This window comes from Labeo rohita, chromosome 2, assembly GCF_022985175.1.
Source record: "Labeo rohita strain BAU-BD-2019 chromosome 2, IGBB_LRoh.1.0, whole genome shotgun sequence".
NCBI lineage: Eukaryota > Metazoa > Chordata > Actinopteri > Cypriniformes > Cyprinidae > Labeo > Labeo rohita.
The window spans coordinates 37,214,847-37,359,025 of NC_066870.1; the positions used below are offsets into that span (position 1 = coordinate 37,214,847).

The window sequence follows — 144,179 nt, forward strand, 5'->3', positions numbered from 1 at the left end:
GTGAGAAATAACTTTAATTGCAGCGTGATATTACTGAAGTCTGAAATTCTACAATGCAACAAAAAAAAAGATTTTCTTACTTACTTTCTCTTTTTTTCCAGTACAAATAGTTAAATATAAATAAATGAAGATACATTTACTTGAGAAGCAAAATGATTTAAACTATTAAGTCTTGTTTTCTAAAAAATTTAAATAAATAAAATACATTCTGTCATTTGCATAATAAAAATAAACGTACTTGCTTTTTATTACAGTAAAACAAGTTTGATTTTCTACTGGATAAAAAACAACTTTTTAATCACATCATTTTTTCTCTTTTTTCTTACAATTCTGAGAATTGCAAGATGTAAACTCGCAAGTCAGAACTGTTAGATAAAAAGTCATTTTTCTTCTAAATTAAATGTATTTTTTTCAAGATTTGTTTACTTACCTGAAAAATAAGAAAATCATTTTTTGCAGTGACACGTGATATGTCACTTGCTGTTCTTTAACTTTAATTGCTTATAGCAGACACAATAGAGATTAATCTTGCAAACCAAAACGTGCACATCTTTATCAGATTACTGATTAAGTACGTTTTAAAACGATTTTCTGTCTAGAAGTAAAGCTGCTGCACCTGACTCAGAACGTCTGTCATCTCATCACTCATTTTATTGGCCGTCACTCTCAGGATAATGTGTGCGAGTATTCCAGCTGTCAGATATTGTAATCTTTAAAGCCTTTAATTTTATATCTAATTTTCATAGGGCAATCGGGTGCATGTTATCCGAGCACCGCTAGACTGAGCAGAATCGAGCCGTGTAATTGTTTGTAAGTGTTTGTAATTGGTTTCCACTCGAGATAGCGAGCAGCTGTATCTTATCAAACTGTGTTCAACGGCACACGAATCACTGCAGCGTTCAGCTGGTGCTGGAAAACATTCTTGCAAGAGACTTTGGAGAGAAACGAGGTTTTACTGAACCTCACCCTGCGCCGTGACTCACCTGTGCAGGTTCCGTGGGTGGATCGAGACGGAGACACTCTGTCTACTGACTTCTGGACCTTGTTATTGATTTTTTCTCCTTGTAATGCATTTGAAATGCAAAATCAATCTTACAGCTGAAGTCAAAAGTTTACATACACCTTGCAGAATCTGCAAAATGCTAATTATTTTACCAAAATAAGAGGGATCATACAAAATGTATGTTATTATTTATTAAGTACTGACCTGAATAAGATATTTCACATTAGAGACGTTTACATATAGTTGAATTGATAAAAATGACCCTGTTCAAAAGTTTAGAGATAGTTGTTCATGAGTCCCTTGTTTGTCTTGAACAGTTAAACTGCCTGCTGTTAATCAGAAAAATCCTTCAGGTCTCACAAATTCTTTGGTTTTTCGGCATTTTTGTGTATTCGCACCCTTTCCAATAAGTGTATGGTTTTGAGATCCATCTTTTCACACTCTGGACAGCTGAGCGACTCATTTGCAACTATTACAGAAGGTACAAACGTTCACTGATGCTCCAGAAGGAAAAACAATGCATTAAGAGGCGGGGGTGAAAACTTTTGAACAGAATGAAGAATGCATTTTTCTTATTTTGCCTAAATATCATATTTTTTTCATTTAGTACTGCCCTTCAGAAGCTACAGAAGACACTTACATGTTTCCCAAAAGACAAAATAAGTGACATTTACCCTGATCTTCAAATTCCAAAAGTTTTCACCCTCTTGTTCTTCATGCATTGTTTTTCCTTCTGGAGCATCAGTGAGTGTTTGAACCTTGTGTAATAGTTGCATATGAGTCCCTCAGCTGTCCTCAGTGTTAAAAGATGGATTATTTTCTCTTGTGGACTATATGTAAATGTCTTTTATGTGAAATATTCATTCAGGTCAGTACTAAATAAAAAATAACATGCATTTTGTATGATCCCTCTTATTTTGGCAAAAAAAATAGCATTTTGCAGATTCTGCGAGGTGTATGTAAACTTTTGACTTCAACTGTAAAACAAAAAAAAAGAACCATCATGCACTTGAAAAGGATGCGCAAGTGATCGTATCCCATAAGAAAGAAACAAAAAAGTTCTCAAATGTGCAAATTAAAGAAATGCACATTACTTTTGCTTGAAGAATTCACTTAAATTGAAGAATCTGTCATCATTTAGTCATCCTCAAGTTGTTACAAACCTGTATGAGTTTCTTTCATCTGCTGAACATAAAAGAAGTTATTTTAAATAATGTTGGCAACAAAAAAAAAAAGTTGACGGTACCCATTGACTTCCATAGTTTTTTTTTTCCATGCATGGAAGTCATTGGCTACCAGCCACGTTTTGACTACCAACATTCTTTGAAATGTCTTTTTTTATGTTCAACAGAGGAAAAAAAACTAGAAGTTTGTAACAACTTAAGAATGAGTAAATGATGACTGAATTTTCATTTTTGGATGAACTGTCTCTTTAAGACTTCTGCTTCTCAGAAGTTTCTCCTGCAAAACACTCACTCTCTTCTGACATATCAGAAGTCAGAAATGTCTCAAACTATGCTCAGATTTTGGAAGATACACTTTTAACATTGATTTTTCAAAGTTGTAAACAAAACAAAGATTATTAGAGAATGTTATAGAAGACTAAAATTTAAATCTTTAATTTAAAATTTAAAAATTTAAAATTTAAACTTTAATTTAATGCAATGCCATTCACAAAACCAGTCATAAAGGTTTTTTATTTATTTTAATAATAATGGTCCATTTTTCTGAATAAATAAGCTTTCCATTGATGATACAACTATTTGAAAATCTGAGGGTGCAAAAAAATCAAAATATTGAGAAAATCTCCACTGAAGTTGTCAAAATTTAATATCCTAATGACTTTGGCCTAAACAAAAAATCAATCATTTTTCCCCATACAGTGTATTTTTGGCTATTTCTTCTTAAAACTGGTTTTGTGGTCCAGGGTGACATTTTTAAACAGTTTTAAAGTAAATTCTACACATTTTGTTTTAGTGCACCAAACAAATGACAAAAGATCTCAACGTGCTGCTCCCCACATTCATTTTATAGCTTTATAATCTTACTAAACGACAGCTAGTGACTCATTTGTGTTTGTTTTATTTTTCCTCAGGAATTTTAAGAGAAATGTTCTGAGCTATGAATGGAAACAGTCTTTTGTGGAAGCTGAATTGCAATTTGACATGCAGTAAAGTGCGATATCAAATAAAACATTTATGATCGTGTGTGTGGCAGTAAAAGAATTTGAGTGTAGTTACGTAACCATCGATACTCTACTGTCCGTCTGCTCTGGTATTTGTGTCTGCCGAAGTATGATAAGATGGTCAGTCAGCAGTTCTGATGCGTTTAATGTCGTCTGATTGTCTGTGTGTGTGTTTGTATGAGGCTGTAAAACACATCCAGCAACACACACACACCAAGCTCTCGGTCAACCGAGGACAACCACACCTACCTCATGTTATGGTGCCATACTTGAACTCTGTTCCAAAACTTCGAGAGCTGCCTACCGCCTACACAAGACAGCATCATAATTGACATGGGACCATATTCATTCTATCCCTTTACCCTCTAAACAGAAAGCTACTGGCATTTTTTGAATGTCAAAAACACTGTTTTTAAGCAATTTGGTTTATGAGGACACAGGAAGTGGAAACCACATAAACCATGTTTACGTTGAAATACTCGTGTCATTACACACACTTGTGTCCTCACAGACCGTGCATGCTAGATCACATGCTCAAAAAAAACACCTAATGCCTGATTTATAAGCTTGTTTCCTCATAAGGACCAAAAAATGGTATGGAGGAAACATTTGGTCGTCGTAACGTAGGGAATACCAATACACACACACATATACAAACACACACCCATGCAGTCGCTGAGGTCACATGGCCGATTCGTAAGGTGACTCACGCTATAAATACAACACAAAGGAAGAGTTCATCCAATGTTCTCTAGCAGTTCCCATCCAAGCGCTCATGACTCACACATGCACTCACAATACAGCAGGCCGGCCACAGAAAGATCCGTTCCTCACCTTTGTTTGGGAACGCTCCTTACACTCTTCACACAAAAGCGGGTTAAGGAGAGTAACCCGGGCCGGCTGGACTAGTGTTACCACTCGAGCTGATCCCTCAGGGTACGACGCTTCACAATAGACAGATTCAACCGTTGATATCTTCTGCTATTTACATTTCTTTTCTTGGCACTTTCACATGAAAGCAGCAGCAGATTAGGCCTCCAAGTGTTCTAGAAATAGACTGGATTGGGGAACAGATTAGAAATATATTGGTTAGGGAATGTTAAATGATTATCAAATAAACAACAAGAAGAATAAAAACAAGTGCATAGGCTTAAATGATTATATGGGACATTCTACAGAATTGGTGCAAACTGCTGTCCCACAACCAAAAAATCTTTGATCTTAGATGTTTATTCATATCCCTCTATTATCCATTGAAACCCACAATAATATTTCAAATATCAGTAAGCTTAATATAAATAAAATCATCATTTATTGTTTACTTTTAATTGGGAGGTGGCTGTCCTGAACACTAACCTCTAAATTTCAACTGAAATAATTTTTGTATTTTTTCCGTTGTTGTTTTTAAAAGTATCTTTTTGATTCAAAAGTTCAAAAAAAAAAAAAAAAAAAGGATATTTTCGGTATAAACTATGCAAAAAAAAAAATCGTCCCGTATTCTTCATGTCACTACCGAAACAGTGTATGTTTTTTAGTCCATTGGCTCAGACTGATTTTAACTAAACCCATAAATTTATGATCAGGAAATATTCCTGTGTCCCCTCTCTCATAGCTACAAGATGTGAGTAGATACGTCTTATCATTTTGAGGTAAATGTGTTCAACAGTCTAAAAAAAGTGTGTAACTTTAAGGAGCGTCACTACCTTTTTCTGCAATTAAGCACACATTTTTTGCAAGTTATTCCATAACATCTTTTTTTTAATATGTGTACAACTGTTCAGAACTATGCTAGCTAACCATGTGCTGATTAGCATATTTGAGCTAGGTTCACAAGTATCTAAAATTGTCACTACCGAAACAGTTGGTGGAGTTTCGGTAGTGACATCTTTGTTTTTTTGGGTGTTATTCCACAGAATTGTTTCAGTAGTGACAAAAGGGAACACATAATCTTCATATTTGGGGGAAATAAACAAAATTTAAGTACAGCTATGAGTTTTTTTTGTATTTTAGTATGTTTTTGTATTATTTTAGTATGCAAGTTAAAATTCTGTAATGTGATGTGGTCGCTACCAAAGCATTACTGTCACTACCGAAACATGGGATTTTGTCAAAGATAAAGTATACTGAATTATAAACTAAGATGTTATAATAGTTTTTGATTCACTATATATTCAACCTACCGGATTCTTAACTCTGAAATCAGTATGATCAACTTTTTGCCTTTTACAAAGAGAAACTGTATTGGAAATACAACAAATCTCATAAATTACACTTGAAATATTGTTAAAAAATAAATTGTTATGGATTTACCTCTACAAAATTAATAAAGTAGCAAAAAAATAAATAAATAAATAAATAATATATATATATATATATATATATATATATATATATATATATATATATTTACAATCTAGATGTAAGCTAAATCTTAATAGGTCAATATAACCCTTTTAATTATACTATTATTACTGTGTTTTGGTAGTGACAAATTTGGGTAGAGGACAAATATTCCAAAACTTTCTGAAAATAATATATAAGAATAATTACTAGAAATGTGTACCCTGAATATTATACAATTTGCATACATACACATTTTTTTGGAAAAATGTTTTCAACTCTGACTTTGGACCAATTCTGTAGAAAGGCCCATATACAGGAGTTTTGTGTGTGTGTGTGTGTGTGTGTGTGTGTGCATTTTTTTCCCATTGGAAAAAGTTACTTGTGATTACGGTTGTGCATTCGGTTACTACTTGCTGCCTAAGAATGTGATCATAAATCTTCAGTAACAGATCTTTGTCATATTTAAACACAAATGAAGAGAAACTATTTTTTTTTTTTTTGCAATGTCATGACAATTACACACATTAAAACTTGATATTACAATATAATAAATTATAAAATTATAAATGATAAAACACAAATTATAATATATTATATACACTTATTATATTTATATTTTATATATTTATTATATTTATATTTTTATTTTTTATATTATTATTTTTTATTAATTTATTTGTTTATATTAAATAGATAAGAAATATATAAGCATATTTCTCATTGTCATTAGTAATGTGGAAAAAATAATCCTATATTGCTTATACTGTAAAATAATTATAGAGTGTTGTGCTGTCTTTAACTTATGCTGATTTAAATTACAAAAATTAAATCCAGAATTACAAAAGTAAATGTTTACAAATATAAAAAAGTCTACAAATTAGTATTTACATGTGCTTTATTGGGACCTTACATATACATATTAAGAAAAGCCTCATAAAGATGTTGTGGCATGGTTGCAATATTTTTATAACAATTAAGCATATTTTTTCATCCAAATCTCATAAAAAAAAAAAAAAATTTTTTTTTTTTTAATTGTTATTAATTCCAGTGAGATTAACCTGACCTGGATATGTTTTTGTGATTTATTTACAAATAAAATAAATGTTTACAAATGCATTAAAAAAAATCACAAATGATCATTTAAATGTGCTTTATTTTCAAGAATCATAATGGATCTTAAAAATGACCATATATATATATATATATATATATATATATATATATATATATGTATGTATATATAAATGATGTTTTTAAATGATGTGGTACTGTCTTTAACTTATGCTGATTTAAATTACAAAAATTAAATAAATAATTATGAAAACAAATATGTAATCAAATATGTAATAAATAATAACATTTATTAAATATGTAATGAATAACAATCTATTTTTTCCCCATGATTTTGGGATTAAATGTGACCAGATTTATTTTAAGATGTACATGAATAACATTAAGCTGTACTTTAATTTACATGCACATAAAAACATTGTGTTTCCAAAATGATCTTTTTCATTATCGTAATGAGAATTTAATGAGAATTATCACTGAGAATAATGAGAATTACAAGCAAACTCAATAGTAAAACACATAATAATATTACTGTAAATGAAGGGAAATGAGCTTAAATGTCACAATTCAAAAAAGGCCTTCATTTTCTTATGCAAAATGTAATTTCACATTATTTTCGAATAAGTTTCAAATGATAAAAAATTACCTGGAAATGTACATTTCAACCCAGTTGTCTTGACCTTTTAACTCGATTCTACATTACACACAGTAAATCCTCCTCTTTTCATCATTTTAACCACAAGCGTCTTACATAATCTGATGGAGCGTGTTAAATAGGTTTCTTTTTTAAACTCTGATTAGTAAAAGTTAATCACCATCATCCTCCTTGTAGGAAACAGTGATAAAACACACATCCTGCTTGTAAGTAGTTAATCAGAGTCACTGACTCAACATGCATTGTGTTCTCTGGTGATGTAAGTTAGTGTATTGTGTTTGGGAAACAGATGAAAGAATTCGTCCCACAAAAACAAACGAGAAACGTAGATCACGCTGTCGATTATGTATTCTTGTGTTTCAGTTACACATGCTATCATTACCTATATAGAGCACACTTAAGAACACAGTCCAGATTTACAGGATCTTGTGTAATCTCATACACACACGTCCGTAGACATTACACTCTCTCTAGCCGAGTCTGACCAGCACCTGACTGAAAAACAGCACCGCTGCCATTTTTTAATGAACTAGAAAAACTTTCACTGCTGTGCCTATAAAAGCAAATTTAGGGATGAATTTTAACATGCAGCTGCAACAAATGTGTTTGGAAATGACGCATGACTTGGCTCTATAGCTCATGTTTACAGTAATTACAGGGATTTCTGAGTATATGAAACGTCTTGCAAAATATATATATGATACCACACATCCCCCTTTACTCATGTAGTCTTAAGAAATCACAAAAACATGTCCAGGTCACATTTAATCCCAAAATCATACAGAAAAATACATTATTATTTATTACATATTTAATTAATGTTATTATTTATTACATATATTATTAAAGATTTGTTTTCATAATTCATATTTAATTTTTGTATTTTAAATCAGCATAAGAAAAATAATGTTAAAAAATACTTTACTATGTTTTTTGTTCTTCTTTTTTTCCAGATCACATTTAACCCCAAAATCATAGGTGAAAATAATTGTAAAAAATGTAAAAAGAAAAAAAAATATTAATTTAAATTTTGTCATTTATATCAGCATAAGTTAAAGGCTGTACAATAAATAGTACAATATTTATTGTATACATATAGTAATACTATATGATTATTTTTAGATATTACACTGAGAATGAGATTTTTTAATGATATTTGAGATAAAAAAAATATGCTTATATATTCCATACGTCTTTATGAGGCTTATATATATATATATATATATATATATATATATATATTGGTAATTTGTAAACATTTATTTTTTTTGTAAAGAATTTTAAAAAACATATCATCCAGATCACATTTAATCCCAAAATCATTGAAAAAAATATTTTTAAAAAATGTGACACATATGAATTAAATATTATTTATCACATATTTTATTGCATATTTGTTTTCAGAATTCTTTATTTAATTTTTTTTTAAATTTATAACAGCATAAATTAAAGGCACTATAATAAATAGTACAATTATATTAAAATACTTTGCAATATAAATACTATATGATTATTTACTATGTTTTTTAAAATGATATTTGGGATAAAAATGTGCTTAATTGCTATAAAAAAAAATATATATATATATATTATTATTATTATTATTATTATTATTATTATACATATTAGCAGTACAATAAATAGTACAATTATGTAAAATACTATATGTATACTATATATTTTTAGACATTACACTAATGAGAATGAGATTTTCTAATGATATTTGGGATAAACTTTGCTTAATTGCTATAAAAAAAAAAAATAATGCAAACATACCACAACATCTTTATAAGTCTTTTTACGGTCCTTTTTTAAGGATTCCTGACAATAAAGCACATGTAAATACTCATTTGTGGACTTTTTACATTTGTAAACATTTATTTTTGTAATTCTGGACTGAATTTTTGCAATTTAAATCAGCATAAGTTAAAGGCAAACAACAAATAGTGAAATACTATATAAATACATTATAATATAAGCAACATATGATTATTTTTCCACATTATACTAATAAGAATGAGAAATATCCTTAATTGTCACGAACATTATATAAAATTCTCCCAAAATACTGATGCTTTTTGAACTGTTTTATCTACAAAGAACCATATACCAACTCAAGAACCTTGCACAAACAAAAACCTAAAGCATTCTAAAGAACCGCTGAAGAACCTTTATTTTCAAGAAGTTGCGTGGAAATTCAAGCTAACGAGTTTCTAACATGCCTGAGCTCTGGATTGTGTCCTTCTGGTCAGTCTGTGGTCGGCCTCTCGGCCTTGAGTATGTGCGACCGCAGTTCTGGCCAGAATATGGGGCCCTCGACTGCCTCGAGCCCTGAGTAAACAACATACACAGGGCCTGACCCAGATCAAAAGCCTCCTTTCCCAGAGCCACAACCAGGAGAAACTCTGCTGACCAAAGACGCTATATTTGGAACAAGGGCGCACATTCTTTTTCCTAGAATGAGGTGTTTTAAGCAAGTGCTGCTGAGAAAGAGCTGCTTTTTTTTTAAGAGGTCCAGGATTTCACAGAGCAAGTTCTGTTTGACCTACTGACTGTTTCATGTCAAACACGCTTTTTTGGAAAACGTGTGAAGATTGTAGAAGTTTTTGCAATTTGTGAAACAGCACTTAAGAATGCACTGGTGTCACTTTAGGAGGAAAGAGTTTCATATTTACTCAAATTTTGAGAGGTCACTGCTTGGTGACCAATTGCTTGGTGATTATTAATCAAGGATGCATTAAACTCATCAAAAGTGACAGTAAAGACATTTATAATGTTACAAAAGATTTCTATTTCAAATAAATCCTGCAATTTTGAACTTTCTATTCATCAAAGAATCCTGAAAAAAATATGTATCACAGTTTCCCTAAAAGTAAAAATGTTTTCAATATTTATAATAATTAAAAATGTATTAGAATGATTTCTGAAGGATCATGTGACACTGAAGACTGAAGTAATGATGCTGAAAATTCAGATTTACATCAGAGGAATACATTTCATTTTAAAATATATTCAAATAGAAAACAGTTATTTTAAATTGTAATAATATTTCACATTTTCACTGTTTTTTACTGTATATTTAAGCAAATATGAACAGCCTTGGTGAGCAAAAAACTCTTCTTTCAAAATTGTGATAAACAGCAGAATTTGGGTAAATATTTCACCAAACAAAGACCTAAAATGCTGCACAGAGACTAAAATGATATGTTTTTATTAAAAGCATTACTGTCTAAACAAACTTTTACTAAAATGATTTCTATTTGAAATAAATGCTGTTCTTTTGAACTTTCTATTCATCAAAAAATCCTGAAAAAAAAAAAATCACAATTTCCACAAAAATAAAAAAGTTTTAGAAATTGATTTTTGACTAGGAGAAAAGAGATTCATTTTACTGAAATTTTGGGAGGTCACTGCTTGGTTTAAAGTAGTTAAACTAAACTAAAGTTTCATATTCAATGTTTTCAGTAAAGACATTTATAATGTTACAAAAGATTTCTATTAAAATAAATCCAGCTATTTTGAACTTTCTACTCATCAAAAAATTCTGAAAAAAAAAAATCAGTTTCCCTAAAAGTAAAAATGTTTTCAATATTTATAATATTTAAAAACATTTCTTGAGCAGCAAATCAACATATTAGAATGATTTCTGAAGGATTATGTGACGCTGAAGACTGAAGTAATGATGCTGAAAATGCAGATTTGACTCGCAGAAATAAATTTCATTTTAACAGATATTCAAATAGAAAACAGTTATTTTAAACCATAATAATATTTCACATTTTTACTCTATTTTAGTGTATTTTTAATCAAATAAGAACAACCTTGGTGAGCAGAAGAACTCACCGACCGATTTGAATTAAAATGTTATAAACAGCACAATTTGGGTATATTTCACCAAACAAAAGACCTAAATTATGGCCTTAGTAAAGCTGCATGTGCAATAAAACATTTGTTTGTAAAACATTAAATATCTGATGTCATTCCTGTTTTTCTTAATCTCACCACATAAATCATGAGAGTTATCAAGCATGTCATTACGGAAACCGTAACAGGCCTCAGTGTTGACAGTAACAGGGGTATTTGTTTTTGTTATTTAATGATTGGTGACCACGACTATTATGCGGTAGAGATAAAATTCCGACTAACTACCATAAGCATCTTCTCATTGTGTGAAGAAGTCACACTTTTTTATTGTCACTGATAAAAGCTACCAAACGCGGTTTTGCATATTTCTTGCATCATACTGCATAAAAACAATGCAGTGACAATGCAGATGGCAATCCCATCCCCACTGCCTTTTGAGAATGTGCAGTAGCTTGTAAATAGCGATTTCCGCAAATAAAACCACAGAATTCGAGAGAAAATGAAGGAGTGACAGTGCTTACTGTAAACGTCCACGGCTCCCGTGTTGCGCAAAACACATTTGTACCGGAAGTCGCCTTGATGCATGGTAAGGGAATGTTTATCTGGAAGGACGTGATGAAAATGCTGTCACTTTATGAAATGTTTATTAAAGTCAGTGACATGGGACAGTGTGACCTGAACATTAGTAAAGTAAATCTGATTACTCACTGTAGTGATAATACAAAACATTGCACTCCTTCTTAAACCTCGAGTTCATGCCAATGCAATACTGAACAATGGAGAACTGAAAGTGCAAAGAGAGAGTGACGAGAGCATTCATGGAGCTTTAGTATCACCAAAATGATACAAATAAAACGAAAAATTAAAATAACAATAAACACATCACTAAAAATGAGAACCAGTAATAGTAATGCTTGACAGCAAACAGCACAAATGGAAAAAAGTACTGTGCATAATAAAATAAAATAAAATAAAAAATAAAACAAAATATGTAATAATAAAAAAAATAATAATAGTATTTAATAAAATAATTTAAATCGAGCAAAAAATAAAATAAAATAAAAGGGCAAAAAAGTAAAAAACAAAAATTTCAAATGAATAATAATGAACACATCACAAAAAATGAGAACCAGTAATAGTCATACTTGACTTAGCAAAGAGCATAAATAAAAAAAAGAACTGTGCATAATACAATAAAATAAAATAAATGTAATAATAAAAAAAGAATAAGAGTATTTAATAAAATAATTAAAATCGAGCAAAAAATAAAATAAAATATGTTATAATAAAAAAAATAAATAACAGTATTTAATAAAATAAAATTAAGCAAAAAACAAACAAAAATAATAATAAGAAAATAAAATAATAGGGCAAAAGACAATAAAATAAAATGAAAATACCAGCATATAATACCAAATACACACACCAGCAATAGTCATGCTTGGCTTAGCAAACAGCACAAATGGAAAAAAGTACTGTGCATAATAAAATAAAATATAATAAACGATAAAACAAAATATGTAATAATAAAAAAATTAATAATAGTATTTAATAAAATAATTAAAATAGAGCAAAAAATAAAATAAAATAAAATAAATGTAATAATAAAATAAATGTAATAATAAAATATGAATAATAGTATTTAATAAAATAATTAAAATTGACCAAAAAACAAAATAAATAAATAATAATAATAATAAACAAATCACTAACAATGAGCACCCGTAAGAGTGAATAGTGCTTAACTTAGAAAATATACTTAAAGATTATTTTTGAAAAAATGTATGTGCATAAATAAATGTAATAATAATAAAAAATTGAATAACAGTATTAAATAAAATAATTTAAATTATAAATTTAAAATAAATATTATTTTATATTTATTATTATAAAATAATTTATAATAATAAATAGTGAGCACCAGTAATAGTGAATAGTGCTTGACTTAGAAAATATATTGATTTAAAGATTAATTTTTCAAAATGTATATACATAAATAAAATAATGGCAGTGTTAGAGCAAACAGAACAAATAAAAAAAAACATGTATGTATAAATAAAATATTAAAGTTTTGATCACATAACTAACACTAATATAAGCACTAGCTTTCTTGACCTAGCAAACAGCCCAAAAGCAAAAAGAAAATGGCATTGGCTTGGCATTCTGGTCAAATAATGAACCAACAAGGAGATGCTAAAAAATTACAGCTGATATTGATTTCAGTTCAAACACAAAAAAAATGGTCAAAAATGGCTGAGTATATTGCATTGTGGGATACAGTATCTGTGCTCCTGATATACATTTTGGCAAATGCAATCCAGATTTTTTTACTATGCATACAATAAATGCATCCTACACACAGTATACATACTGCCAAAACAGCACACGTAGCACAGTATTCTGAACACAACTAGAAAATATGAGTGAGCGCTTCATTCCCACTGCCGTCTAAACATGGCAAACGTCTGTGAGGTCATGAGTGTTTGTTTAGACAGCGTGTTTCCACTGTTCAGCACAAACAGAGGAAACGTCTCTACATGCATGTGAAAGCATGAACCTGCTGCTGTTTAAACACATACGATGTTACTGCGTGTTTGTGTGCATGTGATTTCCTGCAGCACGACTCAACTTTCCAGTGCAAACAACAGACATTTTCATCTCACTACAGCTTTAGACTAAAAAAGTAATGCATTTTTTGTGTATGTATGTTCTCTCTTTTTTGCACTGTAAAAATAATGCATCAATTTTGTAATAAAAATGCAATGCAATTTTTTTTTTTTTGCAATTATTATTTAAGGAATCAGGCAATTCATGTCTGGAGCACAAACACTGCAAGGCGATGCACACATACAACATAATTTGCATAATTGCATAATTTAGTAAACACTACACTACATTCCAGTTGTGTCCTGCGTACTATAAAATAAAATGTAGTATATAAAAAAAAAAATTACATTTAAAGTAAAAGAATACTATTGCACACTATTAAAAAAGAAATTATACAATCAACTGCATTAAAAAAAAAAAATAAAAAAAAAATATATATATATATATATATATATATATATATAGTATTGCAATTATTTTTGCAATTATTATTTAAAGAATAATTAATGTCTTGAGCACAAACACTGCAACACGATACATACATTCACTAACCGCAATTATAAATGCTAATAATAGTGATGCATAATTTTGTGAACACCACAAAAAAAAAAACACTACAAAACCACTATGACACTACAAAAAAAAAAAGGTACAGTCCACAAAATAAAATAAAATAAGTATTTTCCAGTTGAGTCCTGCACAAAAAAAAACATAATCAAAATTTCTAATAAAATAATACTATTGCACACCATTAAAAAATAAATTGTACTACATATTGCTTTTAAAATAAAAAAGAAATATTATACTAATATATATATATATATATATATATATTTTTTTTTTTTTCCTCCAGCTTTAATTACAGAAATAAATTACATAAAATGTTTAAAAATAATTTAGTGCACATTACAATAAAAAAAAACAGTTCTGCCAATAAAATAAAATGAAATAAAATATGTAATAATAAAAAATACAGAATAGTATTTAATTAAATAAAATTTATCAAAAAATAAAATATAATAAAATAATAGGGCAAAAGACAATAAAATAAAATGAAAATACCAGCATACAATACCAAATAAACACACCAGCAATAGTCATGCTTGACTTAGCAAACAGCACAAATGGAAAAAAAAGTACTGTGCATAATAAAATAAAATAAAATAAAAAATAAAACAAAATATGTAATAATAAAAAAATAATAATAGTATTTAATAAAAATAATTACAATTGAGCAAAAAATAAAATAAAATGTTATAATAAAAAAATAAATAACAGTATTTAATAAAATAATAGGGCAAAAGACAATAAAATAAAATGAAAATACCAGCATATAATACCAAATAAACACACCAGCAATAAATAAAATGCACTATAAAAATTTTTTTTTTTAAATTTAAAATAAAATAATACTATTGCACTATTAAAAGTTGTACTATTTACTGCTTTTAAAATAAAATAACAAAAAAAAATAAAATATATATATATATATATATATACACACACACACACACACACACACACACACACACATATATATATATATGTATATATATATTGTGAACACTACAATTAAAAAAAAAACAGTTCTATTAAAAAAAATAGTACTTTCAAGTTGAATCCTGCATACTATTAAATAAAATGTACTATACAAAAACTATATTAAAATTTAAAATAAAATAATACTATTGCACTATTAAAAATTATGCTATGTACTGCTTTGAAAATAAAAAATAAATTATATATATATATATACACTACCATTCAAAAGTTTGGGGTCAGTACATTTTTATTGTTTCTTTTCTTCTTTTTTTTTTTTAAGAAATTAATACTTTTATTCACCAAGGATGTATTAAGCTAATAATTAAAAGTTTATTAAAAGTTAATAATAAATAATTTACATTGTTATAAAATATTTATATTTTGAATAAACACTGTACTTTTTAAACTTGTTATTCATGAAAGAATCCTGAAAAAAAAAAAAAAAAACAGGTTCCAAAAAATATTTGGCAGCACAACTGTTGATATTATCCAACATTGATCATTCTAATAATAAATCCGCATATTAGAATAATTTCTGAAGGATCATGTGACACTTAAGACTGCAGTAACAGCTGATAAAAATTCAGCTTTTCATCACAGGAATAAATTCTATTTTAAAGTATGTTAAAATAAAAAACATTATTTTATATTGTAAAAACATTTTGCAATATTACTGTTTTTTTTTTTCTATATTTTTAATCAAATAAATGCAGCCTTGATGAGCATAAGAGACTTCTTTAAAGACTATTACAAGTCTTACTGACCCCAAACTTTGAATGGTAGTGTATATATATATATATATGCATTCAATTGATCAAAAATGACAGTAAAATGTGTGTAAAAGTGTACTATGTATCTGTGAAAGAAAATAAATTAAAGTAAAATAGAAAGTGTAATAAGAGATCTGAGGTTTCATCACATAACTAACACTAATATGAACACTAGTAATAGTGACGCTTGATTTAGCAAGCAGCACAAATAAAAAAAACGGCCTACGATTATTCCTGGAACATAAAACGTCAATAATAGTGCTTTCATGTCCACCGACCGCAGAACTACGAGCGTATTTGTACAACAACAGCGAGGTCCAGGAAAGCGACGGGAGGCCGCAGCCGCTCTCGCTCTCCAGCACCTTCTATCAACAGGAAACATCTTTTCACGGGCCAGGAAGTGTCACTGTCTAATTGGCTTGGTGTGATTCAACGAGAGCGGTTTTCTCAGCCAATGGGAGGGCGCTTATTTTGAGCGGCGGTATAAAAGACGAAGCGCTCGCAGATCTCACAGCACACGCCGGCGGTGAGCTCACAGGAACGGCAGGCCTCTGCTGAGTTACACCGCTGCTCTGAGTCACTTCACAAGCACTTGCTGTAAAGTCAGGGTAGAAAAAATGACTCACAAAACACACAGATGTTCTCATGGGCCCATGTCATTCCCCTATAGCGCACTCAGTTCATCCTTTGGCCCAATGAAAGAAAGAAAACACAGAAATTTGGGCAGCAACTCAACATGAACCATGTCGTTTTACAACGTTGTACTATTTCATTGAGTACAGAACATTCTGCAATGGCTAAATTATATAAAAAGCATTATTTATTTATACTTTTGTGTGTTTGTTCCAAATGGCGGTGGATTGTCAATCCAGTTTAGAATAAATTTAAAAATGATGTAAAAAATGTGGGTATTGCAGTCAAGTCTCTTCCCAGGCTGCATTTATTTGATTAAAAATACAGTAAAAACAGTAAAACTGTGAAATTGTTTTACAATTTCAAATATCTGCTTTCTATGCGAATATATTGCAAAATGTAATTTATTTCTTTGATCAAATCTGAATTTTAAAAATGAATCATTAGAAGTTAGTGTTAGAAATTATTACTAGCATATTAACTAATAAAAATAAAAAAGGAAATTTTAAATAAAATAATACTATTGCATATTATTAAAAAATAATATTGCATTTAAAATAAAAAACTAAATATATTAAAATAAAAAAATATATATAACATTCAGCGTAACATTTTTGTGTAAATGGCGATGCATTTTATTTCTTAGAATTATCTGATGAGTAGAAAGTTCAAAAGAACAGCATTTATTTGAAATAGAAATATTTTGAAACATTATAAATGTATTTACTGTCACTTCTGATCAATGTAATCCATCCAAATTATGAATTTCTTAAAAAATAATAATAATAATAATAATGATAATACCAATAAAAAATAAAACAGTACCTTCCAGTTGAGTCCTGCATAAAATAAATAATAGTACCTCCCAGTTAAGTCATGCTAAAAAATAAAAATAAAATAAAATAAAGAGTAGCTTCCAGCTGAGTCCTGCATAATACAAAATAAAATAAAATACTACTGCATACAATAAAATGCTATTAATGTTATACATACTGTTAAAACAAATAAAATAAAATAAAAAATGAATCATTAGAAGTTAGTGTTAGAGATTTTACGACATTAACTCATACAAATAAAAAAAGGAAATTAAAAATAAAATAATACTATTGCATATTATAAAAAAATTAAAATGTACTATATATTGCTTTAAAAAAACTAAATATATTAAAAATAAAATAAAATAAAATAAAAATAAATTAAAATATATATATAATATTTTGCGTAACATTTTTGTAAAAAATAGTGATACATTTTATTTTATTCAGGATTATTTGATGGGTAAAAATTTAAAAAGAACACCATTTTTATTAAATATAAATTTTACAACATTATAAATGTATTTACTGTTACTTTTGATCAGTGTAACCCATGCTTGATGAATGAAGCATTAATTTCTTTCAAAAAAAATGCTAAAATAGTAGTACAACCAGAAAGACAGTGAGACATACTTTAAGTATCTCTAAAGGATTAGTTCGCCCCAAAATCTAATTTAATCATCTTTTACACACCCTCATGTTGTTTCAAACCTAGTAACACACACTTATAATCAAGTTCAAAATATTAGACCCCATTGACTTTCATTGTATGGACACCTCTTAATTTTTAAGTGAGCTATCCCTTTACCCTTTAAGGCCTTCAATACTAATCAAGTGCTTTCTAAAAGCGTAACCAAGCTGCATGCATGAGGTCATGTGGTTAACTTTTCAAATGTAGGTCTGCAAACAACATCACCTTGCAAGCGAAAAGGCTACAATTGACTCGTGGCATTATAGTCAATTAAGCTTTTGGAATTGACTTGGCGTCTCGTATGTGGGGCATTTCAGAATGGTACAATTATGTGTCAGCATCTTCCTGTCATTTGTGCAAGGGCAAAGCATAGCTAAAGGTCCCAAAAATATCCCCAGCCCGTTCCTTTATGGGAGCAAAAGAGCCGAACGGCCTCGGCACGCTGGCGGAATTCTGTAATTAGCACACGCCGCTCCGGAGACAAAAGGACTGCCGAGGGTCAGGAAGGAGAACAATCCTACGGCCCGAGCACATTCCAAGAAAAGCCCAGAGCGTAGGAATCATGGGTACCTACGACTCCTTCACACCAGACTGCGACACGGTGAGTCACCTCGGCTAAAAGCGGACCATGACATAAACGCCGTGTTCGGAAAATGCGCCGTCTCCTACAGAGCAGGTTGAATGGTGATTGTCCATACGCTCATCCAAAAAAAATGTAATTAAATTATAAATAAAAAATGCAAATGAATGAGTGAATTAAATTATAAATAAAAACGTAAATAAATAATACATTAAAAATAAATAATAATATGTGTATTCATTAAATGTAAAAATATATATTATTTAAATTATATAAAAACAATTTACCTTTAAGACGACTCCAAAACCACTAAAAAAATTTCATTACTAGATTCGAACTGATATCTATGGTAGATTTTTGCATTTTGCTCCATTTGCCGGTCTACAGTTTTGTTTCATATGTATGCATCCCTCTGAAGAACTTCTACAAAATGATTATAGTTTTTACTTTCAAAAACTATAAACTTGACTATACTTTACAGTAAAATTACATATAATATGATGTAAATTATTTGCAATTTTACAAGGTACTGTAGCATTTTTACTGTATTTTTTGTAAACATTTACAAATATTTTTACAATCTAGCTTTGTGTTTTGAGTCTGTTTCTCATATTAAGCCAACATACGCCTTTAAAAGATTTGTTATACAGTGCAAAAGTCATATAAACATCATACAAATAATTTTTGCTACATACAAAGTTCAAAATTAGCAATTATTTAAAATAGAAATCTGTTGTAACATTATAAATGTCTTTCCTGTCACTTTTGATCAATTTGGACAATATTTATGCTACTTTTATGGTGCTTTTTTGCCTTTTTTGTAGGTTGTTGTTATAAATCACAGTGCAAGTTCAATGCCATCTCTTCAAAAGAGAATACTGCACATCTTAAAATAAAATTAAATATAGTTTTTACTTCCAAAAACCATGAACTTGACTGTATTTTACATTAAAATGACATATAATATGACATAAATTATTGGCAATTTTATATTGTATATGATACGGTACTGTATTTACACTAGCATTTTCACTGTATTTTTCTGTAAAATTACATTTTTTACAGTCAATCTTTGGTTTTGGGTCTATTTTTTTTATGAGATAAAAAAATATAAGAGATTTGTAATACATTGCAAAAGTCATATAAACAACATATTGCTGATTTGCTACTCAAGAAACATTTATCATTATTATTAATGTTGAAAACGGCTATGCAGCTTAATATTTTTATGGATTTTTTGATAAATGCAAAGTTCAAAACAAGCATTTATTTGAAACGGAAATCTTTTATTGCATTATAAATGTCTTTACTGTCACTTTTAATCAATTTGGACAATATTTGTGCTACTTTTAATATTTGTGCTTTTTTGTCTTTTTTTGTCTTTTCTGGAGGTTGTTACTATAAATCACAGTGCAAGTTCAATGCAATCTCTTCAAACGAGCATATTGCACATCTTAAAATAAAATTAAATATAGTTTTTACTTCCAAAAACCATAAACTTGACTGTATTTTACAGTCAAATTACATTTAATACGACGTAAATTATTTGCAATTTTATACTGTATATAATACGGTACTGTAAACTTACAATCAAGATCTTTACACTAGTATTTTTACTGTATTTTTCTGGAAAAATTTATTATTTTTTTTTTTTTTAAGTCTTACAATGTGTTTTGGGTCTGTTTTTCATATAAAGCTAGCATATGACTTTAAATATTTGTAATAGAGTGCAAAAGTCATATAGACAAAATCTTGCTGATTTGCTGCTCAAGAAACATTTATCATTATTATTAATGTTGAAAACGGCTGTGCTGCTTCACATTTTTATGGATTTTTTGATAAATGCAAAGTTCAAAACAAGCATTTATTTGAAACGGAAATCTTTTATTGCATTATAAATGTCTTTACTGTCACTTTTAATCAATTTGGACAATATTTGTGCTACTTTGATAGTGCTTTTTTGCCTTTTTTTGTCTTTTCTGGAGGTTGTTACTATAAATCACAGTGCAAGTTTAATGCAATCTCTTCAAACGAGCATATTGCACATCTTACAATAAAATTAAATATAGTTTTTACTTCCAAAAACCATAAACTTGACTGTATTTTACAGTCAAATTACATTTAATACGACGTAAATTATTTGCAATTTTATACTGTATATAATACGGTACTGTAAACTTACAATCAAGATCTTTACACTAGTATTTTTACTGTATTTTTCTGGAAAATTATTATTATTTTTTTTTTACAGTCTTACAATGTGTTTTGGGTCTGTTTTTCATATAAAGCTAGCATATGACTTTAAAATATTAGTAATAGAGTGCAAAAGTCATAGACAAAATCTTGCTGATTTGCTGCTCAAGAAACATTTATCATTATTATTAATGTTGAAAACAGCTGTGCTGCTTCACATTTTTATGGATTTTTTGATAAATGCAAAGTTCAAAAGAAGCATTTATTTGAAATAGAAATCTTTTTTAACATTAATAATGTCTCAAGTGTCACTTTTAATCAATTTAGACCATATTTAAGCTACTTTAAGGGTGCTTTTTTGCCTTTTCTGGAAGTTGTTATAAATCACAGTCCAAGTTCAATGCAATCTCCTCTTGCTAAACATCTCCATTCATCCTTTATAGAAAATAATGTGGGATAACAGTAAATGATGACACAACTCTCGTTTTGGGTTGAGCTATCCCTTTAAAAACAACCAAAAATGTGTCCTTACTATTTTGGAGCTGACACAGTATATTTTTGCTGCATTTAGTTTTGGACTTGCCGGCCAACAGCCCCACATGCTCCACATGTACGAATCCCTCTGAGACGTCTGAAGTGCTTCTCATAAAATTATTAATACGTGGCCAAACACGAGACAGAAAGAGTTCACCTTTAAATACACACGTTCAGGATGTTATTCTGTTAGTCTTTGAGTGGGTGGCCTGATATTTAAAGGAACGCACGCTCACTTTACATCCATTTTCTCTCCTGGTGGTCGCGTCGAGAGGACGTACGGTGATGTGTGTGCTTGGGAAACGGCCGTTCGAGTCTTTTCCATCTTAAAGTTAGAAGGAAAGTTCCTTAAACTTTGGGTTTGCTAGATTAGAACAATCCCCCACCAACCCGTCATTAGTGGGATTGGAGAAACGCGCCACACCCAAGCGAGATGTTTCCGGCGCGCTCTAAAAATGGCCGTCTGATGATGGGGTCGGCGTAGAATAAGCGAGGGGTACCTTGTGTTTCGGTATTCGGATGTTTATTAAGCCGCATGCACACAGGAAAGTGAATCACACGCTCATGTTTGTGGCTAAGTTCAATGCCAACATTTTTACACATGCTGTAAAAACCCTTCGGGCCACCCTCAACGCCCACACTGAGCCACAGAGCTGCCCTCATTACAGATGGGAAATATGTAAATCAGCAAACAAAGAGCGCAGAAATATCATGCATCAAATCTCTGTTTGAAACAGTCGAGATGAAAAAGATGCATCTCTAGTTCATCTTGCCCTATTAAACAACTATCTTTCTCATCAAAAGCATGAATTTCCATGCTGGTTTACATCAGTCAGTCACCCAAAAATGAATATTTGCATAATGTACTCACCATCAGGCCTTCCAAGGACAAGTTAGGATAAGTTTGTTTCTTCATCAGATTTGGAGAAATGTAGCATTGCATCACTTGCTCACCAATGGATGTGAATGGGTGCCGTCAGAGTCCAAACAGCTGCTAAAAGCATCACAATAATCCACAAGTACTTTACACCACTCCAGTCCATCAGTTAACATCTTGAGAAGCCAAAAGCTGTGTGTTTGTAAGAAACAAATCTATCATTAAGGCATTTTTAACTTCAGAACGCCACTTCAGGCCAAAATAATGCTTTTAGTGGAATTTCGTGTTATGTCTCACATCAAAATCCACCCACACGTTTGCTTTGAGCTGTTTTTGCTTGTAAACAGTCCTTGATCTTTGCAGATTTCTCTCCTGATTCAGACAAGATTACTTTTTCACTGTAGAAAGCAATATTATGGATTACGGACTTATTGGTATTTTTGCCAGTTTGAAGTTAAAAACATCTTAATGATGGATTTGTTTCTTACAAACACGGAGCTTTTGGCTTCTCAAGATGTTAATTGTTGGATTAAAGTGGTGTGGATTATTAGTGGTGCGGATTACTCTCATGCTGATGGCACCCATTCACATCCATTGGTGAGCAAGTGATGCAATGCTACATTTCTCCAAACCTGATGAAGAAACAAACTCATTTACATCTTAGATAACGCACATTTTCAGCCAAAAAATATTCAATATAAACTCAAACATTTCTCATCAAATTCTTTCAAGATCAAATAGCTGTAAAGGAACTTTAGGTTGACACCTAAATTAAAAACAGAACTCGATATTATTTTCCTCTGAGGTTGTGTGGACACATAAAGTAACAGAAAGAGAGAAAAAAACTAAAAATCGAGTTCAGATGTTTCTGTTTGATAAAAATGACAAACTCAGCAGCTCAGATGCTGTAATGACTGTGAAATGAAGCTTGGGAGCCGTTGAGGTGAGATGGAAATATCTGACAGTATCAGGTGAAACCTCCAAGGCTTCCTGTTATTCAGGGCTTTTTAAATCTTAAATAAGTCTCTATTCAATGAACGAAACCCGTCGAGTCATCTTTCGGCCCGTATAAGTGTGTGCGTGGTGGACTCTGCAGCTGTTTTGCAATCACAAACTTTCTCTGCCGCTTCCTCTGTGCAGCACTTCTGAAAGTACACGTATGAGTGTTACGCAGCCAACGTTAAACCGCACAGCGTGCCATTGAACATCCATCTGTCACCTATAAGCACACTACAGTCTTAAAAAGGTCACAAAAAGGGTTTTACAACCCGATGCCTTTGAAGAATCATTGCCGGGGATCAGTAGTGCTGTCGCTCATAGGCTTAATGATGCGATCAGTCCTCTAACGGTGTTAAAGTTCAGTTTGTGCAGGGTTTAAATGAGTCCTGAGCTATTTTACCAAAATATGCGTAATAGTTGTTCACGAGTCCCTTGTTTGTCCTGAACAGTTTAGAACTGCATGCTGTTATTCATGAAAATCCTTTAGGTCCCACAAATTATTTTTGTGTATTTAAACACTTTCCAACAATGACTGTATGAATCTGAGATGCATCTTTTCACACTGAGAACAACTGAGGGACTCATATGCAACTACTACACATGGTTCAAACACTCACTGATGCTCCAGAAGGAAAAACAATGCATTAAGAACCAGGGGGTGAAAACTTTTGGAATTTGAATATCAGGGTAAATGTCACTTATTTTGTCTTTTTCATAAACATGTAAGTGTCTTCCGTAGCTTCTGAAGGGCAGTATTAAATGAAAAAAATATGATATTTAGGCCAAATAAAAAAAAATGCACACATCTTTGTTTAAAACTTTTCACCCCTCAGCTCTTAATGCATCGTGTTTCCTTCTGGAGCATCAGTGAGTGTTTGAACCTTCTGTATTAGTTGCATATGAGTCCCTCAGTTAAAGATGAATATCAAAATCATATAGTCATTGTTGGAAAGGGTTCAATTACACAAAAATGCTGAAAAACCAAAGAATTTATGGATTTTTCTGAAGAACAGCAGGCAGTTTAACTGTTCAGGACAAACAAGGGACTCATGAACAACTATCATTAAACAAAAAAAAACCTAACACAGTATTAAGAATCAAGTGTATGCAAACTTTTGAACAGGGTAATTTTTACAAATTCAACTATTATTTTCTCTTGTGGACTTTATGTGAAATATCTTACACAGGTCAGTACTTAACAAAAAATTACAATAGCATTTCGCATGATTCCTCTTATTTTGGTCAAATAATTAACATTTTGCAAGGTCTGCAAGGTGTATGTAAACTTTTGACTTTGAAAAGTTTACTTTGGTCTTGAATTATAAAGGCTAAAATAGTATTTTTGAACAACATACTCCAATAATCTTTATTTGCAACTTTGAATAATTTTTTTTTACTGTATAAGGTGTTGCAAAGAACTATCGAATTAAATAAATCAGTCATAAAGTCGCAAACGTAAATCATAAAGTGTTTAAATGAGTTAATATAAAATCTCTGCTCATGTTATGAGTCACATGAGAAGATATCAAGCGTGTATAAACGGTCAGTTCTCACTATTCATCACAAACTCAAACGTTCGAAGCTCGATCCTGTTCTTCAGCTGCAAAAAAGGTCAAGATTATGTTTGATTTAGGTGTAAACAACAGGAAACGAATCCACGTCATCGACAAAAGGTCCACATGCATTCTCCACAATGGATCTTTTTTACTGACCGTCTGATGCATATTCCACACAAAAGTGGAAAGAATTTCTTGAAAAGCACAAGCTCGAATCAGATCCAACTGCAACGCAACGTCCAGGAGTCAAAGTGCACATTTGTACTGGTCCATCAGCTGAAATACACAAATAAAGAGACCAAGTTTAAGCTTAGCTTATGTAACTTACACTGTGATGACATTAAAAACATTTACTGACTACTTTTTCTTATTAAATGCATGCAAGCTGGTTTATACCAGTGGTTTTTGGGGTCTGCATGTTGTTTACAAGCTTAAAAGTCTGAAAAATGCATGTTTGACTATATTTACATTCATATTTACTATTGCAATTTTCTATGGGATTATTTTTGTGCCAATAAGAATGAACGTAACTTTATAAAACTGAACGTAACTTTCCAAGAAACGATCAAAAATATGCCACTGCAAAAGAAGAAAAACACAATGAAAATGAAAAAATGAACTCAGTCGCACGAATTTAACATGCTCTTCAAATATGCTTCATTCTTTGTTAATGATTTTCAAAGAATCGTTTTCGCGAATCATGGATTCTGATTGCGTTGCCACAGCTTTCGCTTACGCTTCGCAAATTTTCGTTAGCAGTTTTGGCACAAACCTCTCGTGGGGGGCGGGCTTAACAGCGATCTACTCTGATTGGCTAATGAGCTTTTGATGGACAGTTGCTCTCTGACCTGGAAGCACGGACGGTGACGTCAGTGGCGCACATATTGGAAAGTTGTTGCTGTGTGCAATATGTCGTGCTTTGTTTATATTAAGTATTAATGTTATTAGTATTTCACCTACGGTCGTCTCTTAGTTTCTAAAGATGAGCTCCCAGGAGAGACACGGAGCAGCATCATCTTCCACCTCAGCTTGTCCCTCAGGGCAGCTTGAAGTAAGTTCGTGTTGCTAAAGTAACGTTAATCAATAACATCGATAAAAGTTTTATTCATGTACAGTGTGCAACAGTTCTGATAGTTTCTATAAACAAAGCACGACGTATTGCGCCACTGACGTCACCGTCCGTGCTTCCAGTTCAGAGAGCAACTGTCCATCAAAAGCTCATTAGCCAATCAGAGTAGATCGCTGTTAAGCCCGCCCCCACGAGAGGTTTGTGCCAAAACAACAAACAAAAATTTGCGAAGCGTAAGCGAAAGCTGTGGCAACGCATTCAGAATCCATGATTCGCGAAAACGATTCTTTGAAAATCATTAACAAAGAATGAAGCATATTTGAAGAGCATGTTAAATTTGTGCGACTGAGTTCATTTTTTCATTTTCATTGTGTTTTTCTTCTTTTGCAGTGGCATATTTTTGATCGATTCTTGGAAAGTTACGTTCAGTTTTATAAAGTTACGTTCATTCTTATTGGCACAAAAATAATCCCATAATTTTCACACTTCTCACTACTCAGCAATTACTGTAAGCTTTTTAAAGCACTAAAGCAACATTGTGCATGAGGTGCAATAGAGTACCACAGTGATTTGAAGCAAAAAGTATTTAATAATCAGACAAAAGAATCTATTTAGCAGCTTCAACTATGGAACGACTACAATCCCATTTATAGAAGCAATATATTTTAGAATTATTGCTAAATACGCATCTAAATGTTTAAGTAGTCTGAAAGAAAGAACACTATTATGCCAATGACAATGCTTTATGAGAGTGGAAAGATGCAATTTGCATGTTTCAGTTCTCTGATTAGCGGAGATTTGTTTTTATACACAATTATTTCTATAAATTGAAATAATGTGGGCTGATGGGTTTAACAAAAGCATATACCACTGATAAACAACTTGGTAGCTCGTATTAGGTCTGTCTTTTACCCTATAAAGTCTATATGTAAATTTCTAAGGCCTCTAAATGATCAGCATTGCTGTTAAACCTGTTGCACACTATTTAATCCATGTCTTTTGTCGTTTGATTGATTGAGTTTAGAGTTTTTTATCATGTGAAGGCCTTTTAGTGTACCTTTAGCTAATGCTTACGTGTCTTTTTGATGTCAGATCTTCTCTGATTTCAATAAAGTAAATGTACACTGCTGCTCAAAAGTTTGGGATCAGTGAGATTTTTAATGGTTTTTCAAGACGTTTCTTATGCTCATCAAGGCTGTGTTCATTTGATCAAAAATACAGAAAAAATATATAATATTGTGAAATATTATTATGATGTAAAACAATGTTTTCCTATATTATTATACATTAAAATTTAATTTATATCTGTAATTAAAGTTGAATTTTCAGAATCATTACTCCAGTCTTCAGTGATCCTTCAAAAAAATAATTCTAATATGCTGATTTATTATCAATGTTGAAAACAGATGTGCTGCTTGATTTTTTTTTTGGAACCTGTGATACTTTTTTTCAGGATTCTTTGATCAATAAAAGGTTCAAAAGAACAGCATTTATTTAAAATAGAAAGGTTTTCTAACAATATACACTACTGTTTGGGGTCAGTAGATTTACATTGTTAGAAAAGATTCCATTTTGAATAACTTGTTATTCATCAAAGAATCCTGAAAAAAAAAAAACAGTTTCCAAAAAAATATTTGGCAGCACAACTGTTTCCAACATTGATTTGACACTTAAGACTAGAGTAACAGCTGATGAAAATTCAGCTTTGAATCACAGGAATAAATTATATTTGAAAGTATATTAAAATAAAAACCATTATTTTATATTGTAAAAACATTTTGCAATATTACATTTTTTTTTCTGTATTTTTAATCAAATAAATGTAGCCTTGATGAGCATAAGAGACGTCTTACCTGATCCCAAACTTTAAAGCGGTAGTGTATTACTTTGATAATGTTAGTAATATTTCAAGATGAACACTTACTAGTCTTTGCTTTACTTGAGAATGATGGGAAATGTAGATTCATTGCATAAGCATCTCACCTCACATAGTAGCTACAAGTAGATCTGTTTGGCAAGGTTGATTGTTTGGACACAAATTATGAGGAACTGAATTGTACCATGGACACTGACAGTAAAAACATATTTATGACCAATAACAGCTTGCTTCCACCCAATCTGATCGTATCATCCTCACATAACAGGTACCTGATATTTCCCTCTTTCAATCTCTTGCCCTCTCTCTCTGACTACACGGGTTTCAAAACTGTCATACTAAGAGTCTGACACATGTGCTTTCACGAATATCTCAAATATTTCACAATTAGGGACTAAGCAGGTGGAATCTTCTCCACGCTCCACGTCCACCCGAAAGGAAAACACACGGAAGATGATGAACCTGAATGAAAACGCGTGAATTTCTTCTGGAAAAAGTGAAAGCGTAAACACAGATGGAGGAGGTTAAGAGAAAAGACATGTGTGAGGCTTTTGTTTTGGGCAGCAGAGTAAAACTATGGCAACGGAGGAGAGAAACTCCACGCAGCTGTTCATGCAAGTGCATGTGAGGGATTTCATCATCATGTGTCTATAGATGCATGACATATAACAGATGTGTGTAGAAACATTCCCATTCCCTTTGGCATCACTGTTGCAGATTTGCATGATGGCTCTTTATTAGTCTCACATCTGACTAACATCATAAATCTAGTCCAAACTACAACAGACCACTTATCAAGAAACAGCCAACTGTAAACAATAGATACTGATATGGAAATGCCACATGATGCATCATTTGTGTCCGTCATACTGAATTGATTAAGATCCACCTGTTAAAAACATGAAAATGAAAGACACATGCATCTGAAACAAGCTGATTTTTACAGATTTGGCTTTGGTAAAAAGTCTGCATATAATGATTACATAAAATTCTAAATTAAATGCAAAATTAAAAGTTAAAACATTCTAGTATATGACATTTTAAGTTACTAAAGATAACAGTGAGACTAGTAATCATACATTAATTCATCATAAATTAATCTAGCAATACAAATACATTTGTAATATATTATTTCTAAAATTTTAAATGTTATTCAATTATAGTATATGCCAGGAATCATTTGCATTTTTTAAATAAATATTAAAACATTATTACATTAACTCAATAAATTGTGACCCTGGACCACAAAACCAGTTGTAAGTAGCACGGGTATATTTGTAGCAATAGCCAACAATACATTGTTTGGGTCATAATTATCGAATTTTATGCCAAAAATCATTAGTATACTAAGTAAGGATATTTTGTAAATTCCCTACCCTAAATATATAGTAATATGCAACTTTAAAGGTGACTGTCTCAATGTTTTGATGTTTTTGCACCCTCGGCTTTCAGATGTTATCTTTCTAAAGATAACAGAATCATGTGCTCTTTTAAAAAAACGTTTTAAAGCTTTTAAAGTTATTATTTTTTAAATATATTAAAACAAATTAAGTCTATATTAATTTAAAAAATAAATTCACAATTTATTCCTTTATTATTATTATTATTATGTTGAATTAATATAAATGCTAAATACTATTTTCAAAGCATTATATAAAATTTACATGCACATCTAAATTTTTCCCATAAATTAAGCTTGTATTAAACCTCATAGCATTGATGCAGAAGCCAAATGCATTCAATGCAATCTGTGTAAAACAGTTAATCATTTTAGTTTAGTGGGAGGTTCATCTGAACTGATGTGAAAAATACAAAAACTAGTATAGAGAAAAACACATAAAAATAGTATAAAATATTGCTTGCTACAAAGTTGCAAAAGATTTAATTTAAAAGATTATATCTGGAAAACTTTGACATATGCAATAATTAGTTCTTCCTCAGATGCATTCATAACATCATGACACAACTTTATCCACATAAACAGATTAACACCCAGTGCATCAGATCAACAAAGCGCTTTGCAGTTTGCATGCATGTATCAAACATAGTTAAATGTTGTGTGCAAATGCATCTGAGAACAACTTGAGACCAGCCCTTTGTAAACAGATGATGACAAGTGCAACGTTAAAGGAAATACTCAAGGCACTATTTGCCAAAGACGTGCATCTGGAAACTATCACGAAGTAGGAAAAGCACCTATTGTGAAGTCATTGTAGTGATGCAACAATCTTTCTGCAGTACCTCTGACCTGAATCAAATCACAGCAACACTCACTGGTTTGCACACTGGGACTGAATTCTGCGTTAAATCTGTATGTAAAGATCTGTTGTTGATGTGAGTGTGTTGTATGTGATGTACGGGCTTCCTTTCAGGGCGGTATATGAGCATAACCCTCCTCACCACACAAACCGCTACCCAACCTCAACAACAACCTCCTTCCTCCTGTTTACGCCCGTCCTCTCGTAAACACTCCCCTCCCAGGAACAAAAACAACTAACCAAGCTAACTGTAAAGTTATGACATTATAAAGCAGAGATGCTCAACAAAGGGGTTGCAATCCGACAATGGGATCGCAGGTCAAATATTATGTATGTGCATATCATTTTAAATGGGTGGAAAAACACTTCCCATTTCTTATATTGCTGATGTCAATGATTGTGCATCACATGTGAACACGAACAAACTGCACTCAGATCAGTGAAGCACACAAGAGAACTGAAATATTGAGGTGGTTCCTCTAAGAGGAGCATTTCATTCATTCAGTTTCCCTCATTTTATCTCACTTCCATACTGGCCTGATAGTATTAAAACGTCCTCAGCCTCAGGCCATCCGAACTGTAGACTGATCAGATTTGAAGAAATGTAGCATTGCATCACTTGCTCACCAATGGATGTGAATGGGTGCTGTCAGAATGAGAGTCCAAACAGCTGATAAAAACATCACAATAATCCACAAGTAATCCACACCACTCCAGCACATCAGTTAACATCTTGAGAAGACAAAAGATGTGTTTGTAAGAAATAAATCCATCATTAAGACATTTTAACTGTCCATAATCCATCATAACACTTCCTCTAGTTGTCTCTATTCGTTTAGAGCTGTTTTGGCTTGTAAACAGTGCTTGATCTGTGCAAACTTCTCTCCTGATTCAGATGGCTTTTTTCCATATTTTAATTGCTGGAAGCAATGGTTTGAAGTTTAAAATGTCTTAACGATTGATTTTTCAAGAGTGGAGTGGTGTGAATTACTTGTGGATTATTGTGACGTTTTTATCAGTTGTTTGGACTTTCATTCTGACGGCACCCATTCACTGCAGAGGATGGAATGACAAATTTCTCCAAATCTGATGAAGAAACAAAGTCATACACATCTTGGGTGGCCTGAGAGTGAGCACATTTTTACATTTTTAGCAAACCTTCAGTTTTGGGTGAGCTATTCCTTTAACAAAGCCAATGATCTGATTTCTTGTTGATCTCCCAAATATGTTTGGAAACGAAAGCATTTTTTTATTACTTTCACGCTCATGTGCACGCTAATGTAGTGATGATTTGTTGCAGGGTTAGTTCATTTGAAAATGCATTTCAGGAGTGAAGTCACAACCTCTGAGGGCCCTCAGGTGGAACACAGACACACCGAGGCTCATTTCAAAATGAAAGATGACAGAGGCATTTAGTGATTCATATATTCTGTCAGCGATCTCCGTGGATCAGTGCAGAAGAAAAGTTCACCCAAAAATGAGAGCGCTGTCTTTATTTACTCACCCTCATGCCGTTCCAACTCATATTAGTATTTCACATTCCCCTTTTATGGTGGTTTTTATTGTTTTTTTGGAGCTTGAAAGCATCTGGTCATTATAAGCTATAAAAACAGCTGCGTAACAAGTGTTCAGAAAATGTCAACTTTCATGATGCATGGAAAAAAATAACAGCATACAGATTTGCAACAATATGAGGGAGAGAAAATGACTGTATTTTTGGAAAAGCTACAGTATTCCTTGAAGAATGCAATGTCAGTTTAACACGTGCTAATAAGTCTGCGCATAAATGCATGCGATGTTCATGCGAATTTTGGAGAGGCACTGTGACAAATGAGTGATAACGAAAACAAGAATATGAATGTGTTTTACGGGACTTTTCCCCTTTTGAACGTTTCCATGTCATTTGAAAGCAGATGAACGGCAGGTTTGAGCAGGAAATGGTTAAAGCATGAAACTTCAAGCAGCAAAACCCCCCGTTCTTTCCTTTGATGCTATTCTCAGTGTCTAATGACAATGCAAACGAACAACTGATTAGTTCACATTACCAGTACTACTACAACGAGAATGAACCTGGCAAACGTTCAGCCAGCCATCTGATCCTTCGCACACAAACCTCATTCATTTGATTCAATTTAATTAAGTTATATGAGGAATGTAAAAAAAATGCTCTTTATTTAACACTATCATAAGTTTGGAATAATTATGATTTTTTTAGTCCCTAAAAAATCTCTTCTGCTCACCAAGGATGCATTTATTTAATTAAAAATGTGATACAAACAGGAAAAAAATGAAATAATATTTCAATTTTGAATAACTGTTTACTATTTGAATATGTTATAAAACGTAATTTATTTCTGTGATCAAAGCTGAATTTTCTGAATGATCCTTCAGAAATCATTCTAGCATGCTGATTTCTTTACTGTCACTTTTGATCAATTTAATGCATCCTTGCTTAAAAAAAAAAAAAGAAAATAATTTATTTTAAGTGTTAGTGTACAGTTTACCAAAAAAGTATTAAGCAGGAAAAACTGTATTCACAATACCAAGAATTATTCCAAACATTTGCCTGGTAGTGTAGGAGAAATAACTAACATTTCATTTGTGATTTTCTTTCTTACTGGTCTCTTGAACAGCTGCTCTGTAACTGGAGGGGACACATCGCTCAGTTTAGGGATCAGACGCTCTTATCCGTTGATTGCACAAAGACGGACAAAATCGCACCCTAAGCCGAAATAAGTTGTCCAGACTTGCACCTTCACTCACTTAAACAACAACAACAAAAGAGATGCTTAAAGCCGGCAAGTGCCTGGTGCTTGTGACACACTCTGGCCCTGGGCCGGGGTCACGCTTTAGCAGCCCTTGACAGCTCCACTGATTAGCACACAAGCCTGGAGGTGGTGAAAGGTCACCGTGAAAGCGAGGAGGAGATGGACAGTCAAGGTGAAGGAGGACAGAGGTTATGACACAACCTCCTGGAGGCCATATGTCCTTCTCAGACTGACGAATAGCCCGCTTGACCTTTCACCTCAGGTTCACGCTGTCTCTTTCACCACATAACCATTCCATCAGAATGATGAGGAATCAACATTCTAGAGTGGATACATTCCTTTTCCCTAAGGTGTGATGTTGCCAGGCAACCGGTGTTACAGTGTGTAACAAACACAGACTGGCTGTGAGACTACGTCAGATGACTGCATCACTACTGAGAGGTGAGGAGCGGGAGCGGCCAACTGGAACAGCAGAGGTTACGTCAGAAACACCCCCTCACATTGACTGAACCAGTTTTGTAATAATAATAATAATGTATTTGATCATCATTTATGCAATAAGCAATGTATTCATATAAGAAATATGACGTTAAATCGAGAACAAAAAGCTACGATAGATAGATATGATGGATGGAAGGAACAATAGATAGAATGATAGAACGATGGATGGATGAAATGAGAACGATGGATGGATGAAATCATGGATGGATGGATGGAACAATAGATAGAACAATAGACTTATGGATGGATAGATGGATGGATGGAATGACAGATAGAACAACAGACCAGTTAAACAATGGATGAGTGGATGGATGATGGATGGATGGATGGATGGAATGACACACAGAACAACAGAACAATAAAACAATGGATGGATGGGTGGATGGATGGATGGATGGAATGACAGATAGAACAACAGACCAATTAAACAATGGATGGGTGGATGGATGATGGATGGATGGATGGATGGAATGACACACAGAACAACAGAACAATAAAACAATGGATGGATGGGTGGATGGATGGATGGATTGACGGAATGACAGATAGAACAACGGACCAATTAAACAATGGATGGGTGGATAGATGATGGATGGATGGATGGATGGATGGATGGAATGACACATAGAACAACAGAACAATAAAACAATGGATGGGTGGTTGGATGGATGGATGGACAGACGGACGGATGGAATGACAAATAGAACAACAGAACAATTAAACAATGGATGGATGGATGTTAGAATGATGGAAGGATGGAACAATAGATAGAATGATGGATGGATGGATGAATGGAATGACAAATAGAACAACAAAACAATTAAACAATGGATGGATGAATGGATGGATGGAACAATAGATGGATGAATGGAATGACAGATAGAACAACTGAACAATAAAACAATGGATGGATGGATAGATGGATGGATGTTAGAATGACGGACGGATGGATAGATGGATGGAACAACAGATAGAATGATGGATGGATGGATGGAATGACAGATAGAACAACAGAACTATAAAACAATGGATGGATGGATGGATGGATGGATGGATGTTGGAATGATGGATGGAACGACAGATAGAACTATAGATAGATAGATAGATAGATAGATAGAAAGAATGATGGCTGGATGGATAAATGGATGGATGGAACAACAGAACAATGGATGAATGAACGGATAGATTGATTGATGGGTGGAACAATAGAAAGGACAAGAGAGCAATAAAACAATAGATGGATGGATAGATACTGAAATGAAACATGAGTGTGAAATCTATTAAGCTCCATGAATTACAGTGGACCAGCCATAATATTTTTCTCCATCACCCGCCAGTGAAGGAAATTCGAACCCACCCCGTCACAGCCAGAGCACAGGATCAACACAAGCCACTTAATCAGTGCAGGTCAAGCAGCTCAAACCCCAGAGCAGCTGCACAAGATCGAATTGAGATAACTCTCTGTACAATCCACATTCAGCACAGGTTAAACCTACACACTTAATGCACTGTGACAGAGTCGAGTCCCAAACTATGCACCTACTGTTTCAAGGTGCGCTTGAAATGCAATACATCTTAATTACCTGCTTGCGTCTTTCAAACGCTGTCATCTCTCTCTCTCTTTCTCCTTCGGTTATGCTTAACGGCTATTATGGTCAGACTTTTGTGAGAAAAGACAGTTCAGAAAATACCACATGGCAATTATAGCATTACCCACAAGCTCATGAAACATGTCAGAAATGTATGTTTGGACAGGCTTTGAAGTCAGCCCATGTTTTCTTTTCTTGTGGTTCAAAATAGCTGACTGTATCTAAACCAATCTATTCCCAAACTAGAAATCTTCATAATCAAAAAAATTAAAAACGAACAACCACCCACCCGCCTTCAGTTGTTGTATGTTTTATTTCTTTTTTTGACAGCTGCACACAGTAACCGCCCAACTGCCCTCCTATGTGCTTCCCTACATTGCAAGATGATTCATAGTTTCTATCTATAAAAACAATCGCTCAGAACAACCTTATTTTTAAGGTCCTTTCACTATGTGTATTGAGGGAAAGCCAAAAAACCTAAAACACTGTAACTGGTGCAGAGGTTTGCTTTACATTCGGTACACACCTTTCAGACGGTTCTGACTAATAAAAAAAAAGAAAAATGCATTGCAAACTAGACCAGAACACCAGCTTAAGGCCACTATTAACCATAAACTAAGCAAGTTTTTAATTTTGAATTGCACTGACTCATTCTAGTGAATCAGTTCATTATTCAGGTCATCATTGAATCAGGGTTAATTGAAATGAACTGACTCCAATGGATAGATGGATGGAACAACAGATAGAACGATGGATGGATGGATGGATGAATGGATGGAACAATGGATAGATGGAAGGAAACGACGGATGGAGGATAGATGGATAGATGGACGGATGGATGGACAGATGGATGGACTGCTAAATGGATGGATGGATGGAACAACAGATAGAACAATGGATGGAACGATATATGAAACGACAGATGGATGGAAGGATGGATAGATGAACAAACAAATAGATGCGCGGAACAATGGATGGAAACGACGGATAGATAGATGGATGGATGGATTATAGATGGATGGATAGACGGATGGATGGATGGACGGACAGATGAATGGACGGACGGATGAATGGACGGATGGAACAACAGATAGAACAATGGATGGAACGATGTATGGAATGACGGATGGATGGATGGATGGATGGATGGATGGATGGATGGATGGATGGATGGATGGATGGATGGATGGATGGAAGGAATAATGGATGGATGGAACGACAGATGAATGGAAGGATGGATGGACAGATGGATGGACGGAACAATGGATAGATGGATGGAAACGACGGATGGATGGATGGATGGATGCAACCACAGATGGATGTAAGAATGGATGGATGGATGGAACAACAGATAGAACGATGGATGGATGGACGGACGGACGGATGGATGGACGGACAGAAGGATGGACGGAACAATGGATAGATGGAAACGATGGATGGATGGATGGATGGATGGATGGATGGATGGAACAAAGGATGGATGGATGGCACAGAATGACAAATAGACAGATGGATGGAACGACGGAAGGATGGATGGAGGGAACGACAGATGGATGGAAGGAACAAAGGATGGGTGGAACAACAAATAGACCGATTGATGGAACGACGGATGGATGGATGGATGGATGGATGGAACGACAGATGGATGGAAGGATCAAAGGATGGATGGAAGGACAGATAAATGGATGGATCGTACAGGTTTGTTATAACTTGAGGGTGACTAAATCCTGACAGAATTTTTGTTTTGTGTGAACTGTCCCTTTAACTTAAATCACGATCCGCTCGCATTCTGAGAAGCAACGTCCCGAAAGCAGCTTGTTGTGACCGCATTCGGAAACACACCTTTTTCTGACTGCATGAAGAGCCCTGCTCGAAATCCTCTATACATTTTCACTGTAGCTTCTGGTAGCCATTGATTTAAATCACGAGCCGATTGCATTCTGAAAAGAGTCGTCCCGAAAGCAGCGTGTTGTGACCGCATTCGGAAGCACGTTTTTTTCTGACCGCATAAACAGTGATTTAATCGAATTTGCTCCTTGCTTAAGTTCAGCAGTTGTTAAGGCGTTAATTCGCCTTGTGTTGGATTATTCAGCGCAGGGCGTGTCAGCTGAACCACAACCTGCATGAGCTTCCTGTTGGTTGAACCCAAAGCAACGCTCTCTATCGTTACCAGCACTAATCACGAAAGTGAAAAACTACATCAAGAGCAGCGATAGCAAACCACACGACCACAGGAGCTCAGTGCCTGACCAATGAAAAACACAGCTTTGTTGAAAGTGCTTGCACCGGCGCGTGTCATGAGCCGATATCGCGTGCTCACACCTATACGTGCATCTTCAGATCTCCGTTAAATTGAGCGACTTTGTGGCCATCGTTACAGCCAAGCCCAAACGCCGTAATTAGTCAGTGGGGGTTACACCCTAAAACAGGTTCACAAATTTACTCATGACTGTTGAACTGTTTAACAGCTGACCTGACAAGAGCTTCCACCTCTGGTGTCTCGATGCTCAATGAATCTGAATGGATGATCAGCACTAGTGCAGGCCTGCAGGTGTTAATAACACAAGAATCAATATGAGGTTCATTCGGCCTGACAACTCTGAGAACTCCTAGAGCTAATGGATTTGACCAAAATATAGTTGCTCTCAGTTACGTCTTAAATATCAACTACGTCTCAGATAATGGTTGTCATTCAGTAAGAGCATAAAGCTATGATTATATAATTATAGTATTTGTATTATTAAAAAATATATTATTTTTTGTGTCATTAATATATATTCGTTTTATTAATATTTTAAATTTATTTATTTATTTATTTTCATTTTATTTTTAGCTCAGGTTTTAGTCATTTCATTGTGCTATTTTCATTTTTATTAGCTTTTTTCATTTAATTGTTTGGTTAAAATGTTAGTAATTTTATAGTTTTTGTCATTATTATTATTATTATTATATTAATGTTAGTATTAAAAAAAATGGCACTATCCAGAAAAATTAACAATGAGAAATGAGAAATTAACAGGATTCTAAAGAAATAAGAGTGGTAGTGCAAATTATTACTTTACAATAAAACATTAAAAGTAAATTTAAAATAGATGTAAAATAATAATGTAAAATAAATAACACTTAGATTTCATATAAATATGTTTAAAATATATATTTCTTTAAAGTCAATTTTATTTTTTAAAACATTTAAAATCAATACATTTAAAATAGAATAAAATAAAGGAAAAATAAATATATTTAAAATATTCATTTTTTATATATTAAATTTAAAATCATTTTAAACAAAAGATTCAAAATATTTTTTAATTATATATTTCTTTTCTTTTCTTTTTCTATTTTGTTTTCATTTTAATTTTAGTTAAAGTTTTAGCAATTTTGTTGTTTTTTCATTTTTATTAGTTTTAAAAATTTTCATTTAAATTTTTTGTTAATATTTTAGTAATTTTGTCATTTTTTATTTATGTATTTTTTGCGGAAAAAAGTATTTACAAAAAATTATTTATTAATAATTTACAAAAAAATAACATTACAGAAAAAACATTAAAATTAAATTTTAAATAAATGTAAAATATTTTTTAAATATTTAAAATCAATACATTTTAAATAAATAAAATTAATTTTAATTTTTTTTTTTTTTTTTTAAATAACATGTAACGATGAACTGCACCGTTACAGAGCAGGAATGAGCATGAAGACAGCAAAAGTGTTCAACAATGAAATCATGTTGAATTTAAGAGCAGTCTTTATAATGAAAAGAAAAAACGGCGTATAATTTATTCAGCATTGTCAGTCTGTAGTGAACTAATGTTAAAGTAACTCACGTTCACAAAATATTGTAAAGTGTTACCTATACAATTCAGACAATTGGATGAAAAAATGTCTCTGACTTCTGATTACAGAATTTGGTATCTTGAACAAATCTGAGCACAGTTTGAGATCTTGAGAAACATCAAAAAAGCCTCCAACTAACCAGCTTAACCAGCAAGACCTATTCAGTCTGGGTTCTCTAATCAGCGTGCATATTTCTGGTCATTTCCAGTTCGCTGTGTCCTGCATAAAAAAATGAAACATCCTTAAATGACACACTACAGTGCTGGAAGAGTCACATGGAACCGGCTGGAGCCGGTTTACCTCTAATCAGCATTTTGAACCAGATGCAACCTACTTTTCCAGTCGGTAGCTCTTGACCTGTGTGACCCTAATGACGGCATCCACCGCGTGCTCAGGAAACGGTCTGAAGCGTAAAAGGCCCCGAGAGGCTTTATGACGATTGATAGGTGTCAGAACACAGAGTGGCCCGATCCTGCTGTGCTTCCTCCGCAAACGGAGGAAAAACACAAATGAGAAATGAGGCAGGTGTCACACCATTGGCCTTTGTGTTATGTAACCATCTCATGTGCTCAGGTAGGCCACAGCTACTAGTTTTGTCTCCTGAAAAACGATCGTTATGGACACTGTAGCTTACGGTTCGTACCTGCGGCTGGAAAATATTCCTGGACTGTCGTGTGTTTGAATCACAGGAACAAATGATTATGTGTAATTTCCAGAAGAAACAGAAGAAGAGTCATGGCAGGTTGCTTAAGAGGATGATATAACGTGTGAGAGCTGCTGCAGTTCATACAAAGGTCAAAAGGTCATTAACTGCACTAGAACATTTCGATACGGAACAAACCCAGTGTTATTTCACTATCATTTATATATATTACATTTTGTATTAATATTTTGATTTTCTTCCTTTTCTATTTGCATTTTTTGTTAAAATGTTAGTTATTTTGTTGGACTTGTCACCCATTTTTACCTTTGTGTTAATAGAACAAAGTCATATTAATAAGAAACATAATATGTTGTGAATAAATATGATAGTTTTAATTAATATTTAGATTTTTTTTTATATTTTCCATTTTCATTTGTTCATTTTTTATTTTTTTATACAGACTTTAATATGAACAGAACACTACAATATTAAAACATTACTTTATTTTTAATTAATATTTTAAATTATTTTTTATTTTATACTTTCCATTTTCTTTGTAATTTTAGTTTTAATTTTGAACAAAACACTATGATATTATGATAGTTTAAATTAATATTTTGAATTATTTTTATTTGTATATGTTCCTTTTCCATTTTGATTTTAGTTACTGTTTCTGACTTTAATGTGAACAGAACACTGTGATATTAAAATATTATTTTATTTTATTTTTAATAAATATTTTGAATATTTTTTTTTATATTTATATTTTCTATTTTTACACAGGCTTTAATGTGAACAGAACACTGTGATATTAACATATTTTATTTTTATAATAAAAATTATTATTATTATTATTATTATTTTAGTGTAATATATGATCGTTTTAGTTAAAATGTTTAATTATTTTTATTTTTATATTTTCCATTTTCATTTTCATTTTAGTTAACGTTTTCTTTTTATACAGACTTTAATATATATGATAGTTTTAGTTAATATTTAAAATTATTTTTTATTTTTATATTTTCCATTTTCATTTTTTAATAGACTTTAATGTGAACAGAACACTGTCATATTAAATATTATTTTATTTTTTATTAATATTTCAAATTAATTTCTATTTTCCATTTTCATTTTAGTTCATTTTTATTTTTTAGACAGACTAATGTGAACAGAACACAGTGATATTATTTTTATAATTTAAAATATTTGTATTATTTTAGTGTCTTTAATATATATTAGTTTTTTTTACATATTGAATATTTATTTCAAAATTTTCTCTTTTTAGTTAAAGTTTTAGCAATTTTATTGAGCCTTTTTTCCATTTTTATAAATTTTTTATATGCAGACCTTTGGTCTGCCTTTGCATATATATTTTCTTTTATTTCAGAAAATGTTTATTTTAGTTGAAATAATGATCATTTGTTTATAATGGCATTAGTTTCAGTTTTAGGTAACGATAATAAGCCTGCACAAACCTGGATAAGATTCATAAACAATGAAATCAAATACAGTATTATTTATTTTTATAAATATATTACGTATTATGTTATGTTCTACCACTAACCGCCCTCCAGTAATACAATATATCAAATTCAAAGCTCAAACCGTAACTATAATCAATAGTACTGATGCATAAATTAAACACGTGATATTGAAATGAGATCCATATGTGCATGGGTGGGTTTAAGCACATACTTTGAGTATTTATACAGTCAGATTTCTCTTCCCCACTGGGGTTTATGTATGTAGATACTGATGGAGTGTGTGGATGTAGATGTCTGTGCTGAAGGATGTAGTGAGAGTGTTTCAATGAAGAGACTGTACGGGTTTGTTCTGTTTAAGTGTGCCATGTTTACTCAGCTGCTAGAGTTTGCTGCTGGAATGTCCAAATGCACTTGCTTCTGTATCTTAGGTACCAGAGAGGAGAAACAGACACGCGCGTCTGCTCCATCAACGACTGCTGTCCAAATGACCGTCTGAAGCGTCATACGGTTGCAATTAAACAATAAGACTTGTTCAGTTTTCAATGCATGAACATGTTACTAATTTTTAAAGTCAACAAGAAAGTATTTTACTTACTTAATAGTGTAACATTTTAAAAAGAAACCAGATACTGAATGGAAAAAAAAACGTTATTTCTTCATGATAAAAAAAAAAAAAATCTATTTAAAATAAATATATGTAAAAACACGCACACACACACACACACACACACACATTTAAAATTAAAACAAACAATAAATTGAAATTAAGCAATTAATAAAAAAAATATATATATACATATATCTAAAATAAATATAAAAATACATTTAAAATTAATGATAAAATATAAATAAAAATAAATGTAAATGTAAATTAATCAAAAAGTAAATAAATAAATATAAAATAAATTTATAATAAATAAATACATAAAAAATAAATTTAAATTTAATTTAAAAAATATAATTACAAAGAGTCACAGAGCAAGTTATTACTTCATGACAAAACAAAAAATTAATGTAAAATAATAAAAAATTAGATAATAAATTTAAATTTAATAAAAAAATTACTAAATTAAAAAAAGTGGCAGAGCATGTTATTACGTCAAAATAAAACATAAAATATTAATTTAAAATAAATAAATATATACATTTAAAATAAATGTGAATTAATAAATGAAAAAGTAATGAATTTTAAACAAATAATAAATAATAAGACATTTCAAATGAATTGAAAATAAATAAATTAAACATTGGTGGACCAATTCATTACTTCATGATAAAACACAAAAAATGCAAAATTAATTAAAAATAAATAAATAAATGTATAATAAATAAATTTAAAATGAAAAATACATATCATAAATACATTTAAAATAAATAAATAAAAACCAAACCATTGTTTTCTTCTTTAGAATAATGTGTAAAATGTACTAAATAAAAGCAACAACATGCATTAAGAAAGTAAAAAGGCAGAATAATAATTTCATTAAGAGCACTAATTGAATGCAAATTATTAATAAAAAATGATGTTTAATATTCTGGTTTAGCTCTGAAATCTGCATATTAGGTTTAAAAATCATAAAACATGGTTAAAAGCACTGAATCAGACACTGAGAGCATTATTAGCTCATATATTTAATAAAGAAACGCAAGAATTTAATTCTATGGCTGTAGATTCAATGCTAGCCTGCGAGTCAGCTGTGATTTTAATGAAAGAAAGTCTGTTATACACTAAATTTTACATTTTACAGCCTTTCAACTGTGAACCATTAGCGCTCACTTAAAAAAAAACAAAAATCACATCTGCCAGAAAGTATCAGTGAGCACTGAAAAGGACAAAACAGAGTTAGAAGGATTGAAACCGATGTCTCTCTGCTTTACTGCTGACACAACCCACGCTCACAATGTCACGCAACTACAGCGTTAGCTTCCGTTAATCACACATAAAGCACCTTTCACGTCTCATTTTGACAATGAAAACACTTGAGGAGGCTGCGCTGGCGTGGTTTGGCGGTACGGCCCGAACACAGGCGTGATTAGGTGCTAACAGCTAATAAATGAGAACCACACTCGCTGCTCCAGTCCCAATTAGATCCTTATGGGCTCGGTACGACGAGCCGAGGCCTTCAGCCAGCGCTCTGTCATAACACAGTTCACATCACTCGTGAGGAGGTGTTAGTGCAATGTGAAGGTGTTTGTGCGCCATTGCTTTCACTTTAATAGAATGCAGAAACTAATAAACGTTTTGATACGCTGCAGGTGTTGATGCTTCTATGCATGCATTATTATTCTGTGCATATCTGAGGTCTTAAGCTTTCATTAGGCTTTTCAGCGTTAACTAAAACTAAAATTAAAACTATAAAAAAATTACTTGAGATAAAATAAAAGAAAACTTGAACCTATTTTATTTCATTTTCAAGTACTAAAATAAAAACTATAGGAACTAAAAGAAATAATAATAAAAATGACAAACACACACAGTTAAATTATAAAAATTTTGACTACAATTAAAATTAAAACAAAAAGTAACTAAAATCAAATATTATCTAAAATATTGACAAAAAACTCATAAAAAGGCCACAAATACACAACAAAATTATTAAAAAATAAACTAAAGTTTAAATGAAAATAATAAAATTAAAATATCTAAAATACTGACAAAAACAAAAGCTAATAAAAGAGACCAAAAAAAACTAAAACTTTCATTAAAATTATAATGAAAAAAATGACATAAATTAAAATGAACACTAATAATCTATAAATAAAAAATTATCTGAAATATTGACAAAAAACAAAAACTCATCAAAAATAAAACAAAAATTTTTACAAGATAAAAATATTTAAAATATTGCCAAAAACAAAAGCTAATACAAATTTAAAGAAATACAGTAAAATTCTAAATAAAATGTAATTAAAATAAATAAAACAACAAAGAAAAAGTATTGACAAAACAAAAGCTAATAAAAGGACAAAAAACACAGCAAAAAATTATAATAATAACTTAAAATGAAAAAAAAACTAATAAAAATTACAAAAACACACAACAAAATTAACTAAACAAATGTAACTAGTTCAAATGAAAACAAAAAAATCTAAAACAAAAATCCAAAATACTTAAAAAACAAACGCTAATCAAAATGACAAAAAACACAGCAAAATTACAATTAACTAAAAATGAAAAAAAGAAATCTGAAATACTGACAAAAAAAGGTAATAAAAATGACAAAAAAAACCCCACAACAAAATAATTTTAATTAAAATTAAAACCAAAAAGTGACAAAAACAACACTTACTAACATTTAACTGATGTTAAAATTAAAAAAAAAAAAAATCTAAAAAAAAAAAATGAAATCCAAAATATTGGCAAAAACGAAAGCTAATAAAAATGACAAAACAGCAAAATTACAAAAAAAAAAATCTACAAATGAAAACAAATATTGAAAAAAATAATAATAAAATGACAAAAAACACAACACAACAACAAAATATTATATTATAAACAAAAACTACTTAACAAAAAGACGAAAACGAAAACAAAAAATCAAAATATTGACAGAATTTATTATCAATGTTGCTTCAATAACACTGGCTCTGATCAAAACCCTAGTGAGCTGCCTTGCAGGTTACAGCCTACATAGGCAGCATCCCAACCTGTTCTTCAAGTGACTGATGTAAAACGCTTTAAATAGGCAGCAATTGTGTGTCATACATGTAGTGGCATTTGCATGTTGCCAAGCTTTCAAACATAAAAACAACAAGCACAACAATACAGTATTCCATTTTTAATTTGACAGCAATTACTATTAATATTTTTGCAGTGGATTACAGGATTATGTTGTTCACGAAGGATTAACGCAAGACTACACAAAGACAACAAGAACCTACATTACAACTATGGCGTCTTAACATGCTACCTAGGTTGCTCTTCCTCATGTTTTGTGAGGAGACACGCGCTTCCTATAAACAAATGTTATGTAATTAGTAACACGTTATCAAGACAAGGTGGAATTATGTAATGTGATGCTATAAGAGTCTTATGTAACAATGAGAAAATCCAAATAGTCTGCAACGTACAGATAATGAGACATCAGATACTATATGCTTCTGTTTGTGAAGGTTCGTCTTAAGATGTGGAGGTGAGCGGTGAGCGTAGCGGTTCTCAGGTGCGCGGATAAAGTGGAGAAAGGCGAGTTCTTGTTCCAGAACTTTCCACAAATATTTCAAGCGTACTGAAATTAGAGCTGGAGTTCATCCAGGCCTTTGAATTCCAGTCGAGGCTGTCGCACGTGCCAGACTGGCTCTGTTTTTAATTTTTCACCCTTCTTGTGTTTTCTTTACAGAGGCCGCGCTTCTCAATGCAATCATTCTTTGATTCCTCGCGAATCTGTCCGCGTGTGTGCAGGAAATGGGGCCAAAGCAGCTTCCTGAGCGGCTCAGGAGGAAACGCGGAAATAAGAAAGGGGTGTGTGTTTAAAAATAACTTGGGTATAAAAGGTCCAGGCAGGATCCCACTCACTCTCAGACTCGCGCTCACACACTTGCTGGCGAGATGTTTCTCCGGCCCTACGCACTACAAAGGATCCTGCTTTCGGCCATCAGGCACGCAGCCCTGTGTAGAGTCACGCTACTACGAGAACTTTTGCATGAACGCCGCAGAGCGAACGGCAACACGTCACCGCAGCGTTATGTACAGTTAAATAAGACCACTTTAAAAAAAATAATAAATTGCTTAAAAACGTTAAAAGCGTTATTAAAAATGTATTTTATTTTAGTTAGTTTTATTAGGACTAAAATATCCAAAACTAAATAAACCAACTAAAAAATAAAAATGAATAAAAATTACATAGAAATAAAAAACAATTAAAATAAATTTTATATTGTATATTAATTTTATATCATAATTTATATGTAAATCATTTAGCTGAACTTCAAGTACTTTACTAAATTCAATAAATAAAAATTAATTAAAAAAACTATATAGATATTTTAAAAAAATTATAATAAAAATGACAAAAATTTAAATGAAACAGAAAATTGTTTAACTTGTACTAAACTAACTCTAACTAATAAATAAAAATTATTAAAAACTATATAGACATTTAATAAAAATTAGACAGACATATTTTTTTAAATAATAAAAATTACAAAAACAACAAAATTATTACAACTTTAACTAAAATGAAAACAGAAAAATGTTTAGTTTAACCTGAAGTTCTAAACTATCTCTTACTTATAAATATAAATTATTAAAAACTATATAGACATATTTTTAAAAAATAAAAATTACAAAAATACAACGCGATTATAACTTTAAAAATGAAATGAAAACTGAAAATTGTTACATTTAACATGTAGTGCTAAACTAACTATATAGACTTTTTTTTTAAAATAATAAAAATTACAAAAACACAACAAAATTATTACAACTTTAACTAAAATAAAAATGAAAACAGAAAAATGTTTAGTTTATCTTGAAGTTCTAAACTATCTCTTACTTATAAATAAAAATTATTAAAAACTATATAGACATTTTTGAAAAAATAAAAATTACAAAAAATACAACAAAATTACAACTTTAAAAATGAAATGAAAACAGAAAATTGTTACATTTAACATGAAGGGCTAAACTAACTATATAGACTTTTTTTAAATAATAAAAATTACAAAAACACAACAAAATTATCACAACTTTAACTAAAATGAAAATGAAAACAGAAAAATGTTTAATTTAACTTGAGGTACTAAACTCTTACTACTAAATAAAAATTATTAAAAACTATATAAAAATTTTACTATATATAAAATTTTTAAAAACAAACTAATAAAAATTACAAAAACAACAAAATTACTAAAACGTTAAAACTAAAACCAAAACATAAATATTAAATCTAAACTGTTTAATTTAACTTGAAGTAGTAAAATAACTAAAACTAATAAATGGAATTAATAGAAGGAATATAGACATTTAAAAAAAAACAATAAAAATGACAAAACACAACAAAATTACTAAAACTTTTAACTAAAACTAAAACCTAAAACTATTAACTATATATATATATATATATGTAACTAGATATATTTTAAAAATATAAAATTACTATAAATTTTGCTAAAACTATAGTAAAAACAAAATATTTTAAAATAAAATCTGATTCAAACAGCAATATGACACTAAAATAACACTGCTCTATGCATATTTGAAGACTCTCACACAGCAAACATGCATCAAAATATATGTAGTATTCACACATACAATGACAGTGTCATAACCACTATGCTAAAAAAGCCCAAAACACAGTATAGGCATGGTTCTACCACGGTACATGCCATGTGCAAAAACAATGTGGTAATACCACGCAAGACAGCTTTCTAGATGTACCGGTCAATCTCAAAGGCCTAAAATGAAACAAAAAGGTAAAACTGAAGTGTCTGCATTCTGGCTAAGAGTGTCTACTCTTTAGACACATCGTTATAGGCTGTCAATCCTAATGACAAAACCAAGAATGTAAAATGGGTGTAATGCACAAACTTCACACACAAATCAAACGAAATGTGACGTGAGACTGACATGAGATTGACATGAGAATGATCCGTACTCTAAGCAACGATAAAAGAACACGCTGTTTGTAAAATTCCTGCGAGGGTGTTGTAATGTAATGTTTATGTCGCATGCACATTTAACGTGAACACAATGTACATGACTGATCATAAATCCATTGCTTTTTTTTTGCATTTTCAGGACTGCAAAAACCATGTTTTGCAACTTTCACATGTGTTACCCAATTGTTTCAATATTGTGCAAAAAAAGTCATTTTGAAAGATTAAGAAATAATTCTGAGAAATAACTGCTTGTTTTTAGAAGACGCCTGATTTGGAACAACTTTAAACCCAGCATTAAAATAACAATAATCTCCTCTCGTATGAATCATTTGGATAGAATGAGAAGATTTCCGTTTCAACCCTGATATAAGAAGAATGATGAATGGTGACTAACTCATTGCTTCGAAATAAAAACACAATCACTATGTTAAATTAAAAAAATGTCTCGTATTTAATTGTTTAAGAAGTCAAAGAAGGTTGTTTAAATAAACATACAGACATGCATTTACAAGCACGCTGGGAAGGAAATAGAAATTCATACAACACGACGGTATGAACGCACTTGCATACTGACACATCATTAAGCAATGATGCATGTAATGTGGGCTGGGAGCGTGTTGGATCTTTGCCATGACAGGCTGAACACATGTCAAACTCCTGCGTGCACATGACGTCTGTAATTGCTTTCATTGAATGCGATGGAAAAAATTACCTGAATGAATATGTAACGTTCAGCTGCCTAAACACGGAGACTGTTACCACAAACATGCACCGTTATGTGTACGTTCAGGGGATGACTTAAGATGACATAAGAGAGCCAGCTCTGGCTTTTGAATCAACAAGGGCCGTTTAAATTGACAGAGCCCATTATAGGCCATTTGAGGTGACATTATGCAAATTGGCAACGACGACAAGTGATGCACAACAAGCAAACTGAGCGCAAATGCTTCTAGCCACGCAAGTGCAATTTTGTGTGTTATTGTTCCGAAATACGTCAGCACGCAATTTATAACATGCCACTGTTGGCCACTTTTCGATTTCAGGCCAAAAACTAAACAATTAAATAAATAAACAATTAAATAAATAATAATAATATATAATACAATATATATATATATATATATATAATATATATAATAATGACATATTATTTTTTATATATTTATGAATGTCATTTTTTCCTGTGATGCAAAGCTGAATTTTCAGTAGCAATTCAAATGTTTGTGGTAAGATAAAAAAAAAAAAAATAATTAAATTAAATTAAATTAAATTAAATAGTAATAATAATAATAATTATTATTATTATTATTATTATTATTATTATTTTATTCAGCAAGGATGCATTAAACTGATCAAAAGTGACAGTAAAGACATTTACAAAAATGATTTCTATTTCAAATAAATGCTGCTCTATTGAACTTTACAGTCATCAAAGAAAATGTAAAAACAGTAATATTGTAAAATATTATTACAATTTAAACAAATTGTTCTCTATTTTAATATTTTGAAAATGTAATTTATTCCTGTGACGCAAAGCTGAATTTTCAGCAGCAATTCAAAAGTTTGGGGTAAGATGCATATTTAAAAAAAATAATTAAATGTTAAAAAGTATAATAATAATAATAATACTTTTATTCAGCAGGGACGCATTAAACTGATCAAAAGTGACAGCAAAGACATTTAGAAAATTACAAAAGATTCTATTTCAAATAAATGCTACTCTTTTGAACTTTATGGTCATCAAAGAAAATGTAAAAACAGTAATATGTGAAATACACAACTATTTTCAACATTAATAATATGAGAAATGTCTCTTGAGCAGCAAATCAGCATATTAGAATGATTTCTGAAGGATCATGTGACGCTGAAGACTGGAGTGACGATGCAGAAAATTCAGCTTTGATCACAGAAATAAATTACATTTTACAATATATTCATATGGAAAACAGCTATTTGAAATTGTAAAAATATTTCACAATTTTACCATTTTACTGTATTTTTAACCAAATAGATACAGCCTTGATGAGCACAAGAGTCTTCTATCTCAAAAGCTTTAAAAAAATCTTAATTATTCCAAACCTTTGGCTGTTCATGTATACTGAACACTGAAAATGGCTTAATTGCATCATAAAACATCTGATTTCACCATGGAGGACACAGTTCACACAAACTCATTCACAAATAAACTTCATGTGTCATGCAGTATGAATTCAGAATTGTGAGAAAGAGTCACCTGAACTTATGGGGGAGGAATGTTATCAGTCTATCCAATCAGTCAAAGGACAAGCGCGCCGGACACACTTCCTGTAGAGCTCTGTGGAACTCAGACAGACGACATATTCCTTAGACGCATCAGTGCTCATCCCGACAGAGAAATCTCAACCTCTGTAAGAGAACACAAAGCAGATATCTGTGATATCACAATTCTGAAAGCAATGAAATCAGACTAAGATGTTTCTAGCATTTCAGAGGATCAGTCAGAAATCTCAATTAGATACTTTCATTGGAAACTAACAGCATACATACAGATCAGCATTTAAATGCAGTATTACTTAATCTTAATGAATAATGTTATTAGTATCAAACTAGAAGCACAAGAAACTCCAGTTTGAAGGAAACTCTAGTTTGCATAATCGATTACATGAAACCAATGAGCCACCCTTTACTTCCATTGAAGATCTGTGACAAAAGAGATGAGAAACATCCCAAACTCATTCTTACTCAACACAAAAAGCATGTAGAAACCGAGGGAAAATATGCGTATATGAATGCTTTATCAGACTCATGACCATTATGCGCTATTAAACACTTCTGATGAAACTCGGGTCAAGAGGTCAAAGCAATACGAGTTTATATTTCACACAATTACACATCAGAAAGGTTTCATGTTTAAATAGTTACAAAAATAACCATTTACTATGTAAATATCACGGTAATCTTTTAAGTGCAGGTATTAGAATGCCTCTGATATATATATATATGTGACCGTGGACCACAAAACCAGTCTTAAGTCGCTGGGGTATATTTATAGCAATAGCCAAAAATACATTATAGGGGTCAAAATTATAGATTTTTATTTTATGCCAAAAATCATTAGGAAATTAAGTAAAGATCATGTTCCATGAAGACATTTTGTAAATTTCCTACTGTAAATATATCAAAACTTAATTTTTGATTAGTAATATGCATTGCAAAGAACTTATTTTGGAAAACTTTAAAGGTGATTTTCTCAATATTTTGATTTTTTTGCACCCTCAGATTCCATATACTGAAATAGTTGTATCTCTGCCAAATATTGTTCTATCCTAACAAACCATACATCGATGGAAAGCGTATTTATTCAGCTTTCAGAGGATGTATAAAGCTCTGGTTTTGTGGTCCAGAGTCACATATATGGTACTCAAATTAACCTATATACCACAAATACGGCGTTTATACCACCATACAACGTTTTTACCATGGTAAAACTGTGCTTTTTTAATATATTTACCTCAGTAACACCTTGTTTTTGGCACATGTACCATTAAATACTATCATACTACGTTTTAAAACGTTTAAAACTTAAAAACTGTAAAGCCACGGTATTATACCAAAAAATGTTATGGTTGTAAACAAATACGATCTCGTACCATGTAAACACAATAGTATGTGATGTTTAGTCATCCAGTACTATGGTAAATATCAATGTACTATGGTACTGCAGCACACGGAAGCCAAAGTGCAAAGTTCATTAACTAATTATGAACCAATTTCGTATTTTCAAACGTAAAGTCCAGTTTTTCTTCTTCTGTCAGTTTTTTTTTTTTAATGGCGGCTCTCATGTGCCGTAACGCTAAACGGTCTGACGCGTCGCGTCCTCAGGACATCATTAACGAAACTAATGGCTGTTAAAGCAAAGCCAATAATTCCCAGCAACCATCAGCATTCCAGCCATTTAATCCCCCCTCCATTTACACCTGAATGAGGCAAAAAGTAAGGCGAACATCTGAGAGGAGAGAGTCAGCAGCTCAGGTGAGACTGGCGCCTGCTGTCCGCGTTTAGACAAACCCGCTGCGCGCTCACAATCATCATGATAAAGCGCGTTTGAGCGCGTACAATGCCTGAGCTTTCACATTAATCACGCTTTACATGCGTTCCTGAAACCACATGTCTCAATGAAACCCTGTACTACAGTAAACATGGTAAAAAACTTCAGTTCTCATGCTGCGTCAGTCACAATACCTGAGATGAAACCTGAGGAGAAAAACATGAGAAGAACGGTTTAAAATCAAGCGCGGTTTCAAAAAAAGGCGGGGAAAAAAACAACTGTTCTTGAGTGCACCTGAATTTTTATTTATTTATTTATTTATTCATTTATTAGTGCTGGGCAGCGATTATTCGCATCCAAAATAAAAGTTTTTGTGTACATAATATATGTGTGTGTACTGTGTATATTTATTATGTATATATAACTCCACACACGTGCATGTATATATTAAAGAAAAATATTGTTTAATATATTTATATATAATATAGATTATATGAATATAAATATATATGTAAATACATGTAAATATTTTCTATATATATATATATATATATATATATAAATACACACAGTATGCACACATGTATTATATAAAGAATCACATTTTTTTTGGATGTGATTAGTCGCTGCCCAGCACTTATTTATTAATTTATTTATTTATTTATTTATTTTAGTGCTGGCCGACGATTAATCGCGAATAATCACATCCAAAATAAAAGTTTTTGTGTACATAATATATGTGTGTGTACTGTGTATATTTATTATGTATATATAACTCCACACACGTGCATGTATATATTAAAGAAAAATATTATGTTTAATATATTTATATATAATATAGATTATATGAATATAAATATATATGTAAATACATGTAAATATTATATATATATATATATATATATATATAAATACACACAGTATGCACACATGTATTAACACTTATTTATTTATTTATTTATTTTAGTGCTGGCCGACGATTAATCACGAATAATCACATCCAAAATAAAAGTTTTTGTGTTCATGATATATGCGTGTGTACTGTGTATATTTATTATGTATATATAAATACACACACATGCATATAAGCCTATGTATTTAAAAAAATCTATATAATATAGATTGCATGAATATAAATATATACATGTAAATATTTTCAAAATACGTGTGTGTTGTTTTTATATATACATAATAAATACACACAGTATGCACACATATATTATGTAAAAACTTTTATTTTGGATGCCCAGCACTAATTTATATATTTAAAATATAAATTTAAAAAAAAATATTTTATAAAAAAAAACTTACCATGTATTTTTCTCTCTCTCTCACACACACACACACAAACGTGTTATTTTACCCGAAAAAATGTGTATTTTCATAAACAGCTCAAAATACAATATATTTACAGACACACAGTGATGTGTTTTATGCTTTTCTTGTCATGTGACAACACAATAGTTGTTTGCATATTTTATTCAGGCACTGACAGATGTTTTCGACGTATTAATCTGTAGATATCTACACCACCTTTGGCTTTAAAGCCAAACAAACATTATCTGAGGTCTACCCGAACTATTCTTTGCTGAGTGTGTTTGAATCAGCGGGTGTTTTGGTGGTTTGTAGTAGATTTATGTCAAGCACAGGTGGAGAGAATAACCACAAAAAAACACAAACACCAACTGTCTTCGTTTTGGTTTTATCATTTCAAACCAAACCAAACTTATTTTCATCATATGGTTTGCTTTCTGAACAGTAAATGCCTCTTGTGTAATCTCGTGCACCTAGTGTTTACCTTTTATAGTGCCCACCTAAGTCTATGTATATATAATGACAGGGCCAACTAGTTGACTTTTGGATCACCTACTAATCTATTGTAGCGAAAATTGCCAGATCAGCATGCGAAAACAACTTTATTTGACTTCTCTAAATGTAACCTCATTGTGCAGTCACTCGCTTTCATTGGAAAGCGCGTATATTTGGAGTCTAAATTACGCATGGGTGAATGTAGGCTGTTTGTAGACTGGAATTACACTTGGATCAATTCGAGCTTTTGTTGAAACGCCTTGGTAACAGTTTTGTATGTGTACGGCGCAGATGATTGTAGTGACCGCCTCCTTTCGGCCGCGCCTCTGCTAGGGGAGGGGAGCGCGCGTCATCGTGCGCTTAAATGCGCCGGAGCGCGCTGTCCGGCACTGAGAGAGACTGTGGACCTGTGGAGAAAGCGCACCGTGCCTTAAATACCCACTATATTTGGGAACCCTCAACGCGGTTTCCTCCGCTCACACAATTGGTCCAGGAGAAGTATTTATTAGGTAGGAGGCGCTCCTGCCAGGCACACTTTGTTCATGACTCTGGAAGTTCACTCGAGGGAAAAGCGCAGCGAAGTCTGACATCTGTTCGGGAGCAAGTGCAACGATACTGAAGAGAGTTACAGCGAAATACGCATCGTGGAAATGGCTTTACCTTGCCTTTTGCCTTCGATTTCAACGTTTGCAAACCAGAAGGAGAAACTTTGGGAGGATGTAAGTGTTTGACGCTTTTTTTTTTTTTTTTTTACGCTTGCAAACTAGGGTGAATTGAGGGGAGTTTGGGTAATGCGGGACACCTAACCTCAAAAGTGGTTAGAACACTACGAAAAAACATCTTGTGACCGCACATAATTGCTTTCCACTTGTCTACACTAGATGAAATGTTCAAAATACGCATCGGAAAACATGCGTAAACATCATAAATTTTGCTTCTTGGTTTTAGCTTGCATTAAATATATATAGCATGGGCATTCTAAAACAATTTCAGTTGACACATACTTGCATAGCTGTCTTAAAAAAAAGTGACAAAAAGGTTTTTTCTTTTCTTTCTGATTTAAAGTCTTGTTGGTCTGAAGTGTTGAGGTGACAATCACAGTAAACGATACGTGTAAAAACGTCATGCAGTGCTTTCAAAATGAGTCATGCCAAAGCGTTTTAATTCTAAGCGTCTTTGATTCTCTTGCAGAGGTGGAAAACCGAGGAGGACAAACCACTGAGCGGCAGCTGCCATCTGCTCAACGTGGCACAGAACATGGACACTTGTCGCGGCCGCAAGGATGACGAGGATCTGAGCAATTATTTGGACCTGGAGTTTATCCTGGCCAACACAACGGGACCTCTAGAGGCGGGAGCCGAGTACGTCTCGCACGCGGAGCCCTGCGGCATGTACTCGACGGGGGCGTACGTGCCTCCGGAGCAATGCGCCGCACCTCCTCCGCCGTACTCCAACAGCCTCATGGCTGAGCTTCTGAGATCCGACGTGGACGGCGCCTACGACAACGGCATTCAGGGAAGATTCGTCGTCAACTCGTTCCCCAGACAGGACTTTGTTGATATCAAAGTCGAGCCTCCGATGGACGGTTACGGGCCCGTGATGGGCATGGTGCCTCAGAGCTGCCAAAAAATCAAACAAGAGGGGAACGTTTCGTGCATGATGTCTTTCGAGCAGCCTAGACTCGCCGTTTCTCCTCAGGCGACCGGGAATATGACGCCTCCGTTGAGTCCGGATGACTCCCACCTGCGCCAGACCGCATTTCCGCAGGCTTTCCATCACTCGCCTCCGGCTTATGCGCAAATGCAGATCCCTTACACGGCTCCCCACCAGTTTGGCATGTTCGAGGACGCCATGGGCATGCAACCCAACATGCAACGGGCTCTTCTGACTCCTCCGTCCTCCCCCCTGGATCTAATGGAGTCCAAACCCAAGCGAGGACGACGCACCTGGCCGAGGAAGCGCACGGCGACGCACACCTGCACCTTCGCCGGCTGCGGGAAGACTTACACCAAGAGCTCGCATTTGAAGGCGCACCACAGAACCCACACTGGTAAGGGCGTGCGTTTGATTTGCTTTTAACTCGCATTTGTGTTTTTAAACCAGATGAACTAATCTGAGCGTTCTGCATCCTCAGGTGAGAAACCGTACCACTGCAACTGGGAGGGATGCGGATGGAAGTTCGCCCGTTCCGACGAGCTGACGCGTCATTTCCGCAAGCACACCGGCCACAGGCCGTTCCAGTGTCACCTGTGCGAACGCGCCTTCTCCCGCTCCGACCACCTGGCGCTGCATATGAAGAGACACCTGTGAGGACTGGATCCACAACCACATACCTGCCTTATTTAATGACTTAAAGCATATTGTTGATAAAGAAATATATCATCACGCGTTCTTAAAGAAAGGTTCCGTTGGTGCCACAAAAGAACCTTTGTTTTGAAGAGTGTGTAACTTTTGTAACGAGTAGCTGGTACTACATAGATTGAGCTCTTTTTAAAGCCTTTTTTGGGTAATATGCATCCTGAAGGGCTGGTCCTACAAATCCTACAAAAGTGTGTGTTTAACTGTGCCTTTTCCGAAGCCACGAAGAGTGTAAAGCCTGACGACTAGCAAACCTCCAGTTTTCTGATGTAAAGTGTAAACTGCACGCTGACAATGTTTTGCTCTTGAAACTGCCTTGCTACTATGCAACGAAACGGAGCTGTGTGTTTAAATGTGTTAGCCTTTCTTTTCAAACGTGTTGTGTCTCGATGCACATCGAGCGGTCACAGTGCTGCGTCGCACCGAATACACTAGGGCTTGAGGTCCTGGGTTTTTATAAGATTGTGTACATACATTTTATATTGTAAGTACTGTATTTATTGTAAATATTAAACTAAATTTGAATATATATATATATATCCATTCTCTGTGGTCATTGCCTGTCAAGTCTCTTATTACGAGCTCCTTTGAAGCGAAGTCCCCAGAAAGCGGAGAGCGAGGGACGTCGCACGAGCGCTATTCTTGAACCCCCACTCAAGCTCGTGGAGTCGGGTATTATAGTTTAGACCAAGATGCTTTCCAGCTGCGTCAGGTTGAGGCCAGCAGCCTGTGGCTTCTGCCTATAAATACAAACACTACATTTACATAATTACAGAGAGAGAATTTAGATCCGTCTGGACGGAGGGGCGCTCGGCTCTCGGCTGAAGATCCCAGACTCCAGAGACGCAGAAAAGACACGGACATCAAAGAGACTCCAGGGGCGCTTTGATGTCCAACGTGGAAGATAAAATACTGAATCTGCATATTTTATAAAAATATTTGCTCAGCATTAGCGGTTTGCACTGGCGTGGAAAGACTAGAAAAACATTTTGAAATTTTTTTTTTTTAAAATAAATAAATAAATAAAAATATAAATACATGGAATTATCAAATATATACTGTAAATCAAAGTGTCTAAATACAGCATCCAGCTCTGTGCTGTACCTGTTCTAATTTCAATTATAAACAAAAGTCAATTATATATAAAATATATTAAAATATATAAAAGTAAAATCAATTCTTGTTGATTGTAAAAAGTGTTAAAATATAGTTTGAAAAGGCATCTAAATATATATATATACACACAACACACACACACAAATCAAATTAGATATATGTAATTTGTCCAAATAAAGTGTCTAAATAAAGCATCAATCTCTGTGTTTTTGTTTTCCAAGAGTTGAGCTTGTTCTACATTTCTGAATAATGTGTGAAAACAGCACTAGAGTTCCCTTTTATGCAAATTTAGGACAAAAAGAAGAAATGTGATCCTGACTATTATTAGCAACTCAGTGAAGTGAAGCAGAAATCTCATTTCAGTTTTGTGTGCTGATGATAGTAACTTTTACTACTAATCTGACATGAACAGAAAAAACAAGCTTCTCTTTTTCTCCTTCAAAGCAAAGTGAATATAAAGGGCTGTGTTTACCATGATTACTGCAATTCAACAGGATTCAAAGCATAAATAAAGATCCCCGTCTATACAAGGACCAGGCTATTAAAGATGAGAAATACTGCCAGCTATCTTTAAAATATGCAATGACACATTTTAAACAAAACACTGAATTGAATTCAGAGAGTGGCATCTAGTTATTATGCAAATAAATAAATGATTTTGAATTTTAAATTTAATTCTGTGTATAAATATCTGTATTTTTCATAGTCTGATCAAAGTATGTAAGCCTTTTATCTACCAAGGGATTTAAAAAAAAAAGAATAGAATAGATTAGAATAGGTAACTAAGGTATCTTAGGATTTCAAATCATAATTGCAAGACACAAAACAGGTCAGAATTGCAAAAAATAAACTTAGATATACTTGAAATATAAAATCTGAATTTCGAGAAAAATGTAAAAATTGTAATATATAAATAGAATACTGAGATATTAAATCATAATTGTGAAAAAAAAAAATGCTAATATTGCGTGATATAAAATTGTCAGGGAAAAAAAATCAAAATTGTCATATAAACCCAGAATTGCAAAATATAAAATCATAATTGTGAGAAAAATGTCAATTTTAATGTCAAAATATTGTTAAGAAAAAAAGTCAAAATTGTGAGAAACAAACTTAGAATTGAGGGGAAAAAAAAATCAAAATTGTGAGAAAAACTCAAAATCGTGACCAGAATTGTAAGAAATAAGTCAAAATTGCGAGATATAAAATCAGAATCGCAAGAAAAAGTTAGAAATAGTGAGATAGAAACTCAGAACTGGGGGAAAAAAAGTCAAAATTGCAAAATATTAACTCAGTTATTAAAACAAAATTGTGAGAAAAAAGCCTAAAATTGCACAATTAAAACTCAGAATTGAGAAAAAAAAAGTTAAAATTGTGAGATATAAAATCATCATTGAGAGGAAAACAGTAAGAATTGTGAGAAATAAACTCATAAACTCACAATCATAATTGTGAGAAAAATGTCAAATATCAAAATATTAATATCGTTAAGTAAAAAGTCAAAATTGTGAGGTATAAACTAAGAATTGAGGAAAAAAAAATTGTGAGAAAAACTCATAATTGTGACAAAAAAAAGTCAGAATTGTAAAAAATAAGTCAAAATTGTGAATATAAAATCATAATTGAGAAAAATGTCAGAATTGTGAGATTATGAACTCAGAATTGTGAGATATAAAATCATAATTGCAAGAAAACAAGTTAAGAATTGTGAGAAAAAAAATTGAATAGTGAGAAATATAAACTCAGAATTGCAAGTTATTAAATCAAAATAGTGAGAAAGAAAAGCCTAAAATTGCAAGATTAAAACTCAGAATTGAAAAAAAAGTTAAAATTGTGAGATATAAACTTGGAATTGCAAGATATGAAATCATCATTGAGAAAAAAAGTCAGAATTGTGAGAAATAAACTCAGAATTGCAAGATATTAAATCATAATTGTGAGGGAAAAAAAGTCAGAATTGCAAAAAAGCAGTTTCAAAATAGTCAAAGTTGTGAGATATAAACTCAGAATTGCAAGATATAAAATCATAATTGCAAGATATAAACTCGGAATTTAGGAAAAAATCCAAATTGCAAGATATAAACTCATAACTGTAAGAAAAAATCAGAATTGCGAGAAAAAGAGTTTTAAAAATTGTGAGAAAATCTCATAATTGTGAGGAAAAAAAAGTCAGAATTGTAAGAGAAAAGTTAAAATTGTCAAAATTGTGAGACATAAACTCAAAATTGAGGAAAAAGGTCAAAACTGAGAGATACAAACTCAGAATTACAAGATATAAAATCATAATTGTGAGAAAACAGCCAAAATTGCAAGTCAGAATTGCGAGAAAAGTTATGAATTGTGAGAAATAAACTTGTAATTGAGGAAAAAAGTAAAAACTGAGATATAAACTAAAAAAAAAAAACTCAAAAGCTAAATATAAACTCAGAATTTAGGAAAAAAAATCCAAATTGCAAGATATAAATTTATAACTGTAAAAATAAAGTCAGAATTGCAAGGAAAAGAGTTAGAAAAAATTGTGAGAAAAAAGTCAAAAAAGTTTCAGCATTTTTTAAATTGTGAGATATAAACTCAGAATTGCAAGAAATAAACTCAGAATTGTGAGAAAAAGTCAATCTTTTGAGATGCAAACTTGCAATTCTGCAAAGAAAAGGCAGAACTGTGGGATAAAAGTCACAATTACCGTTTTTATTTTTTATTCCATGACAGAAACAGGCTTTCAAATGAAAGAGATATAAAAGCGCAAATGAAAGGTCGAGTCCAGCGCATTGCTTTATTGAAGTACACTATGCACAGCGTTCACACTCCAAAGCGCTCTAGGAGTAGTATGGTAATATATTGTGCTGTTCTGAACACATCCACGCTGGTCAGTAATCCCTGATCCCACCATTTAAGCACTCAGCACTAAAACCACAACTAAATCCAAAGACTAGACAAGAATGTCCGGCAAGGCCCGTAAACGAAGCGCACGTGTGGACGGTTAAGTAGGTGAGCGATCGAGTGCAAAGAAAAACACAAATGAGGAAAGAGCCGGAGCCTTATGTTTCTGTCACCTGAGTCCGTCTCATTTGTCCATCTTAAAATCAGCTCTTTCAGCGGCCTTCAGTAAATACAAACTCGCACAGGAATTTCCTGTTATTCCAAATGGGGGTAATTAACATACCGAAGCTAAAATTCATGCAGCTGTTAAATTATTTTCACACTTAGATCTCAATCTTTCCAAGGACTCCATTTCAGTCCGGCTCGAGCTCAGGCTCCATTCTTTAAGCTTGTGTTACGCGACGGATCCAGGAAAAACAGCAATTTGCTCAAGCCGTTCACAGAGCATTTGCAAAAGACAAACGTCTGATAGACGAGGCTGGAGTCGCTCATTGATGCCGAACGTCACGACGTACAGGACGCTCGTCCATCATTAGAGCCGCACAGCAGGACGAGCGCAACCCGTACTCCATTTTGCATGAATAGAAATAGTCAAGCACAGTTTACAGATGGCACTAACATGAACAGGAGTAGATATGAAGTGTCGCAGGTGCACACGGATCTGATCTGAATGCAACTCAAACCGTCTGAATGTTTCGGACACCGGTGCAACGGATGGCAGAAAAGCACATTTTGAATGCCACAGCTTCTCAATTTCATATTCGTCTTTCAATTAAAAGTTGCACGAATGCAGTCCAGATCATGTAGATTTTGCAACACCAAGGTCATGGGTTCAGTTTCCAGTAAATGCATGAACTGATAAACTGTAAATCTTGAATGCAATAGGTTGCTTTGGACAAAACCGTCTGAAATGCTATCTGATATATCTAAACATATCTAAAATGTTAAATAAAAATAAATATATTATTTTATTAATAATAATATATAGTAATTATGAATATATTAATAATATATAAATTAATATTTTTATATTTATACATAGATTATTTTATTTTATATATATATATATACTTTTAATAATATATTTCAATGTATGTAAAATATAATTTATTTAATAAAAAAATACATAATTTGTTAATTTGTATATTTTTTATATTTATACATATATAATTTTTTATACAATATATTCATATTATATTTTATTAATTGAAAAATATATACACATTTGATTTCTTTTGCGATTTTAATTTTTAAAATATTTATACATACTATTTTATTATTATATATATATATATATATATATATATATATATAAAATATTAATATTTTTAAAATATAATTTAATTAGAAAATATATTGCAATTTTAATATTTATAGTTATACCTATATTAATTATTAATTATTTAGATAAATTATATATATAATTAATATACAGTAGTCAACATTTGAAGTGGATAAAAAAAGTTAATCAAAGTCGTCCTAAGACGATTATAATTTTAATTATATATATAAATGTATATATAATTTTAATAATATATTTAAATATATTTAAAATAGAATTTCATTAATTAAAAAAAAAAAATTATATATATATATATATATATATATATATGTGTGTGTGTGCATTTAGCTATATATACATATATTTAGCTTTAGCAATTTTTATATTTTTTGTTTATACATATATTTTTATTATTTATGTTTTATATATATGTATATATATAATAAAACATTATCAAACATTGTTATTATTAAAATAAATGTATTATATATAATTACTTGTTTATTTTTTAATTATTTATTTATTTATTTATTTATTATTTATTTTATAATTATTTATTTTTTTATTTTTAATATTTATACATATATTATTTTTTATATAATATAATATATAATATAATACATTAATTCAGTTCATTAATTATAATTTATATATAAGAATACAATTTCAATAATATATTTAAATATATTTAAAATATTATTTAATTAATTAAAATATATATATACACACACTTTCTTTTGCTTTCACGATGAAATGGCTTTTTTTTTTTAAAAAAAAAAAAAAAAACAATTTATAGTCAATTCAGATAAATACATTTGACATTTATTAAAACATTGAAAAGCAGCACTCTGTAAAATTTTTTTTAACCCTTTTCCACAGAAGAACCAAAACACAAACACGTTAAAGGTCAGTAGAATCTTCAAAATGATAAAAAGAGAAAATCAAACCCCAAAATTCACTTCTTTACCATATAAACAACCCATAACCTGATGATTTTAGTGTTAAGCATCACATGTACAATAAATATATGAATACATAATAAGAACAAGCTCCATATACAGTATAAGGCTTCACTTCAAGGCAAAATATACTTCAAGAAAAGGCTAGAAAAGGGTTAAAACCAGATGAAAGTGGGCAGAGCTCCTTTAGTTTGAGTGATCTGCTGTCATCTAGAAGATCTCATTTAAAGGGTTAAACAAAAAATACAGCTCAGATGCATTATTACATCATCTCTCACTCTCAAACAGTGCAAAAACTACATAAAAACAGGTTCCTTCAAAACTAAAGAATATGCTTCATTTGATCTTCATGCATCTAATAAAACGTGCATATTATTTAACAGTATAAGAAAATTAAATTCAGGAGGATTTGTTCTTTGCTGTGAGGAATGCATTGATTATGCAGGTTTATATGTAAATACAGATGCATTTAGTAATTCTTTCAAAATTAAACCAAAGGACAGTGTTGATCATAGTCAAACTAACGTCCTAAAGACACAGATATGAAGCACTTTGGGTTGAATCTGCTTTGCAGAACCAACAACTGCAGATAGAGGTTGCATCGATAAATGACTTAAGACTTACAAGATCTCCGACCGGTCCTACAGTATTTGGAAAAGCTGTATATAATATTCATAAAGCAGAATTCAGCGGTTGAGCGTTTTGTGCAGTTCATGAGCAAATGTGTCGAGTGAATCTGTAACTTTGACCTTTGGTTTTGTTGCATTTCATTGGTTCAGCGATGGCTACGGCAAACCTGAGAGATCTTCAGGAAGAGCGTGTGATTGGGGCAAAAGCTTCATTGCTTCTTTAAAGGATCGAATCCAAAAACGCTGCAGCTTCACGTTCGGGGCATTTCAGCTCGACTGAGAGCCAGAGCCAGTTCCAGGTCTTGTTGTTCCTGTAGGCGGAGCCTCCGGATTCGCTCCGCCTCCTCTCTCTGACTCTCACGCTTGGCCCACTCCAGCTGCTGTGTCTCACTTCCGAACTGAACCAGAAGACAACGTCATTACACCAGCTACAACTACATCACACACACACATACAGCAGAAAGCATCAGGGCTGGCCGATATATATATTTTGAAAAAAATACATACTGACATTTTTCAGCCTTGATGATCTTAATACTTATGCATTTGCTCTGAAATGTTTAAAAAGTCTGTTTTTTAAAAACAAACATTAACTTGTAGATTTCACATTTTTAATATAAGTAGTAAAATATATTTACATATAAAAGCCTAGGTAAAATGATCAAGACATGTTTTCACAGGGCTGCATGATTTGTGGGGGGAAAAAATGCACTTTTTTCCTGATAAAAATGTAAAAGATTTAAAATATGATTATTCTATGATTATTACTAAATAAAAATATAAAAATGAAAAAAAAAGAAATAAAATAAAATAATCACTAAATTACTGAAAAAATGCTATTCTAATATTTCACTGCAAAATAAAAATAATATTTATATTAATAAAAATTCCTATTATTATCATTACTATTATTATTATTATTATTAATTAGAGGACATTTATTATTACTAAATAAAAATATAACAATTACTAAAAAATATAGAAAAAATAATATAAACAGATAAAATTATTGAAAAATATATGAAATATTGCTATTCTAATATTTTAATGCAAAATAAAAAAAAAATATATTTATATTAATTATAATAATTATAACAACAATAATAATTATTATTATTTATTTGAGAAAATGTATTACTAAAAAATATAAAAATTACAATAAATATAGAAAATATATATTATTAATGCTATTATTATTATTATTATTAATATTATTATATAAGAGGACATTTATTATTACTAAATAAAAATATCAAAACTAACACTGCAAAATAAATATTTAAAAAAATTATATAATAATAATTGTTATTATTATTGGGAATACTTGTATATTATTATTATTATTATATTAGAGGAAATGTATTATTACTAAAAACATAAACAAAAAATTACTAAGAAATTATGAAATATTACTACTGTAATATTTTACTACAAAAAAAATGAATATTTAAAAAAAATTATATAATAAATCAAATAAATTACATCATTACATTACATTAAAAAAAAAAAATTGTATTAATTTCTTCCTTTTCTAAATTAGAATTAAGAATTAATTCTTAAGAATTAAGAATTTAATTAATTATTAAAATTACTAAAAATTATTTCAGTGAATCCTGCAGCCCTACTTAAAGTGCATTAAAACCACCACAATATTCATAATGTAATCAATAAAATCATCATGAATAAAGAGTGACTATTCAATATATCGCCCAGCCCTCATATCAAATCACATAACAGTGTGAATTAAAAACCACTCATTTAACATGAGCACAAGTGATCTGTGCAAAATGATATCGTATCTGACATGATTTTCTTTTTTTTTTTAATTGGTCCAAAACAGACTGAGGATCACCTACATCATCTGTTGTGCAACCAGTGATTGAAAGCCAAAAAAACAACCAAAGTTGTGAAGCCTTTGGTTTCCATCAAATGTAAGTCACCAGTGACCAAACACAAATGAATCATTATGAAACTAACCCGCTTTATGTGACCAATTACAAAAATAAGACGTATTGGATCACTTAAATCATACTAAAGCTCTGAAAGTGCTTGCATTAGACAACAGAATAGCATTTATTATAAATAAACGATGCAAATACACACTTTAAATAATTATAAAATACATTTACGGTTGAAAACCTATTTTTTTTTAAATTAGAAAAACGTGCTATTTTACATTAAAATCAATGCATCTAATGCAACTGCATTTAGACACTCAAGTGCAATTTTAGTCACCAAATGCTTCACACAATCTCCAATGCTTCAGTGCCCTATGTGAACTATATCTTTGCTCTTTTCTCACTGTGGTTGGTCGGCTGGTTTTACATTTGCTGCTGCTTCAATATACGGTCTGATTTCTCAGGGTGATTTGTGATGGGATTTGTGTGCACGCAGGGTGGAGTAGGTGTTTAATGGTTGACACAAACACATGCAGCAGCACAGATGTGGTCGGCAGACCCGCGTTTCACCTTACCTTGGTGTGTTCGGTGCCTGGGAGAAAGACAAATTACAGCACAGGGCTGAAGACACAAGGAGAGCGGCATACACGACACAAAGCCACATGCAAACATGCAAAATGCATCTGCGCAAAACGCCATGCAACACAGCGTGCATCCAGATCAGCCGTGCCACTTTTGACCCAGCTGACCTGGATTTGACCTGACACTCGACTATTAAAGTTCAATTCTACTTAACTGTTTACTCCTGATATGATCTGATAAGGTTGTGCAAAACCGTTTACAGCTGCATTGATACTTGCACAATTAATACAATTCAGCATTTTCTCTAGTAAACATACTTAACTCCTGAAAAGTGATTTAACGTATTGATTCAAAACGCATATGATTATAAATGTCAAAAATTATACATTTGCAAAAACAGAGTAAAGCAACTGTGACAGTGTGGTGAAACCAGTTGCCACTCTGTGTCAAAAAACAGGAAGTGCCTTGGGTAGAAGCTTCTCACTTTTCTAGACCAAAGTGTCATTTTGAGGTCATATTGTCATGATGAGTTTTTAAGGTCACTTTAGTGTGCTTCAGGAATATGAAACACCATTTAAAATGATCCTAAAGTATTATTCTCAACTGGAGATTCATGGTTATTCAAGCTTTTGGTGTCAGACGTGATAAAGTTGTTTTCAAACGCATTATGAAATCATGGAGTGAGTCAAAGAAAATACGGCACAGGAAAGATGGTGGTGAAGCTGTTGCAGAAACCACTGAAGAGCTAAAATTGTATTTTTCACTAGTTAAAAAAAACATCTTGACATTCTTAAAACAAAACATGTAAAAAAAAAAAAAAAAAAAAAAGAGGAAAATATATCTAGAATTAAATGTATTTTGTGTCTCATAAGCAAATTGTTTTGTCTTATTCAAAGCTTAAATGTGACCCTGGAACACAAAACCAGTTGTAAGTAACATGGGTAGTATTTTTGATTATTAATATGCATTGCTAAGAGCTTAATTTGGACAACTTTAAAGGTGATTTTCTCAATATTTAGATTTGTTTGCACCCTCAGATTCCAGATTTTCAAATAGTTGTATCTCAGACAAATATTGTCCTATTTTCAATGGAAAGCTTATTTATTTAATTTATCTAGAATTAAATGTATTTTGTGCCTTATTAGCAAATCGTTTTGACTTACAGAAATCTTAAATGTGACCCTGGACCACAAAACTACTCGTAAGTACCATGGGTATATTTGTAGCAATAGCCAAAAATGCATTGGATGGGTCCGAATTATCGATTTTTCTTTTATGCCAAAAATTATTAGGATATTAAGATCATGTTCCAAGATATTTTGTAAATTTCCTACCATAAATATATCTTAATTAAAATATAAACTTAATTTTGGATTAGTAATATGCACTGCTAAGAACTTTATTTGAACTTTAAAGGTGATTTTCTCAATATTTAGATTTTTTTGCACCCTCAGATTACAGATTTTCAAATAGTTGTATTTTAGTCAAATATTGTTCTATATTAAATCATACATGAATGGAAAGCTTTTTTATTCAGCTTTCAGATGATGTATAAATCTTTAATAATTATATAATAATGAACAAATAAAGTTACAACATTAAATTAAAAGAAAAAAAAAACATTACAATTGTCTTAATTTCGACCATCAATCTTTTATTTTTATGGAAAACCACAGCTTCTCTTTACTAGATAAATTATTATTATTATTATTATTATTATTATTGTATATTAGAGCAAATGTTTTATTACTAAATACAACTATAAAAAGTACTATAGAATATATAAAAAAATATATATATATATAAAATTACAAAAATGAAATAATTTGTTATTCTAATATTCTAAATTAATATTCTAATATTTCACTGCAAAATAAATTTGTAAAATATTTTTTTTACTTTTTTAAAAAATATTTAACAAAAATTATATAATAATTAACAAATAACAAAAAGCATTACAAATGTTTTAATTTCTCAATATTTTGATTTTTTTGCACTCACAGGTTCCAGATTTTCCAATAGTTGTATTTTACCCAAATATTGTCCTATATCAAATCATACATCAATTTATTCAGCTTTCAGACTATGTTTAAATCTTTAAAAATTATATAATAATTAACAAATAAAGTTACAACATTACATTAAATTAAAATAAAAAAAAATAAATAAAAAAAAAACATTTTTAATATTTGACAAAAATGATATAATAATTAAATTATTATTATTGTTTTTATATATTAGAGAAAAAGTTTTATTACTAAATAAAAATATAAAAATTACTATAACATATATTAAAAAACTTATATAAAATTACAAAAATGAAATAATTTGTTATTCTAATATTCTAAATTAATATTCCAATATTTCACTGCAAAATAAATTTGTGATATATTTTTTAAAATAAACATTTTTAACATTTACCTAAAATGATATAATAATTAACAAATAGCAGAAAACATTACGACGGTCTTAATTTCTCAACATTTTGATTTTTTTACACCCACAGATTCCAGATGTTCAATTAACTGTAGCTCAGCCATCAATGGAAAGCTTATTTATTTAACCTTCAGACTTTGTATGTAAATCTCAATTTCAAAAATTGAACAATTATGACTGGTTTTGACAGTCCAGGGTCACATATGTATCAAACGTACATATCAAATGTATTTTCTAAAACAATAAACAGACAAATAACATTTGTATCTTCAACTCTGCCACTAAATTTTGAAGTCTGAAACTGATTCTGAAGGACGCTTGTTAAAACATCAAACAGCTTCCTTCTGATTCTAATCAGATTACTGACTACAAATATAAACTATGTAAATGATCAAAAGCTTGCTCCGCAGAATCTATGCATCATTGGTCTCATCATTTTAATGGAAAAACTATTTTGTTCCACTGTTTTGTTCTATTTTGTTGAACAAACTTTAAAAAGTCTGTTTATATTTAATACTACCAGAGTCTACAATAACAAGTGTGTGTTTGTGAGCGCAGTGCACTCGAAATCAAAGGTTTGGCTGAAAACAAGCAGGCCGTCTTGTTTAATCTTCAACAAAGGGTTTGTACCACTACAGAACTTCCTCTTGTTTCTCGTTCAGCTGCATCATCAGTTTTAATATCCTCCAACTACTGATTAATGCTTTCGTTTCATGTCCCTCCAGAAAGCACCATAAAAGTGTGTTTTGAATGCATTTGATAGCAAAGACATTAGAGTGCACAAATTGTAAACAACATGAGGGTGAATAAATTATGAAATATCTCTTTAAAGAAACAGTTCACCTAAAAATGGAAATTCAAAGATTAGGATGAGTTTGTTTCTACATCAGATTTGGAGAAATGTAGCGTTGCATCACTTGCTCACCAATGCATTATTCACGCATTATGAAATCATGGAGTGAGTCGAAGAAAATACGGCATAGGAAAGATGGTGGTGAAGCTGTTGCAGAAACCACTGAAGAGCTAAAATTGTATTTTTCACTAATTAAAAAAAAACACCTTGACATTCTTAAAACAAAACATGTAAAAAAAAAAAAAAAAAAAAAAAAAAAAAAAGAGGAAAATATATCTAGAATTAAATGTGTTTTGTGTCTCATAAGCAAATTGTTTTGTCTTATTCAAAGCTTAAATGTGACCCTGGAACACAAAACCAGTTATAAGTAACATGGGTAGTATTTTTGATTATTAATATGCATTGCTAAGAGCTTAATTTGGACAACTTTAAAGGTGATTTTCTCAATATTTAGATTTTTTTTGCACCCTCAGATTCCAGATTTTCAAATAGTTGTATCTCAGACAAATATTGTCCTATTTTCAATGGAAAGCTTATTTATTTAATTTATCTAGAATTAAATGTATTTTGTGCCTTATTAGCAAATTGTTTTGACTTACATAAAGCTTAAACGTGACCCTGGACCACAAAACTACTCGTAAGTACCATGGGTATATTTGTAGCAATAGTCAAAAATACATTGGATGGGTCCGAATTATCGATTTTTCTTTTATGCCAAAAATTATTAGGATATTAAGATCACGTTCCATCAAGATATTTTGTAAATTTCCTACCATAAATATATCAAAACTTAATTTTGGATTAGTAATATGCACTGCTAAGAACTTCATTTGAACAACTTTAAAGGTGATTTTCTCAATATTTTGATTTTTTTTGCACCCTCAGATTCCAGATTTTCAAATAGTTGTATCTCAGACAAATATTGTCCTATTTTCAATGGAAAGCTTATTTATTTAATTTATCTAGAATTAAATGTATTTTGTGCCTTATTAGCAAATTGTTTTGACTTACATAAAGCTTAAACGTGACCCTGGACCACAAAACTACTCGTAAGTACCATGGGTATATTTGTAGCAATAGTCAAAAATACATTGGATGGGTCCGAATTATCGATTTTTCTTTTATGCCAAAAATTATTAGGATATTAAGATCACGTTCCATCAAGATATTTTGTAAATTTCCTACCATAAATATATCAAAACTTAATTTTGGATTAGTAATATGCACTGCTAAGAACTTCATTTGAACAACTTTAAAGGTGATTTTCTCAATATTTTGATTTTTTTGCACCCTCAGATTCCAGATTTTTCAAATAGTTGTATTTTAGTCAAATATTGTTCTATATTAAATCATACATGAATGGAAAGCTTTTTTATTCAGCTTTCAGATGATGTATAAATCTTTAACAATTATATAATAATGAACAAATAAAGTTACAACATTAAATTAAAAGAGAAAAAAAACATTACAACTGTCTTAATTTCGACCATCAATCTTTTATTTTTATGGAAAACCACAGCTTCTCTTTACTAGATAAATTATTATTATTATTATTATTATTATCATTATTATTGTATATTAGAGCAAATGTTTTATTACTGAATACAACTATAAAAAGTACTATAGAAAAAAATCTATATAAAATTACAAAAATGAAATAATTTGTTATTCTAATATTCTAAATTAATATTCTAATATTTCACTGCAAAATAAATTTGTAAAATATTTTTTTACTTTTTTTTAAATATTTAACAAAAATGATATAATAATTAACAAATAACAAAAAACATTACAAATGTTTTAATTTCTCAATATTTAGATTTTTTTTTTCACCCACAGGTCCCAGATTTTCCAGTAGTTGTATATAATAATTAACAAATAAAGTTAAAACATTACATTAAATTAAAAGAAAAAAAAACATTAAAAAATATATATATTTTTTAATATTTGACAAAAATGATATAATAATTAAATTAATATTATTGTTTTTATGTATTAGAAAAAATGTTTTATTACTAAATAAAACCATAAAAAGTACTATAGAATATATAAAAAATAATATAAAATAAATTTTTAAGGTCACTTTAGTGTACTTCAAGAATATGAAACACCATTTAAAAAAATTATCCTGAAGTATTATTCTCACCTGGAGATTCATGGTTATTCAAGCTTTTGGTGTCAGACGTGATAAAGTTGTTTTCAAACGTATTATGAAATCATGGAGTGAGTCAAAGAAAATACGGCACAGGAAAGATGGTGGTGAAGCTGTTGCAGAAACCACTGAAGAGCTAAAATTGTATTTTTCATTAGTTAAAAAAACATCTTTGAGGAAGTGTTATTATGGATTATGGACTTCTCTTTACTAGATAAATTATTATTATTATTACATATTAGAGCAAATGTTTTATTACTAAATAAAACCATAAAAAGTACTATAGAATATATAAAAAAATTATATAAAATAAAATTTTAAGGTCACTTTAGTGTACTTCAAGAATATGAAACACCATTTAAAAAAATGATCCGAAAGTATTATTCTCACCTGGAGATTCATGGTTATTCAAGCTTTTGGTGTCAGACGTGATAAATTTGTTTTCAAACGCATTATGAAATCATGGAAAATACGGCACGAGAAAGATGGTGGTGAAGCTGTTGCAGAAACCACTGAGCAAATGTTTTATTACTGAATACAACTATAAAAAGTACTATAGAATATATAAAAAAACATTATATAATATAAAATGACAAAAAAAAAAAAAAAAAAAAATCTGTTATTCTAAATTAATATTCTAATATTTAACTGCAAAATAAATTCATAAAATATAAAAAAGTAAAAAAATATTTAACAAAAATGATATAATAATTAACAAATAACAAAAAAACATTACAAATGTTTTAATTTCTCAATATTTTGATTTTTTTTGCACCCGCAGATTCTAGATTTTCCAATAGTTGTATTTCAGCCAAATATTGTCCTATATCAAATCATACATCAATTTATTCAGCTTTCAGATTATGTATAAATCTTTAAAAATTATATAATAATTAAAAAAAAAAAAAATTACAACATTACATTAAATAAAAAAAAAAAAAAAAAAAAACATTGCAACTGTCTTTATTTCAACCATAAACCTTTTATTATAATGAAAAAACGCAGCTTCTCTTTGGTAGATAAGTTATTATTAATATTATTGTTATCATTCTTATTACATATTAGAATGTTTTATTACTAAATAAAACTTTTTAAATAGTTGACAAATTTTATTCCTATCAGTGGAAAGCTTATTTATTCAGCTTTTACCTTTAAAAATTTGACTCCATAATCCATAATACGTAGAAAAACTCAAATTCTATTTGTCTCCCACATTAAAATCCACACACGTATTTGTTTAGAGCTGTTTTGGCTTGTAAACAGTGCTTGATGTGTGCAGATTTCTCTCCTGATTCAGACCAGACCACTTTTTCCACTGGAGGAAGTGTTATTATGGATTATGGACTCGTATTTTAACTGGAAGTAATTGTTTGAAGTCTTAAAAAAACATCTTCTCAAGACGTCAACTGATGGACTGGAGTGGTTTGGATTACTTGTGGATTATTGTGATGTTTTTATCAGCTGTTTGGACTCTTATTCTGACGGCACCCATTCACATCCATTGGTGAGCAAGTGATGCAATGCTACATTTCTCCAAATCTGATGTAGAAATAAACTCATCTACATCTTGGATGGCCCAGAGTGAGGACATTTGCAGCAAATTTGCTTTTTTTTTGGTGTAAAGCGTGGGATTATTGTGCCATTAGCATGCGCAGGACAATGCAAACGGGCAAACGGCAGCGGAAAAAGCAGCGTCGGGATGAAGCGGATGCAACTACAAACTATGACAGCAGAAACTAGCTAAATGCAGACGATCAGACAGCATGATACCGGACTTACAGCTCTAAAGTCTGTTAACGTCGCAGACCGTAACGTTGAGGACGAAGAGACGGGTGTCTTTCGAACAGCTGGAGCACCAAAACCTTGACTATGAACCCCTGAACCGCTAAACGTGGCGGATGAATTCTTTCCTGAAAGTGTTAAAGAAAACAAAGATGACACCCAAACACCAACAGAACAGAACAAGAAAAAAAAAATCATGAAAAGTGCTGGAGAATTTAGTCAAAAGCAGCTGGACTTTATTTTTTCTGATCACTTAGTAAAGTAGCAGTGGATCACACATGTTTTGACCAACATTTAATCTAATATAATCACTAATAAGAGTTATGACTGGCTATTTATTTTTGCTATTTAATACTGTGGCTATTTAACAGCAGCACAAATGATTTTAATCAACTAATGAATGCACTATATATATAATAAATACAGTTGCTTTTGTCCAAATTCTGCAATGATCTGATCTGTATCCTCTAGATGCAGGACACCCTTGATATGTGGAAGAAAGAAGTGATAGCAATCAAGAAAACTGAAGATTTTTTTTTTTTTTTTTTTCTACATAAATTCAGCAGCTTCATCAGGTTCAAATTATATTCCATATTCTAACATGCAAAAACCCAAATATTTATTTAAAATAAGTATATTTAAAATAAACAATAAATTATATAAATTATAAATTTTTTTTTATAATAATAAATAAATATGTATAATATATAATAATAAAAATATATAAATAAATTAAATAATTCAATAAAAATGTAAAAAGTATATTTATACTCAACATTTTTCAGCGAGTTCATTGCATTGCATTCTGGATTTGTTTTCTCCAGAAAGTACCCATGCGACGCTGCCTTACAATTTGGACAAAATGAGGCATCTTAGAAGTCACTATAATGTCCCTGCTTACCTTTTGGAGCAGACGTTTAATTATCTTAGATTAAACGAGTGCTTTAGATGCCTTGCAGCGGCTGACGTCTATTAGATTAGATTGAGGATGCCAAAAAGGATCATATTCACCAGCGGTGCACCAACAGCACTACAAAAGTTTCATTTCTTCAAACTATGAGCGGTATTTACAAACCTTTGAAAAGTGCCAACACCAACCACAACCCACTACAAGAACCAACAAGACTTAAATGAGCTCGATATGAGGTGAATCTCACAAAACCTGTCAAGGAATAAAAATATACATGCAATTAAATGCATTACTGTAATGAAATTATTTTTAATATAAAATTTTAAATTGTAAAATACCTGTTGTAATGCTTTTGTTTACATGAATCGTTTTATTTTATATTTTATAATTTTATATTATAGAATTTTATTTGTAAAATTGTAATTGTGAAATAAATTTTAACATAAAAATTAACTGTAAATTCTATGATATAATTTTTAATTGTAAAATACCTGTTGTAATGCTTTTTAGGTTGTTTTTTAATTTAGATTTTATAATTTTCCAGTTTTATATTATAGAATTTTATTTGTAAAATTGTAATTGTAAATACATTTTAAATGTAAAAATTTAAATGTAAATTCTATTATATAATTTTAAATTGTAAAATACCTGTTGCAATGCTTTTTTATGTTGAATTTTGTATATAAAATATTGTATTACCCTGTGGATCTAATGATAGTGACAATTAAGAAATATGCAATTTAACTTTTGACTGTAATTAAATAATTTTATTTTATATGAGAGAAATTTATTTGTAAAATTATAACTGTGAAATAAATTGAAATGTGAAAATGTATTTGTAAATTTGCAAAATAATGCTTTTTTATGATAATTCCTTTTTGAAACAATTACTGATTATCTAATGTATATATTATATGTGTGTGTGTGTGTATATATATATATTATATGTACACACACACACACACACACACAAACACTTACTATATGTACACACAAACTTAGATGCTTTTCACACTTTTTACAATCAGTTAGAATTGAATTTACTTTTATATATTTTAATATATAATATATAAATGCACAATATATAATTAATATATTAAATATATAAAAGTATTTTTTACAATTTTAGATAGCATTTGCATTTCATTTCATTTCAGTACAGCACAGAGCTTGATGCTGTATTTAGACAGACGCAATTTATGCATTTATGTCAATTGTAAAACAATAATAATAATAATTTTAGGGTAAAATGTGTTAAATATTTTAAATGTCAATGCATATATATGTAATTATAATATATAAATTATATATAATATATAAATGCACAATATATAATTAATATAAATATATTTTTTACAATTTTAGATAGCATTTTAATTTTATATATATATATTATATATATATAAGTACAGCACAGAGCATGATGCTGTATTTAGACAGACACAATTTATGCATTCATGTCAATTTTAAAACTGTAATAATGATAATTAGGGGTAATGTGTGTTAAATATCTTAAATGTCACAATGCAAAAAATAAAAATAAATAAAATTAATCAGAAAGAAGGAAAATTAGGAAGAATTCAAATTATTCTTTGGGATAAAATATGACCCATACATATTTTCATGAGATTCACCTGAAAAAGAAATTGCATTAAAGAATTAAAGTGTCTTGCAAAGGAATGGTGCTAACAATTTATATGCGCAAGCTGCACTGTGAATATTCTGCAGAATCATTCAAAGTGAAAACACATAAGAGCAACTGCAAAGGGTCAAACAGATCAGAAACGTACAGCATTTACAGTTCCAGAGAGTGTGAGAACCTGGCATAAACATATTTAGCCAACCGTGGGAACGCTGCTTAGTTTAAGGGTGTGAACCGCAAACTTTAGAGGAACTCACTTCTCTATATCTCTCTCACCACTACACAGGCCTCATGTGCCATCGAGAGGAAGGGCTTTTTTCTTTCTTAACTCAGAGATAGTAGTGAAACTACCAGCGCCCCACCCATGCCCTTTCTGTGCCTGTTATAGTAATAAACACACCGCAAACAATACTAAACAATCCCCTGCATCAAACACAGGAGAGAATTAGTAGTGTAAACACCTCGCTGTGAAGGTTACGCGTCAGAACAGCCCTAACGTAAAGCGCCGAATGCAGAGATGGTGTTAGAGGTGACTTCAGCGTGAGAGAAGTGCAAAACAAACACATGAAATTGTCTTTGATCCACATCTCAAAATGTATTTGAGTCTCAAACATACGGTTATGTGAACACAGACACTTCTAATAATTACTAACGAATTATACTACTACCATAAGTACATTCGACTCACATATAGTCATACATACTATAAAGCAAATCTATCTATAACATTTATATATAATATGTACATTGATTTTAATGATTTATAATTTATCTTAAATAATTGTTTACATCATCACAAAATGTAAACTGATACGGCTATATGATATATACTAGGGATGCACGATATTGGATTTTTGCTGATATCCGATATGCCGATATTTTTCGGTTCATTTTGGCCGATGCCGATACCGATACCGATATATCCTTTTGTTTGGAAACAATAAAAAGCATACCCGGAATACACCACATGTTGTATTATATGCCGACTAATAAATTACAGAACGTTTAGCAAACACTGAGGAATCAAATACATAAAAAAAAAAAGCCTCCATAACCTGAGACAAATGGCAAAGATAACAAGCTTTTCAAAATTAAAGTAAAACTAAACTGACTGACTGTGACAGTGCTTGCATGTTTTTTTGTTTGTTTGTTTGTTTGTTTTTTTGCACACTAATACCAACATGTTCATCTTCTCTGGTTTACCAAGCGGTCTTTTACTTGAAAACCAAATCCTGGGTCCGCCTTTGTTTCCTCAATATTCGCTTCATTTTGCGGCGCGCTGCGAGCACTTTCGCGCTCCTGCTAAAGCAGCAAATACAAACCAGGATCTATACACGAAGCGATCACACCAAAAGCACCTCTTGGCATGATCAACGTGGAAAGTAATAGAAATTTAGTCACTAATTCATGTTTAATTATAATTTCCACAAATAGGCTAATTGTTTCATATGCTGCACTGCGCTTTGACAGGGCTGCGGGACACGGACAGGACAAAATTCATGACTACAACTGGTTCATTCGTTCCTACGATTTATTCTTTCGTTAATTTGTAAAATAAGGGAACTAATTAATAATTCGTATGAACGAATTTTTAATTCACTGCCACGAAATCTTTTATTTTCCACCCGCATGTTTACCACAGTAAGAGATATGAAAACATGGATTAAAAGTGAATGACAAGATAATAAACCTGCGAAATTAAAGGGTGAGATGATGAGGATTTGGAAGAAACTATAAATATTATTTATTATAGTTCGTGGAAATGTGTAACCTACCGGCAAAACAGAACACAACCGCCTATTGCTTTAAATCTATGGGCTCGAACGGCATGAATCCGACCATGGTCGCTATGTATAACATTTGCCTGCTAACCAATTATTTAAAAAAAGGCTTTGTACCTCATTTGTGTCATAATACTCACGTAAAAATGTTCGTATGAGTAACGGTGTGTTCTGCCTTAGCGCCGTCGGTGAAAGAGGTTCACCGGCCGCGCGCCGTAAATACTTTTGGGATCAGTTTATTTTAAATGCTGATCATGTCAATTGCAAACATTGCGATCGTGACTGACATCCCTACTTCTTGCGGAACAGGCATTATAGGACCTGCCACGTGCTATAATTGTTTGCTCTGTTATCACACACCAAAGCCTCATTCTGTACATCCATTCTCAGTTTAAATGCAGCCATTGAAATCAGTGAATGCAATTACCATTCAGGCAAAACTTTATTTCAAGAATGAGCCACACTGCTGACCTGATCTAATCGCTAGCGCACCCTGCACACCAAGTTAACATATTTCCCTTATCGGCAAGACATATCGGCATAATTTTTCATATCGGGCCGATGCCGATATTTACTTTTAAAGCCATTATCGGCCGATTCCGATATCAGTCCGATAATATCGTGCATCCCTAATATATACCCATCTTTTTATATATAGTTGGATATATAGTATAGCATATCTGTATAGAAAAAGTATTTGGGCCTAAAACAAAACAACAAAAATAATTATAAAAATAGTTTTTTTAATTATTAGAAGTGTCTGTGTTCATAAACAAACAAGTAGACACTTCAAATAATTAACAAATTTATAATTAATAATTATTTAAACAATTACAAGTATATCCACTCACATTATGTGATATATACTATATATCAAATCGATTTCTAATAAATAATTATATTTATTTTAATTATTTATAATAAATTCATTTTAATTATATATACATACTAAGTATATATATATATATGATATAATGATAGTGACAATTAACAAATATGCAATTAAACTCATTTTTCTAAAGAAATCATTTGTATTTGTATTTAAATTACACACATTTTAATTGTTACATTTAATTGTAATTGTAAAACAAACTGGAATGTAAAAATTTAATTGTAAATTGTATTATATCAATTTTTAATTAATTTGATTTTTAATAAAATACTGTGTATAACTTATTTTATAACTCATTTCCATAATGCAATTTTAATTATTAAATTTTATTAATACCTAAAATAAATAAATAAATAAATAAATAAATAAATATATAAATATATATAAATATATATAAATATATATAAATATATATATATATATATATATACACACACACACACACACATATATAAAATTAACAAATTAATGAATTAACAAATTATTGAATTAGACAGTTACTATAAGTATATCCACTCACATTATGCATTTTTAATTATTATATATATATATATATATATATATATATATATATATATATAGTACAATAATTTGTTCTAATTAATAATTAATTAATATATACAAACATTAATTAATATATATACATACTAAGCATACTATAATTAAAAAATATTGTTAGACTGTGATGATCTACTGATCGATTGGCAATTAATAAAAATGCAATTAAACTCAATATTGTAATGAAATAATTTGTATTTGTATTTAAATTATATACATTTTAACTGTTAAATTTAATTGTAATTGTAAAACAAATTTAAAATAAAAAAAATGAAATGAAAATTAAATTAAATTTGTATTGAATGAAATTAAAATGTAATTGTAAATTGTATTATATAATTTTTAAACGCAGTTTGTAATGCGCATTTTAATAAAATACTGTGTATAACTTATTTTATAACTAATTTTCGTAATGCAATTTTATTATTTAATTTTATTTAATTTTATTTTAACTGTATGTATAATTAGTACAACAATTTGTTCATTATTAGTCTATACTTGTTTATGAACATAGACATAATAATTATTGAATTAAACAGTAAAAGTATATCTACTCACATTAAGAGATATATACTATATAGCAAATCTATTTCTAATTAATAATTATTAAAATTAAATTTTAAATGTAAAAATATAATTGTAAATTGTATTATATACATTTTAAAAGTAGTTGTAATGCTCTTTATGCTGCTTTTTAATTATTTTGTAACTAATTTCTATATATATGTATATATGTATTAAATAATAATAATAATAATAATAATAATAATAATATGTAAGTATACTTAATAGTATGTGTATATATAATATATATAATAAAAATTCCATTACAGAAATTAGTTATAAAATAATTAAAAAGCAGCATGAAGAGCATTACAACTGCATTTAAAATGTAAGTGTTTTACCCAAAAATTCTCTATACTTTCACCATCTGAACAGAATCTCAGAATTTGTAGGACAAATCAGTTTAATTCCTCATGTGCGAGTCAGTTTAGACAAAAGCATCAGCGAAATGTATAAATGGTCACCGAGGTCTAACCCACCCACCACTCGACTAGTCATTGTAGAAGCCGGCTAACCTCTACACCGCTGATAACGCCGCAGGAAACAATGATTCACAGTGTGGACCAAAACAGAGGCTGAGAACAGACTTTGAAGATGTGATTCCGGATTCACTTGTTCTATATGTAGACGGGGGTCATCGAGGCCAAGTTTAAATGACGACACACACTCATGTTGTGTACATATAAGCACATGTGAAAACACAAACAGACTTCCTCACGAATGCAAATCTTGCAAATACACAAATAAAACACTCTGTTCTGGGAAAAACACCCTTATTTACTCTGTTAGCACCCAAAAATTACATTTTGTGTTTTTAACTCAACCTAGTGTCATTTAGAACTTGAATTTGTATGCAAATGGTGATTTTTAAACATTTTTAAAGTCTCTTCTGCTCACCAAGGCTGCATTTACATGCTTAAAAATACAGTAATATTGTGAAATAACTGAATAACTGTTCTCTGTTGTAAAATATTCTAAAATGTAATTGATTCCTGTGATCAAAGCCGAAATATTAGAACGTCAGCATATTAGAATGATTTCTGAAGAATCATGTGACTGAAGACTGGAGTAATGATGCTGAAAATTCAGCTTTGACTCATCTAAATAAATTACAATTTAGCATATATTCACATATAAAACATTTATTTTAAATTCTAATATTATTTCACAATTTTACAGATTTTATTTGTATTTTTGATCAAATAAATGCAGCCTCGGTGAGTAGAACAAAACGTTTCACAAGTGTTATATATGATTCCACTGCATGAAAAAATGTAAATACAAAGGAAAGCAAATCATTCAGGTTCGAAACAACATGAGGATGAGTGAATGACAGAATCGTAAGTTTTGGGCGAACTTTCCTTTCACGTAGATGAATAAACCTGCAGTCGTCCGTTCTTCCCCTTTGCATGACGCTGCAGCAGCTGAATACCTCATGCCAAGACGACTCTTATCTTTCCTGTCACAGCTGTACTATGATAAGCTCACAACACACTGATGCACTCCGATATCAATAAAATAAGGAACTGTTTGCCTTTCCATTATCACACTCACTCTGCATGAGCTGTCATTTTATTGTTTGTTTGCATGTTGTGAAATGTCTGATGTGGGTTGTGAAATGCGGTCTGAAGGGGTTTATAATTAAAAGTTGAATTATTAGTTACAAGAATACTCCAGGTTTAATATGAATCAGGCTTTACCACAGAAAATAATTCATCAAAACTTGCGCTTACAATAACGCACTTATAATGGAGGTCTATGGGGATTTGCACTGGAAATAAACAGATTGGAAAGTATTGGCAAGGTATGCGAAGGAGAGCGTAACGTTTTGTAACATAACTAACCGTAATATTTGCCAGTGTTTTTATTACTGTATTATACATTTTATAATTATTAACGATATAATGTATAATTTTCTATTATAATATTATTATAATTCATAACTAAAACAATTAACAACACTTTTAGATGAAAAAAAAATTCAAATATTACTCAGTTTTACTCAAATAAAAATTGCTAAAATATTAGATAATATATATATATTTTTTTTTTTTTATTTAAACGGAAATTTAAAACACTGTCTTGGCAGCTAACTGAAATAAATTTGCTAAACAATTACTAAAAAAAGTTCTTAAGTGCAGACACACACATAAAACATACAAATAAAAGCTCATTTTAAAATATTAAACAAATTTAAAAAAAATAATAAAAACAAACAAAAATTGCAAACGTTGCAACGGCAGGTAACTAAAATAAATAATTACATAAAATCTAATTATTAAATCTAATTATTAAATAAATAAATAAGTTAAATAAAAATAAATTGACAAACATGACAACAGCACAAAGCAAAAGTGCTAAAACTTAAAATAAAATAAAAAAAGGAATTTTGAGCTATATAGAGATATTAAAAAAATAATAATAAAAAAATAAAAATGACAAAAGTCCAAAACAAAATTACTAAAACAAATTAAAATTAAAACCGAAAACATACAAATAAAAGCTAATTTTAAAATATTAAACAAATTAAAAAAAAAATAATAAAAACATAAAAATTGCAAATGTTGCAACTAAAATAATTACATAACTTATTAAATAAATTAAAAAAAGTTCTTAAGTAAAATAAGTGAAATAAAAAAAATATAAAAGTCCAAAACAAAATTACTAAAGCAATTTAAAATTAAAACTGAAAACATACAAATAAAAGCTAATTTTAAAATATTCAACAAATTAAAAAATTATTTAAAAACAAAAACGTAAACAAAATAAGTGAAATAAATTAACAAAAATGACAAAAGCACAAAGCAAAAGTGCTAAAACTTCAAATAAAATTAAAAATGAAAATGTAAAAATAAAAGCTAATTTATTAAAAATATTAATAATCACTATAACAATACTAAATAATAAATAAATAATAAAACAAAAAAAAGTGCAAATGTTGCACTGGCACCTAGCTAAAATAAATAGCTACATAAAATCTAATTATTAAGTAAATAAAAAAACTTTCACCAAAAAAAAAAAAAAAAAAAAAAAAAAAAAAAAAAAATCACATTAAGCACAAAGCAAAAGTGTTACTTTTTTTTTTTAAGTTTAAAAATTCTTTAAATGAAAATGTAAAAATAAAAGCTAATTAAATATATATATATATATATATATATATGTATATATACACACACACATATACACACACACACAATTACTATCATAATACTAAATAAATAATAAATAAATAAATATTACTAAAATAACATTGGTAAAGCATAACCAGAAGCTCAACCATTAAGTATTCTCACCACTATAAGTATGATTTATACAATTACACGGCTCTAATAACACAATTTTGTAGTAAAGTAATATTACAAGCTCTTCACAAACATTTTTACTCCGGGATGAGTCTGGGCCTGGTTATAACTGGCTAAAGATAACTAGTCTTACAACTCTCTGCCATTTCCGCTCAAATAAAACATGTCTAGAAATAATAATAAATCAAGCATAGATCATAACATCCAAAATTCTTTCTAAAGACTTCACTCTAGACATTACAGTTCTTAATTTTGGTTATAGTCGTCAGCATATCACACACAAAAGCACTTGATATTATTATAATAGTTCTACACAAGATAGACTTTCATTTTCACTCTTCTTCACCGCATAATAAAACCAACCAAGATAAACGTCATAGTGCATTTCTATATAATTAACACTTAAACGCACACACTCTCATGCTTATCAGATGAAGGAGAAAATGAAATCAGTAAATCACAAGCACACTTTGATGTTGGCAGGGCTTTCTCACCGTAAGGAGGCGGCGCTGGTCTCTGCGGTCCGGGTTTTTTTGGAGGAGGCAGCGGATATGTCGGCTTTCGGCTCTGAGGCTCTGAGCTCTGAGAACCGACACAAAGCACAACACAACCTACTAATCAAACACTCAGTTCATTTAATTTAAGGAACACGATTTGTTTTATAAGCAACACCTCAAAGTTTGAAACTTCCCACTGAATTCCATTACTTTAATTCATCTGCGACCACTAGAAGATGGAAATAATTTTTCACGTAACTTCTATTCAATGCTCCTCATCAGTATTTTTGTATTGTTTTCCAATGCGAATGAATAAAGACTCTTAAATAATATCTGCCATTGATATTAGTCTTGGATGAAAAGGGGGTGAGTAAATTATTTGTAAACTGTTGTTCTGGAAGTGGACTTCTCCTTTAAGCACCTTGTACAAACCCTGGTTCTTGTTAAAATGCATTCCTAAAGTACCGGTATTAGGAAAATGGGAAATGGGAAATTAGGAAAATTTCTGTTGTGATCATTTTATGATATTTTAAATCCTTTTTGTGAAATGCTCTTTGAATGATCATACTGTGCTACATAAATAGACTTTCCTTTTCAGCTTACATCTTGACGAATGTGCTAGATCATCCAGGTATAAACAGTTCACATACTGCTTATAGTGTGTGTAATGCATGCTACAAAACAGGACTATCAGTATGCTATACATTTAACAAATTTTGAGTAATCCTAACTTCAGTGTCCCAAATGCAGGTTTGTGTTTGAGTTGTGCTTGCATTGATCTGCATGATTTACTGTAGATTTCTCTTTTCGAACATACCTTTGACATTTGAGAGAAATCAGCAAAACCACCTTTCCCTCCAAAAGAGTCGCTACCGAAAGGGTCTGATGCAGCAAACGGGTCTGTTTATGAAAGAGAGAAAGCACAAGCAAATGATTAGATGGAAACATCCAGTAATACGGCCGCTGCGTTTCAAGCCACTGCAAATGCTCAGCTCTGTCCGTTTGCAGAACAGCGCGGCACAAACACAGGTGCTATTTTAAGAGAGAGCGGCTTGTATGTGGCCAGTGTTTCTCATTTTCCATGACTTTCAGCTCCTGAAAAGCGCACGTTTTGTTTTCCATCTGCAGCTTTTTTTGTTTTCCATCTGTGACGTATGTTTCTGATTAACTAATGACGATGTTATGAAAGAGTCACACAGTTGGGATATTCCTACTTACTGCACAGTACATTTTTATGTCCTCATTTTACGTCTTAATATACTTAATAAATGACCAAAAATGTATATATATATATATATATATATATATATATATATATTTTTTTTTTTTTTTTTTTTTTTTTTTGGTAATATTTATACACACACACACACACACACTTCATTTTAAATATATATATATATATATATATATATATATATATATATATATATCTTTACTTTTAGTATCACTGATATAAACATATTTTAGATTTTAATTAATATTTTAAATCAGTTATTTTTATATTTATATAATATATTTATATTTATATATTTTAATTTTAGCAAAAGTTGCAATAATATTTTGTTTTTGTAATTTTAATTTTTTTTTTAAAAAACAAAACAAAACTATATTAAAATGATAAATGTTCCTTTCGCAACCATCTGAAATACAATTTTTGTACTTTGAAATTTTGCATTTTTTTCAGTTAACATTGATTTTAAGTAACAAAATGGATTTAATTTTAGTTTAATTTTTAGTTTTAGTTAATAGTTAATAACTCTGGGTGCAACGTCTATAAATGAAAATCTTTATTTAAAATTTTTTACATTAATATAACTAATGACAATGGTATGAGGGCTTTTTATGCCCTCATTTTATATCTTAATATACTTTATAAATGACAAAAATATATTAGCAGATTTTACTGATTAATATTTTAAATCAGTTATTATTTTTATTATTTATTATTTTAATATTTTCATTTCATTTTAATTTTAGCAAAAGTTTTATTGTGTTTTTGTAATTTAGTTTAAAAAAAACTAAAAACTAAACTAAACTGTATTACTGAACAAACCATCTTCGCAACCATCTGAAATACAATTTTTATTTTAAAATTTTACAATTTTGCGATTTTTTTAAATTATTTTATTTCAGTCAACATTTATTTTAAGTAACAAAATGGATTTAATTTTAGTTTCATTTTTAGTTTTGGTTAACAATAAATTAATATAAATGAAAATCTTGTCAAAAAATGTTACATTTATTCAAAATATAAAAATACTCCAGATATTTTTTTCATTTTTTGCTTTAACTTTTACAAATGATTTAAACTAAACATGTTTTCTTGTAAGTTCTGTTTTAACTAACAAAAGCCTTTTCCTTCTCTTTCTTTATTTCCAGCCTGATTATTTTAATCCTGTAAATAATCAATTCATACTAAAAAAATTCAATAATATTCACTACCAAATATTTTAAACGTTTGGGGTCATAAAGATTTTTTTTGATGGTTTTGAAAGAAGTCTCTTCTGCTCACCAAGGCTGCATTTATTAGATCAAAAATGCAGTAAAATCAGTAATGTTATAAAAAAATATTACAATTTTAAATAGCTGTTTTCTATGTGAATATCTGTTAAAATGTAATTTATTTCTGTGATCAAAGCTGAATTTTCAGCATCATTACTCCAGTCTACAGTGTCACATGATCCTACAGAAATCATTCTAATACGCTGATTTACTGCTCAAGAAACATATCTGATTATCATCCATGTTAAAAACAGTTGTGCTGTCCAATATTTTTGAGGAAACAGTGATACATTTTATCCTTTAGGATTCTTTGATGTATATGAAGTTCAAAAGAACAGCACTTATTTGAAATAGTAACATCATAAACGTCTTTACGGTCACTCTTGATCAACTTAAAGGATTCTGAAAGTTGTTACATTCGAAGAAACGCGTCCTAAAAATTCCAATTACATACACAAGCTAAAGTTCCAAAGGTTCACAGCAAGAATGACCCAATTATGAACACAGACGAAGTTATGAAGGAGGAAAAAAGACATGCTATTGTAAGTCAGTGTGTTTACTGTGAGAAAGCTGAGCTAGTAAAACGTATCTGAGTTTCCTGCACGCATCTGTAAGTGTGAGACCACTAACAGCTCCGAACACACTCTCTAGTGTTCCCGTAAAAAGAGTTATTTCAGGAGCACGTCAGTCTGCGTGTTTCCCATAAATTAAGCCCGCTTCCTCCGACGGGACGCGCAGAAAGAGCTTACCTGTTTGGCGTGAGCTGGGCAGAAACACAGAAAGAAGACAGCTATGTGGATTCCTGACACTTTTCCATTACGTTTAGCCACAAAGCGTTCCCTGTTCTGACGGGACTATTTTCAGAGGGCCTGTAGCTAAACGTGTACGTAAAAGTGCTATTAATAGAATCATGCCACAGGAAATTTTGAGGCAGTATCTCAAAACAAACACTGACCTCTACTTTTTAAAAATAAAATTATGATACATATAGCTGTTCTGGCATAAAGCAATTTATGTATATATATATATTTTATATATAATTGTATATAATTAAGTCTAAATATAGAGAATAGCCCACTAAAATCAAAACTAGATTTGCAATGATTTCTTAAAGTTAAATGTTTAAATATAAATTTGTTATTAACTTAATTTATTAATTAATTAGCTATTAATTTTTTTAAATGATTAAAAAAAATATGTTCAAAAATATACTTAAATATATATTTATATATTATGTATATTATATTTATATATATTTATATATTTACATACATAGAAAAAATAAATTGAAAAAAAAATTCTGAAAACCAAAAATGATAGAATATAGTGGCTAGAATAGCCTACTAAAGAAAAAAATAATGATTTTTTATATTAATATATTAAAATATATATTGGCACAAATAGAAAAAAATCTGTATGTAAATAAAAAAAAATCAGTAATGGTAATGGTAGAATGGTAGAATATACTGATAGAAAAATAAAGTGTATATATATATATATATATATATATACATATACACAAATAACATGTATATAATATACATAATATACATAACATACATACATACATACATACATATACATATAAATATATATATATATATATATATATATATATATTTTTTTTTTTAATATTTTTTTAATATAGATAAATGCATACCGTTTCAACCTTTAAATACCAAAATATTTCAAAATGTATATTTCGATATTGGGGCAAAAAAAATTTTTTTAATACTAGCCTACATTTAGTCTAACTCTAAATGTGGATAGAAATGCCTACTAAAGAAATAAATAAATTTTTTTAAATGATTTTAAAAAAATATTTTTTCAAAAATATAATAAAATATATACTTACATAAATAGAAAAAAATCTGTACGTGAATAAAAAAAAATTCAGTTTGTTTAACATAACTGTATAATTGTACATGGAATTTGCGTGAATATATTTTAAAACATTTTAAACATCACTTTTTGTACATTTTGAAAAAAAAAATTATATATATATATATATATATATATATATATATATTTTTTTTTTTTTTTATATATATTTTTTTTTTTTTTTGTTGTTGTTTTTAAGACATGTATATATATATATATATATATCGTTTCAACCTTCGTATACCAAAATTAGTTACAAAATGTATATTTGGGCAAAAAAATACATTTTTAATTTTTAATTCTACATTTAGTCTAATTTTTAATAAAAATTTGTTGTTCACTGGTGTTATTAAAGGGGTCATCGGATGCCCATTTTCCACAAGTTGATCGGGAGGCGCATTCCCTTAACAAACAAGCGTAATCTACTGCATCTTCAGCAGCTCAGTTGTCGGGAGTAAATGACGACCACTATGTTCATTATTACATCCAGCAACACAACACCTCAATCGCTCAATCTGAGATATTCTTATCTAACTTGCATCCCTGCTCCGGGATCAAAACATGGAAAGTTACTGGACTGTGACAGCTGGTGTAAGGTAAGAGCTCATGTCAATCAACTATTGTGGGAGCGGCCTCTGTCGGTGTAACGCCACAATGACAGGCATCTGAGAACGGCTCGATTTGAAAAAGGGGATATTATTTTTACAGATTAATTAAAAACCACTGCATGGATTTTTATCATTATAGGGTAGATTTGCACATACACTGCCAACACACACTAATGTTCAAACAACATGAAAAAGTGAACTCTGCATCCGATGACCCCTTGAATAACTTTTTTTGTACATTTTGAAATATATTTTAAAAATATTTACAGTGATTTAAAAAAACATTACAGAGTCCAACCAGGAAGTGACTTTATGTGATATTGAAGACTAGTAAACCTCAGTTAAACTTTGCATCTTGACACTGTACGACTATATTTACTTCAACTTCGACTATGACTGTCTTCAGTAACTTCGTTACTAAAGTGTTTGCGTGATCACTGGCTCCTACGGCTCTATCTTTGATCTACTCTCTGAATTGTGCATCACTACAGTACTAGGAAGACCAACTAGCTTCCTCTAACAGATGAAGAAGCGAAAAGATAAGAGATGATGAACTACAACAAACAAAGAGACGTGGCGCAACATCACTTTATCTCGAAAACAGATCATTTTGGATACGTCAAATGATTACACACTACTGGTCAGAAGTTTAATATTTTTAACGTTTCCGAAGTCACCGAGACTGCATTAATTTGATGAAAAAGACTGTAAAAATTGTGAAATATTTTTACAATTTAAAATAGCTGTTTCAAAGTGAATATATTTTAAAATGCAATTTATTTCTGAATTCAAACCTGAATTTTACAGCATCATTATTCCATTCTTCAGTCACATGATCGTTCAGAAATCATTCCAATATGCTGATTTTGCTAAACAACGTACCTGAATCTTTAGGTTTGGGACTCAATGATGTCTGGCTGATTCTTTTGCTGAAAGGACTGGCCTGTGAGACAGAGAGAAACCACAGGGCATCATGGGAATGACAGAGCACTAACCGTACATTATGACATGCTTCTCACCACACTGCCCAAAATATCAGCTCACATGCTCAAACATGCAAGCTCTCCAGAAGAAGAATTTACTTGAGTTTGATTCAATGTTTTAAATGCAAAAAAATCCCAAACCAAACTGTGATCTAAAAACGGGCACTGACATTTCTTTTTTCTAACGTTTATCATGTTTTAATTTATTTTTACTATTTTACAAATGCCTTTTATACTGTACGTTTAGACGTGTCCCAGATGCAGAAACTCAATAATAAAACATAAAATCATCATAGAAATATGGAGTACAGTTTTAAAACTACAATAGTTTAAAAAAAGAGTGAAATAATAATTTCCACGCATTTCAGTATGTATCGTGTGAGAATGATTGAATGATAATGACAGGAGCATGAAAATACACTGGCATTTCGTGACCTGAAGTAAAACTGGATCCTGCTCTGATTTTCCACTGATGGAACCAATTTTAAAGCAATCATTTGTCATGCTAGATTTGTATGAATGTGCAAAAACATGTTCTTTCTGGTCAAGACGGCCTGGATTTCTAGTATGTTTTGTTTTACCTTGAACTGACTTGAGGAGCTTTCACCAAAGGGATCAGAATTAGCGAACGGGTCTTTGAACGGGTCGTTCTGCTGGAACGGATCTCCTCCAAACGGATCAGCTAGAGAACAATAATTCACACGCAAATGTCAGAAAACATTTTGTAAGTACTCCGCATTTACATCCAGTGGCCTAGGGCAAGTCATCATATTATAATACAACTTAATATTCTATAGTATGATATTATCAAAAACAGCAGGATTTAACTAAACACGCACTTTGCTTGAGAAAAAAGAAATCTGAAAAACTGGGAACACAAATGCGTCATGACTCACGAATCCATGAATCATTTTTGAACCAGTTCTGAATGAACTGTTTTGCTGAAATAAATTGGATTTGAAACAGAGGGGAAAAAGTGCCAGGGAAAGCACATTTCAGTCCCACGGAAGCTTAGATCCATCATGGGATAAATAAAAAAAGATTTTGTATCAAAATGTGGACAGTTTCTTATGCAATTCTGAGTTTGTATTGCACAATTCATACTTTTTTTCTCAGAATTGGAAGAATTCTGACTTTTTCCTCACAATTCAAAGTTTACATCTTGCAAATGCAATTAAAAAAATACTTTTTTTTTGCAACTAGGAGGTTTTTCTTTTCTGAATTGAAAGAAAAAGTCAGAATTGTAATATATAAACTGACATTTTATCACATTTCAGATTTTCCTTTTTTTACATCACACAATTCCTTATTTATTTATTTATTTATTTATTTATTTGTTGGTTGGCTGGTTTACGCTAATGAAATAAAAAACAAAAAGGCAACTTTTTTGCAACTTTTTCTCTCAATTATTTTTTCTTGCAAGTATCACAATTTTGACATCATATCTCGCAATTTTACATTTTGTTCTTATACAATTTAACAATAATTTATTAATAATAATTTATTTAAAAGTTTAACAAAAAATACACATTTAAACCCCTATGACATTTTAGTTTCTTTTCTTTTTTTCATTTATTTAGTTTTTGAATGAACTGATTTGTTAAAATAAACTGGATTTGAAACAGAGGGAGAAAAGTGCCAGGGAAAGCACATTTCAGTCCTATGGAAGCTCAGATCCACCATGGGATTAAAAAAAAAAAAAGAAGTTTTTTTTTTTTTCCTCAGAATTGCAAGAAAAGAAGATGAATTGTGAGATTTTTTTCCTCACAATACCAGGTTTACATCTTGCAATTCTGTATTTGTTTCCGCCACTAAAATAAAAATATTAAATATATATATATATTTGCACCTTTTTAACTTTTTTTTGTAGTTTAACTTTTTTGGTAAGTTTTTATATTGCAATTCTGAATTTTTTTTAACTCTGAATTGGAAGAAAAAATGTTTTATTTATTTATTTTATTTTTTGGTTTCTGCTAATAAAATTAAAAAAAAAAACAAAAAGGATATTTGCAACTCTTTCTCTCAATTATTTTTTCTTCACAATTTTGACTTTATATCTTGTAATTTTCACATTTTCTTATACAATTTAACAATAATTTATTAATAATAATTTACAAAAAGTTTAACAAAAAATACATCTTTAAACCCCTATGAAATTGTATTTATATATTTATTTGTTTATTTATTTTTAATGAACTGATTTGTTAAATTTTATTGGATCTGAAACTGAAAAAAGTGCCAGGAAAAGCACATTTTAGTCCCATGGAAGCTTAGATCCACCATGGGATTAAAAAAAGTTTGTGCATAACAATGCAGATGTTTTCTTTTGCAATTCTGAGGTTTTTTTTCAGACTTCAGATGGAGCAGAATTCTGACTTTTTTCTCGCAATTCCACATCTTGCATTTCTGCTTTTACTCTTTAAACAACTCAACTTTTTTTGCTACTTTGCAATTCTGACTTTATATTATGCAATTCTTATTTTTAAACAATAAATTCAGAATTCAGAAATGCAACATAAATTAAATTGTAAATTTACCTTGCATTTCTGCTTTTCCATGAGTTTACATCATGCAATTGTTTGTTTGTTTTTGTTTGTTTCCGCCAAAGAAAAAAAAATAAAATAAAAAGAGTATTTGCAATTATCCCTTTCAGTTATTTTTTCATGCAATTCCGAGTTTATATCTTAAAATTTTGACTTCATAACTTATTTTGATTTTTCTTAAAATTGGACTCTATTTAAAATTAATTAACATCATGAAACTTATACAATTTTACATCAAATTATTAAAAATAAAACAAAAAAGCCCTATTATTATTTTTTTTCTCAAAGTTTTTACCAAACTCTGTTTTCTGTTAAAATTGTTCTGGAATCCATTTTAATGGTTTAATTTAATTAATAACAAAAAGCATATCTAAATAAATTCTCCCGTAATTTTGACTTTTTATGTGCAGAAACAAGCTTCAATACAGTCCTACTAAACATTGAATATAACAAACAATTGCTATGTTTCCATCCAAAGTTGTGCATTAAACTCATACAGAATACTGCATAAAATATTTGAAGTGTTTATCAGATCATGCTTCATCATTTTTTTATTGTTTTTTATTTTGTTGGCTGTATTTTATTAGTTATTTTCACTTAATCAAAATAATCCAACTGCAGTAAATAAACTGGAATGCACAATAAAAAAATGAACTCTTCATTTGCAAATAAAGCACTGTTTCCATCCCAAGTGTTCAAGACATTTAAATCATCACTTCCTGGGAAACTGGCGCAAACTATCAAAACAAAAATGAAAGCTGCTACAGCTGGGGAAGTCTGTGGCTCTTTTTTCCTACATAATAAATGACTTACGCCTCAAAACAGGCAGACAAAACACAATAACAACCGCTGTGATCTTGCATTTGGATGCTTGATGATCTGTTTCCATCCAGCAGTTTTTATGCAATATCCTAAAATGTGCATGCAAATAGATGGACGGAAACATAGCTACTGAATGTGAACTGAATGTATGAACGCAGACGAAGGCCCACCTTTATTGAAGGGGTCACTCTTAAAGGGGTCTTCCCTCTGGAAGGGGTCTGCGTTCAGGCCTTGAGAGCCGCTACTGTTAAACATGGCCATCCTGGACTTAACCAATGAATCCTCCTGAAACACAGACAGCATTCAGCTCGTGTTTGCTCTGCTCCTCCGACCGCGGGGAAAATATTATCATTGTAATGAGTATGAAGAGAGCATCGTTCAGCTCTACAGGCCGCCGGGCCGCGTCTTCATTTCCTGCGCTGGATCTTCTGATGCCAGACGTCACAGAGGAGGAAAAAGTGAGGCGTTTGACAGTGGGCCAGTGTCTGGCGTAACTACATTAACAATAACAAGAGTAAAGGCACTCTGACGGACGTGTGTGTGTGTGTGTGTGTGTGTGTTTCACGTTAGCCTTTCGATGAACGGCCAAGCTGAAGTTAATTTAAATGAGAAAAAACATGTGTGGACTGAAACACAATAAGAGCAAACATTCAAAACATATTTCCTTTATAATTTGAGGATTATTCCAGGTTTGATACAACTTCCAATGGGGGTTTGTTACTGTAAAGGTGTATTTACCCTTTTGTTTTCACTAAGGTTAAATTGCTCTTTAATTTGTAAAAACAAACAAGAAACATGTTTACAGTAAATACACGGATAACCAGAGTTTCCAAACCTTTCGACTATGACTTTTCCATCATCCATTATTACTGGATAAGGAAAGATTTCAAAGAGCACATGTACAAAGCCATTTAAATATTTTATAATTCCCATGATTACATTTCCATATTTTTTTCTAGGTTCTCCATGACCATTGGGACGCCTGTATAACGGAAAAAGTGTTCATTGTGATTTTACTTTAGTCACAGTTTATTACTTTTGACCATTTTTTCTTTTAATTTAAACTTTATTTTACCATATTCAACAGCTTCCAAAATGGCATATAATTTTAGTCAATTTTAGTACTGGTATTGTTAACTAAATAAAATGGGGCTGAAATAAAATAAAATAAAATAGAAATATTTGGGGAAACTTTTTTTTTTTTTTTTTTTAAATTGTTGCCATGGCAACTCACTTAAAATAAAGTGAAAACAATGTTAATTGTAATTTTACTTTAGTCACAGATTTTGTTTTTTGACAAATTTACTTAATCTTCTTAATCTTATATTTAAATATATATATATATATAGTTTAAAATAAATTTGTCCAAAAAGGCCCAGCATTTCAGGTGGAGCTGATATATATAATATAATATTATAATATATATATAATAATATAATAATATACATGGATGAAAAATGTAAAATAATAAAATAAAATCAATTAAACATTTTGCCAAAATAAATAAAACTGAAATAAAAATAAATCAAAGCTAAATAGAAACACACAAAAACTAAAAAAAAAAAGTTAAAAGAGCAGAAAAATTAAAATATAAATATTAGGTAAAATAAATAATAATAATAATAATAATAATAATAATAATAATAATAATACAAAAATTCAATTAACTGCAATAAAAGTTGAAATACCAAAATAAATAAAACTGAAATAAAATAAATCAAAGCTACATAGAAATATACAAAAACTAATCAAAAATGTCAAAAGAGCAGAAAAACTTGTTAAATACTTTTAAGTTAAATAAAACTAAAATTAAATTGAAAACTGAAAATATAAAACTAAAAAAAAAGTAATAAAATAAAAAAATAAAACAATAAAAATAGGTTAATCATTTTAGCAGTGCTGTTATTGTTAACTTAAATTTAAAAAAATAATAAATTTCAATTATTAAAATAGAGGTGAAATAAAAATATATAATATTAGATCAAAAACTTAAAATATAAAAAACCTAAGGGAAAATAAGAAATGTTGCCTTGGCATTGCAATGAACTAAAATAAGTGTAAGTTAAAGTACAAAAATTACTAAAACTAAAACAGAAATAGCAAATAGATAAATATAAATATAAAGGAAAAATATAAGGAAACTTAAAGTTATAAAAGAACAAAAGCACACAATCACTAAAACTAAAAAAATGAAAATATTAAAAATATTAAAAATTACTAAAATCATCCTTCTTCAGCTTCTCTATTCTTTATATTCTATTTGTTTTCTTTGTATTATACAATTAAAAAAAAAAAATAAAAATAGCTACGTGTACTGCGTTAGGCTAACTGAGACTTGTCATGGCACTTGAATATCATTGCTCTGACTAAATGTAATGTAATGTTATGTTATATGAGAAAATCTGTAGTTTTTAAACTAATTTTTCAACCAGCTTAACAAATAAACTTGGTTACTTTTTGCTTTGTTTCACTCAGACCACCAGGAAGAGACAACCTGTCTTCCAACTTAAGTTGAAACAACGTGGAAAATCTCTTTAAAGTTCAAGATACATCTCTCAAAATCAGGTACACCTCAGCCCACATGAGCACATGATGAAGACATTTGTGAAGTGTGTGGTGATTCCTGACCTTAGTGACAGTGGTGTTGCTTTCCTCAGCGATGAGCTGGTCCAGTTCGGCCAGGCTGGTCACGTTGTCGTCCAGAGCTTTGCTGTAGCGCTCGATGGTCTTATTGAGCTCCCGCTGCGCGTCCTGTATCTCACTGAGCTGACTGCGCGTCTGAGTGAACACATTCACAGCATATTTGTTAATATGTCATTTGTATGTTGCTAAAATGTTGTTTAAAAAATATTATATCACAGCTTTTGTGTGACCTGGTCCATCTCGTCCTGCGATGTTTTCAGCAGTTTGAGGATGCTGTCCAGCTTGGCTTTTCCGGCACGCAGACTGTCCTCCAAACGCTGCTCCTCTTGTTCCAGACAGTACAGGTCCGTCTTCGTTCTGCTCATCTCCTTCTCCTGCATCTGTACGTCTGACTCCTGAGACAGGATCTGCGTCTGCAGCGATGTGATCTATGCACACACAATCAAACGCTGTGAATGATTCAGTCATTAATATAGAATCAGCATGCTTGTTTTAGATCGAGGATTTAAGGATTATTCAGATTCAATTCAACTTGCATTGGATATTTACATTACTATAATCTAAACTTTTATCTAAAAGTTATAGATTGTAAATATTTATCCTTTGTTTTTACTAAGGCACCTAATAAATGGATTCATTTGTAAAAACAAACAGGAAACACGTTTACAGTAAATACACTGATAAGAAGGGTTTCCAAACTTTTTACTAACACAACTTTACCGGTCAATATTGGTATAAGGCCAGTTAGTTTAGCCAGTTAAGTCACAGTTTTTGTTTTTTGAAAAATTTAGATCATATTTTGTTACATTTTGAAAAATGTACAATTAAAAACAAAATAAAAACAATTGTCCAAAATGGCCCATCATTTCTACAGGAGCTGAAATAAAATAATATTACAAAAAAAAAAAACACAGCAAAATAGAAATATACAAAAACTAATTTTAAGAAAAAAATGTCAAAAGAATAAGAACAGAAATAAACTGAAAAATAAATATTAAATCATACAATAAAATAATATAACTTTATTCAATAAAATACAAAAATTAATAAAGCTAAAACTAAAATAAAAATATATCATAGCTAAATAGAAATATACAAAAACAAATAAAATGTCAAAAAAGCAGAAAAACCAAAATATGAATATTTGATTTTTTTAAAATAAAATAACATAAATATATTAAATGATAAACTGAAATACCAAAATGACTAAAACTAAAACAAAAAAAATATTTTTTTTTATTTTTTAATTAAAACTTTTACACTGGCAACTAAATTAAAATAAATAAGAAAAAAAAGGTTAAATACCAAAATTACTAAATTTGAAATAAAAATAAAAGCATAAATAAAATTAAAAATAAATATTAAATGATGAAATTAATATTATAAATATATTAAATGAAAAACTGAAATACCAAAATTATTAAAACTAAAACTAAAATAAAATAAATCATAGCTAAATAGAAATATACAAAAACTAATTTTAAAATAAAAACTTTAGCTTTGTAAATAAATAAAAGTTAAAATAGCAAAATTACTCAAATTAAAATAAAAATAAGAGCAGAAATAAACTGAAAATAAATATTAAACAATAACATAAAACAATATAAATTAAATGAAAAACTGAAATACCCAAATTATTAAAATTAAAACTGAAATAAAAATAAATCATAGCAAAATAGAAATATACAAAAAGTAATTAGAACTGTCAAAAAAGCATAAAAACTAAAATATATATATATTAGATTAAAAAAAAAATATATATATATATCTTTTAAATAATGTTTATTGCCTTAACTAAACTAAAATAAGTAAAAATAAGTAAAAAGTTAATAATTAAAATAACAAAATTACTAAAATTGAAATAAAAATAAAAGGCAGAAATAAACTGAAAAGTAAATATTAAATGGAAACATTAAAGTAAAAATTAAAAATGTTGCCTTGGCAACTAAATAAATAAGTTGAAAGTACTAGAATTACTTAACTAAACAAAAACCACAAACTGATAAAAATGGCAAAAAGTACATAAAATTACTAAAATAACATTTAAAACTAAAAATATGAACACAAAAGCTAATTAAAAATATCAATAAATACTACAATAGGCTAAAAATAGCACAGAAAAAACACTGGTCAATGGAAACAAATAAAATTTGTTTAGGGCAAATTTGAATAAAATTTACAGGTTTAAAATAAAAATAAAAAAAGACAGAAAAAACATTTAATTATTAGCAAAAACAAAAATAGTCATTGCTACAAACAAACAACTATAATATACAGCAAAAAATGCACAACTCAAATCAGAGTGCGTCTCACTTTAGTGTTCTCCTCTTGCCACTTGTTCTTGGTCTCGTCCAGCGTGCTCTCCAGTTTGGCTCTCTGCTGCTCCATCTCACTGAGTCGCTCCTGAGCGTCCCGTTTCTGGTGCTCCAAGTCCTGAAGGCCCACGTTTTCACGCTCCAGGTCTCTCTGCACCTCCTGCACACAATCAGTATTTCAATGTGGACTTGAGTCTCCTTTTTACTTTATATGCATTGAAAAGTGCAGCGTGAACGTTTCATATTGTGCATTTCATGGTTCATGCTCTTTTTCTTCTCACATGATACAATAAACTCAAATCAGTGTTTCATTTCAATGTATTCGTTTGGCTTTCTAACAAGAGGGACAAACCAGCCTCACCTGCACTTCACCGTTCTTCTGTCGCAGGGCTTCCTCTTTCTGCCTGATTTCTGTCTCTAATATGCGTTTCTCACTATGCACCAAAAATCAGAAAAAATGTCAAGTGAGTTAAAAGCAAAAAGAGCAAAATAAGTAACTACAGAAACGCCAGATGTATGGTTATGTGTAGTGTATAATTCTCCACGCATGAACTCTCTGACCTTTGCAGCTGGGAGATTTCCTGGTTGATGTCATCCAGCTCCTTGATTCCCGTCAGCTCAACCAACCCAACAGAACTGTTGCTGTCCTGGAAAAATCATGTTATGTAAGAGACAGTCATACTCTGTCATCTACAGTACATGTGTATAATTATGCAGTACACATACATGAGCACTAGGTGGCGTCTCACTGCCAGACTTTTTGCATTCTTATTGTGAAGTATTTTTTAAGAAAGTAAATGTATATTAATCATAAAAAGTCAAGGCAAAAACACTTTAAAACAGTTTAAAAATCTTTTAAACTGTACATGCAGAAATTGTTCTGAGTGGTGCTATTTTATCATTTTTTATGTATTATTACAGTTTTACATTTACATTTAAGCAATTTAGCAGATGCTTTTATCCAAAGTGACATACAAACGAGGACAACAGAAGTAGTAATAGGTGTTGTGACAGTACACGTAGAAAGGTTGTTTTTTTTTATATAACAATTAAAAAGAGTAGAAAAAATTGAATAGAGCTAAAGTTAGAGGAAAAAGCTATTTTTTCTCATAATTATTAAAAAGAAAACGACTACATAGAATAGAAATATTCTAGAAATATTAAAGAATTTTAATTTAATTTTAATTTAATTTGTTAATTAAATTTTAGCTACTTTTTTAGTAATTTTATGTATTATACTGTGTGTGTGTGTGTATATGCATATATATATATATATATATATATATATATATATATACACACACATATACATACTCCCGCTCGAAAGTTTGAGATCAGTAAGATCTCAAAGAGGTTTTTAAAGACATTTCTTATGCAAAAAACACAGGAAAAAAAACAGTAATATTGCAAAATGTTATTACAATATAAAATAATGACTTTTATTTTAAATACTTTAGAAAGTAATTTATTCCTGTGATGCAACCGGAAATTTCATCAGCTGTTACTCCAGTCTTAAGTGTCACATGATCCTTCAGAAACCATTCTAATATGCAGATTTATTATCAATTTTGAAAACAGTTGTGCTGCTTAATAATTTTTTTGGAACCTGTGACTTTTTTTTAGGATTCTTTGTTTAAAATAGAAAGATTTTCTAACAATATACACTACTGTTCAAAAGTTTGGGGTCAGTACATTTTTATTCTTTCTTTTTTTGAAAGAAATGAATACTTTTATTCACCAAGGATGTGTTACATTAATGTAAAAAATTATCGCATAGATTTACGTTGTTAGAAAATATTTATACTCTGAATAAATGCTGCTTTTTTTAACTTGTTATTCATCAAAGAATCCTGAAAAAAAAAAAAAAAATCACAGGTTCCAAAAAAATATTTGGCAGCAACATTGATAATTCTAATAATATAGGTTTCATTATATTTCCAGTTGGTAAAACTAAACTAAAAATAGAATAGCTTTTCATTTGATATTTACTTTCTCATAAAGACAATGACTTCAGGCAACAACTTGGATAACTACTTGTGGTAAGCCTTCCAGCACAAAAAACAAACAAACAAACAAACAAACAAAAAAAAAAGCTATTCACTGCATCAGTTAGGTTTAAAAGAATTGCTGCCAAACATGCCAGAAACATACTAATCACTGGAATAATGATCCAATTTGCTTATTTCAATCCAAATGCTGATTTATTTTGGCCAGGCAGTGTATTTTAAATTCATTTTACAAGTTTTAAAATTGGACTGTCACTTATTACATTTATTTAGAAAATAGTTTATTCTCTCAGTGCTTCATGCAGGATCTTAATCACATCACAGATTATAAATGCCAGACTCACTTACCCTGCTCAGACTGGTCAATGGAGTCAATTCAGACGCGACTGATGATGTGAATCCAGAGAGAATCTGGAGAAGAAAAACAAGAGAACAAGAGAACAAGAGAACAATAGATCAGAAACAATCAGACTGTAGAGCAGCGGCCCTCAGGACATTATCTGTGGCCTGTGTGTTGTTGTCAGCTATGAGTTTACAGTGGTTTAAATGTTTATTTCATAATAATTCATAATTATTTCACAATGTGAAGTCGATTTTGCAATGATGTCAGCCTGATCATTTCTTATAAATAATATGATCTTTTGGTTTAAACCCATCAAGCAGCAAAAAAAAAAAAAAAAGAAAATCTAATGAGATAAAGCATCTTTTATTTATAAAGCATTTTATAAAGCACCTGGATTATCAAAATTATATATCAAAAACTCACATATAATGTACTCATCCCCTTGTCATCCAAGTTGTTCATGTCTTTCTTTCGTCAGTGGTAAAGAAATTATGTTTTTTGAGGAAAACATTTTAGCATTTTTCTCCATATAATGGACTGATATGGTGCGCAGAGTTTGAACTTCCAAAATGCAGTTTAAATGTGTCTTCAAATGATCCCAGCCGAGGAAGAAAGGTCTTATCTAGCAAAATAATCGGTTATTTTCATGAAAACAAAAAATGCAATTTAAATACTACTTAATCTCAAACGCTCGTCTTGTCTTGCTCTCCCTGAACTCTGTGTATTCTGGCTCAAGACAGTTCCGGGTACAAAAAACTCCAGTCTTTTTCAAAGTGAACATGCAAAATCAAGATCAAACACCCTCTTTGCAAAAACATGGTAAAACAGCAAAAAGGGCAGCGATAAAGGGCGATTTTGAAGTTGAGGGAGAACATGAGGTGTTGAGGAGTTGATGAGGAGTTTTTCGACATACACTGCCATGGACCAGAACAAAACAGAGTTCAGGCAGAGTAAAACAAGATGAGTGTTTGCCATTAAAAAGTATATAAATTGCATTATTTTTATGAAAATAACCGATTGTTTACAGCATTTGGAGCTGTTTGAAGCTGCATTTAAACTCGCGGCACCATTGCATTCCACTATATGCTGAAATGTTTTCCTCAAAAAACTATTTCTTTACGACTGAAGAAAGAAAGACATGAACATCTTGGATGACAAGGAGGTGAGTACATTATCTGTAAATCTTTGTTCTGGAAGTGGACTTCTCCTTTAAGGCTAAAGAGATTCTAATACTGATAGTGAGAGTTTGCGTGAAATGTGTGCGTTTTGTCCTCTCACCGGTGTGCTGGCGGCTCCTCTCTCTGACGGCGGTATCATGTCAGGCGTCAGACTCTGAGGAGGATCCACTCCTTTCACTTTCTCCTGAATCAGGTGCATCGCCAGACAGAACTGCTCTTTGGTGAGTTTGCCGGTACGCTGAGTGTCCGCCAGTGACCTGCAGACCAAAACAAAGAAAACAATGCTTCTATGAAAACAATAACGTGTAACACCATCACAAATTCTTTTGCACAAAAAGTTCATTTTGCAAAGACAAGGATATATTTAAAAAGGCCGAGGGTGAATTTAGGAATGAGATTGCATTTGACGGTTTAATCCAAACTTGATTGTCTCACCATATGTGTGCCAGGACACTCTGAGGCAGCCGTGAGTTCATGAAGATATCCTTCACTTCACCTCCTCCAACCATCCCATCAAAATCAGAGTCTGCCAGCTCAAAGATCTCCTCGTACTGCTCTCTGTCTTCCGCTGGCACCACCCAGTGATCAGACGACGGCTGCTAAGACAAATATAGGGGATGTTTGGAAAAGCATACGACTCATATGTGTATACTAAGTACATTTATATATTTTTTTTATATTATCAGGATGCAATGGATCCATCATCTGCATTAATAGAAAAATTGTTACAACTAGTTAAGTTGTTTTTTATTTACAATAAAACTAAATCTAAGTTGCATGTACAAAATAAATTTACTAAAATGCATTTGAAATACATTTATTACATGCTAAGCATACTGCAAAAACATCTACATATTTATGTACTGTAATTTCAGCATACTAAACTGGTCTGCTAAATTTTTGTGCTTAGTGCACTTCAATTGTGCGCAAAGGTAAAGACAAACTGAAGTGTATTTGATTGTGCTGAAGTGGAACTATTACAAGTATACTTTAAGTACACTTTAAATATCTTGCATTTAACGACTTTAAAGATATTGTTCAAAATCATACAACCCTCATCAATAGCGACATTAAAACACATTTTAGACTTAATATTAATGTGCATTGTGCAAAAGTCATACTCCAAATAAAGTTTAGTTATAATTTTATAATTATATCAGTAAGTCTCAAGCTATATGTCTAACTATACTTAATTTGAAGTAAATGTATTTTAAGTATATATCTTTTTTACTAGGGTAGTATTGCACAGTTACAATAGAATGTATATCAATTCAAATTTCTACTACATAGTCTGAATAAAAACATTACAAATAGATGCATTCTTAACTTATACATTTCTAGAAGAAGTTTAAAAATCTTGTCGAATTTAATAGAAAATGGTACATGTAGAAATCATTTTGATCAGTGTAACTTTAGTATTATTTATATACTATTATATTCTTTTTATATTTTAAATTAAATTGTTTTTATACTTTCAGTTTTCATTTTTATTTACATTTTTGCAATTTTGTGTAATAATTTTTACTATACTTTAACTACTACATTGGTTAAATTCAATGCTATTTGAATTTTAATTTTAGTTTCAGTTATTTTTTGTTTTTATTTATTTTATTTCCAGTTAGTTATTTTGGTGCTTGAATTTAAACTAAACTACAACTAGAAAGGTTTTTCATTTAATATTTTACTTAAGCTTTATTTTTAGTTTTTTGATCATTATTCTGATATTGAATATTATGATTCATCTAGTTGATTTTTATATGTGTGGACTATCTCTTCTAATGCACAACATCACTCGTTAAAACAAATATGCAAAATATGAAGTTTGCATACTGTTTTACATACTATTAATTTAATAGTATATGTAGTACACTAATATTTGTTTTAAAATGCATTCACACTTGTGCACAAATAGCAAATCCCAAATCTTTTTTGCTGTCTTGCTGCTCATTAAGCTTACAGTGAAAGTCATTTGAATTAGAAAATTATAATATCTTGGTTTCTGTATAGGTTTAGTCATTGAGTAACTAATAATGAACTGTATGACTTGGTCAAACACCTGTGGGTTGTTTAACCTTTCCAAACAACACAGAAAATCACGCACAGACAAACTTTCCCTTTTAAAATCAGTGTATTATTGTGTAGTAAACTCTGTAAACATGAGGACTACAGCTCCAGGAGCTGATAAGAATGTGGCTGGACCAGTATCATGAGTGTTAGATCAAGATTGACAGGTTTACAAGCAGCACAACTGCTTTGGTGTTCACCTGTGTGAGTGTTTGAAGCAGCGGAGGCGTCGGGGTGGAGCGCTTGAATGAGTTTGACGGAGACAGGTTTGTGCTGCTACTCAGAGGACTCTTGGAAAGCGCCGCCGTGGGCCGCAGGTTCTCCTTCAGGAGGAACGGACTAGAGGGAAGAACAGGAACGGATCCCGGAAGAGAGCCTGCGATCTTCTTCCGCTTGGATGGAGGGATGAGAGTGGTGGGGAGGGTTGACGGCACAGGCTCCTTCTCTCTGGCTGCATAAACCAGGTGCATCGCCTGTAAAAAGCAAATGATATGAACTTCTTTCCTACAGTGGACAAAATGAGCGTTGGGATTTCTCCTGATTTTTCAACAACCGGCCTGTCACTGATAATAACATCCACAAATACTCTTTAATCTTTCTGACATATACATTACACACTCAACAATGTGAATAACATTAAATAAAGTAACAAGACACATGATTTGAAGAATCTAGAGGTTTGATCACATCACTAACCCTAAACTACTACTAATAAACTACTAATAAACACATGGTATTTTGTGGGATGCATCAACTGACTCACCACTGAAAACTCATCTTTATCCAAGTGTCCATCTTTGTCAATGTCGCTGAGATCCCAAATCTACAAAACAGAGAAAGAAATGTTTAAAAAAACATTTACATAATTATAAAACTTATGTATGAATATACATTAGAGGTCAAACGTTTCCATCCCCCTTTCAGAATCATTCAAAATGTTCATTATTTTACCAAAATTATAGGGGTCATACAAAATGCATGTTATTGTTTATTTAATACTGACCTGAATAAGATATTTCACACAAAAGGTGCTTACATATAGTCCACAAGAGAAAATAATAGCTGAATTTGTAAAAAATTTTTTTGTTTGTTTAGTTATAGTTGTTTGAGTCCTGAACAGATAAACTGCTGCTGTTCTTCAGAAAAATCCTTCAGGTCCCACAAATTCTTTGGTTTTCCAGCATTTTTGTGTATTTGAACTTTTTCCAAAAATGACTGTATGATTTTGACATCCATCTTTTCAGATGGAGGACAGGTTCAAACACTCACTGATGCTTCAGCAGGAAACACGATGCATTAAGAGCCGGGAGGTGAAAACTTTTGAACAGAATGGAGATGTGAACATTTTTCTTATTTTGCCTAAATAGAATATTTTTTTCATTTAGTACTGCCCTTCAGAGGCTACAGAAGATGGTTACATGTTTCCCAGAAGACAAAATAAGTTAAATTTACCCTGATCTTCAAATGCAAAAAGTTTTCACCCCCGGCTCTTAATGCATCGTGTTTTCTTCTGGAGCATCAGTAAGCATTTGAACCTTCTGTAATAGTTGCATATGAGTCCTTCAGTTGTTCTCAGTGTGAAAAGATGGATCTCAAGATCATACAGTCATTGCTGGAAAGGGTTCAAATACACAAAAATGCTGAAAAACCAAAGAATTTGTGGGACCCAAAGGATCTTTCTGAAGAACAGCAGGCAGTTTATGTGTTCAGGACAAACAAGGGACCCATGAACAACTATCACTAAACAAAAACACAACTGTGGATCATTCCGGCAACAACACAGTATTAAGAATCAAGTGCATGTAAACTTTTGAACAGGCTCATTTCTTATAAATTCAACTTTTATTTTCTCTTGTGGACTATATGTAAACGTTTTTATGTGAAATGTCTTATTCAGGTCAGTACTAAACAAACAACAACATGCATTTTTTATTATTATCCCTCGTTTTGGTAAACTAATTAACATTTTTATTGATTTTTATTGATTCTAAACTTTTGACCTCAACTGTACTAAAAGGTCTAAACTATACTAAAAAGTATGCCAAATATTAGCAATATTAACATTTGTTAATGTTCTGTATCAGTCTAAATTGGTCCATTTTGTAACAAATAATATAAAAAGTAACATTATACTTTTTAATTATATATACAATTTCATTCAAACATTTGTGGTCAGTATATTTTTGAAAGAAATCCCTTCTGCTCATCAACGCTGCATTTATTTGATCAAAAAAATACAATTTTGTAAAATATTATTACACTTTAAAATTACTGTTTTCTATTTGAATGTATGTTAAAATGTAATTTATTCCTGTGATCAAAGCTGAATTTTCAGCATCATTACTCCAGTCTTCAGTGTCACATGATCCTTCAGAAATCATTCTAATATGCTGATTTGCTCCTCAAGAAACATTTATTATTCCTATCAATTGCACTGCTTCATATTTTTGTGATGAATGGAAAGTTCAAAAGAACAGCATGTATTTAAAAAAAGAAATATTTACTAAGACTATAAGTCTTACTTTTTAATTTTTGCTAAATTTATTTGAATTAAATTTCAATATCAGGAAACACTAACTTGTCTCAAGTGTCTATATCAGTGCAAGCCTACTATAAAGTAAAGCGGACATTCACCTTTCCAAGTACATCGAGAGGCAGGTTCGAGTTCATTAGGACTGGTTTCACTTTATCACCTGACAGGAGCCCACCAACTGGAGACAGACTCTCAAATATCCCATCATACTTTGCTTTATCCTCCGGCTGGTGAAGCCAAATACAATAGAAAACAGTCAGTGAAGTGCAGTGACAAAATCTGAGACTAATTAAATGAGTTTTCCATCTCAAATCTTTTATTCCAGTAATTCTGTACCTTTATTGTCCAGCTGGAATCAGCAGCAGAGGTTGTGATGTTCAGGGACGGGCTGCCGGCATCTCTCTAAAAAAAAAAAAAAAAAAAAAAAAAAAAAAACACACGGCATCGCAGAAATTTACATGTATTTGATTTAACAGATGCTTTTAAGTCAAACAACTTACAAATCAGCATGCAAACACAAGCAATTAACTGTCAACATCAGCTACCGTATTCAACAGGATGACAGTGATTTGAGATATTTTCAGCGTGTGACACAAACAAGTGTTATTTACAAACCATAACACTCAGCATTTCACCACATCTTTATTTATACATGTGCTATTCAGATAAAATCTACAGATAAACGTATGTGGATGACTGAATTTTCACTGCGGTTATCCAATGTGCCATACTCACAAATTTAGGGATGGGTGCAGAGATGTTCTGGCTTAAACTGTTTAGACTGACATCACTTCCTCCTTGAGCAGACGCCACCAGCCTCAGAGCAGTGAAGAAACCCTTAAAAGAGATTACAGTTAAACCAGGGTTATTAACAGTTAATTAAAGCTAAGAAATAAAAAAGAAAAACATTTTCAAGAATTAAAATAAAAAAAATTACAAAAAAAAGTAAATACATTTTCATTACTTAAAATAAATAACATTTAGCGCTGTCACGATTAATCGCATCCAAAATACGTTTTTGTTAACAAAATATGTAATGTGTAATGTGTATATTTATTATGCATATATAAACACACACATATACAGTATATATTATTTACACGTATTTACCTGTATATATTTTTATTGATATAATTAATATTATATATAAATATATTTAATATATAAACCCAACATACTTTTCTTAAATATATACATAATATATGTTAATCGCGATTAATAGTTTCACAGCACTAATAACATTTTACCAACATTTAAATGAAAAATAAATAACTTATTTTATTATAGCTAGCTGCTAAGGCAAGATTTCTCATTTTCATTGAGTTTAACTTGACGTACTAAAATAAATAAAAAATAAAACTGAAATAAAATAAATAAATAAATAAAACTACTAAAAATTTAACAAAAATTAAAATGAAATCAGAAAACACTAATAACACTAGAATAATATCTTAATTACACTAAAATCAAAATATAATTAACTAAATCCATAAAACCATTTTTTTTTAATTTTGTAAAATTTGAACAATAATAAGGCTTTATGAAATGTATTACTTTTATGAAAATCTATGTTGTCTGTATTTTTTCTGTGTTTTATGATTGAATACAAATTCATAATTAAAGTGGATGCATAAAACTATGACAACATAATTCATCTTTTAAACTAAAAGATAAATTAGTTTAAATTAAAACATGGACAAAAAAAGTGTGATATTCTGTGATATTCCTTCAAATTATATTTTAATAAACTGCATTATTATTACTTTGAGAAGTCTATTGTACAAAGTTAAACAAAACTTTTATTTTGGTGGGGTTGTAGCTTTTTTTTTTTAGACCAAAATCTGGCTCAGCCAGACTAATAAATGTGGAACTGTTAACTTTCCATTAAACACAATGGTGAAACTGTACAAACAGGATTTAAGACTCCAAATAAATGAAGAGCTGATATAAATTAAAACAACATCAAAGATCAATCATAATGGAAAGCTACTGTATCTAATTGTATAAAGGCCTATTCTGACAGAAAACAATGGCATTTACCTTTTTATCCAAGTAACCTTTTCTCTCTGTGTCTGACAGATCCCAGATCTGTACAGAAAGGAAAAACAATAATTATCCACCAACAATTCCAGCGCTGCATCTCAAGGCTTTCAGACGTTCAGTGATGTGATCATTTTCTCTCACCTGACCCAATGTGCTGTCCGAAAGCCCAGATTTCTTTAAGAACTGAGCGGCTTCTGCAGCTCCCACTTTCCCAGTGTTTCCCGGATCCACCTGCAACAAACACAACAGGCATCAGTGTGTGATGAACAACACATCATCAATATCAGCCAATATATCGATATTATACTTGACATTAAAAGCAATGATATCAGGGCTTTATTGATTCCATATAAAACAGCAATGGTAATGTCTTGACATTTTTATAAAGGTAACTCCTTAAGTAAAAGTTTAATTAATTTACCTGTCTGTAGAAGCTCTCATATGCAGGGTTTCCACTTGATAACTGCATAAATAGGAAAGAAATTGAATAAAAAGAACAGTAAAATTATAATACTTATAATACAATAATGCTTCAACATAGTTGTTTAACAAAGAAGAATACTTCTAAAGCATATATTAACTTTAGATAATTCAACATAATACACTATTAACAGCAAACGTTGTATCTGTTATCATTATTTATTAGCTCTTAGCTAACATGAATTATAGATAATAAATAGATGTATTTTAATAACTAACTTAGGTTAACTAATTGGAGTTTACTATAAAGTGTTATAAAAAAACAAGTGTATATGTCAAATCTATGTCTGTGTCAGAGAAAAAGAAAAACCAAAAAAAAAAAAATTCTACAAAATGATTTTTGGACTATCATTAATATATTTCCTCTTTTGACTTTTAAGTACATTTCCATTCATTCTCACTCATTTCCATCCTAATGTTTTAATACCGATTTTGGTTGCAATTTTTATTATGCATGATTCTCAGGAGATTACATATGATTTTACAATACTGCCATCATGAATAAACTAAAATGACTATTGTTAATTTGGCTTGAGAAAGTTAACTTACTGATCTACTATTTAAGACTATTATTCTTCTACTTCTGAGCCAAATTTCGGTATCTGTCTCCTCCTAGAGCTTTCAAGCTGGAACCACCAAACTCGGTCCAGACCTTCAGACTGGTCTGACTCGGTGTGCTGTATCTTTTCAGACTGATCCGGCTTACGGTTTTCATAAACCAGACTATCAAAACCACCAAAAATCCCATAGACTTACATTGACGGAATGTTCAAATGAGCAACACTCTTCAAACTCCCAGAATCCCTTGAGGCTCAATCAAGCTTCCCTTCTGTGTGCTATTTCTAGTCCCTTTACACTCATTTAAGCTTCCGCTCTAATATTTCTAAACTATCTAGCTAAGTCATGCTAGAAACAAGCTAGTAATTTGCTAATCATGCTAACAACATGCTAGTAACATGCTAACCATGTTAGAAACATGCTAACAAAATTCTAGTAACATGCTAATCATGCTAACAACATGCTAATTATGTTAGAATCGTGCTAGCAAAATGCTAGTAACATGCTAATCATGATAGAAAAATGCTAACAACGTGCTAGTAACATGCTAATCATGCTAACAACATGCTAGTAACTTGGTAATCAAGCTAGCAACGTGCTAGTTACATGCTAATCATACTAGAAACATCCTAACAATATGCTAGTAACGTGCTAACCATGCTAGCAACGTGCTAGTTACATGCTAATCATACTAGAAACATGCTAACAACATGTTAGTAACTTGCTAATCATGTTAGAAACATGCTAGCAACATGCTATTAACATGCTAATCATGCTAATAACTTGCTAATCATGCTAACAACATGCTAATTATGTTAGAATCATACTAGCAAAATGCTAGTAACATGCTAATCATGATAGAAACATGCTAGCAACATGCTAGTAACATGCTAATCATGCTAACAACATGCTAATTATGTTAGAAACATGCTAACAACATGCTATTCAGGTTGAAGCACGATAGTAACTTGCTAGTCATGTTAGCAACATGCTAATCATGCTAGCAAAATGCTAGTAAAATGCTAATCATGATAGAAAAATGCTAACAATGTGCTAGTAACATGCTAATCATGCTAACAACTTGCTAGTAACTTGGTAATCATGCTAGCAACGTGCTAGTTACATGCTAATCATACTAGAAACATGCTAACAACATGTTAGTAACTTGCTAATCATGTTAGAAACATGCTAGCAACATGCTATTAACATGCTAATCATGCTAACATCATGCTAATAACTTGCTAATCATGCCAGAAACATGTTAGGAACTTGTTAATCATGCCAGAAAGCAGAAATCATGCTAGCAACATGCTATTCATGCTAGAAACATGTTAACAACAAGCTAGTAACATGTTAGCCATGTTAAAAACATGCTAGTAACAATGTAATCATGTGCGAAACATGCTATCAACATGCTAATCAGGTTAATCATGCTAACAACATTCTAGTAACTTGCAAATTATGATAACAACATGCTAATCAGCCTATAAAAATACAAGCAACAAGCTAATCAAGCTAAAACATGTTAACAACATGTTAAATCATGTAAGCAATGTGTTAAATCATGCTAGCTGCTTCCATACTATTACAACTGCTTCAAACTTTCAGGCTAGGCTTTCTCAAGCCAACTTAAAGTTTGTTATCAAACTTTACTCATCTAGTTTGGTATTACAGTAATGGGAAGGGCAGGGTCTGTGGGCATCGATGACGTCACAGGATGAAAACATAGGTTTCTCTCGTTAAAGAAAACGTACACAAACGGGCTGTTGACACAACACTAAATCAGAATACTGTTTCTGAACGAAATTCTAAACAATTCACTGACAGGAATCATATAAATAACACTGTTCGGTTTCGTAACGCTGCTGCACAAACAGCTGTCACGACATAAAGACAGTCAAAAAGTTGCAAAACAGCGGCCTTGAAAGCCCAAACCAGTCAGTAATCAATTACTGGACTTTATTAAAATACACAGCGAGGCAAAAGTGGAAAAAAAGCTGAGAAATATTCACTAACAACAACCGATAACTGCGCCCGTCTCACAGGAGAGCCCAACTTCCGTGCTTTTACACCTAAACAAGACCCTAAGGGCATTTTCTACAACTAGAAAACATAATCTAGATAAATCCTTTGAAAATGTATATTACATTTTAGTTTTAATCAAACTTTTAAAGTCATTACCTGACTGAGCGGTGTGAGCGCCGCCATATTTCCTGATTCACGAGCACGCGCACAGGAGTCCGTCTCGTGAACGCGTACAGCCAATGTCAAATGTGAAATAATGAGTTACTGATTCATTAAAGATCGTATTTTTGGTGTGATACAGCTTGTTTATTTCACTAAATTAATTGTACTTCAGTTGTTTTTAAGTTATTAACGTTATTCTCAAGTTAGGTCTACTAAATGACGTCGCTCTGAAACAAATGTACGAATGTCGACAAATATTTAAACAGTTAATTATTTATATTATTAATCTAAAATGCAAAAGAATCAGGTAAAAAGCATACAAAACATATTGCAGAACAGAAAATATCATGAAAATAATTAGTTAAATTATATATGTAAAACTATGTTATGAAAGAATATGTGAAGAGTTTACTGTAGTAAAATGAAGCAAAGAAAAGCAGAAAAGAAAAAAATGTACATTTATTCAATGTTCTTCTGATTTTTTTAAGGCAAGAAACTGCAGGTGAATAGTGTAAAAAATAACTATTAGTTATCACCTTACTTGCCCAGTTGATTGATTACATTAATAATTGCAAACATTTTTGCATTACAAGTTTTTTTAATATGCAAATGAGGCATTATTTAATGAAGTATGCGCTAATTTGCATAAATGTCTAGTACAAAAATGTAAACACCGGATGAAGTCAGTTTTAACATTCTTGTTTCTTTTTTTTTTGATATTAGAGTTAAATTTTTTTACAGAGGAAATTTTGGGCTTATTTTTGTCACTCCATAATTCAGAAAATACTTAGAACAGACAGAAAACAATATATTTTCACAGTTTTGTGAATATATGTATATAATGTAATAATCAAGTAAATTATATATGAACAAATCCCTCCGTAAAAACCTTCAGGATATAGACAGGAATAAAATTGTAAAGTTTGCTGTGTATAATAAGTGCTACTATAGTGGTTCAGTGCAGGAGAAAAAAACTTTAAAAATATGTTTTATAATTATGTGCTATAAAAGAAACACCTAACAGTGTCTTTTGGATGTTTTCTTTCCATTAGTCTGAAAAAACACTTTATGAAAAACCAAGCTTAAATTTCACACTTGACAGATGCATGACAAAACTGTTTTTGCCTGCAGTGTCTCCCCTTAAGAGAAACAGTCTTAAGAAATCCCTTTGTAAAAACCTTAAGGATATAGACAGGAATAAAAATGTAAAGTTTGGTGTGTGTAAGTAGTACTTTAGTGGAGATTTATGGCTCAGTGTAGGAGAAAAAAAAAACTCATTTTGAGAAAACTGCCTTTAAAAATGTTTTGTAACTGATAAAGTGCTATAAAAGAAACACTTGACAGTGTCTTTTGGTCGTTTTCTTTCCATTAGTCTGAAAAAATGCTTTATGAAAAACCAAAAAGCTCAAAATCTCACACTTGACAGATGCATGACAAAACTGTGTTTTTGCCTCCAGTGTCTTCCCTTAAGAGAAACAGTCTTAAGAAACACTTAGGAAATAGTCAGCATTCTGCTGTAAAATGTCTCCATCTTGTGTACCAGATTTGTAAAAGCATGACATATAGAAAACTGATGTGAAAGGAATTAAGAATGGGACTCAATTTGCTAAATCAGTCAGCTTTTTCATTATAGAATACGTGGTGAAAATAATGCAAGCAGCTACCAGAAACAACCTAAACATGCATTAGCCTCTAATTGCTTATTTGACTAATTTTGTGCAGTTCAAATGATGAAAAAATGATTAAATAACGTCTGTGGAATATCCTCAGTGAAATTTACGCAAATCATACAGTGTACATGAAGAGTTCATTTGCAAAAAAAGGTAACTCTGTTTTTAACATTTTTCAAAAATCATGATTAATCTTAGTTAAACTACAGTTGGGCTATTTTGATTAGATAAAAAATAACTAAAAATACAGCTAACTAACAAAACATAATAAAAACATGATTTTTGGAAATGTTAATAAAAAAAAAAAAACACAGCCATAAGTAGCACAGGTATATTTGTGGAAATAACCAAAAATACATAGTATGGGTCAAAATTATCGATTTTTCTTTTATGCCAAAAATCATTAGGATATTAAATAAAGATCATGTCCCATGAAGATATTTTGTAAATTTCCTACCGTAAATATATCAAAACGTAATTTTTGATAATATGCATTGCTAAGAAGTTCATTTGGACAATTTTAAAGGTGATTTTCTCAATATTTTGATTTTTTTGCACCCTCAGATTCTAGATCTTTAAATAGATGTATCAAACACCTGCACTGTTTTAAGTCTTCTTATGGGAGTTTGTGACGATTTGAAACTGGAAAACTTTCTTAACCGGGATCCAGTTTCAGATTTTTAAATGCTATTAATTTTTGTGGATGAGCTTTCATGTTGCATATACACACTTATTCGCTAAACCACACAAGAGTGAGTATTAGTCAGAAAAGTTTCTGCAGATAAAGATGATTAACAAACATTTTGGAGAAATGATGAATTCATAAAATGTATATATTGGAAATGTGTAATGTGTAAACATGTACACGTTTAGATATCTTTATTTTGATCTAATAACCAACTTCTGTGCATGTTTTGATTATAAAACCATGATGTGCTTAAATTCACAAAATATCACAAGTGCATGTACAATAAAGTTATTTATTAAAACTTTGGCATTAATTACAACTCTCAACATGTAAAAAGGTGGTCTGATGTCACTAAACAGGATTTTCAGCACGAATCCAATTTGAACATTTGGGGTTTAGTTCACAGTGTGTAGACAGCTAGTTCATTTTAATGAATCTTTGCAAATATTACCACATCCCTTATTGTAGCTCATTTATTTTCAAGTAACGAAAGATTTTATTAAAAAAAAAAAAAAAAGAAATTACATCAGCTACAAACTGAACATCTCAAATATTACTGTCACTGATAATCTGAAAGGTAAAACACTCAAACTGCAAGACATTTGTAATAAATAGAGCTGGAAAATAAAAGGAATTTTACTGAATATCTTGTTTAGGAGATTAATAACAACCACAGTGCATATACTGTGGAAAGAGAACAAAACTAAATCATCAGTGCCAAAGAAACATTATGTCACTGTAAAATTCTTTTGCACTACCGTACAAACATTCAAAGGTCCTCATTGATGAAATACAAGCAGAGTGTTTGTAGGTTTTCCCAACAATTTACACAAAAAATGATTTTGTTCTGCTCATGTTTCACAAATGAGGACTATAGTTTGAAACCCAGCCTGTGATCGGATTCATCTCTAATTAATAACAATAGGGCGAAAATCACCATCCTCTACTATTCCGTTTCATTGCACTTTGCGCTCATCACATTCCTGCAATGTGGAGAAACAACTGTTCAAGCTGTGAACTCTGTAACATTCTGTACTGTAAAATGGAAGTCTGTTTCCAAAAAAACCCATAAATAAATAAAAACATAACTCTGCACTGCAAAAAATGCTTTTTTGGTCTTGCTTCCAGCCCAGATATCTAAAAATTCTTAAAACAAGAAGGATTTACTAGACAAGTAAAAAATGGTCTTGTTTTCAGGAAAAACATGTCAAAATGATGTTAGCTTTTGCTTGAAACAAGCAAAATAGTCTGCCAGTGGGGTCAGCAAAATAATCTTGTTTTCTGTTTGAAATAAAATTATTTTGCTAATCCTTTGGGCAGATTATTTTGCTTGTTCAAAAATTTTAAATCCTTTTTGATTTAAGAATTTTTAGATATCTGGGATGGAAACAAGACAAAAAGCATTTTTTGCAGTGTGACTTTTTATGTCACAGTTCAGACTTTTCACAATTCGGAAGGAAAAAAAGTCTGAATTGCAAGATATAATATATAAGTATTGTGACTTTTCCCCCTTGGAATTCTGCGTTTTTTGTTTCCACTACAGAACAAAAAAATAAAAAAGGTAAATGTGACTTTATATCTCATATTACAGATTTTTCCCTCAGTTTGTATCTCACAATTCTGACTTTATATCTCTTATTTTTGAGTTTATATCTTATATGTTTTCTAAGAATTTTGAGTTTATATCTCAGAATTCTTACTCATTTCTCAGAAGTGTGAGACAGAAAGTCCAAATTGTGAGATGTTCATCTGAATTGTGAGATAAAAAGTTGGAATTATCTTTATGTTTGTATTCAGTGGTAAAAACTGACTTCCATTGCTATAACTAATTCAAGTAAACTTCATGAATTTCATCTAGTTCCTTCAAACTAACTGAACATAACTGACCCCAACAACATTAACTAATATGGGCATTGATTTTACAAACATGAAAGGCACAATAACCTGATCATAGATCAGTATTAAAAAAAAAAAAAAAAAAAAAAAAAATAATGTTGAACATTTCAGACTCCTGGGACTGCAGAAAACTCTTCAATAACAACAAAACTGGCTCATTAAGAAACAATGGTCGCAATTTAAACGTATGGGTTGAGAACTTCCGGTCGCCCTTTTGCCCCGTGTGACATCATCACGACATCATCGCCGACTTCAAAGGGCGTCGCGTTTAGAATGAATGCACTGCAGTCGTTTCCCTGGCAACCACGGAATGTGGACGGTAATCTGCTTCCCGCTTTACAGTTCGTCTTTAGGAAGCGCGTCGTCGTTGTCTCCTTCCTCCTCTGGAGGCTCTTCTGTCTCGTCTTCCTCCTCTTCCTCCTCTCCTTCATCCTCCTCCTCCTCCTCATCTCCTGCTTCTGTGCTCTGTTCCTTGTTCTTCTCCTCTTCCTCTTTGCGTTTCTTCTCATCTTGTTCCTCCTTCATTTTCTTCTCGGGAGCCTGTGGAAAGACGGACAATTTAACATGTATTTTTATTGCATATTCACTAGCTCTCTTTACTCTTACGCAGTAATGTCACATCTCGTACCTTTGTAGCACCCCACGTTTCATTTCCGAACTCCTCAGCTGCCTTTACGTCATCTGCGATGAGGAAGTTGTCGAAAATAGTGCCGGATTTTACCTGGAGTGACAAACAGATAGAGAAACATGTTGGCGTCTGCTGCGTTTCTTACAATGAACTGAATTTGATAAAGAGGGAAAAGCGCCACTTAGTGGTTTAATGTGCAAACACTGCATTAAGTGTGATAACACTTTGACACATCAGCATGTACTGACAAAAAGTCATATTACCAGTTCTAAAATAGACTTCCTCTTTCCAAACTTGCTATATATGTGTTTACAATCAACTAAACTAAACCGAAACCATAAATTGTTACTTGAAAGAAGATAAATGATAACTGAAATGAAATAAAACATTACAAATATTTCTCATTTATATTTACTTTAACTTGATCAAATAAACTAAAACTTAAAAATAAATTATATAGGCATACTGTATTTAAAAAAAACTAAAAAAAAAATGCTAAAAACACACAACAAAATTACTAAAACCTTAACTAAAATTAAAACAGAAAATATAAAAATAAAAAGCAATTCAAAATATTAATAAAAAATTAATTTGTTAAATAATAATATTAAAAATAAATGTGGCTAAAAAAACAATAATAAATAAAATGAATAAATAAAAAATATGTATTTGAAGATATTTAGTGTATTCTAATATTTAGCACTGTTATGATTCTATTATTAATATAAATATAAATAGAATTAATAATAATAATAATAATTAATTATAACATAAATATAATTAATATGAAAGTTTGAATTAGGTTTTTTTTTTTTTTCATATTTTCCATTTTGATTAAATTTAGTTACATTTCCAATCATTTTTTTAAATGAATTTTTAATGTATCTATATAGTTTTATAGCATTTTATTTCTGTTTTAATTTTAATCATTTTACTACATCAAGTTAAACTAAATGAAAATCAAAAAATGTTTACTCGGCAACTAGATGAAATAAAATAAGTTTATGTTTTTTTTGTTTGTTTTTTTATGTTTAATTCCAGTCAAAATATATTTTATTTCAACAATCTTTAATGATTTCAGTTAACCCTGATATTTAGTAATTCCTCTGAAATAATGGTGTGAAACCATCATTTCAGTCAAATAGTCACTGCTGTAAAATAGACTGAAAATGTTTAAAGCAAGAATTAAAATTTAATAAAAATCTAGCTAACTGGCTAAAAAAACAGACCTGGCCTAAATTAAAAAATTGGGTTATTTAGTCGAAAACTGAGGACTTGACAACTTCAAGGCATCTTACCTGCCAGAGGTCGAGCCCAATGACTCCAATGTTGTCGAATTTGTAGATCTCGGCATCAGGATTGTATTCAGGGTTGTCGATTTCAGGATGCACCCAGGCGCCCTTGTAGTTGGGGTTGTCGATCTGTTTGGGTTTCCACTCACCCTGGATCAGAACACAACAATAAATGAATATCAGAGGTCTGGAACGCTGTGGAAGCATCTTGATGAAGCATCTTCAAGCATGTCAATCTGTACCTTGTACTCTGGGTTTGGGATCATGGCAGGTTCCCATTCTCCATCCATATCCTCATCCCAGTCGTCTGGCTTCTTGGCATCAGGATCGGGAACGTTCTCGGGCTTATCCCAGTCCTGACAACAACAGACGGTCAGTGTTAAAAGATGAAACTGACCCAGCTATGCCACAGGTGATAAAAAAAACAAACTCAAACCTCAGGTTTGGTGTCAGTCTCGTCATCAATCTTGGCACGGTCGTCCCAGTCCTCAGGTTTCTTGGCTTCGGGGTCCTTGATTTTCTTTGGGGGCAGGAAGTCCCAGTCCTCCTCCAGAGAGCCGGACTCTACCTTCTCGTTGTCGATTTTCACCTCGTACGTCTGATCCGGATTCAGGATCAATGTGTACAAGTGAGTCAATTCATCATCCTGGAGAGAAAATGAGAGATTTCATTTAGAGACAATAAAAAGCACAATAAAAAATATTTTTGAAACTGAAAATATATTTACAACTTCATATGCCAAAATAAATTTCAGAGGCAAGAAATGACATTTCCAGTCTTGCATTCGCCTACATTTAGGCTTTATGTATTTAAGCTTCATTGCTTAATTTTATTCAAGCATGTTATACGTTCACATACAGAAAACAAAATGTGACATAGGTGAATACATTTTCTTGGATTTAAATATATAGAATAAAAAAAATATAATAAATAAACAAAAAAATTTTTATAAGAAATATTTTTAAGAAATATATTTTTATATTTTTTTAAAATATATTTTCAAAAATATATTTTAAAAAAATGCTCCAAAAATATATTGCTAATAAATATATAAAAAAATATTTAGCAAATATTTTTTGGCCATTTTTGTATATTTTGAAATATATTTAAGATATATTTTGAAAAGTTTTCACTCATCGCTTTATTTTATTTTAGAATGTTTTTCTTCAAATGTGACATATGTGAATGAATTTTCTTGGAGTGAAATACATGAAGTAAAATAAATAAATAAATAAATAAATATATTTTTTAAATTATTATTTAAAATAAATTATTTTATTTTTTTTTTTACTAATATTTTTTAAATATATACATTTATATTTTTTAAATATATTTTTAACAATCTATTAAAAAATGCTTCAAAAATATATTGGTAGAAAATATATCTTTTTTTACATTATTTTGTATTTGCATTTTTGTATATTTTAAAATATATTTAAGATATATTTTGAAAAGTTTTTATTCATTCAAATATATTTATATTTTTTAAATATATATTTTTTAAAAAATATACCAAAAATGCTCAAAAAATGTATTGGTAGAAAATGTATTTCAAAAAATACTTAGCAAATACATTTTTGGCCATTTTTGTATATTTAAAATATATTTAAGATATAGTTTGAAAAGTATTATTTTTTCTTTTTCACTGTATGAAAAATATACCAGTTTTTCTTTTTTATTTTAATAAAGTGTTTTACACATTAGAGATTATGTTTCTAAGCAGCTTCACATTTACAAACATGAAAATAGCAGTGGTAATTATTAAATGATGAAAAAATTCAATTTAAGCTGTAAAGCAGCTCAATTTCAGTCATTATCCAAATGTTGTTCTTGTCTGATAGTGTCAGTGCATTAAATCGATGATATTACTGAACATTAATTCTTTTAAAACCCCAGATTTACTTTCACTTTTTAACAGGAATTCACCTTGCATTTGATCTCTTTCTTGATGAGGTGGTTTTTGCCTTTGTAGTTAAAGATGACGTGAACCTTCTTGGTGCTGTAGCCGCAGATATCAGGCCCTGTTGAGAAGATTTAGACAGAAAAACATAAACAAATTGCCCATTTCCTATAATAAATCCAGGCGTTAACTAAAGAGTCTCGGTCGACGTACCGAACATGACGTAATACTGGGAGTCGCCGTGCATGTCAGCCTGGTTGAGATCAGCCGGGAAGACTTTCACGTATCCGCCTCCGCAGTCGATCTTCTGCTCGTGTTTGACGGTGAACTGGATGACCAGAGGTTTGCCCTCGTTGCTAAAGGGCTCGAAGCGGGCAGAGGTGGCGTAAAAACGGGCATCCTGACTGGTCTGCAAACCTGTTGGTGGACAAAGTCATAACGAAAGTGAAGCAAACTCAGCATTTGCTTCTTTGCTGAAGTTTTTAGGGATGCAAACACCTACCTTTGTCTTTCTCAGCATCTCCGTAGAAGTTTCCAGCGGTTAGTTTGAACTGGCCGTAGTCAGATTTGTGCTCTGAGTTCACCCATCGACTCTTCCAGGCATCTGTGAAGGCAGACAATAAAGTTAAAAGCAAAGAAATAAGGCTAAAACAAAAGTGAATGTAATTGTGAATGACGATGAGTTGAGAACAGATAAAAAGGGACATTTCACGCTAATATACAGTGTTTATGTTGTAAAATTAATCAATTATGAAACAAATTCATTTTCAGCTGTAAAGCAGCTCTACAGAGCTGAAATAAAATAAAATATGACTACCTTTCCAAAAGGAAATTGCATGCAAATAATACTTAAAATTACTTTATTGGCATGATTGTGTTTGTATAAAGTATTGCCAAAGCTTTATAAGGAAACAAGAAATTACAAGAAAAGGAAATGTACAATATAATAATAACAACAACAACAAACAACATTAGAACTGTATTAAAATAAGGTGATAAATAATAAATAGAAATATTATAAAAAATGATATGAATTAAAATGAAAATGGAAAGTATGGAAATAAAAAATTTAAACTATGAATAAAAACCACATGCTTAAAAATACTAAAATACTCCCACATACAGATATAATTAGGGCTGGATGATACAGATTAATAATAATAATAATAATAATAATAATAATAAATGTTGTAAATAATATAACAAAATATAATATAATAAATCTTGACAATAATAAGAAATAAAATAAATAAATGCAAAATATAAAGTAAAAATTCTGTTTATATACATATATATATATATATATATACATACATATGTACATATATATATATATATATATATATATATATACACACACACATATATATATACATATACATACATATATATATATATATATATATATATATATATATATATATATATATACACACATATACATATATACACATATATATATATATATATATATATATATATATATATATTTTTTTTTTTTATTAAAAGATATTATTAACATTTAGATATTTGGCCGTGTTATTTTAATATCTTTTAGATACTATTATTAATAGCTTGAATTAGTTTTTATTTTAATATTTTCCATTTTTATTTTAGGTAAAGTTTCAGTAATTTTCTGTTTTAGTTTTAATAATTTTAGTATATCAAGTTAAACTAAATGAAAATAAAAAATGTTCGCTTACCAACTAGCTGAAAAAAAAATTATAATACATTTTTTTTTTTATTTAAAAATGTAATTATTTAAAATTCCATTTAAGACAGTATGAAGGCAAAAAAAAAAAACATACAATACATTTATATCTCATCACTAGTTAACTTACTAACCCAGATTGTACAAGAAAGCATTTATCTATCTATGAACTTAAAGAGGAAACAAGATGAATTTATAAGGGTTGCAGGTCTAATCACATTCCACGCTCGTTTAATGATTGATATTTAAGGAAGTTTGTAGAATAACTTAAGAAACTTCCTGTTCTTGCAAACCCATTTGACAGACACATACAGTTTGCATGTGCTTTTGCAAGTTTTGCTTTCATTTGCACTCGCAAAACGTATTCCCTGATATTTTTGAACAAACAATTACATTTAAATACATATACATAAACACATCTTGTGCAAATAACAAAACCTTGAATAATGAATAATGACAGTATACTGTCCTGTGGTGTGACGTGCCATAAAATAATTTAAACAACCAATAGGATTTAGCCAACATCACAGCCGTGAAACATGATTTGATACTTTCTATTGCTGACCAGCTGCGGGGGTCTCAGTGGGCGTGGTTTTCGCATTCAACAGAGCATTTTATTGGACAACCATTTGGACACACCCCTGAGTGCAAGACGAGTCATCATAACTTTTGGTCCCTTGTCCGAGAATAGAAATCTTACCTTTATTTTTTACCTAAATTGTTTATTTTGTCAACTTTTATGAGTACACAAACATGCAGAAGGGCTAACTAACAATTCTTGATTTGAAATAAAAGATTTAAAATAAAAACAACAACTGCAGGACAAAAGTTAATGTATAAACAGCACATTTTAAGCTAAAATATTGATTTTACTTTTTTAAAAATGAATAATAATGTCAACAACCCATGTACCATAATGCACTTCTTCAGTAGTGCAACATACAATGTGCAATTGAAAGAAAGAAAGAACGATGCATCGTTGCTCATGGTTTCATTTTTGCTCTGGCAAACTATGATGCATAAACTAATACTGCTTAGTAATACGATTCACCTTCCAAACATATCAAAAGTGTAATTAAACATCACATTCTATTAATTATTCATTCGAAAACCCAATTTAATGTCACTTTTAACGTTGTGACCTACAAATCAACCATGACATGTAAGTTCAAATGATCCACTCACCTCCATCCAGAAACTGCTCTTTAAAGTACACCTCTGCATTGACAGCCAGTACCAATAATGAGGCACAAACAAGCTGGAATATTGTAATAATTTGCATTTTTGTTAATTTCAGGAATTAACCCCGCACACTCCCTCTCTCCCTCTCGTGCTCGAGCTCTGCTGCTCTCGGTTTATCCGTGGCTCGGGAGAAGCGCGTGGCTGCACAGATGTCTGCCGCTCATTGGTCCACAGCTGCCGCTCTCGACCAATCACAAGAGACCACGAAGTGCCTGGCTCGCCTCTACACCGGATATTGTATCCTCCTCTTGTGCTGTTCTCAGACCGGTCGTTACTGTACGCAGCGAGCCACGGTCGCGTCACATGACAGGATAAAACTGACTCGGGATCAGTTTCCAGGACAACAGCAGCAGAGGGAAGGCCGGTTGAGTGAGATTTTCACACAGGCGAGACGTGTACGCGGAAAACTCTGCTTTGTTTTCCTCTAAATACTCCCTGTTCTGCTTTATCAGTTTATTTTGATATGGTAGACTGTAAAAGACAATAAACTGTATAGTGTTTTTAATGCCACTTTGTTGAAAACGCTTCAAAAACGACAATGACAAACCCAAACAACTGCAGTAAACAACGTGTTGAATCTAATACAGTCCATCAGGCTATATCAGAATCAAAACTAGATGGGTAAAGTTTGAGAACAAACTTTAAGTTGGCGTGAGAAAGCCTAGCCTGAAAGTTTGAAGCAGTTGTAAAAGTATGAAAGCAGCTAGCATGATTTAACACATTGCTTACATGATTTAACATGTTGTTAAGATGTTTTAGCTTGATTAGTTTGTTGCTTGTATTTTTATAGGCTGATTAACATGTTGTTATCATAATTAGCAAATTACTAGAATGTTGTTAGCATGATTAGCAAGTTACTAGCATGTTTCTAGCATGATTAGCATATTACTAGCATGTTGTTAACATGATTGGCATGTTGCTAGCATGATTAGCATGTTACTGCCATGTTGCTAGCATGATTAGCAAGTTACTAGCATATTGCTAGCATGTTGCTAACATGTTTCTAACACGGTTAACATGTTACTAGCATGTTGCTAGCACAATTAGCATTATACTAGCATGTTGCTAGCATTTTTCTATCATGATTAGCATGTTATTAGCATGTTGCTAGCATATTGCTAGCATGTTGCTAACATGTTTCTAACACGGTTAACATGTTACTAGCATGTTGCTAGCACAATTAGCATTATACTAGCATGTTGCTAGCATTTTTCTGTCATGATTAGCATGTTACTAGGATGTTTCTAGCATGATTAGCAAGCTACTAGCATGTTGGTGGCATGATTAGCATGTTGTTAGCATGTTGATAACACGATTAGCATGTTACTAACATTTTGTTAGCATGTTTCTAACATGATTAGCATGTTGTTAACATGACTAGCAAGTTACTACCATATTGCTAGCCTGTTGCTAACATGTTTCTAACACGGTTAACATGTTACTAGCATGTTGTTAGCACAATTAGCATTATACTAGCATGTTGCTAGCATTTTTCTATCATGATTAGCATGTTACTAGGATGTTTCTAGCATGATAAACAAGTTGCTAGCATGTTGGTAGCATGATTAGCATGTCACTAGCATGTTGCTAGCATTTTTCTATCATGATTAGCATGTTACTAGGATGTTTTCAACATGATTAGCAAGTTACTAGCATGTTGGTAGCATGATTAGCATGTTGTTAACATGTTGATAACACAATTAGCATGTTACTAGCATTTTGTTAGCATGTTTCTAACATGATTAGCATGTTGCTAACATGATTAGCAAGTTAATAGCATGTTGCTATCATGATTAACATGTAACTAGCATGTTGTTGGCATTATTATCAAGTTACTAGCATGTTGTTAGCATGATTAGTATGTTACTAGTATTTTGTTAGCATGATTAACATGTTACTAACATGTTGCTAACATGATTAGCATGTTACTAGCATTTTGTTAGCATGTTTCTAACATGATTAGCAAGTTACTAGCATGTTGCTAGCATGATTAACATGTAACTAGCATGTTGTTAGCATTATTATCAAGTTACTAGCATGTTGTTAGCATGATTAGTATGTTACTAGCATTTTGTTAGCATGATTAACATGTTACTAGCATGTTGCTAACATGATTAGCATGTTGTTAGCATGTTTCTAACATGATTAGCATGTTATTAGCATGTTGCTAACACGATTAGCATGTTGCTAGCATGATTTAGATAGATGAGAAATATTAGAAATATTAGAGTGGAAGCTTAAATGAGTGTAAATGGATTAGAAATAGCACATAGAAGGGAAGCTTCACTGAGCCTCAAGGGATTCTGGGAGTTTGAATAGTGTTGCTCATTTGAACATTCCGTCAATGTAAGTCTATGTAAGATTTTTGGTGGATTTGATAGTCTGGTTTACGAAAACCGTAAGCCGGATCAGTCTGAAAAGATACAGCACACCGAGTCAGACCAGTCTGAAGGTCTGGGCCGAGTTTGGTGGTTCTAGCTTGAAAGCTCTAGGAGGAGACAGATACCGAAATTTGGCTCAGAAGAAGAATAATAATAATATTCTTAAATAGTAGATCAGTAAGTCGGCTTTCTCAAGCCAACTTACATATAAATTAAATATTTACATTTAAATAGAAATTTAAGATATTTTTTTTCAATATGCCATATTTAGGTTGAGAATGGGCCTTCATTTAAAATAGGCTGTTTTCTAATACTCTATATTCTGTCTTATATATGCCATATCTTTTGTTATGGTTAAATTGCCATTAGTCAAAGTTTTAAGACCTTAATCCAGATGGGATCAGGATCTTGTGGTTCACAATGGTAGAAATCTAAATTTGAGGTGTAAAAGTCAGTTTGACCAGGTTTGCAAATTCACACGTGGATATCAGCAGTTTCCAGTAATTCCTACAATAAAAGTTGTTGCAGGACTGTCAAGCATTTGATTTGTTTCGCAAGCAGCTATTGCTTGGAAACAGACTTCAAGAACGGATTTAGAGAAATGTGATAAGGAATATGAGGAAGTATATTTAAGCAGCAATGAATAAGCTGATTCTTTTTTTTTATGTTTACACCCTTTCAGGAACATAACAATGAAAATGGTCATATTTACAGTTTGTTGCATTTTTGTAGCCTTTGTAACCCTAGGTTGTATTCACTTCCATTGTACGCAAAAGTGCAGTGTGGACATTCTGCTAAACATCTCCATTTGTGTTACACAGAAAAAAAGTCATACATGCTTTCGAGCAAAATAAGGGTAAGTAAATGATTTTCAGTTTTCATTTTTGATATAACCCTTTAAGATTAATTATTACTTGTAAAATTAAACTTGTGGCAGCTTTAGTCTCACATTCATTTGAAAAAAAATGTATGCAAACAGTCACAAAATGTGATCCTGGACCACAAAAACAGTCATAAGGGTCATTTTACATTGTCTAAAAGCTGAATAAATAAGCTTTCCATTTGATGTATGGTTTGTTAGGATAGGGCAATATTTGGCCGAGGTAAAACTATTTGAAAATCTGGAATCTGAGGGTGCAAAAAAAATCTAAATATTGAGAAAATCACCTTTAAAGTTGTTCAAATGAAATTCTTAGGAATGCATATTACTAATAAAAAAAGTTTTGATATATTTACGGTAGGAAATTTACAAAATATCTTCATGGAACATGATTTTTACTTAATATACTAATGATTTTTGATATATATATATATAATTGATTTTTTCATTATATGCCAAGTGAAGGCTAATCCAAGGCTTTTCAGTGAGCTAATTCTGATAACTTAATGAGCCTGTATAAAATTTGTACACTTTTAAAATAGGCTATTGTCTAAAGATACTGTATATTCCATCGTATATACACCATATCTTTTTGTTATGGTTAAATTGCCATTAGATTTTGAGGTTTTCAGTTTCAAGACCTTAATCCAGATTGGATCTTGTGGATCACAAAGCTAGAAATTTAGATTTGAGGAGTAAAATCAGTTTGACAAGGTTTGCAAATTAATATCTGAATATTAGTTTTCAGTAATTTCTCCAGTAATAGTTATTGCAGGACTGTCATGCATTCAATTTATTTTTAGAGCTGCTATATGGCTAGGATATAAACTTAATGAAAAGTCCTAGAGAAACGTGATAAGGAATATGAGGAAGTATATTTAAGCGAGACTAAATAAACTGATTTTTCATTTATATATACAGTCATGTGAAAAAGTTAGGACACCCTATTGAATTCCATGGTTTTCTATATCAGGACATAATAAAAATTATCTGGTCCTTGGCAGGTCTTACAATTTGGAAAATAAATCCTCAGATAAACATCATCACATGACATATCACACTGTGTCATTATTTATTTAACAAAAATACAGCCAAGAGGGAAAGACCATGTGTGACAAAGTTAGGACACCCTATGAGTCAACTGCCTCTAGAGCCACTTTTAGCAGCAATAACTTTCTGTGTGACTTTATCAGTCTTTCACATCGTTCTGGAGGAATTTGGACCACTCTTCTTTTCAACATCGCTCCAGTTTGTGGGCATTTGCTTACGCACAGCTCTCACCACAGCATTTGAGTCAGGATGAGCTCTGGACTGGGACTGGGCTGTTGCAACATCGTGATTCTTTTCTTTTCAGCCATTCTGTTGTATTTGCTGGTGTGCTTGGGATCATTGTCCTGTTGCATAACCCCATTTTTGCCCCAACTTTAGATGTCGGACAGACACCCTGGCATTTGACTCTAGAATACTTTAATATACAGAGGAGTTCATGGCCAACTCAATGACTGTGAGGTGTCCAGGCCCTGTGGCTACAAAACAAGCCCAAAATGATCAGCCCTCCTCCAGCATGCTTGTCTTTTGGCATGAGGTGTTTGTGCTGATATGCTCTTTAGGTTTTCATCAAACTTGGCGCTGTGTATTATGGCCAAACATCTCCACTTCGCTCTCGTCTGTTCAAAGGACATTATTCTAGAAGACTTGTGTTTTGTTCAGATGCAACTTTGCAGACCTAAACTGTGCTGCAATGTTTATTTTGTAGATAGAAGAGGCTTTCTTCTGCCAAGCCTTCCAAACATGCCATTTTGTCCCATATTTTTCTAATTGTATTGTCATGAACTTTATCATTTATCATGTGAACTGAGGCCTGTAGAGTCTGAGGCGTAGTTCTTGGGTTGTCTGCCATTTCTCTGAGCTTTACACGCTCTGATCTTGGGGTGAATGTTCTGGGACGTCCACTCTTGGAAGGAGAGGTGTCTGACTTTCACAAGTCTTCCACTTGTGAATAAACTTCAAATAGTTTGGAAATGGCTGTATTACTCTTCTCAGATTGATGGCAGCAACAGTTGCTTCTCTAAAATGATTGCTGTTGTCTTACCTCCTTGGCATTGTGTTAACACACACCTGAAGGCTCCAGACCAGCAAACTGCCAAAGCTCATGCTGTTATAGAGGCGCTCAGACTTGCTGATGATTAGCTAATCAGAGGTGTTTGATTTTCAGTGCTTGACTGTTATTAACCCTCTTAATTCCAATGTTAACAGTAAGAATGTCCTAACATGGCTTTACATGTGTTGCTGTTCATCTGAAGTTTTATTTTCGAAGACCAGCCAAAGACCAGATTTTTTTAATGATGTCCTGATATGGAAAACCATGGAATTCAATAGGGTATGTATATATATATATATATATATATATATTTCATGTAGTTGTGTTCAGTGTGGACATTCTGCTAAACATCTCAGTTTGTGTTCCATGGAAAAAGAAAGTCATACATGCTTTCAAGCAAGGTGAGGGTAAGTAAATGATTTTTATTTTTCATTTTTGCTTTAATTAATGCTTTATGAATCATACTTGTGGCAGCTTTAGTTTCACATTCATCTGAAAAAACATAATGTATGCAAACAGTCACCATCGTCTTGCATAGCAATTATTAGTCCATAAAGCATGCATTATGAACCCATATTGTATGCACAGATGCACACTGCAAAAAATATCTAAATAATACTAAATAACAATGCAATTTGGACTTGCAAAGTGGATAAAATCAAGTCCCAGCCTACATTTTCTCTCTGAATATCCTGTTGCACTCTTAAATATTATCACATTACAAAAATTAAAATGGTTTATGAATGCTGTTAGAGTTTTTACTGGAGATTCATGGATCTTGTACAATTGAGTTTTTAGTGTAGTTCACTTGAGCACTTATAGATGGCGCTGTGACTCTGTGAACAGGTATTTTAAGTTGCTTGTACATGCTTCATTCTTGATTTAATGATGATGTGTAGACCACCAGTAGTAATCCAATCCAAAACTGAATTGCAGCCTAATTTTCTGGACGCATGTGACCCTGGACCACAAAACCAGTCTTAAGTAGCACAGGTATGTTTGTAGCAATAGCCAAAAATACATTGTATGGGTCAAAATGATCAATTTTTCCTTTATGCCAAAAATCAGTAGGATATTAAGTAAAGATCATGTTCCATGAAGATATTTTGTAAATTCCCTACCATAAATATATCAAAACTTCATTTTTGATTACTAATATGCATTGCTAAGAACTTCATTTGGACAACTTTAATGGCGATTTTCTCAATATTTTGATTTTGCACCCTCAGATTCTAGATTTTCAAATAGTTGTATCTTGGTTAAATATCCTAACAAACCGTACATTGGAAATGCAAGGTCAAATTCACTGCAATACATTATTTTACTCTGTGTTTGTTATGAATATACTAAATGCTTTGGCAGATGTAGTACAGTAGGTCTGGGTTTTCCATGCATGTACAAAGTTTGCATACTATGCATTGCATGCATACATATTGCATACTAAAATAATAGCACAAGTAGTGTAGCAACATGTGATTTCAAACGTGTCCTTACAAGCCACAAAAAAAGGGAAAACGACGGTCAAGCACGTTCTTGCTCCCCCTCCTGACTCCATGCCAAACCGTCTCATTATGGCATGCGAAGAGGGCATTGAAAAGCTGAAGAAATCAAACTCGATTAATTCCGCTTGCTTCCCTTATTATTTGCACCATAGAACATGTTCCTCTAATCAGAGAGTTAACTACATCCCAAGTTCCAGATCCCTGCACAGCGTGAGGACCGAAAAACACACACAATCAATTCATTATTATCAGACCCTCACCCGAGCCAGGGAAATAAAGCGCAAATTTAGCAGTGAATAACGCGGTCAGTGTTGCAGTTTTTGTGATCTGTGGTGAAAGAGATCTTAAGAGTTTTCAGCTCTACTTGAGAAAGACAGATTTTTTTTAAAGCCAGTACTCTATGATTTTCTTACCCATTATTTTTGTTTTGTTTTCCAGTACACATATCTAAACATTGTTAAATCAAGGTATATTTACTTGAGAATCAAAATGATTCAAGATTGCTGTTTTCTGAAAAAAAAAAAAAAGAACATTTATTTTATTTTCCATTTTGGACATATATATAAGAAAAAAATTGTTTTCCTTTTAAATTATACAGATTTTTTTTTTCTTATTTTTTTTCATAATTGATTGCGTTTATGCTTAAAACAAAACCATAAACCGAATTATGGCAAAAAATAAGAAAAAATATTTGTATAATTCAAAAGGAAAACTATTTTTTTCTTACCCAATTGACATATTTTTCATTTCAATCATAAACTCAATTAATTTTGGAAAAAAAAAGGCCAAAAAATATGTGCAATTCCAATGGAAAATAAAATAATTGTTCTTACCCCACTGACAGATTTTGTTTTTGTAGTTTTAAGCATAAATTTTATGCATTAAAAAAGTTTAAAAAAAATTGATTTGTCAATTTGTATAATTCAAAAAAATATATATTTATTTTTTGACAGATATTTATTGTTTTAAGCGCAAACTCACTTAATTTAAAATTTAGATTTAAATTAGATTAGTTTTTTTGTTTTGGAAATTAAATGTTTAAATTTTTCTTTATCAATTAAATGTATATTGATTTATGATTTGTTTTTTTATTTCTAATGGAAAACAAGACAAAAATACTAAGTAAGAAAAGCAGTGTTTGCAATGTTATGATAATATTCTAAGACACTAGACTTTGGATTTATGTTAAGTGGATAATAAATGGGTGGAAAAAAGTTTTTTTAACAACTATTGTACCTAGCAACCAAGGAGAACACCCTAGCAACCATTATTCTGAAGATGCAGGTTATAAATATAAATGTGAGATTAATTTTAGTGACCTGTCACTTATTGTTAACTAAAGATAAATTTCTTTAATTAAACCAGTCAGCATCCATGTAGAAATCCCTGAACTGACGTCAAATGTCAAAATGAGCACCGGTCAGCTTATGACCTCTGACCTCTTCTTGGCCTTTACGTCACGCTCGTCAGTCGAAACTCGTAACAGGTCATGTCACAGGACGCCTTGACAGCCAAAAACAACCTCATCACAACATCACAAGATTTATTTTACATTACACTTTAACATTATTTTGCTATTCTTTCTTGAAAAATAGAACGCTTGAAAGGAAATAGATGATGTAAATGTATTTATTCTACTCATGTCATGTTATGTAATTTGATTTAAGAGGACTGTATGTTTGTGTGTGTGTTTTGTGTCGCTGAAGCGTGGAAACCAGCAGCAGAAGATGGGGCAATTAGGCCGGATCGTAGGGGTGAAGAACCGCCCCCTCTCTCTGTCCCCTGCGGAGGGCTGATGGACGGCCGGCTCATCTTCTTAACAGGCTGGCTTGGTGCCGTTAACCTGCAAGGGCAGGCGAGGACAGGTCACTACACCCACAAACCTAGTCAGGGCCACTGAACACACTCACTAATGAGGGGGAAAACTCTTTGAGTCACTTGTTGAGCTTAGTGCTTTAGTTTTATGTGTGATATTTAAAGGAACAGTTCATCCAAAAATCAAATTTGCTGAAGCTTGACCTTCAGGTCACCCAAGATGTAAATGAGTTTGTTTCTTCATCAGATTTGGAGAAATGCAGCATTGCATCACTTGCTCACCAATGGATCCATTGCAGTGAATGGGTGCCGTCAGAATGAAATTCCAAACAACTTATAAAAACATCACAATAATCCACAAGTAATCCACACCACTCCAGTCCATCAATTAACATCTTGTAAAGTGAAAAACAAAAGTGTGTTTGTGAGAAACAACTCCATAATGGCCAAAATACAAGTCCATAATCCATAATAACGCTTCCTTCAGTGAAAAAGTCTATCACCTGTTGTTTCTCTTATCAAAACCCACCCACATATTTGTTTAGAGCTGTTTTGGCTTGTAAACAGTGCTTGATCTGTGCAGATTTCTCTCCTGATTCAGACTAGAGAGAGCAACATTATAGACAGAGGACTTTAGCCAGAAGCAATGGTTTGAAGTTAAAAATGTCTTAATGATGGATTTGTTTCACACAGCTTTTGGCTTCACAGAGATATTAACAGATGGACTGGAGTGGTGTGGATTACTTGTGGATTACTGTGATGTTTTTATCAGATGTTTGGACTCTCATTCTGACGGCACCCATTCACATCCATTGGTGAGCAAGTGATGCAATGCTACATTTCTCCAAATCTTGAATGACCTGAGAGTGAGTGCATTTTCAGCAAATGTCCTGTTAACTATTCCTTTCCTATAAACTGGTTCTTTAAGACACTTGCACCTTAAATGTGTGATAAAAATGGTCAAAACATGAATCAAATGTCCATAAACTGCTCAAATTATGTCAGGAATATGATTTATCCTTTGGGAATTGCATTATATTTTTAATTTCTATATATTTTTTTAAATTAATTATTTAAAAATAATTTTCTTTTAGTTATAGTTTATTGTACAGTACCTGAAAATAACTAAATTATGTAGACAGTGTTTTGCAAAAATTAATTTGATTTTTTTTTTTTTTTTTAAGTTTGAATTTGAATTTTGTTAGTAATATTAAATTATGTTTTTGGACAAAAGTTTACACATTTACACATGACCACACTCTAAAAAATGCTGGGTTAAAAACAACCCAACTTGGCAACCCAGCGCTGGATAAATATAGGACAGATCACATGCTGGAATTAAATGTTTTTACCAAACATGTTGGGTTAATTTATTTAAGTCAACTGTTGATTAAAAATTATTATATTGTTGGTTTAAAATGGACTGGAACTTATAAAAATACTAGAATTACTAGAGGCAACAGCAATAATCAAAATAATCAAAAGATTATTTAAAGATTATTTAATAAAAGATTAAAAGAAAGTTTATTATTAAGCAAGAACACATGGACAAAATACAAGACAAATTCAATTTATTTGGGTGAATACAGCATAGTTTACAATATTACATACATATAAACTCATTTAACAAACATTTTAGGCATAAAAAATGTAACATTTAAAAGTAGAATTTCAATTTTAGTGTATTAAATCATTCTCTGTAAGTTTGTTTTTCTTGAAATTGTGCTAATTCTCATTTTGGTGTGTCGCCGAATCTGAGCCGGTGATGGGCTGCTGTTCACCGGGTTAACTGCGAACTTCAGACCGCGGGCTCGCGTTTCACTCGTAGTTGAAAGATGCCATGACTGACTCCAAAAACTGCCCATAAACAAACAGTACTTACATTAGAGAACATATTTTAAGATTAAACTCTTTGCAATAACGAATAAAATCCATTTATCTTACTGACATCTCATCCTTATGTTGCATTGCGTAAAGTAATACAATAATAATAATACTTTATAAATGAATTAAAATGTATACAAACCTTTATTCCGCAAATCGGCAGCACTGAGAACCCAATAAGTTGAACCCAGCATTTGGGTTAAAAAAAAATAGCCCAGCACCTGGATAAAAATATTAAAAATAACCTAATAAAATAACCCAACGGGCTGAAACCAGCATTTGGGTTAAAAAAAAAAACAGCATTTTTTGAAAGTGCACATGTAGCATTTTTTTCAGGTTAAGTAAAAAAAACATTTTGACGTTGTAGCATGTTTAGATTTAAACTTGCATTTAATTAAACTTTTGAATGAATTTCCTTTTAGTGTCATAACTTTCTAATAATTATAATACGTAACCAATCATGCATTTTTATCATTCATCTTTATTCCAATTGTTAGTGCAAAACAATTCAACAAATGTATCTCAAAAAAATCTATTCAATAACATTCAAATGTCCCGCCCCCCAAAACACGGTAACAAACGTAACGACAGTTTATATGCACGTCATACAATGATAAAGCTGCAACGATTGTGACAGAATCCACTCCACACCTATGACGTCTAAATGAACACATCTTTAAAGAAAATGCGTATATCTTCTACTTCTATCTTCTTTGGCTTCATCGCAGTTCACAGAAATCCATATTCCGTGCTTTAATAAGAACTCTATTTTATTCATAATACTCTTGAATACACACCTACTGTACAAAATAAACACGTCAGACATACTGTAGAATTTTACATTTTTGCATCCAAGTTCAAGCTTTTGTCTTGTACCATTTGCTTCATCACAGTGCATAAAATGTGTGTAATGGATCATGATATGCATTTATCCTCTTTGCATAGTTCACAAAGTATTCAAAATATCACGATACCATCGGTTACAGTTGAAAAGGAATATAAGACACCGTTTGTTTCACAAATCGATTTGAAAGACTCCGTTTGCACATTTAAATGACGTGCAGCAGTTCTGACACCTGGCTGGGACGCCCATTAGTTCAGAGCAGAGGGGCGATCGATAATCTGAAACAATGAAGAGTCCCGGCGGGGAGCCGCTCATTCCGCGTCCTCACACACACACCTGCTACGACAGCGGCACAATCCACTAATGACCTCACAGAGTTTCTGTGCTGTAAGATGACAAGTCTGACTGAGAAATCGCTGCTTAGACAGTATTTTACACTGTGCTTTAAGTATTTTTCCCTTCAGTCACACTTAGAAATGTGTGAATATCATTCAGTGTCAATGCTTTTTGCTCAGTTGGTCTTTTTAGTCATCATTTTTGTTAGATCTGTTGTTTTATCACTTGTTTTTACCAAAATGTTTTGCTGGAAAGATGTGCTTGGCTATCTTTATATTAGATATTTTCTCATATAATGCAATGACATGTCCAAAATACTGTAAGAATGCATTGCAAATGCTTCTGATAAGCAGTTGTGGATGTCATGCATTCTCTGTCATTCTTTTTACATCCTGTTCTTTCCTTCGTTTCAGAATATAATCTCTTAACAAAGGCTCTGATTCCAGCACCAAATTACAATTCAGTGTTTGATGGTTATGGATGTGTGATTTGGGGTAAGCTGTGACACTTTGATTTAAATGATGGAGATATTTTCATTCTTTAAGTAAGACATCGAATTATACAAAGTGAAAATTACCTTCCATTTCTGGGATGAGAAAAAAGTGACCCTGGACCAAAAAAACAGTCTTAAGTAGCACGGGTATATTCGTAGCAATAGCCAAAAATACATTGTATGGGTCAAAATGATCAATTTTTCTTTTATGCCAAAAATCAGCAGGATATTAAGTAAAGATCATGTTCCTTGAAGATATTTTGTAAATGTCCTACCATAAATATATCAAAACTTCATTTTTGATTAGTAATATGCATTGCTAAGAACTTTATTTGGACAATTTTCAAGGCGATTTTCTCAATATTTTGATTATTTTGATTATAAAGCTTATTTATTCAGCTTTCAGATAATATATAAATCAATTTCTGACTGGTTTCGCGGTCCAAGGTCACAAATGTGAAGTGCCAATGTCATATTTCAACCCAAAATCAAAAGAAAATGACAAGAAATTATAAATATTAAATTATTTGAAGCCTGTTTTTATTTAAGGTAATGTGAATAATTATGTATTATTTAAATACATACATTATTTAATAATAATATTAATATTTAATAACATTTAATATTATTTAAAATAAATAATACTTATTTTTGAATTTGATTGATGCTTATTTAGTATGATTTAAAGAAAAATATTGAGGAATTATTTAAATATTTTATTATATTTTATTATTTATTTTATTTTATTTAATTTCTGTAATGTACAACTTCTATTTTATTTTATCTAATTTTATAATTAAAGTAATGAGAATGTGGGGTCAGAAATACATAATAAAATAGCCTTAATTTACTTTGTGTAAAATATAATTTCTTATACTTTTCTTTTGTTTAAGGGTTGAAATATAACATACTTTCTTCATAAAATTCACCTTTTAAGACATTTGACATTCATTAATTGAAAACAGACCCTAGAGACACTGAAACATTAAACGGACTCATTTTATATGATTATATGATCACGTCAAATGACAAACAGGATTGTGGCACGGATAAAATTTGTGCTAGTGATTTAGAAACAGTCTTCAAACCATGGCTTGATAAATGCGGCTACTCTTGTAAAGTTACAATTCAAAATAACACATTCTGTTACTAGATTTCAGTTCATTTAAACATTAAGAGTCACTCCTTTTAAATCAAAGTCAAGTGATTTCTTCATCTAGATGGTAGAACTTGAATTTAACCTCTGTAAGGGCATTGAGGTATCAGTTGTCCTGAGCTGCACCGTCCTGTTAAATATGCCAACGTACCACACTTGCTGTTGCGAGTCTTCAACCTGGAGCAGACAAGCTTAGCACCAACTGAAACCCAGAATCCTAAGGAGCTCGACATCTGCGTAAAAAGTAAGAAATGCCTTAGATGCCACGATCCCAAACTGTTTATCCATTATTGCCATGGTTGCCAGGTCTGCGTAGAGAAATCCAGCCAAACTGCTATTCAAAACGAGCTCATTCGCCTTTTTTCCATTGTTTTCCCCTCCATCGAAATCACCTTTTGGTGGAGGAAAGGACGCTTTAACCCACGGAGAGCAACAGTGTAGAAAAGCCCAATTCTGCCTTGGCAACCCTGTTTGTTGGCAAAACAAAACCAATGTGCTACGCAGGTTTGACCGTCGGTGCAAATCCAAGCATGTTGTGTTATGGAAATATCCTCAAAGGTCTTTCAAATCAAACTGTGTTTCAATTTATTGGCCAGATGGTATAAAATGAGTACAAGCTTTCAGTGCTTTATTTTTCCAGGTCTCGCCTATGAAACCCTAATCCTAATGATCCAATGCTGGTCATTTCTAAAAATGCATCCAAATGTCTATGAGATCCCAATAAAACATTATTACGCTTCCCATTTTCCCATTACATGGGTTGCCAGGTTTTGTCCATGGACTGAATGTGCTCCTTGGCCTTCATCCTCAAGGCTGCGATACTTGAGCTGCGGTCCACGTCTTCCAGCGGGTATTTTTCATTAAATGCCGGAGGACACTGGTAAGGAGGAGGCGGCATGGGTTGCATTCCCTGCACCATGCCTGGAGAAGTGTTCAGAAACCCAGGGTGACCTGTATAGGTGGGCTGGAGGCTTTGACCTGGTCCCATGAAGCCCGGGATGCTGTGCATGGGCGTGGCACTGGAGAGCGGCGAGGACAACCAGGGGTCCAGAGGGAGAGAATTAGTCATGGGCCCTACGTTGGGCGCCATGGCTGGTCGGTTGAAGGACAGCATGGGCGAGTCATGGAGCTTCATGGTTCCTGTGTCCATTTTTTCTTGTCGCCGCCATTTTGCACGCCTATTCTGGAACCACACCTGCACAAGACAAAGTCGAGAACCATTTAGACTCAACCTCATAATGTCAACGGGCACAGAAACTTATTTTGGATGGGTGGGTGTATTTCAAAAAATCTGTTGCATTTCAACTACTGAATACTGTGGTCACATGACGTGCAGGTGAACAAATATTTGATATTTTCATTAAATTCACAAACCCCCTGCAGTTCTTTCATTAACCCCAGTTTGGGAATCCTTGACATAATGTAATGTGTAAAGCACTGGTACAAGATCATCCTATTTAAATCAATGTGATGAACAAGTTAGGTCAAATGTAATCTAAAAGTATTCTGATTACATTACCTAAAATGTGTAATGTAATGGATTACATTACTAACGACATTTTATTACGGTCTTGACATTTGGGTTATTCGCAATGGACTTCAGGTATGTTGATAGGCAGGTAGTTTCTAGAGTGTCAGTAGGGTGTTTTGGGTGGTTACTAGAGTGTTGCTAGGTGGTTGGTAGCATGTTTTTGGTAGGGTGTTTTGGGCGGTTTCTAGGGTGTTGCTAGGTGGTCGATAGGGTGTTATTGGTGGTTTCTAGGGTGTCGCTATGTGGATGGTATTGTTTTTTGGGCGGTTACTAGAGTGTTGCTAGGTGGTCGGTAGTGTGTTTTTGGTAGGGTGTTTTGGGTGGTTTCTAGGGTGTTGCAAGGTAGTTGGTAGGGTGTTATTGGTGGTTTCTAGGGTGTCGCTAGGTGGTCTGTAGCGTGTTTTTAGTAGGATGTTTTGGGTGGTTTTTAGAGTGTTGCTAGGTGGTTGGTAGCATGTTTTTGGTAGGGTGTTATTGGTGGTTTCTAGGGTGTCGCTAGGTGGTCGGTAGTGTGTTTTTGGTAGGGTGTTTTGGGTGGTTTTAGGGTGTCATTAGGTAGTTGGTATTGTGTTTTGGGTGATTTCTAGAGTGTTGCTAGGTGGTCGGTAGTGTGTTCTTGGTAGGGTGTTTTGGGTGGTTTCTAGGGTGTCGCTAGGTGGTTGGTAGGATGTTTTGGGTGGTTACTGGAGTGTTGCTAGGTGGTCGGTAGGGTGTTATTGGTGGTTTCTAGGGTGTTGATAGGTGGTCAGTAGAGTGTTATTAGTGGTTTTCAGGGTGTTGCTAGGTGGTCGGTAGCGTGTTTTCGGTAGGGTGATTTGGGTGGTTTTTAGGGTGTTGCTAGGTGGCCAGAAGGGTGTTATTGGTGGTTTCCAGGGAGTTGCTAGGTGGTCGGTATCATGTTTTCAGTAGGGTGTTCTAGGTGGTTTCTGTGGGGTTGCTAAGTGGTCATTAGGTGTTTTGGGTGGTCTTAAGGGTGTCATTTAATTTGGACTCTGACTACAGTTTGCAAGAAATCTACCCAGCACTGCCTGTCAACATATTGTAAGTCCATTACGGATAACCCCAATGTCAAGGTTGTAATAAATACAATTACATTGATCACTACGTCTGTCTAATTCCATTAAGTGTCCCAGTTTGTATCGCATAAAGCTTACCTGAACACGAACTTCTGGGAGGTTGACTTTCATAGCCAGCTCTTCTCGACTGTACACATCCGGGTAGTGGGATTTCTCAAAGGCGCGTTCCAGCTCGTGTAACTGATAGGTGGTGAAGGTGGTTCTGTTGCGTCTGTGTTTCTTTTTAGGTTGATCCTCGTCGGGAGCGTCTGGGGAGCGGCTGTCGCTCTCCACACTGCTCCGTGGATCTCCCAAATCTGCGTCGCATTTCTCTGTGGAGAAAAGTCCAGTATCTGCAACACAGGATAAACAGAGTGCTCTTTATTTGCAAGGTACTATTGTAAAGTTCATAACTTGTTTTAATGTAGTTGCTAGGGTGGATGCTGTCTTAGGTGGTTGCTATGACATTGCTAGAGTTTTCTGGGTAGTTATTGCAGCATTGCTAACTTTGGTTGGAGTGTCTGGAATGTTTTGGTGGTTGCTAAGAAATTTTTGGAGTTTTCTAGGTAGTTGCTATGGAATTTCTAGGACGTTGCTAGAGGTTTTTGGGTGGTTTCTAGTTCATACTGAGTGGTTGTTAGGCTGTTGATATTAATTTAGTGTTATCTAGGTAAATACCAGGATTGTTAAGAAGCTTCAAGGGTTTTCTAAGTGGTTGCTAGGGTGTTGCTAGGTAGTTGCTAGAATGTTCTAGGTGGTTGTTAAGGCATTGTTTCTAGAGTTCTGAACAGTTGTTAGGGCATTGCTAGATAGTTCTTTGTGGTTGTTAGGGCATTGGCTTTACTAGGGCATCACTAAGAAGTTGCTAGGGTGTTCTGGGTGGTTTCTTGGGTGTTGCTAGCTGTCATTAGTGTGTTCTGGGTGCTTTCTAGTGGGTTTCTAAGTAGTCATTAGGTGTTTTGGGTTGTTTTTCAGGTGCTGCTAGGTCGGTAGGGTGTTTGGGGTGGTTACTAGGGTGTTTCTAGGTGTTTGGTAAGGTGTTATTGGTGGTTTCTAGGGTGTTGCTAGATGGTCAGTAGGGTGTTATTTGTGGTTTCTAGGGTGTTACTAGGTGGTCTGTAGCGTGTTTTTGGTAGGGTGTTTTGGGCAGTTTCTAGGGTGTTGCTAGGTGGTCAGTAGGGTGTCGCTGGGTGATTAATAGGGTGTTGCTAGGTGGTCAGTAGAGTGTTATTGGTGGTTTCTAGGGTGTTGCTAGGTGGCTGGTAGCATGTTTTTGGTAGGGTGCTTTGGGTGGTTACTAGGGTGTTGCTAGGTGGTCAGTATGGTGTTATTGGTGTTTTCTAGGGTGTTGCTAGGTGGTTGGTAGCGTGTTTTTGGTAGGGTGTTTTGGGCAGTTTCTAGGGCGTTGCTAGGTGGTCAGTAGGGTGTTTTGGGCGGTTTCTAGGGTGTTGCTAGGTGGTCAGTAGGGTGTTTTGGGTGATTTCCAGGGTGTCGCTGGGTGATTACTAGGGTGTTGCTAGGTGGTTGGTAGCGTGTTTTTGGTAGGGTGTTTTGGGTAGTTTCTAGGGTGTTGCTAGGTGGTCAGTAGAGTGTTATTGATGGTTTCTAGGGTGTCGCTGGGTGGTTTCTAGAGTGTTGCTAGGTGGTCAGTAGGGTGTTATTGGTGGTTTTTAGGGTGTCACAAGGTGGTCGGTAGGATGTTTTGGGTGGTTACTAGAGTGTTGCTAGGTGGTCGGTAGGGTGATACTGGTGGTTTCTAGGGTGTTGATAAGTGGTCGGTAGCATGTTTTCGGTAGGGTGTTTTGGGTGGTTTCTAGGGTGTTGCTAGCTGGTCAGTAGCGTGTTTTGTTACTAGTGTATTCCAGGTGGTGGCTAGGGTTTGATATGGCTTGAGTTCCTCCTCTAATGTAAGTCTGTGAGATTTTTCTTCCCACCTGTTTTATCTTTCAACAGGTAAAAAAAAAAATGGTGCATCTGATCACTTACAAAGTAACAGCACATTTCTCCTCAACAAGACACATCATGTGAGGAATCATTCACAATTCGAGCACAAATGGATAAGGTGCATTTTAAAGTTACAGTTCACTCAAAAATTAAAATTATATTTAATTTCATTATATTATTATATATAGATATTTTGAAGAATGCTGCTAACCAAACAGTTGAGGGTACCCACTGACTTCCATGATGTGGAAAAAACATGATGGATGTCAATGGCTACTGTCAAGTGTTTGCTTACCAACATCAGAATATCTTTTGTGTTCAACAGTAGAAAGAAACTCATACAGGCTTGGTACACCTTAAGAGGGATTAAATGATGGACTATCCCTTTACAAACACCATTAATAAAACTACTTATATGTTCTTGTGCCACATGGTGCAGTGATGGAGTCAGATGTTAACCTTTCGATTTTATGAATTCCTAGAAAACTAAAGATTTGTGAGTTCCATCACTTCTGCCATGGTAGGTAAGTCCTCCCAGTAATCCAGCACACAGATGTCACCTGTTAAACCTGTAGACCTCATGTGGCCAAGACTGCTAATCCAGCCGTTAAGAGGTTCACTCAATACCGCAGCTTTTCGACCAAGAGTGGCCAACCGGCCTGACAACAGCAGAGATTTTCCCAGAAACAGCTAAGAGCAAAACGCGAAAAATGTTGAGGTGGGGCAGATCCAGGTTGAATCTAATTAAGTTAGGCAGGATTAGAATCAGATCACTAGTTCAGTGTTAGCAAGTGTTTAACGTCGTGCTGTACACAACTTCATAAATGAGACACACCAGCTGCAGTGACACTGATGTCTACAGGCTTGATTAGAGTCATTTTTGTAAGTTTGTTTCATTATTTTTGCTATTAAGCCTGTGAGCAGTTTTTTTATGTTTATTGTCCCTGTTGAAATATTATATATATTTATATATATTTAATAAAGGAAAAAAATCTGAGTGCACAAGCTTTAACAAAATTTACAAAATGCTGCAATATCCTATAGATATCACTAATAAATTGTCATTGAGATCAATGTTTACAGTGGTTATTATTTATTACATTTAGCATCAATGCAAATGTATATAGGTAAATATAAATATACTTATTGATTGATTATTTTTCCACAAATAAATACAGATAGAGGGATGTGGAATAATTATTATAAAAGAATAATAATAATAATTATTATTATATTTAATCAGGTGACCAGATTGCAAGACTACTAACTATTTAGACTGCACTGCAAAAATAAAACATAACTAAATAAATAAATAAATACAATAAAATTAGTAAATAAATAGATAAAAATAACTTAGTATTATTTACTTGTTTTCCATTACAAATACCTACAAATTCTAAAATCAAGATATATTTACCTGAGAAGAAATATTACTTAAGATAATCTGTCTTGCTTTTTTAAAAATTAAGTTTATGCTTCAAATAAGAAAAAAGTGTCATTGAGGTACAAAAAATAATAAAATTTGTTTTTCTTACCAGACAGACAGATATTTGTCCTTATTTTAAGTATGAACACTTCTAACGGACCAAATAGTCATTTTACTTCTTAAGTAAATGTATCTTATTTTAATAATGTTTAGATATTTGTAATGGAAAGGTCAAAAATACTGAGTAAGAAAATAATTTCTGTGGTATATTTAAAGTGATTGTTATTTATCTATGCAAATTTATTTAGGTAAAATATTATACATTTTTATAACCCATTCTCTAATTGAAGTGTACTTCAAAAACAATAACTAGTGATGTTTTTAAGCCATGCATCACTGTTTTGCTATAGCTTGTTCTTAGGACAAGAAATCTGAACAAACTTCTAACTATACGCATTAAATTTTGATGTGTACTTCATCTTATACAGTATGAATGATTCTTCAAATCAGGTGTCTTTTTGACAAAAGGTGTGCTGTTAAATTGTTGTCAGACTTAAACAGGTGGAAAAACCCACAGACATTGAAGGTGATTCAGGACTTCTATAGACTGGAGGCTCATGCAAGACAGTAGAAACCTCTATAACGCAGTGGGATTGAGTTTTGCATGCGCAATCATTGTATACGATGCATTTTGTATTGTAAAGCATATTTTGCATCAAGCCACTCAGATATTTTTGTGCAAGCACTATGTTTTCGTGTGTGACATTCTTTTCTCTTTCCATGAAGTGAGATGTGATTTAATAAACCGGTCGATTCTCACCGTGATACGCTGACTGCTGTGAATTATCCTGAAGACTTTGCAGGTGAGCGTAGGGGTCAGAGGTCACTTGTTTCTCCTCTTCTCCCAGATCTACTCCGTCCACCTTGTGTGTGCCGACAGGCCCGACCGGGGTGAGCAGAGGATCCTGGTCCTTACTGAAGCCCAGAATCACGTCGATGCTGTGGACGCGGCCTCCCATCCCCGACGCGCCACCTTTACCCAGGTCGTGGTAGTTGTCCGTTGAGAGGCAGCCATCGTCCACCATGTTCATCGTATCCGGTGACAAATGCATCCAATCTGATCTTAAGGTAAGTCTCCTCGGGGAAACGTGTGCAAATTATGTCCAAAAGAGAATCTGGTTCCAGTTTGTGGGTGAGATTCCCTTTCAAAGGCCTGTTCAAGAAGAGCAGGGGTTAATAAGACTTTAAAGATGTCAAAAGGGGTTCATATTTTTAACATTTAGTTATGGTTACTGCAACACTATTTGACAAAATCAGGGAAAGCAGAGTTTACAGTTAAGAGTTTGGTTTTCCAGGCATGTGATATTTTATTTCAGCTGTTAAATTGTTATATAAAGAATGGTTCTGTGTTTTATAATGTAATGAAAAACTAGAAAATAATTGGATATTTGTGATATTTATAAGCAGTTTGCTATGGTTTTACATGTTATGGTTTCATTGTTTTGGAAATGCATTTAAAAAATCATAATATAATATAATATAATAAACCCATATAACAATTAAATGTTTCATGTCTTATATTTTGAATATTTTGAGCTGCTTTCCACCTTCATTTTATTACTAGATATTTTTACTAGATGACAACTAGAAAATAATTGGATATTTGTGATATTTATAAGCAGTTTGCTATAGTTTTACGTGTTATGGTTTCATTGTTTTGGAAATGCAAAAAAAAAGAAAAGAAGAAAAATTCATACATATGATATAATATAATAAAAAATATCTCTTTCATATCTCATCAAATATTTTGTGCTGCTTTTCACATTCCTTTTTTTTGCTAGATATTTTTACTAGATGACAACTAATAATATAATATAATAATAATAATAATATAATATAATATAATAAAACAAAAAAATAGGTCTTTCATATCTTAATAAATATTTTGAGCTGCTTTCCACATTATTTTATTGCTAGATATTTTTACTAGATGACAACTAGAAAATAATTGGATATTTGTGATATTTATAAACAGTTTGCTATAGTTTTACATGTTATGGTTTGGTAATGCAATAAAAAAATCATAATATAATATAATATAATATAATATAATAATTTATTATAATTTAAGAAACCCCATATAACAAAAAATGAGATCTCTTTCATATCTTATCAAATATTTTGAGCTGTTTTCTGTATTATTTTATTGCTATGTATTTTAACTAGATGACAGCAGTTTCCACGAAGTCTCCATTAAGAGCAGTTCTGACAGCATCTGTTCCTTTTTGTGTATTTTTGTGATTATTTGAAAATTTAAAATTAATTTTAAAAATATTTTTTAAAAAATTAATTTAAAAATTTGTAATCATTTATTTTTTAATTTAATAGTTGTTTAATTTTACTTTCGTTTCATTGTAAATGTTCAGTCAACCGTTAAAACAATTAACAAAGTTAAGTAATTCTTTGCAATCAGCCAAAAACATGTATCATGTTAATATATATGCTTTATAATTACAAATACAGTCTTATTTGTTTAGTTTCTGTGAATGTTCCTTTGATGTATCTTTTTTCTTTAAATCTAATTTTAAATACAAATTAAAAGTAATTTAATTAGTGTCAAACAGAAGACTAAAATTCACACAGTTTTTTCTATATCTTATATTTATCCAATTTGTAGATGTTTCTCCTGAGCAAAAAAACTCAGTAATCTCAAGATGCTGAGGTTTTAAATCTAGCTCTAGTTTACAAATTAAAAGTCATTTAAATAAAAAATAGAAGATGAAACTTTCCACAAGTGTCTTGGTTCATCAGAATCGTACATGCCTGGTCATAAACTTAGTTTTCAAAGTTTTAGAATTTTATAGATTTTTTTATAGAAGTAAAATTGATCTTTTTTAAGTTTGTGGGCAGTTATGCTTTATAATATATTATATTTTATTTTACTTGGGTTTCGTACCTGTTGTGCATACATATAGACTTTTAAGCAATAGATAATTAACGCAATCAACCAAAAGTACTGTGTGTTGCATGATAAAGTGTGTATGCATTAAATATACAAACAGACGTAAATACTAAGTTGTGTTTGCCTAGTTTCATCTATTTTAAAAGTAATGTAAATGCAAATTAAATCTAACTGAATGAAGGAAGCTTTAAATCAGAAGAACGAAATTTCACGCACCTTTTTCTTCACTTTTCCGGCTCATCAGAATCACACAGGGTTGTCGTCGCTTCCAAACATCCCACAAATGACACACCGCAACTTTTTACCCACAGTGCACCTGGTTCAGACTGTAAAACGACCTTTAGCGACTATTTCTCGCATCCCAAAAGTGAGCGTAAATTCCGAAGCGCTCAGATACGTCCCATTCCCGCAGCATATGGAGGTCTTGATCTTTAGGATGAAGCCATGAAAACTGGCCTGACGCGCAGAGAGCCGGTGGCAAGAGGAAAAGACTTAAGAGGTTTAATAATTGGAATCCTTCCCCTTTAAGGATGATTGACAGTTGTTCTCTGCCGGGGTAATTGCACTAAACGCTGGCCGTGGTTCGGCCACAGAGGGAGGCCTGCGCTAATGAAGCACCGACAGAATGTCCTTTCAACACTCTTTTGTCTAAATGATAATGGCGACCTACTGAAAGTGTCCTTTAATCCGCAACTTCACAAAGACAA

The 144,179-nt window shown here is 31.6% G+C and overlaps 4 protein-coding genes and 1 long non-coding RNA gene across 8 annotated transcripts; 1 reads left to right on the forward strand and 4 right to left on the reverse strand.

Moving 5' to 3' along the window:
• Nucleotides 1-4,058: 4,058 nt before the first annotated feature.
• LOC127182250 (uncharacterized) lies at nt 4,059-49,895 on the reverse strand. Its single transcript, XR_007829864.1, has 3 exons — nt 49,771-49,895; nt 25,075-25,194; nt 4,059-4,245 (listed from the first exon to the last, which is right to left on the reverse strand). It is a non-coding gene; the product is annotated as an uncharacterized LOC127182250 (long non-coding RNA).
• A 3,873-nt stretch (nt 49,896-53,768) lies between these two features.
• klf2b (Kruppel-like factor 2b) lies at nt 53,769-56,262 on the forward strand. Its single transcript, XM_051095999.1, has 3 exons — nt 53,769-54,092; nt 54,565-55,423; nt 55,508-56,262. The coding sequence occupies exons 1-3, from the start codon at nt 54,024-54,026 to the stop codon at nt 55,681-55,683; spliced, it is 1,104 nt and encodes a 367-aa protein (XP_050951956.1). The 5' UTR covers nt 53,769-54,023; the 3' UTR covers nt 55,684-56,262.
• Nucleotides 56,263-61,809: 5,547 nt separating this feature from the next.
• Nucleotides 61,810-110,195, reverse strand: eps15l1b (epidermal growth factor receptor pathway substrate 15-like 1b). 4 transcript variants are annotated; one of them, XM_051134241.1, is made up of 24 exons: nt 110,130-110,195; nt 107,332-107,373; nt 107,052-107,141; nt 106,908-106,955; nt 105,603-105,704; nt 105,204-105,269; nt 104,969-105,094; nt 103,098-103,157; nt 102,535-102,807; nt 100,706-100,869; nt 100,371-100,527; nt 99,098-99,160; nt 97,305-97,390; nt 97,105-97,177; nt 96,742-96,903; nt 94,659-94,856; nt 94,414-94,563; nt 91,956-92,070; nt 89,002-89,102; nt 88,320-88,380; nt 83,264-83,346; nt 82,444-82,531; nt 72,298-72,428; nt 61,810-62,995 (listed from the first exon to the last, which is right to left on the reverse strand). In XM_051134241.1, the coding sequence occupies exons 1-24, from the start codon at nt 110,154-110,156 to the stop codon at nt 62,849-62,851; spliced, it is 2,613 nt and encodes an 870-aa protein (XP_050990198.1). In that variant the 5' UTR covers nt 110,157-110,195; the 3' UTR covers nt 61,810-62,848. The 4 variants fall into 4 exon arrangements, with proteins under 4 accessions (XP_050990198.1, XP_050990205.1, XP_050990213.1 ...); XM_051134248.1 differs by having other exon boundaries at nt 100,706-100,866; nt 110,130-110,178; XM_051134256.1 differs by lacking the exon at nt 72,298-72,428 and adding an exon at nt 65,071-65,087 and having other exon boundaries at nt 110,130-110,178.
• A 2,570-nt stretch (nt 110,196-112,765) lies between these two features.
• Nucleotides 112,766-121,292, reverse strand: calr3b (calreticulin 3b). Its single transcript, XM_051137343.1, has 9 exons — nt 121,106-121,292; nt 118,712-118,813; nt 118,423-118,626; nt 118,236-118,330; nt 116,746-116,955; nt 116,552-116,665; nt 116,316-116,459; nt 115,018-115,110; nt 112,766-114,929 (listed from the first exon to the last, which is right to left on the reverse strand). The coding sequence occupies exons 1-9, from the start codon at nt 121,200-121,202 to the stop codon at nt 114,726-114,728; spliced, it is 1,263 nt and encodes a 420-aa protein (XP_050993300.1). The 5' UTR covers nt 121,203-121,292; the 3' UTR covers nt 112,766-114,725.
• Nucleotides 121,293-134,334: 13,042 nt separating this feature from the next.
• On the reverse strand, nt 134,335-143,908 carry rx2 (retinal homeobox gene 2). Its single transcript, XM_051125549.1, has 4 exons — nt 143,689-143,908; nt 141,331-141,723; nt 137,240-137,493; nt 134,335-135,749 (listed from the first exon to the last, which is right to left on the reverse strand). Exons 2-4 carry the CDS (start codon nt 141,620-141,622, stop codon nt 135,306-135,308), a joined length of 990 nt encoding a protein of 329 aa, XP_050981506.1. The 5' UTR covers nt 141,623-141,723; nt 143,689-143,908; the 3' UTR covers nt 134,335-135,305.
• Between the last annotated feature and the right edge of the window lie 271 nt (nt 143,909-144,179).

What these genes read in the sequence shown, in the direction of transcription:
- klf2b (XM_051095999.1), top strand. Translation starts at nt 54,024, where the DNA reads ATGGCTTTACCTTGCCTTTTGCCTTCGATTTCAACGTTTGCAAACCAG. An exon ending in AGGAGAAACTTTGGGAGGAT is followed by an intron (nt 54,093 to 54,564) that starts GTAAGTGTTTGA and finishes ATTCTCTTGCAG; the next exon opens with AGGTGGAAAACCGAGGAGGA. An exon ending in GCACCACAGAACCCACACTG is followed by an intron (nt 55,424 to 55,507) that starts GTAAGGGCGTGC and finishes CTGCATCCTCAG; the next exon opens with GTGAGAAACCGTACCACTGC.
- eps15l1b (XM_051134241.1), bottom strand. Translation starts at nt 110,156, where the DNA reads ATGGCGGCGCTCACACCGCTCAGTCAG. An exon ending in TGCTTCAAACACTCACACAG is followed by an intron (nt 100,870 to 102,534) that starts GTGAACACCAAA and finishes TATTTGTCTTAG; the next exon opens with CAGCCGTCGTCTGATCACTG. An exon ending in ATTTCTCTCAAATGTCAAAG is followed by an intron (nt 82,532 to 83,263) that starts GTATGTTCGAAA and finishes GTCGGTTCTCAG; the next exon opens with AGCTCAGAGCCTCAGAGCCG.
- calr3b (XM_051137343.1), bottom strand. Translation starts at nt 121,202, where the DNA reads ATGCAAATTATTACAATATTCCAGCTTGTTTGTGCCTCATTATTGGTA. An exon ending in TCCCAAACCCAGAGTACAAG is followed by an intron (nt 116,460 to 116,551) that starts GTACAGATTGAC and finishes GTTCTGATCCAG; the next exon opens with GGTGAGTGGAAACCCAAACA. An exon ending in AAACGTGGGGTGCTACAAAG is followed by an intron (nt 114,930 to 115,017) that starts GTACGAGATGTG and finishes GTCTTTCCACAG; the next exon opens with GCTCCCGAGAAGAAAATGAA.
- rx2 (XM_051125549.1), bottom strand. Translation starts at nt 141,622, where the DNA reads ATGCATTTGTCACCGGATACGATGAACATGGTGGACGATGGCTGCCTC. An exon ending in ACAGCAGTCAGCGTATCACG is followed by an intron (nt 137,494 to 141,330) that starts GTGAGAATCGAC and finishes CCTGTGTTGCAG; the next exon opens with ATACTGGACTTTTCTCCACA. An exon ending in TCCCAGAAGTTCGTGTTCAG is followed by an intron (nt 135,750 to 137,239) that starts GTAAGCTTTATG and finishes TGTCTTGTGCAG; the next exon opens with GTGTGGTTCCAGAATAGGCG.